General features: G+C 54.5%; 2 protein-coding genes across 15 annotated transcripts; both read left to right on the top strand.

The window, feature by feature from the left end:
- The first annotated feature begins 1,595 nt into the window (after window positions 1-1,595).
- On the top strand, window positions 1,596-6,638 carry SUCNR1 (succinate receptor 1). Its single transcript, XM_068144902.1, has 2 exons — window positions 1,596-1,841; window positions 4,724-6,638. Exons 1-2 carry the CDS (start codon window positions 1,839-1,841, stop codon window positions 5,672-5,674), a joined length of 954 nt encoding a protein of 317 aa, XP_068001003.1. The 5' UTR covers window positions 1,596-1,838; the 3' UTR covers window positions 5,675-6,638.
- A 30,694-nt stretch (window positions 6,639-37,332) lies between these two features.
- Window positions 37,333-136,405, top strand: MBNL1 (muscleblind like splicing regulator 1). Of its 14 annotated transcripts, none has more exons than XM_068144893.1 (11): window positions 37,376-37,438; window positions 71,471-72,443; window positions 106,060-106,230; window positions 107,785-107,982; window positions 115,109-115,366; window positions 117,473-117,526; window positions 118,442-118,595; window positions 125,621-125,656; window positions 126,489-126,583; window positions 130,027-130,101; window positions 132,762-136,405. In XM_068144893.1, the coding sequence occupies exons 2-10, from the start codon at window positions 72,270-72,272 to the stop codon at window positions 130,081-130,083; spliced, it is 1,197 nt and encodes a 398-aa protein (XP_068000994.1). In that variant the 5' UTR covers window positions 37,376-37,438; window positions 71,471-72,269; the 3' UTR covers window positions 130,084-130,101; window positions 132,762-136,405. The 14 variants fall into 14 exon arrangements, with proteins under 14 accessions (XP_068001001.1, XP_068000994.1, XP_068000991.1 ...); XM_068144891.1 differs by lacking the exon at window positions 37,376-37,438 and adding an exon at window positions 49,696-49,781; XM_068144892.1 differs by lacking the exon at window positions 37,376-37,438 and adding an exon at window positions 49,935-50,059.
- The last annotated feature ends 1,605 nt before the right edge of the window (window positions 136,406-138,010 follow it).

Raw genomic sequence — 138,010 nt, 5'->3', positions numbered from 1 at the left:
AGCTGAATTCTTGAGTAAGTCGCTGAGGAGGATGATGCTGAATACCTGCTTGTGCTGGTTATCTCTGGGGAGACCTTCTTGCTCTCTCCAACTCCCTGAAGGGAGGTTGTAGCCAGGTGGGGGTTGGTCTCTTCTCCCAGGCAGCCAGCAGCAGAACAAGAGGACGCAGTCTCAACCTGTGCCAGGGGAGGTTTAGGCTGGAGGTGAGGAGAAAGTTCTTCCCAACAAGAGAGATTGGCCATTGGGATGTGCTGCCCAGGGAGGTGGTGGAGTCACCATCCCTGGAGGTGTTCACAAAAGGATTGGATGTGGCACTTGGAGCCATGGTTTAGTTGCCCTGAGGTGTTGGGTGACAGTTTGGACTTGATGATCTCTGAGGTCTTTTCCAACCTGGTTGATTCTGTGATCCACAGCACTGTGGGGGCTGAAGGCTGATCTTGGCATTTAGCAGTTGAGTTTCCTTAGCTTGTTTTTTTTTCCCTTCCCCCAGCTCATGACAAGTTTCCTGCAGCCATCCACACCTGACCTGCAGCTTCTCCCTCCTTCTCCTCACGCTCTCACAAGGAGGCACATGGAATGTTGGCTTCCAGGGGCTGGCACTGCGCCTCAGCTCTGCTGCCCAAACTTGGGGTTTCCAGGAGCTTTCATTTCTGACCAGGGGCAAACACAGCTCCTTCTAAGTGGTGGTTTTGAGAAGCCCCTGTCCTGCCTGGGCCTGTTCACACCAGCTGGGTTGGTGCCCAATCCCCACAGGATGGGCAGTGCTGGGAATTGTGTCCGCAGGTAAACACTGAGAGTCCCAGAATCACAGAACTGTCAGGGCTGGAAAGGACCTCAAGGCTCAGCCAGTTCCAAGTCCCCTGCCATGGGCAGGGACACCTCACACCACAGCAGGTTGCTCACAGCCACATCCAGCCTGGCTGCAAACACCTCCAGGGCATGAGGCTTCCACCACCTCCCTGGGCAACCTGTGCCAGGCTCTCACCACCCTCATGGGGAACAACTTCTTCCTCACATCCAAGCTGAATCTCCCCACTTCTAGTTTTGCTCTGTTCCTTCCAGTCCTATCACTGCCTGACACTGGCTGTGAGCAACCTGCTCTAGTGTGAGGTGTCCCTGCCCATGGCAGGGGGGCTGGAACTGGGTGATCTTTCCAGCCCAGACAATTCTGTTGGTTTAATTGCTTTGCTCACCACAATGTCCCTGAGCTGTGGCACTTGCTTGGGCTGAAAGTGGCTGCTCTGTGATTGAAGAGATGGTGACCTTCAGGACACAACTCCTCCCCCTCCCCCCAGGCTTTGCCCTCCTGGTGCCTCTCAAAGTGTAGAGTGAAGAGCATCCTCCTCATCCTCCTCCTCCTCCTCCTGACACCTCCAAGAGGTGATGCTGGGCTCTCTTCTTCGATGGCCGTGGCAGCCCAGGACAGACCTGGGCAACTCTGCTGTCGCCGTGCTCCCGGGGAGGCTCCCACCTCACCCAAACCACAGCATTCATCTGAAGTCCCTTATCAGAGCCAGACAGGCTCCGGTCGCGCCGCAGCTTTCCCTCAGCTTCCCTCAGCGCCGGGCAGGGCTGCAACCTGACCCCCTCCTGACGTCCCCGCCGGGGGTTCCCACCCGTGTCCCCGGGCAGGGGAAGTGAGTGTGTGCCGCCCGTTACTCGGCACACGCTGCGGAGAGTCCGCCCAGGGCAGCTGCCTGCGTGCTGCCCAGCCTGGCAGAGCCCTGCCGTGCCCTGCCTCACCCCATGGGGCTGGATGCGAACGCCGCCAGGCTGCAGGACCCCACCGCGCCAGGGCGCTCCAGGAGTGCTGCTGCCGAGGCTGCCCACCTCCGAGGATGGTGAGTGTCCCTGTGCCCCCCGGAGCCGGCTCAGCCCCCTTGGCAGGCTCTGCTGCTTCTCCCTGGGGGTCCTGACCGAGTTGGAGCTGTCCCTGCTCACTGCACGGGGGATGGGGTGGGAGAAGATGACCTTCGAGGGTCGCTTTTGTGATTCCACAAGAGTGCTTCTGAGCCGCCCCCCATGGCTATCCCCTGACTGCTTGGATTGATAACTGACCTTTGGCTAGCACCCCCCTGGCCCAGGGTGTCTGCCCATGCAGTCATTTTTAAGCTGGTATTGGTGTTTTAAGTGCTGATGCCAGGGAAGTGCTTGCTGGGTGAACATCTCCCCCAAAGCACTGAGTTTCTCCTCAGAGCCAGCCCAGAAGGCTCAGCCCAGCTGAGGTGCTGCCCAGCAGCTTGCTCTGACCAGAGGGAGAATCACAGAATTGTCAGGGTTGAGAGGGGACCTCAAGGAGCATCCAGTCCCTGGAAGCATCCAGAGCTGCCTGCTGTAGTGCAGGGTGTTAGGGTGGATGTTTGCTGGATGGGGCTGGGTGAGGTTTTTGCAGGTGCTGTGCTTTATTCTGCCTCCTCCTCTGCCTTTAAATTAAGACACAGAGCTTTGGGATCCTGGTAACCAGTTCCAACCTTGGAAACCCAACAGTCACCCAGTTTGTGGAGGCTCTTGAGCAGAGCCTGGGGGCAGTCACAGAGCTCAGATGTGGCCTGACTCTGGCTTGAATCTATCTCCTGTTTCCCTAACGTTCCATTTTCCCTGCTTTCTACTCATTTAACCCAAAGGCTGCTGCTAAGAGCTGGCTTCATCTGGCAGCTCCCTGCAGGTCTGTGCCTGAGAAGGGAGCTCTGGGGACAGACCCTTGTCTTCCCCTGTAGCATCAAAGAGGTTTTTTAACCAACCTTGAGAAAGAAAGGGAAAACTTGCCCTGGGGCAGACTTTGCTTGGTGCAGCCTCCTGGTAAGGTTTGCTCCTTAAGGAATGCCAACTGTGCCACCTGCTGCTGAGGAGAGAGGAGAAGCTTTTTGGAGCCAAGGGGAAAGTGCAGGAGCAGAGCAGGGCTGGCAGTGGTGCTGGCAGCTCTTCTGGCTGCACACAGCCCACATGTGCTCAGCATGGTCCCAGCAGGGCACCCCTTGACACATGGGAGGTGAGCATGGCAGAGGCTGTGAGCTGGGACTGAGTAAATCCTACACCAGGTTCTCCCTTCACAGGAAGTTAGAGACAGGAGTGACTTCCAAGCCTGTCAGTTTGGCTTTGTGCTTTACCTTGAGCTGTGCTGTCCCCTGAGCACAGTCACTTCCATACCAAGGATTCATCAGCCACAGCTGAGCCTTCCCTTCTTGGGAGGGCTTTTGGGAGGAAACAGAAGAGGCTTTGTCAAGACCCTGGAGAGAATTGGCTCAGGAGTGCTCCTGCATGCCTGCTGTGACACACAGAACACGCACCTCACCCTCACCATGCTTCACCCTCACTCTGCTTCATCCCCACAGCCCTCCCCACCTGGTTCTTGTCAGTAGGTCAAGAGAGGTTCTCCTCCCTTTCTACTCTGCCCTGGTGAGGCCACATCTGGAATACTGTGTCCAGTTCTGAGCCCCTCAGGTCAAGAAGGACCTCTGGGAACTGCTTGAAAGAGTCTAGCACAGAGCCATGACAATTAATAAAGCAGAGGAACATCTTCCTCATGAGGAGAGCCTGAGGGAGCTGAGGGCTCTGTAGCTTGGGGAAGAGGAGCCTGAGGGTGACCACATTCATGTTGATAATGTGCAGGGTGAATGCCCAGAGGCTGGAGCCAGGCTCTGCTGGGGGATGCCCAATGCCAGCACAAGGAGCAGTGGTGGAAGCTGAGGCAGAGGAAGTGCCATGGAAACAGAGGAGAAATTATTTCCCTGTGGGGGTGACAGAGCCCTGGAGCAGGCTGCCATGGGGGGGTGTGGAGTCTTCCTCTCTGGAGATATTCAAGATTCACCTGGATGTGTTCCTGTGTGATCTGCTCTGGGTGATGCTGCTCTGGCAGGGGGCTTGGACTGGATGAGCTTTGGAGGTCACTTCCATTCTGTGATTCTGGTGCCCAGGTACCCACCAGTTCCAACCAAGTGTTTGATGAGTTCAGCAGACAAGTTCCCTGCTGCCTTCTCCAGGAAATCTGAGTGACACCACCCATACGTGGCTGTGCTGCTGCTGCTGAGGTCATCCTTGATCAGTCCTGACCACAGACTTCTGCTTTAGTGATGAGTGATGGAGCATGGGACAGGGGTTGGGTAACGGGGGCAGATGACCTCCAGTACCTGGTGACAGCCAAGTTTCGTTCTCCCAGCCTCTGGCAGTGCTGTGGGTTTGGCAGCTGGAACATTCTGGTAGATGCTTTCAGGGGAGGTGGTAGAAACATTCCAGGTCAGGCTCTTTGGGGCTCTGAGCAACCTGATCTAGCTGAAGGAGTCCTTGCCCAGTACAAAGGGCTGGACAAGATGACCTTTGAAGGTCATTTCCAACCCAAACCATTCTGTGATTCGATGATGCTCACACCTGAGACTGCTCACACCTGAGACTCCTCACACAGGATTTTGCTCACCCAAGTTTTCATCATGCTGGGTAACTGTGGCCAAGTAGCTGAAAGCAGGAATCTGGTGAGTGTAAGGAATGTTCCTCCAGCCCCAGACCACCTAACCAGCACCTTCTGATCCCCTCTCCAGCAGCCACACCAACAGGCAATGAGCTCTCAGCACTGTTTGGTGCTTCTGATCCCCTTCACAGCAGCAACACCAACAGGCAATGAGCTCTCAGCACTGAAAGGGATCAGAAGCACCAAACATAGCAGCAATACCAACAAGCAATGAGCTCTCAGCAGTGGTTGGTGTTTATTTTTGCTCTGTTGCCTTTCCAGGCTGTGAATGAGACAGATGGCTGTGTGCTGGTGAACAGAGCCCTGGAGAAGTATTACCTTTCCCCCATGTACAGCCTCGAGTTCATCATAGGCTTCGTCGGCAACGCCATCGCTGTCTTCGGCTACACCTTCTGCCTGAAGACCTGGAAAAGTGCCAACATCTACTTGTTCAACCTATCCCTGTCTGATTTGCTGTTCCTCTGCACCCTCCCCATCATCATCCACAGCTACTCCAGGGATGAGTGGGGCACGGCGACTGGCCTGTGCCACAGCAACAGGTTCCTGCTGCACGCCAACCTGTACAGCAGCATCCTCTTCCTCACCGTCATCAGCATCGACCGCTACATGCTGGTGAAGTTCCCTTTCAGGGTCCATTTCCTGCAGAAGACAAAAGCAGCCCTCCTCATCTCGGTTGCTGTGTGGATTGGGGTGATCCTGGAGCTGCTGCCCTTGCTGTATTTCCTGGAGCCCCTGAGTTCTGACAACAACTACAGGTGCCTGGACTACGCCAGCTCCGGAGACCCCACGGAAAACCTCATCTACAGCCTGCTCCTGACCCTCTTCGGCTTCCTCATCCCTCTGGTGACCATGTGCTGCTTCTGTGTGAAGATGGTTCTGTTCCTGAAGAGCAGGAATGAGCAGCTCAGCTCCTTCCTGACCCTGGAGAAGCCTCTGACCTTGGTGATCCTCACCATGGTGATCTCCTGGCTGCTCTTCACTCCCTACCACGTCATGCGCAACGTCCGCATCGCCTCCCGGATCCCCTCCCTGGGAGTGTCCCTCTGCACCCAGGCCATCATCAACACTGCTTACATCATCACCAGGCCCCTTGCCTTCATGAACAGTGCCATCAACCCTGTCTTTTACTTCCTGATGGGTGACCACTTCAGGGAGATGCTGTTGGCAAAGCTAAGGCAGCTCCTGAGCAGGCTGGCAGCCACTGGCAAGTGAGCAGAAGACCTCTTGTGGCAGGAGGTGGGGGCAGGAAGGTCTCCTGGACAGTGTTCACCAATGGACAGTGCTCATGGTTTCATGACTTTATTTATACTGTAGAAGATAGCTGAGCTGATCATGGTCCTCTAAATGCACTTCTGGTCTTGCTGTACAGGAGAGCTCCTTCTGCTAAGATGACTCTAGCTAGGCAGGAGGGATGATGGTCTCCCAGCCTGGCAGGGGAGCTGATGGTCTCCCAGCCTGGCAGGGGAGCTGATGGTCTCCCAGCCTGGCAGGGGAGCTGATGGTCTCCCAGCCTGGCAGGGGAGCTGATGGTCTCCCAGCCTGGCAGGGGAGCTGATGGTCTCCCAGCCTGGCAGGGGAGCTGTTCTCTCATGACAGCAGAGCAGGCAGCCTCATCTCATAGCAGGGTCCCCCATGGCCTGTTGGTATTGTAAATTAAAGCTCCTCATGGTAGCTGTTGGAGGCTATGTGCTGCTTTGTGAGCTGTGACTTGATGCTGGCCCTAAGCTGGGACAAAACATGCCAGGGACACTGATTCACAGGGTCAGCAGAGCTCAGGGATCAGAGTTGAGTCTTCTCTATGTAAGTCCCTTGGGAAGTTCCCCTTGCAGAATAACAGACTGGGAGGATTTCCATTTCCAGCTGACTTGGTGGGCACTGGATGTGGCCAGTGGCTGGGTGGATGCTGCTGGTGTGGCAGAAGGGAGGCAGTGTCAGGGCTGCTGTTTGTCACAGGTGTGAGGAGGGCAGAAGGCCACAATGTCTGGCTCCTGGTCTCACAAGCTTTGATGGAAGCACTGAGACAGTGGAGCCCTGCATGTGCAGACAGGCTTCTCTCACTCTTTGGGACTGAAGGTGGATCACAGCTGGGTTCAGCTGGCAGAAGGAGAAGTCAAAATCTGTTGGGTTAGCTCTTGATGCCTCCTACCTGACAATAAACTCTGCATCCTCTTGAGAAGATTCCTCCCTTTGTGTTGAGTGTTTTGGTTCATTTGCTCTCACTTCTTCTCCTCCTTCCAGGAACAGTGTGGCCAGCAGGAGCAGGGCCACCTCGAGTCCTGTGTCCAGTTCTGGGCTCCTCAGTTGAAGAAGGACATTGAGATGCTGGAAGGTGTCCAGAGAAGGGCAACAAAGCTGGGGAGGGGTCTGGAGCACAGCCCTGGGAGGAGAGGCTGAGGGAGCTGGGGTTGCTTAGCCTGGAGAAGAGGAGGCCCAGGGGAGACCTTCTTGCTCTCTGCAACTCCCTGAAGGGAGGTTGTAGCCAGGTGGGGGTTGGTCTCTTCTCCCAGGCAGCCAGCAGCAGAACAAGAGGACATAGTCTCAAGCTGTGCCAGGGGAGGTTTAGGCTGGAGGTGAGGAGAAAGTTCTTCCCAGCAAGAGAGATTGGCCATTGGGATGTGCTGCTGGCAGTGCTGCTTCAAGGGTTGGACTTAGAATCATAAAATTGTCAGGGTTGGAAGGGATCTCAAGGCTCAGCCAGTCCCAACCCCCTGCCATGGGCAGGGACACCTCACACCACAGCAGGTTGCTCACAGCCACATCCAGCCTGACTGCAAACACCTCCAGGCAGGAGGCTTCCACCACCTCCCTGGGCAACCTGTGCCAGGCTCTCACCACCCTCATGGGGAACAACTTCTTCCTAATGATAAACTTCTTCCTAAAGAAGACTTGGTGACCTTCAAGGTCTGTTGCAACCAAAGCAGTTCCATGGTGCTGTGGCAGTGCTGTGTATGGTGCCTGTGCAAGAGCTTTGTAAGCTGAGCATCAGGGTGGCATCACCCTGCAGCAAAGGGGCAGCTGGGGCCAGCCCAGCACCATGTCCTGCTCGGTGCCAGCTTCAGCTCTTTGTGTTTGCCCTCAGCAGGTGCCAGCAGCAGGAGCTGGCAGTTTCTTCTCTCTCTCTGGGAATCACAAAGGCAAGGTTTTGTTGTTAAGTTCTGGCAATTAAGTTTTAAGCACAGCATCTATAGAGGAGGTGCCCAGGGGAGGTGGTGGAGTCATCATCCCTGGAGGTGTTCAAGAAAGGCTTGGATGTGGCACTTGGAACCATGGTTTAGTTGTCAGAAGGTGTTGGGTGATAGGTTGGACTTGATGAGCTCTGAGGTCTTTTCCAACCTGGCTGATTCTATGATTCTGTGATTCTAATGCCATGGCAGAAGTGGAAGGCCAGGCACAATGCTCCTGGAAATGCATTTTGTTTTCTTTTCCCCTGCATGAGAGCTGTGTGACCCTCAGCCCCTGCCTCTGACCCTCTGTCTTTGCTTTGCCTGCTAGCAGCCACCCTGGGCTTGAGAGAGGCTGTGGAAAGAGACCTTCTGCCCTCTCAGCACAAGGCCACCTCCTGCTCAGCCTCATTTCTCCTCTCTGTCTCATCTGCTCCTCCTTTTGCTCCAAAACTCACTGGGAGAGTTGTCCATGGGGTGAAAGTGGTGAGCACTGCGAATGCTGGAACCCCAGACTCAGTCTGAGAGCCAAGCAGAGCTCCAAGCAGCTCCCTGGCCAGAGGCTCCCCACAGTTCCCACCCCAAGCCCATCAGAGGCAGTGCCTGTTGCGGGTGGCTCCACACATGCCCTTCCTTCTTGGGGGCGATGTTTCTCTGCTGGTGGTGGCAACATCACCTCCTCAGGGTATGGAAACCTCTTTCTTCACCTTTTGATGTCACAAGGGGGGGTTTGTGGTAGCAGCCCTCCCTTCTTTCCCCACCTAACAGCCATGTGTGCTACGTGCTGAGATGGCAGCAACCTCCCCACTGCCCCCATTGTGCAAGAGCTGCTTCAGCTCCCACATCCCTGCTGCAAGTGGGGAAGGGAAGAGGCTGGGGGGGCTGCTCCTTCAGGCCCTGGGCTGAAGGCAGGGCAGGAAGGAAGGAGAAGGCAGAAGATAAAGGCAGAAAATACCTTGTGCAACACAGCTCAGCGGTGCTGGTGGCTCAGCACCCCCCAGCAGCTGTGTGCAGAAGGGCAGAGGAGGGCAGGCAGCTTCCCTGGGAGCAGAGGCCTTGGAAATTGGGGCTCTGCCTAGATCAGGAAGGGACTCAGGGATTGGCTTTTGGGCTTAGCAGCACAGGGAACAGTCGTGCAGGTCAGGCTGCTGGGAGGTGTGGGTTAGGGTCTCTTCCCCCTCCTCAAGGCAGGGTTTGCTGAAAGAGGAGGCACTGCTGGCCCAGCAACACCCAGGTGTTGGATCCAGCCTTGGGTCTGCTGGGCTCCGGCTGGGAGCTGTTTCCTCTGTCCTGCCCAGGCTGGGATGAAGCCAGTCGAAGCCCCATGGCAGGGCTGGATGCCACCAGAGATGCATCTGTGACAGGATGAGACCAGATGCCCAGTGGCAGGACAAGGGGCAATGGCAGGGGGGTTGGAACTGGATGATCCTCGAGGTCCCTTCCAGCCCTGACAGTTCTGTGATTCTGTGTAAACTCAGTCACAGGAGCTTCCCTCTCACCATGGGGACAAAAGCTTGGCTGTGAGGGTGACAGAGCCCAGGAGCAGGCTGCCCAGAGGGGGTGTGGAGTCTCCTTCATTGAAGACTTTCAGACCCCTTCTGGGTGCATTCCTGTGTGATCTGCCCTGGGTGACCCTGCTCTGGTCCCTTCCAGCCCCTAGCACTGATGCTGTGATCTGTACAGCACGTGGCACCCAGGCCTGGGTGATCAATGGCCAGGAGGTGATCTGTCTCCATCAAGGCTGTGTAGTGACAGGTCCTTATGGATCAGGATGGCCAAGTGTTTGCCTTGCTGTGTCCTCTGCTCCTAGTTAAGTGCACTGAGTCACCAAGGACACCTCCCTGTGCACACACCACTGCCCCATTTACCCACACAGCTACATCTGCTGGGCTTGGTGCCCAGCAAGCACTCAGCATCTCTGTCTCTGTCCTTGCTGTTAGCATAAACCCTGGATCCAGCATCACCAAGTGGGAAACTGCTGCCTGTGCAGCTGAGAGCTGCTCAGCAGAGCTGCCTGCTGCTCTGTCTCGAGTGGTTTCATCATCCTGGCGCTGCCATTTCCCCAGGGTATGTGCTGAGCATCCCCTGGCACATGAGATTGGAAAAGGCAGAGGCTGGCTAATTAGAAAATCACTTATTAATGCATTCAGCTGAAGGACTGCAAGAGCTCCAACTTCAGCAGCTGCTCAGGAGCTGTCAAGCTCTGGTTTGTTTCTGTGCAATTAAACTGCAAGAAGAAGAAGAAGAAGAACAACAAAAATATATCAAGAATGCAAACTGCTGAAGATTCACCTCAGCAGCCTGCCAGGATGTGGCAGCAGCCAGCTGGGGTGAGTGCTGCTCCTCCAGCTTGTGCCCTGAGGGCTGTGTGGGAGCAGGGTCAGGCTCAGCTGGGCACAGGCTTAGTGCCCTGCATGCCCCCTCTGCAACCCAGGCTCCTGCAGCCCAACCCCAGATCTGCTTTCTGCTCCCATGGACCAGCAGGACTGGGAGCTGCAGAACAAGCAGCTGGAAATACTTGCAGGCTCTGAGTTGGGCAGACCTCACCCTGGGCATTTGCTTCCTCCCCAAAGAGGAGGCCAAGCCCTGGAGCTGGCACCTTCCTGGGCCAGGCTGGGCAGCCTCCCAGTCTGCATCCCCAGCTGGTGTGCCAAGGGCTGCCCAGTTAAGTGTAAGAGGAGCTATTGGTTGATCCTGGACAATATTTGCTCTTTAATAACATCAAAGTATGCAACACAATGGGATTAGAGGCTCACTCAGGTTGGAAGGGACAGCAGGAGGCCATCTAAGCCAACCTCCAGCTCAAAGCAGCTCAGCCCAGCTGCGATGTCAGCCCAGGATGTCCACAGCCACTGCAGGCTCAGCTGTCAAACAGACACAAAGCTACAGAGCCAGCAGATATGTCCCAGGTTCTCTCTAGAATGAAGTTAACAGAGTGGAAGAAGACAACACAGACATCTCAGGCAGGGCAGGCTGGTTCCTGCTAGGGGGAAAACATTTGGCAGAGGACCTTTGTCCTACAGACATCACAGAACCATACAATTGTCAGGGTTGGAAGGGACCTCAAGGATCAGCCAGTTCCAACCCCCTGCCACGGGCAGGGACACCTCACACTACAGCAGGTTGCTCACAGCCACAGCCAGCCTGGCTGCAAACACCTCCAAGGAGGAGGCTTCCACCACCTCCCTGGGCAACCTGTGTCTCACCATCCTCAAGGGGAACAACTTCTTCCTCACATCCAATCTCAATCTCCCCATTGCTGTCCTTGCTCCATTCCCCCCAGTCCTGTCACTCCCTGACCTGTCAGCAGCGCTGGAGACCACGGGAGTGGTGAAGAGATGGCGACAACGGAGGCAAACTGCAGCAAGGAGGCAAAGCCACAGGGTAAGAGCCTTTTGCACCCGCACAAAGCTCAGAGCTTTTCACTGAGCCGGGTTTAAGACGGAGCTCAAACCTGGTCCGGTAAAACCGGCAGCCAAGAGCTGAGCGTCTCCTGCTCTCCTGTGGCTGCCAGGCAGCACTGCAGGAGCCTGCGAGCAGCGAGGAAAGGACTTCTAGCTGGTCCCTTAGTGACCTGAGCCTGCTTTGATCCTGAGTCTGTCATCCTCATTAACTCAGACAATTAATTTTAACCCTTTCAGTAACTCCAACTTGTGACACCTGCAGCTCCAGCATGCAGGAGAGGCTGAGGGAGCTGGGGCTGTTCAGCCTGGAGAAGAGGAGGCCCAGGAGAGACCTTATTGCTCTCTCCAACTCCCTGAAGGGAGGTTGTAGCCAGGTGGGGGTTGGTCTCTTCTCCCAGGCAACCAGCAGCAGAACAAGAGGACACAGTCTCAAGCTGTGCCAGGGGAGGTTTAGGCTGGAGGGGAGGAGAAAGTTCTTCCCAGCAAGAGAGATTGGGCATTGGGATGTGCTGCCCAGGGAGGTGGTGGAGTCCCCATCCCTGGAGGTGTTCAAGAAAGGTTTGGATGTGGCATTTGGAGCCATGGTTTAGTTGCCAGGAGGTGTTAGGGGTTAGGTTATAGCTTGGACTTGATGTTCTCTGAGGTCTTTTCCAACCTGGTTGATTCTGTGAGGTGAAGGTCCCAGCTGCACCCCTTCCACCTTGGAAGACCTCACTGCTCTGATCTCTACCACCTGCCCTTCCCTCCCACTGGACTTCTCCAAAGCCCTTTTGTTCAGCTCAGGCACCATGGGTGAATTTATGACCCCTTTGGGCTCTGGTTCCTTGCACCATCTGAGACAATCCCAGCCTGAGCCTTGGGTTTAACCCCTAAACCCTTCATCTACTCCCATTCAGACCCCCCTCCCAAATGAATGAGAATGCTGCTCAGTGCCATGGTGCTCCTGGCCTTGCAAGCAAGAAGAGCAAAAAAATGCAACACCAAATCTGTTCCTTAAGGAAATGCTCTCAAAAACTGCATGAAGAGTCTCAAGAGCTGCATGAAGAGTCTGCAGCACCTGGCCAGGGGAGCATGAAAGCTGCATTCCAAAATGGTTCATTCATCTGCTACAAGATCATTTTCTTCCCTCCAGAACCACTCTCTGCAGGTCACAGGATGTCAGGGGTTGGAAGGGACCTCCAGAGCTCATCCAGTCCAACCTCCCTGCCAGAGCAGGAGCAGAGAACCCAGCACAGGTCACACAGGAACACATCCAGGTGGGTCTTGGAAGTCTCCAGAGAAGGAGGAGGTCCTGGTTGGCTTCCAAGGAGGTCTCCGGGTTTTTGCATGCAGTTCACAGGCAGAATTCATGAGTCTGTGAAAAGCCAACCCAAAGGCGAGAGCTCTGCTCCCCCAGCACTGGGTGTCCTTGGTGCTTCCAGCTCAGCTCTGCCACCCCTTGCAGGCTCTTGGTTTTGCTTTATACATCCCAGGGGGCTGCTGTGGCCATGGAGAGAGGCCAGTGAGGTTGTGAAGATGCTGAGGGGCCTGGAGCAGCTCTGTGAGGAAGAAAACCTGAGAGCCTGCAGAAGAGCCCCAGAGGGATCTGAGCAATGATCAGCAAGAGTTAAAAGGTAGGGGGCAAGAGGCTAGGGATGGGCTCTTGCCAGTGGTGTCCAGGGACAGGACAAGGGGCACAAACTGGAACCCAGGAGGTTCCATGTGAGCAGGAGGAGAAAGTTGCTTGGTGTAAGGGTGCTGGAGGCCTGGAGCAGGCTGCCCAGAGAGGTTGTGGAGTCTCCTGGTGTGGAGAGCTTCCAATCCACCCCCCATCCCCCTCTGGGCATTGTGCTCCTGGACAAGCTGCAGTGGATGTGGCACTTGGAACCATGGTTTAGTTGTCAGGAGGTGTTGGGTGACAGGTTGGACTTGGTGATCTCTGAGGTCTTTTCCAACCTTATTGATTCTCTGATTCTAAGAGCCCAAGCCCCCCAACCCCCACCTAGTGCCAGCTCAGCCATCTCATGCCTCTTTTGGACACGGGCTCCAGCAGCAGCACGGGTGGAAATGTCTGCACTGGGCTTTGGTTTGGGTCCAGCTGGGGGAGGGTGGTGGTGGTGAGTTCAGTTTGTTTTGTCTCCCCTCGTTTTGGGTGGAGACAGAAAACTCAGCCTGCAAAAGAACAGGAATTCAGCTGTGAGTCAGCCTGAAACCAGCCCAAGTATGTTTTAGTGGTGGAGAGTGAGCTAAAAATAGATGTTCCTTGTGATGAGCAGCACTGGGCACGCAGCTGGTCCCGTCCCATCCCAGCGCCGGGCACCCGACTGGTCCCGTCCCAGCGGCGGGCACCCGACTGGTCCCGTCCCATCCCAGCGCTGGGCACTCAGCTGGTCCCATCCCAGCGCTGGGCACTCAGCTGGTCCCATCCCAGCGCCGGGCACCCGACTGGTCCCGTCCCAGCGCCGGGCACCCGACTGGTCCCGTCCCATCCCAGCGCTGGGCACTCAGCTGGTCCCATCCCAGCGCCGGGCACCCGACTGGTCCCGTCCCATCCCAGCGCTGGGCACTCAGCTGGTCCCATCCCAGCGCCGGGCACCCGACTGGTCCCGTCCCATCCCAGCGCCGGGCACCCGACTGGTCCCATCCCAGCGCCGGGCACCCGACTGGTCCCGTCCCATCCCAGCGCCGGGCACCCTTGGCTGCCCGCGGGCAGAGCCACGCTCCCAACCCTGCCGGCTGCTTCCCCAGCCAAAGGCAGGAGCCAAGGCTCTGGGGCTGCTTTTAAGCCTGGTTTAGGTGTCAGGCTGCAGGAGGAGGAGGCGGCTTTGCAGGACACGCCTGGCTGCAGGGGAAGGAGCTGAGCAGTAGGACCTGCCTGCTGAGGGGGAGCAGGGCTGGCTCCAAAGCCAGGCTGGAAAATGCAGCAGCTCCTTCAAAAGCCAGGCAGGCCCCAGCTCCTCCACAGCTCCCCAGGAGTGAAGTGTCCTGCAAGGATATTTTTTTTGCTGTCGTTTAGAGGGAACCTGCAGGATTTCCCTCTGTGCCCACCCCCTCTCACCCTGCCAGTGCCCAGGCAGAACCTTTCCCTGGGGCATGGGCACAGGAACTCCCTCCATCCCCAGCAGCTCCCCAGCAGTGCTCTGTGCCCAGGCAGCAGCTGCTCAGCGTTGCTGTGCCAGCTGGTCACAAAACCCAGCGGGGCAGGGTTGCCCACGGGTTGATGCTGTGGCACTGCAGTCAGTGCTGTGCCCTATGAAGGAGGCCTGCAAAGCCCCAAAACCTCCTGGAAACTCTACGTGAACCCTTCCCTGGGTGTGCTTTGGCTGTGTGGCAGGGTGTGTGCCAGGCTGCCACTACTGCCCACTAGCACCCATGTGCAAGAGGAGTCACACCAGCGTATGCCAGGCAGTGTCACTGGTGCCACTGGGCAGTTGCTGCTGCTGCCAGTGACAGATATCATCTCAGCTGAATTTTGACTTCTCTTCAGTCTGGTTTCCACTTTCTAGAGCCATCTAGGGCCACACAATCTCCCTGAAGGCCAGGAGGAGCTTCCCTCTTCAGGAGGGTCTGTAGCCAGCCCACCTGGAGGGGGGCTCAGCTGTTGGCACCCCCCTGCAGAGCCCCAGGTCTGGGGGGGCAGCATCAGAAGGGTGCAATGAGACCCAGAGCTGAGTGCTGACAGCTTTACAGCTTAGCCCAAAGCAGCTCCAAGCAGGTGATGAGCAGCACCTGGGTCTGACCAAACTGCATCAACACCCAGGGGAGAGGGCACTGCAGGTGGCTGAGCTCGTGGGCAAGGTGCCTGCCAGACCACTCCTAATTCCTTTTGCTTTTCCCATGTCTTATCTTGATTCTGGTTCCACTTCAGTGAAGGAGAACATTTAAACTGATGCCTTGACTCCAGTTTGAGTCCATTCCTGTGCCCTTACTCCACTTCCTGACATAGTCACACAAGAATCACAGGATGGAAAGTCTCAGGAGTCACTTTCCAGTGGAGGTAATGAAGTCATTTGATAAATAAAAGCATTTCAGCAGCTTGCAGGCTGGCTTTGGAAATTACTTCTGCACTCCCAGCTGCTGGCTTGGGAGTTTTGAGGGTGTCGGGTAGGGATAGGCCTGGGGGGGATGGAGCAAAACTAGAAGTGGGGAGATTGAGCTTGGCTGTGAGGAAGAAGTTCTTCCCCATGAGGGTGGTGAGAGCCTGGCACAGGTTGCCCAGGGAGGTGGTGGAAGCCTCCTGCCTGGAGGTGTTTGCAGCCAGGCTGGATGTGGCTGTGAGCAACCTGCTGTAGTGTGAGGTGTCCCTGGCCATGGCAGGGGGTTGGGACTGGCTGAGCCTTGAGGTCCCTTCCAACCCTGACAATTGTGTGATTGTTGGGAAAAGCCTTGTTAGAGGATCTGCTGGAGAGACAAAGCTCCTGTGAGTGTCTCCTGTGATGCTGGGGGGGTGGTGTGAAGCATCAGATGGAAATGGGAGCTGCTGCAGGGAAATGGAGTGACCCAGAGGAGTTTACCTGGCAAGGGAAATGCTTTCAGGGAGCACACAGCACTGATCTGTGCTGAGATGCTCTTTGATACAAGCACTCAAACATGCAATGGGATCTCCTGCCTCGTGGAGCCATCCCAGTAGAAGGTACTACTGTGGGAAGTGGAACATGGGCAGGAAGGAAACATTTAGTCTGATAGATGTCTTGGCTGACCAAAAAAAACCCTCTCCCTATCTCCTCTCCCATCCAAGAGGATCCAAGGGTCCTGGGCCCAGGGAGCTTTGGGCTGCTTCCTGCAGCTTTGGCTGCAGGAGTGGATGAAATGTGGTGCTGGTGGGAAGTGGAATGTGGGCAAGAAGGAAATACTTAGTCTCATAGATGCCTTGGCTGGCAAAATCCTGTCCCTATATCCTCTCCCATCCAAGAGGACCCAAGGCTCCTGGGCCAAGGGCGCTTTGGGCTGCTTCATGCCGTGTCGGCTGCAGGAGTGGATGAAAGGTGGTGCTGGTGGGAAGGGGAGGCAGGAGCCATGGTGCTCCTCAGTTTCAGTATTAATGCAAGAGAGAAAACCTGTGATGAGCCCACCACAAGCCTGACTTTGCCTGGAATGAGCTAGATCCATGCCTGGAGCAAGTGGCTCCCTTTGGGCTGCTGCTCCAAGCTTCCCTTGCCTGGTTCCCATCCCAGCAGCCAACACACTGACTGCCTGGGTTTCCTCTCAGCTGGAGCTTTTAATGATCACTGTTGGCACACAATGGCACAGGATCCAGCTTGCTGGGCTGCTGCTTAGCCACCTCATGTATGATTCATGGTGCTTTGCTGGGATATTCCAGAGGGATTTAGCAGGAGAAGCTGCACACCGAGGGTGGGGAAGCTGCTGAAGGTCTTTTAGAGAGGCTTGGAATGTTTGGGGCATTATTTTGCTCTCTCTGTGTGTGTCTTGAGTTGGAAAAAAAGCAGCTTTAATAAGTCCTTGGTGTTAAATTGAGTATGAAATCAGCAATAAGAGCACTTTGATGTGGTAGACTCCTTCCTCCTGCTTTTCCAGCACCGTCCCTGGTGTACACCTCCAGCCTTTATTCCCATCAATAACTCCTGGGAGGTCTTCTCATCTCCTCACACAGGCTTCTGCAGCTGGAGCAAGTGGAGCTGATGTGCCAAGATGCTGTTGCAGAGAGCTGCTTCACCAGGCAGAAGTGCTCAGAGAGGTCCTAATGTAAATGAAAGCAGCAGGAGGAGCAAATTCAGCCCAAGTCACCACTCTGCCTCCTCCCAGCAGCTCAGGACAGTCTCAGATGGAATGGTGGAGCTCAGGCTGTGCACATCTGAGCTTTTCTTGCACTTGAGGGGTTCCTGGAGGTGTTCACAAAAGGATGGGAGGTGGCACTTGGAACCATGGTTTAGTTGTCATGAGGTGTTGGGTGATAGATTGGACTTGATGATCTCTGAGGTCTTTTCCAACCTGGTTGTTTCTATGATTCTATGATTCCTCATCCTCCTGAGCAAAGCAAGCTCTCTGGATGCCTGGCAGGTGTTTTGCTGGCAGGTTTGCTGGAGGGAATCCTCCTTCTAGAGGAGCACAATGGCTGCTGATTGCTCCAGGGCCAGCAGCAGCCAGCTCAAACAAACCTTCTTCTGCTGCAGCAGCCTCCTGCACAGGCCTGGGCTGGAAACCTGAGGGGTGAGGTTCCCAGGACACCTAACTGTGGCCTTCCAGCATCTGAAATGGGCTACAAGAAAGCTGGGGAGGGACTTTTGAAGTGTCAGGGAGTGAAAGGACTGGGGGGGATGGAGCAAAACTAGAAGTGGGGAGATTCAGATTGGGTGTTAGGAAGAAGTTGTTCCCCATGAGGGTGGTGAGAGACTGGCACAGGTTGCCCAGGGAGGTGGTGGAAGCCTCATCCCTGGAGGTGTTTGCAGCCAGGCTGGATGTGGCTGTGAGCAACCTGCTGTAGTGTGAGGTGTCCCTGCCCATGGCAGGGGGGTTGGAACTGGCTGAGCCTTGAGGTCCCTTCCAAGCCTGACAGTTCTATGAGTCTATGATCTCTGCTCAGTGCTTCACCTGAAGGAGCAGAACAGTAAATATTGAGCTGGGAAGCCCAGCTGCTGGTTATGGAATGAGCTAATCATTAACCCCAGGCTCTGGAGGCACTGCCCTATGCCCTGCTGTGCCCAGATTGCATCAGTTGGACTTTACTGAGGGATCCCTGCTCTGTTTCCACCTCAGGGGGATAGCTGGGGGCAAGGCTGGGCCCCAAATGGGTGCAGGATACCTGCAGGCTGGATGAGCAGGATGAACATTTGCAGGAGCAGTTGTGTCACAAACAGCTCCTGGGGTTGTGTCTCAGGGAGGGGAAGGGGCTCTGTGCTCTGCTTGCTGGGGGTTGCCCCTGGCACCACATTAAGGCTTATGATGCTGTTTCCCATGGCATCCTCATAGAAAAGCTCAAGAAATGCGGCACAGAGGCTTGGTTCATGAGGTGGATGGCAAAGAATGGAGTTCAAAGGGTTGTCAGAATGGCACAGAGTCAGCTTGGAGGCTTGTGGCCAGTGGTGGTCCCCAGGGATAGGTACTGGGTCCAGCTTTGGTCACTATCTTTATCAATGACCTGGATGAGAGGATTGAGAGGGCCCTCAGCAAGCTCCTGGTGGTACAGAACTGGGGGGGTTGGCTGACACCCCTCAGGCTGTGCTGCCATCCAGTGAGCTCTGGACAGGCTGAGAGCTGGCTGCAGGCAAACCTCAGGACAAGTGCAGGGTCCTGCAGCTGGGGAGGAACAACCCCAGGCACCAGGACAGGTTAGAGCCTGCCCTGTTGGAGAGCAGCTCCACAAAGACCTTGGAGTGCTGGTGGGCAGCAAGTTCTGCATGGGACAGCAATGTGCCCTGGTGCCCAAGAGAGCCAATGGGGTCCTGGGGTGCAGCAGGAAAAGTGTGGCCAGCAGGGCTGGGGAGGTTCTGCTCCCCCTCTGCTCTGCCCTGCTAAGACCACAGCTGCAATCCTGTCTCCAGCTCTGGGCTCCTCAGCTCAAGAGAGACAGAGACCTGCTGGAGAGAGTCCAAGGGAGAGCCAGGAGGATTATTTGGGGGCTTGAGCAGCTCCCCTGTGAAGAGAGACTGAGAGCCCTGGGGCTGTTTGGTCTGGAGAAGAGAAGGCTGAGAGGGATCTGATCAATGTCTATCAATATCTGAGGGGTGGGGGATAAGTGGAGGGGGCCAAGCTCTTCTCAGTGGTGCGCAGTAATGAGACATCTTTGGGGTTGCACTTTGTCATTGGCAGCAGCCCAGGAGGGCTATGCCTGCCTGGGGGACACCCCGAGGGTCCCCAAGCCCTGTGGCTCCTGTCCCCACTCCCTCTCCTGGCAGCACCTCTGGTCTGGGCGGCAGATGTGCAGCAGATGGGCTGAGGGCAGGGTGGTTGGTGGCCCAAGCTGGTCTGTCTGCAGGAAGATTGCTGAAGGCCATCTCCAGCAGCAGCCAGAGCCTCTCTGGGTGCTTTGCTCTGGTGCTGCTCCCGGCCTGGAGCTCCTGCCCGGCTCCTCAGCTGGGCAGGGCTCAGCTCCCACCCTGCAGCAGCCTTAAAAGGAGAGGAATGGCATTTCCCTCTTGGCACACGGGCTGGCATTCCAAAACGGGAGTGAGACAGCCCCTGGCCGCGCTGCCGCTGGCGGGGGGGAGGGGGGTGTGTGTTGAAAATCAATGGTGGTGTGCAAGAAGGTGGAAGGTACCAGAGGAGGAGGAGTCTGGCTGGGGCTGGGGCACTGCTGGCAGCAGAGCTTTGAACCTCCTTGCTTAAAACCGAAAGAAAAATCATTCCCTTGGTTTGGCTGAAAGTGTGAGGCAGAGTCCTGCCTGCTGCCACCCTCTCCAGCACGGCAGGCTTGAAGTGGAGGGGGAGGTCAGCCTGCAACTGCTCTCCGTGCTCACATCGGGATGGAATCTGCCTCTGAAGTGCAGGTTGAATCTTCCTTGTTGGCAGGAAGGGAAGGCTGCCTTTGAAATGCGGTTTGGATCTGCCTTGCTGGCCTGGAGGGAAATGTTGCTCGCTGTATGGACTGCCCATGGCAGGAGATTGTGCCAGCACTGCACAGGGAGTCATAGACTCAGAGAATTGTCAGGGTTGGAAGGGACCTCAAGGATCAGCCAGTCCCAACCCCCTGCCATGGGCAGGGACACCTCACACTACAGCAGGTTGCTCACAGCCACATCCAGCCTGGCCTTAGAAACCTCCAGGCAGGAGGCTTCCACCACCTCCCTGGGCAACCTGTGCCAGGCTCTCACCACCCTCATGGGCAACAACTTCTTCCTCATATCCAATCTGAATCTCCCCATTGCTATTTCTGCTCCATTCCCCCCCCAGTCCTATCCCTCCCTGACACCCTCAAAAGTCCCTCCCCAGCTTTCTTGGAGCCCCCTGCAGAGACTGGAAGGCCACAATTGGATCTCCTGGGAGCCTTCTCTTCTCCAGACTGCGCAACCCCAACTCCCTCAGTCCATCCTCACAGCAGAGCAGCTCCAGCCCTCTGCTCCGTCTCATGGCCCTTCTCTGGACACCTTCCAGCACCTCCAGCCTGGCCTTAAACACCACCAGGGACAAGGCTTCCACCACCTCCCTGGGCAACCTGTGCCAGGCTCTCACCAGCCTGTGGCTGATTTCCCTCTACATGGAGGAGCCTTGTTTTGTCTGCACCCTGCATTTTCCTGCACAGGAGAAGTTGTTTTGCTCTCTGCCCTCTGGGCTGTGCATAATTTTGGAGCCACACTGCTGCTGCTGGGTGTTGACACAAGCCTGCAGCTCAGCATTTCAGTGGTGACTCCAAGCCAGTACCTCCCTGGCAGGCAAGTGGTGATCAGCTGATGTTGCTGCAACAAATGTCAGAGGGAAAGGATAGAGGCCCTTCAGTGAGCCTTTAAAACCATCTCCACTCCCCAGATGGCTGTGTGTGGTGTGAGGAAGGGCTGCTGTGCCCTTCCACTCCTGCAGCCTTGGTGAGTTGTGCAACACAGCACTCTGCAAACACAACCCCTTTGGATTGCAGGGACCTAAAACCCTCTCCTGAAGCAAAGGAAATGCTTTGATAACGTGCCAAGATGCCAGAGCTCTCCCACAGACCAGAGTTTAGTGCTTCTGTTAGCACAGCAGTGTGCAGACCTCTAGTTAAATATTAAGAGCAGCTCCCAAGCAGCTGGCCATGGCCTGTCCATGAAGAAGCTCTTTAGTTCTAAACATGGTAGTGGTAAACGAGTTAGAAACAGAGAATCAGGGAATTGAACCTGTCCAGAGAAGGGCAACAAGGCTGGGGAGGGGTCTGGAGCACAGCCCTGTGAGGAGAGGCTGAGGGAGCTGGGGTTGCTTAGCCTGGAGAAGAGGAGGCCCAGGGGAGACCTTCTTGCTCTCTCCAACTCCCTGAGGGAGGTTGTAGCCAGGTGGGGGTTGGTCTCTTCTTCCAGGCAAGCAGCACCAGAACAAGAGGACACTGTCTCAAGCTGTGCCAGGGGAGGTTTAGGCTCAAAGTGAGGAGAAAATTCTTCCCAGAAAGAAAGATTGGCCACTGGGATGTGCTGCCCAGGGAGGTGGTGGAGTCACCATCCCTGGAGGTGTGCAAGAGGGGATTGGATGTGGCACTTGGATCCATGGTTTAGTAGTTATGAGGTGTTGGGTGACAGGTTGGACTTGATGATCTCTGAGGTCTTTTCCAGCCTTATTGTTTCTATGATCCTGCTGCTTTCACTAAATAGAATCACAGAACTGTCAGGGCTGGAAGGGACCTCAAGGATCAGCCAGTTCCAAGCCCCCTGCCTTGGGCAGGAACACCTCACACTACAGCAGGTTGCTCACAGCCACATCCAGCCTGGCTGCAAACACCTCCAGGGATGAGGCTTCCACCACCTCCCTGGGCAACCTGTGCCAGGCTCTCACCACCCTCATGGGGAACAACTTCGTCCTAATATCCAATCTGAATCTCCCCACTTGTAGTTTTGCTCCATTCCCCCCAGTCCTGACAGCAACCAAGGGCAGGGCTCCTGTCCCTCAGGTGCAATTCTTCTCCTGCTCCCAGCTCACTGCTGCTCTGCTGCAGGTAGGAAGCAGCAAACCCTCCTGGGGTGCTCTGGGAGGGGAGGCAGCTCCCTCCTTGCAGCTGCATCCTTGTACCCCAAAGCATGGAGAGGGTTCTGCTGGTTTTCCAGCTGGCTGCTGGTTGTCCCTCCAGCTGGCCACACAGCCCTGGCAGCCAGGACTCTGCTGAGGACATAAAATAGGCAAGGGAAAGGCAAGCTTGCTGAGGACACCAAGCTGGGTGGAGTGGCTGAAGGTTGTGCTGCCATTCAGCCAGGCTTGGGCAGGCTGAGAGCTGGGCAGGGAGAAACTTGATGAAGTTCAACAAGGGCAGCTGTGGAGTCTTGCACCTGGGAATGAACAACTCCATGCACCAAGATAGATTGGGGATGGACCTGCTGGACAGCAGTGAAGGTGAAAGAGACTTGAGGGTCCTGGTGGGTGGGAGGATGACCATGAGCCAGCAGTGTGCTCTGCTGGCCAGGAAGGCCAATGCCATTCTGGGGTGGATTAGAAGGGCTGTGACCAGCAGGTCAAGACAGGTTCTCCTTCCCCTCTACTCTGCCCTGCTCAGGCTGCATCTGGAATATTGTGTCCAGGTCTGGGCCCCTCAGGTCAAGGAAGACAGAGAGCTGCTTGAGAGAGTCCAGCACAGAGCCATGAGTATGATGAAAGGAATGGAACGTCTTCTTCGTGAGGAGAGCCTGAGGGAGCTGAGGGCTCTGTAGCTTGGAGAGGAGGAGCCTGAGAGGTGACCTCATTGCTGGTGATAAAGATGTGCAGGGTGAGTGCCCAGAGGCTGGAGCCAGGCTCTGCTGGGTGATGCCCAATGCCAGCACAAGGGGCAGTGGTGGAAGCTGAGGCAGAAGAAGTGCCATGGAAACAGGAGGAGAAATTTTGTCACTGTGAGGGTGACAGAGCCCTGGAGCAGGCTGCCCAGGGGGGTTGTGGAGTCTCCCTCTCTGGAGATATTCAAGATTCACCTGGATGTGTTCCTGTGTGACCTGCTCTGGGTGAGGCTGCTCTGGCAGGGGGGGGTTGGACTGGTTGAGCTTTGGAGGTCCCTTCCAGCCCCTGGCATTCTGAGATGCTGTGAAATTCTGTGACAATCACTTCAATCCCTCTTTCCACCCCCCTGAGTTTCTGCATTATTGCCCACAGTGGATTTTGGGGGATTCAGTGGAGACAGACTGAGAGAGTTGGGGTTGCTCAGCCTGGAGAGGAGAGGCCTTGAATCCCTGCCTGACTCAGCCTCCTTCATCCCAAACGAGTTGGAGTCACCTGAAGTGCAACACTTTGGACCAACAGGAAGGTGAAGCTGCTGCATTGGTATTTGCTATAAATAATGGTGAAAATGGGAAAAATGGGGAAGGAAAATGGTCAGGAAAGGGTTTGGGGACATAAAGAGCACTTTCTGATGGGGAAAGGTGGGGAAGGACCTGGTGGAGGAGGTCAGGAAAGGGTTTGGGGACATAAATAGTGCTTTCTGATGGGGGAAAAATGGGGAAGGATCTGGTGGAGGGGGACAGGAAAGGGTTTGGGGCATAAATAGTGCTTTCTGATGGAGAAAAAACAGGGAAGGATCTGGTGGAGGGGGACAGGAAAGGGTTTGGGGCATAAATAGTGCTTTCTGATGGAGAAAAAATGGGGAAGGATCTGGTGGAGAGGGTCAGGAAAGGGTTTTGGGGCATGAATAGCGCTTTCTGATGGAGGAAAAAATGGGGAAGGATCTGGTGGAGAGGGTCAGGAAAGGGTTTTGGGCATAAATAGCACTGCCTGATGGGGAAAACATGGGGAAGGATCTGGTGGAGGGGGTCAGGAAAGGCTTTTTGGGCCAGCACTAGAACAAGAGGACACAGTCTCAGGCTGCGCCAGGGGAAGTTCAGGCTGGAGGTCAGGAGGAAGTTTTACACAGAGAGACTGACTGCCCATTGGAATGGACTGCCCAGGGAGGTGGTGGAGTCGCCGTCACTGGAGGTGTTCAGGAGGAGACTTGATGGGGTGCTTGGTGCCATGGGTTAGTTTATTAGGTGGTGTTGGGTGATAGGTTGGACACGATGATCTTGAAGGTCTCTTCCAACCTGGTTTATTCTATTCTATTCTATTCTATTCTATTCTATTCTATTCTATTCTATTCTATTCTATTCTATTCTATTCTATTCTATTCTATTCTATAAATAGCACTGCCTGATGGGGGAAAAGTGGGGAAGGATCTGGTGGAGCGGGTCAGGAAGGTGCCTGTGGCCAGGGCAGTCAGCAGAGTATCAAAGCAAGCCCCACACAAGCCCTGGGATTTAGCAGGCTCCTGGTGATGGTGTGGAGCAAGGCAAAGCTGCCTCACCCTGGCTGTTCCACAGCTTGCCTGCAGAAGAGATCTGCTGCCAGTGCCAGCTCCCCAGGCCTGTTTTCTGGCTTTAATGGAAGTGGCTGCAGAACACTTTGTGCTGTTACAGTAAATGCTGCTGCAGGCTCCTAGGACATGAGCTGGGCACTTGGGCTCCTTGGAGGGAGAGGAATAAGGTCAAAGGCAACATTTCCAGGATAAAAATATCAGGCTTTTATTGCTGGGTGAAAGGCCACTTTGAGCAAATCCTGTGGGCCCTCAGCTGTGAAATAGGATCTGAGGCTGCTGCTGCTGGAAGGAGACAAGGAAAGGTGTTGGGATGTGGGCTGTGAAGGCCAATCTGGGGCGCTGGAGGGATGAGTCTGGCACCATGAAATGATGCTTGGTCATGGGTCAGGAAAGAGAGATTGGTGACATCCTGGGCTGCAGCAAGAGAAGTGCAGCCAGCAGGTTGAGGGGCTGGTCTCTTCTCCCAGGCAACCAGCACCAGAACAAGAGGACACAGTCTCAAGCTGCACCAGGGGAGGTTCAGGCTGGAGGTGAGGAAGAAATTCGTCATAGAAAGAGAGATTGGCCATTGGGATGTGCTGCCCAGGGAGGTGGTGGAGTCAGCATCACTGGAGGTGTTTAGGAAGAGCCTGGATGAGGCACTTGGTGCCATGGTCTAGCTGATTAGATAGTGTTGGAGGATCCAGGCTCTCTTTAAAGAGGTTGCCTGGGAGAAGAGACCAACCCCCACCTGGCTACAACCTCCCTTCTGGGAGTTGTAGAGAGCAAGGTCTCCCCTGAGCCTCCTCTTCTCCAGGCTAAGCAACCCCAGCTGCCTCAGCCTCTCCTCACAGGGCTGTGCTCCAACCCAGGAAGTTTAATCTGAAGGGGAGGAGAAAATTCTGTGCTGTAAGGGTTCAGAGCCCTGGAGCAGGCTGCCCAGAGAGGTTGTGGAGTCTCTTCCTTTCAGAGGTTCAAACCTCCCCATGGCCATTGTGCTGCTGGGCAAGCTGCTGTGGGTGCCCTGCTTTAGCAGGGGGCTTGGACTGGGTGATCAGGGACTGGAATGTGCTGCCCAGGGAGGTGGTGGAGTCCCCAAGCCTGGCTGTGTTTCAAGGTGCTTTGGATGTGGTGCTTGGGGCTATGGTTTAGGGGTGAGCCTTGTAGAGCAGGGGTCTGGGTTGGACTTGGTGACCCTGAGGATTCTTTTCCAACCTGAATGTTTCTGTGACTCTGTGATCTCCAGAGGTCCCTTCCCACTCCAGCATGCTGGGATTCAGTGGTTGCCTCTGGCTGGACACACCTGCAGCCCAGATGCCAGGAGCTTCATGTAGCTTCATATTAGCATCCAGATGGGGCTTGAAAGTCTCCAGAGAAGGAGACTCCACAACCTCTCTGGGCAGCCTGCTCCAGGGCATTGGCACCCTCACAGAGAAGAAGTTCCTCCTCATGTTGAGGTGGAACCTCCTGTGCTGCAGTTTATATCCATTGCCCCTTGTCCTATCCCAGGGTGCAGCTGAGCAGTCTGTCCCCTGCCTCTTGACCCCCACCCCTCAGATATTGATAGGCATTGATCAGATCCCTCTCAGTCTTCTCTTCTCCAGACTAAACAGCCCCAGGGCTCTCAGTCTCTCTTCACAGAGGAGGTGCTAAAATCCCCTAAGCATCCTCCTGGCTCTCCACTGGACTCTCTGCAGCAGGTCTCTGTCCCTCTTGAACTAGGGACCCCGGAACTGGCTGCAATATTGCAGGTGATCTGAGCCTGCACAAAGCTCCAGGAAGCATCAGAGTGGCAGCAGTGTTTCCCTTCATCAGATGGAGAGAAACATTTCTTTTGTGGCTAAAACTGGCCTGAGATGGCAACAGGGGAGGGTGAGGTTGGAGATGAGGAACAATTTCTTTGCTGCAAGAGTGGTCAGGGATTGGCACAGGCTGCTCAGGGAGGTGGTGGAGTCCCCATCCCTGGAGGTGTTCAAGAAACCTGTGGCCACAGCACTTGGGGCCAGGGTTTGATGGCCATGGTGGGGCTGGGTTGAAGGTTGGACTCAATCTCAGAGGGCTTCTCCAACTCAAACAGTTCTATGATTCTATGATAAACCTGACCCTGCTCTCCTGGGCATCTGCATTCACCTCCTGTGGACAAGGCTCAGCTTGCTGCCTTGTCAAGAAGCCCATCCTCTGAGGGGGGCTGCTGCTGGCAGAACTCCTGCTGTAAGCAACTCCTGTGCCTCAGGAAATAAACACTTGAGTCTGCTCTGCTGCTTGAAGTCCCTGGGATTTAGGGGAAATTAAATTAGTTGTGAATCTCAGAGGGGGGGAAAATGGCATTTGAAGGGCTGCAGCGTGCTCAGACTGAAGATTTTGTTCATCCTACCTTCTTATTCCTCTGGCATGGAAAGAGAGGTCTGGAGCACAGCCCTGGGAGGAGAGGCTGAGGGAGCTGGGGTTGCTTAGCCTGGAGAAGAGGAGGCTCAGGGGAGACCTTCTTGCTCTCTCTAACTCCCTGAAGGGAGGTTGCAGCCAGGTGGGGGTTGGTCTCTTCTCCCAGCAACCAGCATCACAACAAGAGGACACAGTCTCAAGCTGTGCCAGGGGAGGTTTAGGCTGGAGGTGAGGAAGAAGTTCTTCCCAGATAGAGATATTGGCCCTGGGAATGTGCTGTCCAGGGAGGTGGTGGAGTCACCATCCCTGGAGGTGTTTAACAAGAGCCTGGATGAGGCCATTGGTGCCATGGTTTAGTTGATCAGATGGTGCTGGGTAATAGGTTGGACTGGATGATCTCTGAGGTCTTTTTCAACCTGGTTTGTTCTGTATTCTCTATTTCTGGTTCCAGGTTCACAAATCAAGTGAATTAGGAGCTGAACTGGAGACATTCTCCTGTGTTAAGAGTTAAAAGCACAGCAGCACAGCTCCTTGCCTGTCCAAATGCTGTGCTGGTGCTGGCCTGTGCCCAAGGAGCAAAGGAATCTGGAGTATAAACAGCTCCTCAGCATCAGCTGTCAGGAGGATTTGTCAGCCTGCTCCCTTTTCAAACCAGCTCTTGTTGGATGCCTGGAGAGATTTAATTAAAAACAAAAGCAAAAAAACCCAAAGCAAGCCCAGCAGAAAGGCCTTTAACAGCTATCAACATCCTTTGGGACTGAACTTTTGAAAGGCTGGAGGTGAGGAGAAAGTTCTTCCCAGAGAGAGGAACTGGCCACTGAGATGTGCTGCCCAGGGAGGTGGTGGAGTCACCATCCCTGGAGGTGTTCAGGAGGGGATTGGATGTGGCACTTGGTGCCATGGTTTAGTTAGTCAGGAGGTGTTGGGTGACAGGTTGGACTTGATGATCCTTGAGGTCTTTTCCAGCCTTATTGATTCTATGGTTCTGTGAAAAGCCCAGGACCCAGGGAAGGAGCACCTGGCTCAGCTGGTGGGCTCTGCCTTCACACACTGCCCACCTCCTGCAGCCTGGAATTGACTCTTTGCTTCCTTCAGCCAACCTCCTCCTCTGTATGGCTGGACTCCCTGATATTAAAGGTCTCTTCCAGCCTCAGTGGCTGCAGGATTCCATCCCAGCTGGAGCTCAGAGGAGGGGCTTGCCCCCACTCTTGCCCACTGACACCAGAGCTGAAGGAGGCATGGTTTAACCTCAGGCCAGCCCAGCTCTGTGCTGGAGGTACATCGTCATTGCTCAAGGGTAAGTAGAAAAGTTGCCTCAACACAAGAAGGTAGAAGAGAGCCTTTTGTTGTCCCAGTTTAACAGAGTCACACAGTGGTGGAGGCTGGAAGGGATCTCTGGACATCATCCAAGCCCCCTGCTAAAGCAGGGCACCCACAGCAGCTCGCCCAGCAGCACAATGGCCAAGGGGAGGTTGGAAGCTCTGTAAAGGAAGAGACTCCACAACCGTTCTGGGCAGCCTGCTCCAGGGCTCTGAACCCTTACAGCACAGAATTTTCTCCTCCCCTTCAGATTAAACTTCCTGGGTTGGAGCACAGCCCTGGGAGGAGAGGCTGAGGCAGCTGGGGTTGCTTAGCCTGGAGAAGAGAAGGCTCAGGGGAGACCTTCTTGCTCTCTACAACTCCCAGAAGGGAGGTTGTAGCCAGGTGGGGGTTGGTCTCTTCTCCCAGGCAGCCAGCACCAGAACAAGAGGACACAGTCTCAAGCTGTGCCAGGGGAGGTTTAGGCTGCAGGTGAGGAAGAAATTCTTCCCAGCAAGAGAGATTGGCCATTGGGATGTGCTGCCCAGGGAGGTGGTGGAGTCACCATCACTGGAGGTGCTTAAAAAGAGCCTGGATGAGGCTCTTGGTGCCATGGTTTAGTTGATCAGATGGTGTTGGGTGATAGGTTGGACTGGATGATCTCTGGGGTCACAGCAGCTTGCCCAACATCACAATGGCCAGGGGAGGTTTGGAAGCTCCCTGGAGAAGGAGACTCCACAACCTCCTTGGGCAGCCCGCTGCAGGGCTGCAGCAGCCTCACAGCAGAGCAGTTTCTCCTCCTGTTCAGACAAATGATTACCAACTGCAGTTTGTAATCTAAAACTATCCATCAGGATCCTGCTGCTAGTTCCCATCTCCGGGAAGAGCTCCTTGTTTCCCCTCTGGATCTGTATGCCATGACACAGGGCAGGAAGGCAAAGTTCTTATCTCCAAACACTGGGAGCAGAAGGAGGAGAGGGGATGCTTTATCTCCCAGCTAGGAGAGGAGAGATTGTCCATATGTTTCCCCCCCATTTCCTTCCATTCAGATAACCCTTTGCAATTTAACCAAAGCCTCCTCTGCTCTTTGCAAACAAAACAAAGCTCTTGCCCTGTGAAAAGCTTTTTTTAAATCATTGTTTGCCAGAAGGGAGCCAAAGGCCTAACCAAAACCATCAGAACTCGTGCAGAGAGCAGGCAGTTGTCTGCCAGGCCAAGGCCAGCTTTAATAAGCAAACACCAAAGCTAAGGAGGTGTTGGGACCAGCAAACTCTTTCACAGGCAGGGAGAAAGCAGCAGCAGAGGAGCAGTTCTGGTTGGATGGAAGTGCCCTGCCCTTGGCCTTTTTCACTGGGAGGGAATCACAGCATTGTCAGGGTTGGAAGGGAACTCAAGGATCAGCCAGTTCCAACCCCCTGCCATGGGCAGGGACACCTCACACCACAGCAGGTCGCTCACAGCCACATCCAGCCTGGCTGCAAACACCTCCAGACAGGAGGCTTCCACCACCTCCCTGGGCAACCTGTGCCAGGCTCTCACCACCCTCATGGGGAACAGCTTCTTCCTCACATCCAATCTGAATTCTCTCCTCTAGCTTGGATTCATTCCCCCCCAGTCCTATGACTCCCTGACACCCTCAAAAGTCCCTCCCCAGCTTTCTTGGAGCCCCCTTCAGACACTGGAAGGCCATAATTAGGTCTCCTGGGAGCCTTCTCTTCTCCAGACTGCACAACCCCAACTCCTTCAGTCTGTCCTCATAATAGAGCAGCTCCAGCCCTCTGCTCATCCTCGTGGCCCTTCTCTGGACACCTTCCAGCACCTCCAGATCCTTCCTGTACTAGGGGCTCCAGAACTGGACAGAGTGCTCCAGGTGGGGTCTCACCAGAGCACAGTAGAGGGGAGAATCACCTGAACAAAAGAACAACAACAAGAAGAAGGTAGAGTTCAGGAAGTTCTAAATGAGTTTAGTTTCTGGTCTTGGTTCTGTATTTGGGCAGATGCCTCCCATGCCATCACAGGAGCAGCAGCTCAGCCAGTGCTGGGCAGGGGGGTGGCCACTTTTCTAAGGTCCCCTCACAGGAGAGCCCTGAGCTTTCCAGAGGTTTATGCACAGCACTGAGCTCTCTGTGCCCTCCCAGCTCCTCCCAGCAGAGCTTGCCCTGGGGTGTACAAAGCCTTCCCTGTGTCAGTGGAACTTCACCGAGGAGCTCCCTGGGACTTTGGAATTGGCTGCAGCCCTGGGCAGCTTCCCTGGGGAATTGTTTCTACTTCTGCTGATTGTCTCTCCTCTGCCCTGGTGAGGCCACATCTGGCTCCAGTTCTGGGCTCCCCAGTTCAGGAGGGACAGGGATATAGTGGAGAGTGCCGAAGAAAGGCTATGAGGATGATGAAGGGAGTGGAACATTTGTGTGATGAAGAGAGGCTGCAAGCCCTGGGGCTGCTTAGTCTGGAGAAGAGCAGACAGAGGGGATCTGATCAATGTCCATCAATAGCTGAGGGGTGGGTGTGAAGAAGAAGGGGCCAGGCTCTTTTCAAAGAGGCCAAGGGGCAAGGGAGACAAACTGGAACCCAGGAGGTTGCATCTGAACAGGAGGAGAAGCTTCTTTGCTGTGAGGGTGCTGGAGCCTGGAGCAGGGTGCCCAGAGAGGTTGTGGAGTCTCCTTCTCTGGAGATGTTGGAGACCCACCTGGAAGTGTTCCTTTGTGACCTGCCCTGGGTGATCCTGCTTGGCAGTGGGGTTAGACTTGATCTTCAGATGTCCCTTCCAACCCCCACCTCCCCATAATGTGATCCTGATTTGGTTTTAGCTCTTGTTATTCCTTGGAGAACAAATCTGATGCAGAGAGGCTGAAGGAGCTGGGGATGGTTAGTGTGAAACAGAGGAGGCTGAGGGGAGACCTCCTGGCTGTCTACAGCTCCCTGAAAGGACCTTGTGGAGAGGCTGCTGCTGGTCTCTTCTCACAGCTGATTAGTGACAGAACAAGAGGGAATGGCCTGAGGCTGCCACTGGGTAGCTTCAGGCTGGATATTAGGAAGAATTTTTCCCCATCAAGAGTGGTCAGGGACTGGAATGTGCTGCCCAGGGAGGTGATGGAGTCCCCAAGGCTGGAAGTGGTTTGGTTTCAAGGTGGTTTGGCTGTGATGCTTGGGGCTGTGGTTCAGGGGTGAGCCTTGTAGAGCAGGGTCCTAGGTTGGACTTGATGACCCTGAGGGTCTGATCCAAGCTGAATGTTTCTGATCCTGATTCTCTTGCTCCAGGTCCTGCTCCATCATGAGTGCCCTGATGGCAAAACCCCAGCCCTGAGTGATCTGCAGGTGCCAGCTCCATCCCCCAGAGCACCTGGATGCTGTCAAGTGCTTGGATCATTCCTCACACTGCTGCTTGCTGCTCAGGTGAGTTGTTTGGGTTATTTTTTACCCAGAACAGCTATTACAAAGAGGTTTTGGGGTTGTTTGTTCTTACTCCCTTCAAAAGCAGAAACTCTCTGTGAAACCCCAAAGTGATGATAAAACCTTGTAGCCTTTCAGCTTTGTGGAGGAGAGCTGAGTCTGGAAGAATGCTTTGCTTCATGAATTTTTCATCTCTTCTGCAGCCAGAGTAATTAGCATAATTATGAAACCATATTAGTGGCTGAGAAAGCAAAGCAGTGCAGGGCTGCCAGGGGCACTGCACCCCCTGCTCACAGCAGCTGTGCACCTGGACATCTGTGTCAGCTTTTGCCTCACCAGACAGCAGTGGCTGCTTGTGCTGGGGGAGCTGGAGGCAGCTCACAGGTCCCCAGCACCCAGAGCCTCAGCAGAGCCTCTGCCTCCAAAGCCTTCTCTTCCCGTTCTCTTTCTCTTGGAGTCCCTCAGGGATCAGGACTGGGACCAGTCCTGTTTAACATCTTTGTTAGTGTCATGGACAGGGGCATTGAGTGCAGCCTCAACAGGTTTGCCGATGAAATCAAGCTGTGTGGTGCAGCAGACAGCTGGAAGGAAGGATCCATCCAGAAGGCCCCGGACAGGCTGCAGAGCTGAGCCCATGACAACCTCATAAGGTTCAACAAGACCAAGGGCAAGGTCCTGCAGCTGGGTCAAGGCAATCCCAGGCACTGATACAGGCTGGGCAGGGACTGGCTTGAGAGCAGCCCTGAAGAAAAGGACCTGGGGGTGCTGGGGGAGGAGAAGCTCAACAGGAGCCAGCAGTGAGCACTGGCAGCCCAGAGAGCCAAGCAGAGCCTGGGCTGCAGCAAGAGAAGTGTGGCCAGCAGGGCCAGGGAGGGGATTCTGCCCCTCTGCTCTGCTCTGCTGAGACCACAGCTGGAGCTCTGGGTCCAGTTCTGGAGCCTCTGTGCCAGGAAGGATCTGGAGGTGCTGGAAGGTGTCCAGAGAAGGGCCACGAGGATGAGCAGAGGGCTGGAGCTGCTCTGCTGTGAGGACAGACTGAGGGAGTTGGGGTTGTGCAGTCTGGAGAGGAGAAGGCTCTGAGGAGACCTAGCTGTGGCCTTCCAGGATCTGAAGTGGGCTCCAAGAAAGCTGGGGAGGGACTTTTGAGGGTGTCAGGGAGTGATAGGACTGGGGGGGGGAATGAATCCAAGATAGAGGAGGAGATTGAGATTGGCTGTGAGGAAGAAGTTGTTCCCCATGAGGGTGGTGAGAGCCTGGCACAGGTTGTCCAGGGAGGTGGTGGAAGCCTCATGCCTGGAGGTGTTTGCAGCCAGGCTGGATGTGGCTGTGAGCAACCTGCTGCAGTGTGAGGTGTCCCTGCCCATGGCAGGGGGGTTGGAACTGCTTCATTCCTCCCAGTACTAACACTCCCTGACACCCTCAAAAGTCCCTCCCCAGCTTTCTTCAAATCCTGAAAGGCCATAATTAGGTCTCCTGGGAGCCTTCCCCTCTCCAGACTGCACAACCCCAACTCCCTCAGTCTGTCCTCACAGCAGAGCAGCTCCAGCCCTCTGCTCCTCCTCGTGGCCCTTCTCTGGACACCTTCCAGCACCTCCAGATCCTTCCTGAAACAGAGGCTCCAGAACTGGATGCAGTACTGAAGCTGCTCTTGCTCACAGACATGCTCCTGGTCCTCTCTGAGGAGCACTAACCACAGGATTAGAGACTGCTAATGACCTTTTCAGAGGAGGAAAGCCTCTTGCTCTACTCCTCTGCTTCTGCACTGCTTTGCTCCCTGGCACAGTGTTGCTGTGTTTGTGGTGCAGCATCTCCACAGCAACAAGTCACACGTGGGGCTATGACTTCAGCCCCGGAACACGCAGGAAGCATCCAGGAGCTGCCAGGCAGCTGAGATATTGTTCCAGCAGGGATGCAGCAGCAGACAGTTCCCTCCCTGCCTCTCCTCCTCCTGCCCAGCTCCTGCTGGAGGGAATTGGGAGGCTGAGGGAGCTGGGGTTGCTTAGCCTGGAGAAGAGGAGGCTCAGGGGAGACCTTCTTGCTCTGTACAAGAGAGGCTGTAGCCAGGTGGGGGTTGGTCTCTTCTCCCAGGCACCCAGCACCAGAACAAGAGAACACAGTCTCAAGCTGTGGCAAGGGAAGTTTAGGCTGGAGGTGAAGAAGAAATTTTTCCCAGCAAGAGAGATTGGCCACTGGAATGTGCTGCCCAAGAAATTCTTCCCAGCAAGAGAGATTGGCCACTGGAATGTGCTGCCCAGGGAGGTGGTGGAGTCACCATCCCTGGAGGTGCTCAAAAAAGGCTTGGATGAGGCCCTTGGTGCCACGGTTTGGTTGATCAGATGGTGCTGGGTGGTAGGTTGGACTTGATGACCTCAGAGGTCTTTTCCAACCTGGTTAATTCCGTGATTCTGTAGTTGAGGCTCAGGAGGGAAGAAGCCCTTCCAAAGGGACTCATTATCTTAATATCTACAGGATAAGACCTAAGAAAGACCTCAGGCTTTGGACAACTCTTCAGGAGTAAGTAATAATGAAATGGAAGAGTGGGGGAGAAAAATAAGCTAGAGAGAGAGCGCATTGTCATCTGACCTACAGCACAAAGCACCCAGGCTGCTGTGGAGGACACTTCAGCTCCACCAGCAGACACAAAAGCAGGGGAAGTGCCAACAAGTTCATCTTTAATCAGTAATTAAGGAGCAGCTTGACTAATTCATCCCAGCATGAAGGCTCCTCCAGCTGCAGATCTGACACCAGAGGGGAAGTGGCCTGGCCCTGCTCTAAGCACTTCATGGCCATCAATATGAATGTCCCATCAAAGTGACTGACCTGAGGAGCCTGGAAGGGGAGATGTTTGCCAGCACCTCCTGCCCAAGGTTGCAGGAGATGTGTGACAAGGGACAACCATCTCCCTGTCATTTTGGCCATGGCTTCCAGACCAGGACTCCTGTGTGCTCACAGGCAGACCTTGAGGGGTACATTGGACTCCTCCACAGGAAACTGAGTGCCACCCATAGAGCATTTTACCTGCTCCAGCTCTGTGGTTGGAATTTCTGGGTACCCTTCACTCATCTTTTACTCTTGACCTCTGACTCAGGCTTAGAGGCTCAGGAGAGACCTTATTACTACCTACAGCTACCTGAAGGGAGGTTGTAGCGTTGGTCTCTTCTCCCAGGTACCCAGCACCAGAACAAGAGGACACAGTCTCAAGCCGTGGCAAGGGAAGTTTAGGCTGGATGTTAGGAAGAAATTCTTCCCAGCAAGAGAGATTGGCCCTGGGAATGTGCTGCCCAGGGAGGTGGTGGAGTCACCATCCCTGGAGGTGTTTAGGAAGAGACTGGATGGGGTGCTTGGTGCCATGGTCTAGTTGATCAGATGGTGTTGGGTGATAGGTTGGACTGGATGGTCTCTGAGGTCTTTTCCAACATGGTTAATTCTAGTGTAGTCTTGTCTAGTCTAGTCTACTCTATTCTGTAAAAGCCCCTGAGAGGTGACCAGCACACCTGTAACCCTTGGAAAGCTGTTAGCTGATGCAACATCCTGTAGAGGGAAAGCCAACAGCATCCTGGTCTGGATCAGCAGCAGTGTGGCCAGCAGGAGCAGGGCAGGGATTGTGTCCCTGGACTCAGCACTGCTGAGGCCACAGCTTGAATGCTGGAATCAGTTTTGGGCCACACACTCCAAGAAGGATGGTGAGGGGCTGGAGCAGGTCCAGAGAAAGGCAACAAAGCTGGGGAAAGGTCTGGAGAAGAGGGCTGGGGATGAGCAGCTCAGGGAGCTGGGGATGTTTAGTCTGGAGAAGTAGAGGCTGAGGGGAGACCTTCTGGCTTGCTACAGCTCCCTGAAAGGAGGCTGGAGACAGGTGGGGGTTGGTCTCCTGGCCCAGGGAACCAAGTGAAAGGAAAAGGAAAGTGAGAGAAAATGGCCTCAGGTTGCATCAGAGGAGGCTTAGGCTGGACACGAAGAACAATTCCTTCCCCCAAAGGGTTGTGCAGCCCTGGTGAGCAGTGGTGGAGTCCCCACCCCTGGAGGGGTTTGAAAGCCCTGGAGAGGTGGTGCTGAGGGCCATGGTTTGGTGGTGAGCTGGCAGTTCTGGGGTAAGGGTTGGGCTCTGATCTGGAAGATCTCTCTCCAGTGCCTCTGATCTGTGGTTGGTGCCTTGCAAGCCCCCAGCCCTGCTGCACCCTGTGAACGTCTCAGAGCAGCAGAGGAAGCCGGATGCGTTTCCGCTGCGGAGGTGCCCACGCTGCTGCTACCCAGCTGCACCCTGCCTCCTCCTGCCCTGGGCAGTACCCACTCTGGGCAGCCAGCTCCTGCTGGGCACAGCCTGGGCTCAGGGGTGCTCTGTGGCTTTGCAGAGGCTGGCAGGGACCAGTGAGAGAAGTGGAGGGGGGTGATGTGTCCTGCCCCAGGTTGAGCAAAGATGCTTTGAGCAAGGGCCGTGGTGTGTGGCAAGCTCTGCTCTGCAGGGCTCAGGGAGGAAGGGCTGCTGCTGAGGCAGGAAGCTCAGAGGTGGTGGCTGCAGAAGAGCTCTCAAAAATGAGTCTGAATCATGGTTTTGGTTGGAGGAAACCTTTAACATCATTGAATCCAAGCCTTAGCCCATCACTGCCAGCTCACCACCAAACCATGGCCCTCAGCACCACATCTCCACAGCTTTGAGACCCCTCCAGGGGTGGGGACTCCACCACTGCCCTGGGCAGCCTGAGCCAGGGCTGGGCAACACTTTTGGGGCAGAAACAGTTCCTCATGTCCAATCTGAACTTCCTCTGTAGGGGATGGAATCCATGCTCCATACACACAGATTCCTGTGGCCACTCTCAATTTGCCTTTCCCACTTCTGAATCATTGATGTTTGCTCCTGAGGAGTCCTGATCCTTATTTGCAGCAGGAAACTCCACCACTGCCCCAGGCAGGCTGGCACAGCGCTGCACAATGCTTTGGGGGCAGAAATTGTTCTTCATGGCCAACCTAAGCTTCTCCTGGTGCAACCTGAGGTAGTTTTCTCTGGTCTTATTGCTTCTTCTCTGGGAGAAGGACCACCCCCTACCTGGCTCCAGCCTCCTTTCAGGGAGCTGTAGAGAGCCAGGTCACCCCTCAGCCTTCTTTTCTCCTGGCTGAACAACCCCCAGTTCCCTCAGCCTGCCTCAGGCTCCTTGCTAGTGAGGCTAGTGGTGCCCAGGGTGGTGCCAGCAGCAAGCTGGGCAGGCAGCAGTTATCTGGGGGCTTGAAGCAGGAAGGGAGCCCTGACTTGTGAGGCTGATGGCGCCTTGGGTGCTGCCAGCAGTGGTTATCTGGGGCTTGAAGCAGGAAGGGAACTATGACTGGTGAGGCTGGTGGTGCCCTGGATGGTGCCAGCAGCAGACTGAGCAGGCAGCAGTTATCTGGGGGCTTGAAGCACAAAAGGAGCCCTGACTGGTGAGGCTGGTGGTGCCCTGGGTGGTACCAGCAACATGCTGGGCAGGCAGCACTTATCTGGGGGCTTGAAGCACAAAAGGAGCCCTGACTGGTGAGGCTGGTGGTGCCAATAGTTCTCTGGGGGCTTGCAGCGGGAAGGGAGCCCTGACCGGTGAGGCTGGTGGTGCCCTGGGTGCTGCCAGTAGTTCTCTGGGGGCTTGCAGCAGGAAGGGAGCCCTGACCGGTGAGGCTGGTGGTGCCCTGGGTGCTGCCAGTAGTTTTCTGGGGGCTTGCATCAGGAAGGGAGCCCTGACCGGTGAGGCTGGTGGTGCCCTGGATGGTGCCAGCAGCATGCTGGGCAGGCAGCAGTTATCTGGGGCTTGCAGCAGGAAGGCAGCCCCGTGGCCACCATCCAAACACCCCCCTGCTTCCAGAGGGCTTGTCGGGCCACCCGGGCTTGTGGCACTGGCAGATGTGCGTGCCCGCGGGCAGATTAAAGGGGCTGCATGCCGCAGGGCCATCTGCCCCGGGGGCTGCAGCGCAAACGGTGGGTGCCCCGGGGGCTGCAGCGCAAACCGTGGGTGCCCCGGGGGCTGCAGCGCAAACGGTGGGTGCCCCGGGGGCTGCAGCGCAAACCGTGGGTGCCCCGGGGGCTGCCTGCGCTTGGCGGCTGCAGCCCGAGCCGCGGCTGCGGCGCGGAGCACAGCACTTCCCCCCCTTGCGCCTCTCTGCTTTTTGATTTGCTGAAAGTGATTAAAAAAAAAGATGAAATAAAATTGGGGTGGTTTGGGTTTGGGGTTTTTTTTGCCTCTTTTGAAACAACAAAAAAAGATGCAGCTGCCAACCGCAGCCCAGCGCCATGGCAACAGCCCTTAGGCTCCCACCCCTGCCTTGCTTCACGTCCTTAGACCTCTAGGCTGGGGGAAGCTCTGCTGGCTTGTCCCTGCCTCTTCCCCCCACCCCCACCTCCTGCACTTGCAGCACAGCCCAAAGCCAGGCTGTAATTTGCCCAGGCGTGCCTGAGGGGCAGGAGGTGGCTTGGGCTGCCCAGGGTGCTGCAGCAAGCCCTGGCACCCCCCGTGCCCGGCGACACCAGGTAAGAATCGGGCTTTGGCTCGGCTCTTTCACCCCGTTTTGGCCCTCCAGGGTGGTGTGAAGTTGTTGGGTGGCTTACGGTAAGTTCTTCAGGAACCCAAGCAGTTCCCTGGGGTCTGTTTGATTGGGCTGGCTGATCCTGAGATCAATTAGAGAAGCTGTAGTTAATTGATTCAACACAACAGGCACGGAGCACAAAGAGTTTGTTCTGCCAACTTTAGCCAGGTTCTGCAGCTCTCCAGAGTGTTTCCAGCAGCAGCTGGGGTTTGGAGCAGAACCTTTGTGAGGTTTGCCAGGGGCATGGTGGGGCTCTGGGAATGGTGGAGCTCCTTGGGGGCTCTGGGAATGTGGAGCTCTGTGGCGCCCAGGGATGTTGGAGCTCCTTGGGGGCTTTTGGATGTTGGAGCTCCTTGAGGCTCTGGGAATGTTGGAGTTCCTTGGGGGCTTTTAGATGTTGGGAGCTCTGTGGGGCTCTGGGATGTTGGAGCTCCTTGGGGTTCAGGGATGTTGGGGGGCTCTGTGTGACCCTGGGAATGTTGGAGCTCTTTGGGGCTCTGTTGGGAGCTCCACGGAGCCCTGAGCAAGCCCTGACCTGCTGCTGGGAGCATGTGGGACAAGCCAAGCACAGGAGTTGGTCACCACATTGCCAGGGGTGCAGCTTTCACTTTTCTCTTGGTTTTACCCTCATTTTGTCAATCTCTTGTGGTGCTGGGGAAGTTGAGGGAGGATTTTCCGTGCTTGCAAGCACCCCCTGAGCTGGCTCAGCAGCTGCTTCTCTCCTGGAGGGGTGGAGCAGGGCACGGTGCTGGGTCCTCGCTGCCATCGCTCTGCTGCAGTTTGGTGTTTGAATGGGGGCTGAGTGTGGCTTCCCTCCACGTGCAGCTTCCCTCCACGTGCAGCTCCCCTCCAGCCCCTCCCTGAGTGAGGCAGGGGGGTGCCCATCCCTGGAGGGTCACTCTTGTCCCTACTCCAGCTGGTCAAGAGCTGCTGGTAGAGCCCAGGAGAACATTGAGTGAATCCCTGGGAAGCAGCCCTTGGCTTCCTGCTGCCAAATGTGCTGCTGCCAGGGGGTGTCCCACCAGCTGTCTGTGGTTAAAGATGGTGACAGATCACAGGCAGGGTCCACCCAGACTTGAGCCTCCATGCTGCTCCCCACAGAAGTAAGAGTGGACCCTGGAGCTGCTGGCTGGGCTTCAACTGAAAAGCAGAGGAGAACTCAGAGCTCCACAGTGGTGCAGGATGGATTGGCAGTATCCACTGTGAAATGAGGCTGGGGTTTGCTCCTTTGTGTGTTTGAAGGCTGGGAGACTCCCAGAATCCCAGCAGGGTGGAAGTTGGAAGGGACCTCTGGAGCTCCCCCAGCCCAATCCCCTGCTCCAGCAGGGCACCCACAGCAGCTTGCCCAGCAGCACAGTGCCCAGGGGAGGTTGGAAGCTCTCCACACCAGTAGACTCCAAAACCTCTCTGGGCAGCCTGCTCCAGGCCTCCAGCAGCATCACAGCAATCAAGTTTCTCCCCCTGGTCAGATGGAACCTCCTGGGTTCCAGTTTGTGTCCCTTGACCCGTCCCTGGGCACCACTGGCAAGAGCCTGGCCCCAGCCTCTTGCCCCCCATCCTTTAGCTCTTGCTGAGCATTGCTCAGCTCCCCTCTGGGGCTGCTCTTCTGCAGGCTCTCAGCCCCAGGGCTCTCAGCCTTTGCTGCTCACAGAGCTGCTCCAGGCCTCTCAGCAGTTTTGCAGCCTCCCTTGGACTCTCTCCTGTATCTCTTGAGCTGGGAAGGCCAGAACTGGGTCCAGTCCTCCACATGTGGTCTCACCAGGGCAGAGTAGAGGGGAAGGAGAACCTCCCTCCACCTGCTGCTCACTTTATGCCCCCATTTCTTTTACTAAAAACACAGAATGGGAGGGGGCTGGAAGGGACCTCTGGAGATCCTCAAGCCCCAGCCCTCTTGCCAAAGCAGCATCAGCCAGGGCAGGTCACACAGCAACACAACTAGATGGGTCCTGAAAGTCTCCAGAGGAGACTCCACAACCTCCCTGGACTTGCTCGGTGTGAGAGGCTTTGAAAGGCTGCTGCAGTGGGAGGGCAGCTCCGAGCCTGCCCCTTATCTTCACCAGCATGCACACCCAGATAGCACAGCCCAAACAAGCAGGGGCTATCTGCCCTGCAGCAGGGAGAGGCAGGAGTGGGAGCTTGGTTACTGCTGGAGTCACCCTGGACCAGATAAACCCCATGGAACTCTTTTTCAGCAGGGTTGCAACTCAGTGCCAGGCTCCTCCGGGCAGCTTGAGCCTCGTGGGTGCTGAGGGAGAGCACAAGGAAGGGAGCAGCTTCTCCAGGGGCAGAGTGCTTCCCTCTGTCTGCCTTTGGTAAAGGACAGGGGAGAGAGGAAAAGGAAATTAGAGCACGAGGTGACATTTGGTGGCTGTTCTACCGCAGCTGTTTGGGCTGGTGGAGCCCCAGGGAGCTGGTGGAGTCCCCACCCCTGGAGGTCTTCAAGAAACCTGTGGCCATGGCATTCGGGGACATGGGTTGATGGTTGTGGTGGTGGTGATGGGCTGAAGGCTGGAGCTGATTACCTTGGAGGTCTTCTCCAACCCAATCAGTTCTAAGGTTCTCTGTTTAAAGCTAGGTGGCTTTGCATTGTGGTGTTTTGCTGGCTGAGCAGGCAGGGCTACAGCAGCACCCTGCACCCTACAGCAGCACCCTGAACCCTACAGCAGCACCCTGCACCCCACAGACAATCACGGAATCAATAAGGTTGGAAAAGACCTCAGAGATCATCAAGTCCAACCTGTCACCCAACGCCTCATGACTACTAAACCATGGCACCAAGTGCCACATCCAATGCCCTCTTGAACACCTTCAGGGATGGGGACTCCACCACCACCCTGGGCAGCACATTCCAGTGGCCAACAACTCTCTCTGTGAAGAACTTTGTCCTCACCTCCAGCCTAAACTTCCCCTGGCACAGCTTGAGACTGTGTCCTCTTGTTCTGGTGCTGGTTGCCTAGGAGGGGGTTGGTCTCTTCTCCTGGCCACAAGCTCACTTCAGGTAGTTGTAGACAGCAACTACATGGTGCTGAGCAGCCTGCCCCTGGCCAGCAGCACCAAGCTGCTCTTCACTGTGGCCCTCCTCGTGGAGTTCTCCTTTCAGTGCTGTGTATCTGTGGGCACCAAAGAGAGAAGCTCTGCTTTTGGTTGCACAGCTCCATGGGCAACTGCAAGCACAGCTTTTGGGGGCTCTAGGAAGGGCTTGAGGGAACCAGGCTGCTCCCACCCAACACCAGCAACTCAGCTGGCTGGAGTGCAGCAACATTTTCAGCTAGTTCTGAAGTAAATTAGATTCTTAACTTACTTCTGTTGTTCTTCTTCATGAATGAATTGAATTTACACTCTCATGCAAGCAAGAGGTGGGGTTTGGACAATAAAGTGCTGGTGCAAGCTGAGATGGAGGCTTTGGAATGTGCTGCCCAGGGAGGTGGTGGAGTCACCATCCCTGGAGGTGTTTAGGAAGAGCCTGGATGAGGCCCTTGGTGCCATGGTTGAGTTGATCAGATGGTGCTGGGTGGTAGGCTGGACTGGATGATCTCAAAGGTCCTTTCCAACCTGGTTTAGTCTGTTCTATTCTATCCTATTCTTTGGTCTGTGGTCCTTGCTGGAGGCTGTGTGGACATCACTTGGCACACCCCCAGCCACCTACCCTGCCCTTCTATAGGGCACTCCAGGGCCCTGAGGCTGTGAGCAGGCAGCAGGCTGCCCAGGGGTTGCTTTTCTGGAGGCAAGACTGCAAATGGCTGCTGAGTTGGTGCTCAAAGCAGCCCTGGGTTGTGCATCGAGTGTGGCCTCCTTCTGCCCATAGCAAACGTCTTAAGGATCACAGAATTGTCAGGGCTGGAAGGAACCTCAAGGATCAGCCAGTCCCAACCCCCCTGCCATGGGCAGGGACGCCTCACACCACAGCAGGTTGCTCACAGCCACATCCAGCCTGGCCTTAAAAACCTCCAGGCATGAGGCTTCCACCACCTCCCTGGGCAACCTGTGCCAGGCTCTCACCACCCTCATGGGGAACAACTTCTTCCTCACATCCAATCTCAATCTACCCATTCCTAGTTGGTTTTTTTCCATTCCTCCCAGTCCTATCCCTCCCTGACACCCAGAAAAGTCCCTCCCCAGCTTTCTTGTAGGCAAAGAAACACATCTCTGAGGTGTCCACAGAGCAGGTCTCTCACTTCTGCAGAATGAAATCATCTTGCAGAGTATTTCCTACTTTGGTAGTGATAAGGGAGAGCAACTAAATCTGTTTTGAGCTTGTGTCCCTACTGCCACGTGCTACAGCATGACCTGTCACACAGACCTCTCCCTTGGGATGCCTCTGAACCAGGAACTGAAGTGGGAAGCACTTTTCTTCTGCTCAGGGCACAGTTGTGAAGGGGGATGCCAAGGGGGTGCCATCCTCGTGTAGGGCAGCCAGGGCAGGTCAGTATCCCAGTGCTGTGCTTGAAAAGCCCCTGCCAGCCTGGGCTGGGTCACTGCTGGCCCTGCAGCCCTTCCTTGCTGCTTTTTGGTAGTGAAGGGCAGGCAACCATTACACAACTGTTGGAGGTCAGAGTCTTGCTTCACTTGCACCAGGGCTGTGTTAGCTCAGCCCAGGGTTCCTCTTTTTCACTTGTTGTAAGAGCATGGAGTCACTCTGAACCATCAAGGGCCTCTCAAGCCTCTTTTTCTGCATACAACATGTTTCTCTTTTCCCTTCTCTCCTAATTTCTGGCTTCCTCTTGGAAAGACACACAAAGCTGGGGACAATAATGCTGCTTTATCCTGCTCTGCTGGAAGCCTGTTGCCTCCTTTGGTATCCCAGATGGTAATTATCATCATTACCAGATGATCATCTGCAGCCCCCTGGATCTGAGGTGTCTTTACAATTTCCTCTTTACCAGGACAGGCTGAGAGAGTTGGGGCTGTTCAGTCTGGAGAAGAATAGGCTCCCAGGAGACCTTCTTGTGGCCTTCCAGTATCTGAAGGGGGCTACCCAATAATATCCTGGGCTGCAGCAAGAGAAGCACAGCCAGCAGGGCCAGGGAGGGGATTCTGCCTCTCTGCTCCACTCTGCTCAGACCACAGCTGGAGCTCTGTGTCCAGTTCTGGAGCCTCTGTGCCAGGAAGGATCTGGAGGTGCTGGAAGGTGTCCAGAGCAGGGCCACGAGGAGGAGCAGAGGGCTGGAGCTGCTCTGCTGTGAGGACAGACTCAGAAGAGTTGGGGCTGTTCAGTCTGGAGAGGAGAAGGCTCTGAGGAGACGTCATTGTGGCCTTCCAGTGTCTGAAGGGGGCTCCAAGAAAGCTGGGGAGGGACTTTTGAGGGTGTCAGGGAGGGATAGGACTGGGGGGATGGAACAAAACTAGAAGTGGGGAGATTGAGATTGGCTGTGAGGAAGAAGTTGTTCCCCATGAGGGTGGTGAGAGCCTGGCACAGGTTGCCCAGGGAGGTGGTGGAAGCCTCCTCCTTGGAGATTTTAAAGGCCAGGCTGGATGTGGCTGTGAGCAACCTGCTGTGGTGTGAGGTGTCCCTGCCCATGGCAGGGTGGTGGAACTGGCTAATCCTTGAGGTCTCTTCCAGCCCTGGCAATTCTGTGATTCTATGTCCTGCCTGGGCTCTGTGGTTACTGCTGAGCTTGTGCTTTAGGGTTTGATCCCCTGTGCCCCAGATCAGCCATGATAGGGTTCACTGAGAAATGATACCAGGGTGTAAACACAATGATAAAGGGAAGTGGAGCTGCTCCTTGCCAAGAAGGGATGTGCTGGAGTAGGGCTCCCAGTGGGAACCACCACCAGAAGAAAGGGCAGCAGCCACTTGCTGGGCTTAGGCTGGCAGGGCTGTGACTAGTGCAGGAGCAAGCACCAAACCCAGGGTTGCTGCGAGCTGCGGTGGAGGAAATGGACTGGATGAGAAAATGAAACTAAATGAACCAAATCTAGCAGCACAGCCAAATAAGGGCTGTGGAGAGAGGCCCTGAAACTGGGGGTGGAGGTGGGGCTGGGTGGGGAGCTGCCATTCCAGCTTTGGGCATCTCAGGGGGTGGACATGAGGGGGAAATTCTTCAGTGAAAGGACTGTCAAGCCTTGCAACAGTCTGCAAAGAGCAGTGGTTGGATCGTCACCCCTGGAGGGGTTTGAAAGCCCTGTGGATGTGGTGCTGAGGGCCATGGCTTAGCGGTGACCTGGCAGAGCTGGGTTAGTGGTTGGACTCCATGGGCTGAGAGGTTTTTTCCAGCCTAAATAACTCTGTGATTCTCTCCCCACACTGCTGCTGGGGTAGGACAAGGAGGCTCAGTTTAGACAGCAGCTATGGGTTTGTTTTAAAGCCAGCTCTGTGTACAGCAAAGGTCACTTGTGGCAGACACTGAAGTTGAGGAGGAATCTGGGGGTGAGGAGTTGGTACTGAAGCCCGGGAGTGGTACTGGGGCTGTGGCAGTGCCCAGCCAACTGCTGCAAGCAGGAAACAGCCTCATGCATTTCCCTGGGGTAGAACAGGAACAGGAAGAGCAAGAACTGAGCCATGACAACACTCATCTCTCAGGCCTGTGCCACCAGGGCTACAGTTATCTGAGCAGAGCATCTGTGCTGCTGCTGCTGCTTTTTATAACGACAGGAGCAGCCACCAGACCCAGGCAGATGCAGACACGTGGCAGGATGCCAACTGCCACCAATTTTGTACTGAGCTGGGTTACACTTCTTTGAAACACAAGTGTAAATTCATGGCCTGTTTCCCTGAGAGAAAAAGGAATGTTTCTTCATGTCCTTTCATCCTCCAGCTTCTGTTAAAGAGCCGAAGCAAAGAACCAGGACATCTCAGGACGCTCTCACAAATGGACTCTTGTGCTCCCCTGGAGGCTCTTTGGCCTGGGCAGCTCCTGAGGAGGGACATTCCAGGCACCCCCTTTCTCCCCCTGCTTTCAGATGCTGTCTGTTGCAGGGTCACACAGGCTCACAGGATGTTAGGGGTTGGAAGGGACCTCCAGAGATCACCCAGTCCAAGCCCCCTGCCAGAGCAGGGCCATAGAATCCAGCACAGGTCACACAGGAACACATCCAGACAGGGCTGGAAAGTCTCCAGAGAATGAGACTCCACAACCTCACTGGGCAGCCTGCTCCAGTGCTCTGTGAGCTTCCCAGTGAAGAAGATTCTCCTCATGTTGAGGTGGAACCTCCTGTGCTGCAGTTTCCATCCATTGCTCCTTGTCCTATCCCAGGGTGCCGCTGAGCAGAGCCTGTCCCCTGCCTCCTGACCTCCAGCCCTCAGATATTGACAGACATTGATTAGATCCTCTCTCAGTCTTCTCCTCTCCAGACTAACCAGCCCCAGGGCTCTCAGCCTCTCTTCTCCAGGCAGTGCTGCAGCCCCCTCAGCATCCTTGCAGCCCTCCCTTGGACTCTCTCCAGCAGATCCCTGTCCCTCTTGAACTGGGAGCCCAGTACTGGATGCAGTATTCCCGGTGTGGCCTCAGCAGGGCAGAGCAGAGCAGGAGGAGAATCTGCTGGGGACACTCCAGATCAGAGCAGCCAGAGAGAAGTTAGTTGTACTCATGCCAGGCTGTATGATAGAACCAAAAGCCTCGAGAAGGAAAGAGCTGGAGTTTGGATCTCTTGAGCAGGTAATCATATTGCCTCCTACTGTGAAGCAAGGAATTATTCATTAAAGCTGAAAAGCACCTTAGCACTTCATTTCACAAGACACAGCTCTGCTAGTTCAGCCCTGAGTATGGATCAGGGTGGGGAAATCACATTTAAAGGCAAATTTCTTCTAGTCTCCAAGCCTGATGTATTCCAAAGCAAACAGCAAAGCAGTTTGGGTTATTCCATTAGGGGCTGAGGGATGTGGGAGATGTTTCCCTGAGCTATCAGTGGATATTTCAGAAGTCAGCAGAGGCTCAGTATCTGCCAATGGATAAAGGCAGGATGCAGTGGCAGGGGTGATGCTCCTTCAGTGCTGATGGCTTTCATTTGCAAGGTGAAAACAAATTTTCTGGAACCAGTGGGTCAGGGTCTCAAGTGATGCTCAGAATTCTAAACACACATTACAAGACTTAGGGGAAAGAGAATCATAGAGCCAACTATGTTGGGAAAGACCTCAGAGATCATCAAGTCCAACCTATTCCCTAATCCCTAACACCTCCTGATCAACTAAACCATGGCACCAAGAGCCTCATCCAGGCTCTTTTTAAGCACCTCCAGCGATGGTGACTCCACCTCCTCCCTAGGCAGCACATCCCAATGGCCAATCTCTCTTGCTGGGAAGAACTTTCTCCTCACCTCCAGCCTAAACCTCCCCTGGCACAGCTTGAGACTGTGTCCTCTTGTTCTGGTGCTGCTTGCCTGGGAGAAGAGACCAACCCCCACCTGGCTACAACCTCCCTTCAGGTAGTTGGAGAGAGCAAGAAGGTCTCCCCTGAGCCTCCTCTTCTCCAGGCTAAACAACCCCAGCTCCCTCAGCCTCTCCTCACAGGGCTGTGCTCCAGACCCCTCCCCAGCCTCGTTGCTCTTCTCTGGACACCTTCAAGTGTCTCAATGTCCATCTTAAATTGACGAGCCCAGAACTGGACACAGGACTAAAGATGTGGCCTAACCAGTGCTGAGCACAGGGCAGAATGACTTCCCTGCTCCTGCTGGGAAGCATCAGAGGGAGGAGATGGAAAGACCAAGTTCTCACAGACCTGTAACTCCCAAGGCATTTGCTAGAAAAAGAAGCTGGAACAAGGTGTCTGTGTTAGTGAAGATGTTTAACTCAAGCAAGTTACATTCCTGATCCTGGAGGGAAATCCTTTGTTTTTTAGCTTGTGCTCTGATGTTGCTGTCCCTTGTGGTTTGCTCTTTGTATTGATTAGGGATGAACAGCAGCCCCACAGGTTAAAATGCATGGCATGGGTGTCCCAGTCTGTGGCAAGAGAGAGGCTAAAGGTAAACCCTGTTGAAAATGGGATTTCCCCCCAGTCCTATCCCTCCCTCACACCCTCAAAAGTCCCTCCCCAGCTTTCGTGGAGCCCCCTTCAGACACTGGAAGGCCACAATTAGGTCTCCTGGGAGCCTTTTCTTCTCCAGGCTGCACAACCCCAACTCCCTCAGTCTGTCCTCACAGCAGAGCAGCTCCAGCCCTCTGCTCCTCCTCGTGGCCCTGCTCTGGACACCTTCCAGCACCTCCAGATCTTTCCTGGCAGAGAGGCTCTAGAACTTGACCCAGAGCTCCAGCTATGGTCTCAGCAGAGTGGAGCAGAGGGGCAGAATCCCCTCCCTGGCCCTGCTGGCTGTGCTTCTCTTGCTGCAGCCCAGGTTCTGCTTGGCTCTCTGGGCTGCAAGTGCTCACTGCTGGCTCCTGTTGAACTTCTCCTCCCCCAGCACCCCCATAATGGTCTTTAAGGCCTCTTCCAACCCAAACTATTCTATAATTCTATGATCTCCTTGTTTTAGCCATCTGAGCTATGATTATGTCTGGAAAAGAGGACCAGGGAGGACCAGAAACTGCTGGAGCAGTCCCCAAGGGGTGACACTTCTCTGAGGTGTCCCCTGTGGAAGAAATCAGAAATAGAAATGAAAAGTTTAAAGGAAAGGAGAGGAATGGAGGGTGGTCTGTTGGGTTGTTTTGTGGAGACATAGGTGTCCACACAGTGAGAAGCACTCAGCCTTATCAGTTGCTTCATGTCATAGAATACTTTGGGGGGGGTGGGGGAGGGAACCAACTGCAGCACAGGAGGTTCCACCTCAACACATGGGAGAACTTCTTTACTGTAAGGGTCACAAAGCACTGGAACAGGCTCCCCAGAGTGGTTGTGGAGTCTCCTTCTCTGGAGACTTTCAAGGCCTGTCTGGATGTGTTCCTCTGTGACCTGAGCTGGAATGCAATGGAATGGAATGGAATGGAATGGAATGGAATGGAATGGAATGGAATGGAATGGAATGGAATGGAATTAACCAGGTTGGAAGAGACCTTTGAGATCATCCAGTCCAACCTCTCATCCAACACCATCTAATCAACTAAACCATGGCACCAAGCACCCCATCCAGTCTCTTCCTAAACACCTCCCCTGGTGGTGACTCCACCACCTCCCTAGGCAGCACATTCCAATGGCAAATAACTCTATGAAGAACTTCTTCCTAACATCCAGCCTAAGACTGTATGGTCCTGCTCCGGCAGGGGGGGTTGGAGTGGATGATCTCTTTGGGTCCTTTCCAGCCCCTGACATCCTGTGAACTACTAAACAAAATGCTCCCAGGATCGGTGCAAACATCTGTAGGCTTTGGGTGTCAGCTCAGCTAGGAGACGACTGCTGCCTTGATATGGAAAGACAGAGATTCCTGCCATCGATTTCATTCAAGTGGTCAAAAGGCAGAGAAGTGAAACCCATCCTTTTCAAAGGCTCAGGAATCTTTCATGGCAAATGGCAAAAAAAAAGATAAAGGGGAAAGCGTTAAGGATGTACCAGGGACACTGAGCCTCGGGAGGAACTGGCTGCACACTCTGAAAGAAGAATAGATCAAAGAGAGTGAACCTCGGCGGGGTCAGAAGAAGAAAGAGCTGGGAGAGGGACACCACAAAAGGTCGCTTAATCTGTGCCCTTGCCCCAGGCAGGATGGATTGTACCTAAATCACTTCTCCAAACGAGTGTCTAACTTTGATTTAGTATCCTTGCCAGTCCCTTTTCTTCCTCTTTCCTCCCCTCTAAGTCCAGCTGGAATCTCTCTCCCCGCAGTTTAAGTCCATCTTCCTGTCCTCAGCACCATAAATACAGGGACAAGATGGTTCTCTGCTCTTCATACTGTCCTTAAATCTCAGAAGGTCACTGATGTGCTTCCTCCAGGCAGGCTTTTTCCAGATCTTTCCATCATTTTGTCCTCACCACCGTCCCTGGAGCTCCCATCCTGCTTCCTGCATCCTGGTGGGACTGGACCCTGCACCCTCCCACATCCCTCTGTGTCTTGAGGTGTTTGTCCTCTTTTCTGTCGCTTAGATTAGTGTCAAGTTGTTGAGACTCCTTCACACACGGCCTTAGGTGTGAGCACCCTGCATGGAACATATTGGGCTTTTTAACCCATTTTTGCTAAGATTTGTTATTTAGTTTGGCACTCAGGGTGGTGAGACCCTGGTCCATGCTGCCCAGTGAGATAGGAGATGTCCCATGCCTGGAACCATTCCAGGTCAGGTTGGTCTGGGCTCTGAACAACCTGCTCTATTTGCAGATGTACCCAGGGCTGGACTAGGTTACCTTTGAAGGTCCCTTCCCACCCAACCCACCCTATGGGTCTATGACTTATACCATCCTGGCCCCATTTCCTGCACTGCTCCTGTTGGCATCGCTGGAGTGGTGGAGCTGCCCATGGGACACTTGGCACAGCAGAATTAGCACCTCGGTGATGGGCAGGCTGCTCCCAAAGAGACAGGGTCTCCCGGGAGCTGGGGGAGGGCACAGAGCAGGCCCTGGCCACGGCGATGGGTGCCAGCCCGTGGGGATCCCCGGGCACCAGCGGGCCCCTGCGGGTACAACTGGCACGGCGCTTGGCACGGTGCTGCTTGCCGAGAGAAGGGCAAGCGGGGTGCGGGATGAGAGCCGGGCCCGGCAGCCTGCTCCGCGGGGCAGGAGAAGAGGCGGCGGGGGGGGGGCTCCGGCCGCAGCATGCCGGTGTGTGTGTGGGCAGCCCTCTCCGCGGGGCAGAAAAAGCGGCTGGGGGGCTCCGGCTGCAGCCTGCCGGCAAGTGCGGGGGCAGCCGGCGTGGCGGGGCAGGAGAAGAGGAGCGGGGGGGGCTGCAGCCGCAGCATGCTGGTGCGTGCGGGGGCAGCCTGCTTCGCCGGGCAGGAGAAGAGGCAGGGGGGCTCCAGCCGCAGCATGCTGGTGCGTGCGGGGGCAGCCTGCTTCGCCGGGCAGGAGAAGAGGAGGCAGGGAGCCTCCGGCCGCAGCATGGGTGTGTGTGGGGTAGCTTGCTGCGCGGGGCAGGAGAAAGGGCAGCGGGGGTGCTCCGGCAGCAGCATGCCGGCGTGTGCGGGGGCAGCCGGCGCGGCGGGGCGGGCAGAGTCGGAGCCATTCTCCTCCCTTCCTCCCTCCCCCTGCGGCGCTTTTTTTTTTTTCTTTTCTTTTTTTTCCCCCCCCCTCTTTTCCCTCCCTTCCTCCGGGAGCGGAGGCGGCGGCGGGGCCGGGCACGTGTGCTGGGGCCCGGGCACCGTGACTCATGAGGCGCCGGGGCTGAGGAGGGCGAGTCCCCGGGGGAGGGCCGCCCGCCCGTCCGCCACGCCGCCAGCTCCGCGCCCCTGCCTCGGCTGCGCTTTACTCCCAGCTCCCGGAGCTCTGCGCCTGGCTAAGGTGAGCGCCGTCCGGGTTCTGCACGGTAGCCCGGGACTCCCCGGGGCTCCCCGCGGGGCCGCAGCTTCCGGACGGGGCGGGGGCGGCGGCGGAAGCCGGGGCCGGCTCGGGGAGCCCCGGGCCGCTGCTGCCGCCTCCCGCCCTGCCCTCCCCTCCGCTGCTGCCCGCCGCGCCGCGCCGGCGGCGCTCGCTCGCTGTCACCATGCGCCTTTGAGCGGGCCGGGCCTCCGCGGCCGACACCGCCGTGCCCGGGCAGGGCCGCCGACAGCATGCCCGAGGTGAGTGCCGGCGGCAGGTGCCCGGGGGTGCCCCAAGCCCCCGGCCCGCCCCGGCCCAGGCCTCCCCCGCCGCGGCCGCCGCGGCCTGCCCGGGGCGGCGGTGGAGCGGGGGGGAGGAAGGGGGGGAGGCCCCGCTTGGCGCGGCGGGGCCCTGGGGCGGGGGCAGGCGCCGGGGCCGGTTCTCCGCCCGGGGAGGGCGAGCGGGAGCGCGGGCCCGGGGCGCGGCCCTGCTGGGGAAGGTCGGCAGGCGGGAGCCGAAAGGAAGCTGCCGGCGGCAGCGCGCGGCAGGGCCGGAGCCAGCGGCGTGGCGCCGGCTCTCGGTGGAGGGGGAGACCCCCGGCGGGGCGGGGCGGGGCGGGGGGGTTCCGGAAGCACCGGGGTTGGGGTGAGGTTTGGGGAGGTGACGGTGACTTGATCTCCCGAGGTCCCTTCCGAGCTGTAACGTGCTGCGCCTCCGCGAGTCGCCCAGCGCTGCCGGCGGGCTGGGGACACGCCGATGGCGGTGCGCAGCGGAGCCCCAGCCTGGTGCGCACTTAGCAGCCCTTCGGGACCGTCTGGCTGAACGGTGGGGGAGAAAACAGAGCGGGTTTTTATTTTGGTTTGTTTTTTAGAGAAAGTTCTTCAATTGAAAGAGCTTGCTTTTTTTTTTTTTAAATTTATTTTTTAATTATTTTTTTTTTACAGAGCAAGTTCTGGAATTCAGAACTTTGTTTTCCATCTGCTTAGTGCAAACAAATCTGTTGGCACGCCAGTATGAGGGAAGAGAAAAAGGCAGGGCTGTCGTCTGTGTGAAATAGTCGGTTTAAGTCGATGTATGAGTAGTTCTTTTAGGTATAAGTTGTTTCTTCGGGTAATTTTCGGGGTGTGGGGGGGGATTGTGGTGTGTAATAATGCCTGCTGCAGAACATGGCAGTAGCAGAAGGACTCATTAATGGCCGGACTTGATGGTCTCAGAAGGCTTTTCCAACCCAAACGGTTCTATGAGCCAGGTGGAGCAGGGATGTAATGGGCAGGACAGAGGCATTCAAACAGTGAATAGCAGCCCTCAAGAAACATCTGCGCTATCTCCTGTTTTGCATCACAGAAGCAAGGTTCTGATGAAATAACAACACGGTTCCAAAGTGACAACAGGGAAATGATTTGCATAATGAATAATTAACCGATGGCACTTAGCGCTGCGGGGGAAGGCTGAGGGTGAGAGCCTGAGGCTGGGCATTTGGAAGTGGTGATGGATCTCTCCCAACAGGGCTGTGCTGCTGTTTGGTCCTGACCCTTGCCAGACCTGCTGCCTTAAAACAGTGTTATGACCATCTGAAGTTGATTACAGAGAGAGCACGGAAAGGCTTTGGCATTCCCAGCCTGACTGAAAGAGGGGAATGAAGCTGCTGTGTGGGCAGGTTGGGATGTACCAGTGCAGAACACGAGGTGCTGGGGTCCCTCCACATGCAGAGCTGTGTGGGCTGAGCTGGTAGTGCTGCCTTGGGGGTTTCCTGGGGAGCAGGGCACCATGAAGGTCAATCAGGATGGGGTGGTCACAAGCTCACAGGATGTTAGGGGTTGGAAGGGTCCTCCAAAGATCATCCAGTCCAACCACCCTGCCAGAGCAGGAGCAGAGAATCCTGCACAGGTCACACAGGAACACATCCAGATGAGGCTGGAAAGGCTCCAGAGAAGGAGACTCCACAGTCTCTCTGGGCAGCCTGCTCCAGTGCTCTGTGAGCCTCCCAGTGAAGAAGTTCCTCCTCATGTTGAGGTGGAACCTCCTGTGCTGGAGTTTATATCCATTGCCCCTTGTGCTATCACAGGGTGCAGCAGGGGCTGTGCTGGGGTGCAGCATGGTGCTGGGTCTGTGCTGAGCTCAGCTCTGTGGTTGCAGCACCTGCTTTTGCAGCTCAGATCTTGTGCAGCCTGTGTCAGGGTTGGAACTGGGTGGTCCTTAAGGTCCACTTCCATCAAAACCATTGTGTGTGACTCTGCATTCCTTGGCTCTTGTCACATCAGGTGAAGGCTGCAGCATTGTCTAATGGAGTTGAACTTCCCTGGGTTTAAAGTTCTGAGCTGCAACACTGCTTTGGGGTTGTTAGAAAGAGAATGGGAGAGTGCTGGCAGTGACTGAACATGCTCAGTTTTCTAACCAGTGAGACTCCAGACTCGAGAAGATGTTGGGGATGTATGGCCCTGTGTTGTGGAGCTGCCTGCTTTGTGTGGCACCTAGCAGTACAGGGCTGTGCAGTCACTCAGTGGGGCTGCTGAGGCAAGATGTGCTCCTCGCTACGTGAGAGAGGAAGTGACAGGGCACGTTCATTGTCCTATTTCCTCACATCCACCCCCGGCTTAGACTGTGTTTGAATGGCAGGCAAGGGTGTGAGTGCAGGGGTGCTTTGTGGTGCTGTGAGGCAAAACTGGGGCACTCCGTGGCCAACTTGCAGCTCACCAGGGTCGGAAAGCAGTGCCAACAGAGCTGCTGCCTGGTGAAGCTCCCCTGGGCTGCAGCAGAGGCTGTGATCTCCATCCATCCGCTGCACCCTGCCAACACTCCCCATGCTGGGAACAGCTTTGTCATTTGTGTTCACCTCCCCACAAAATCCTCCTTGCTGTTCGCTGCCCTGGAGGCACAGCTGTGCCACGTGCTGGCTGGGCAGGGTTTGGGGCTGAAAGCTGGAAAGGAGCGCAGAAAATCACCAGCTTGGATGTGTCCCATGGCTGCTGACAGCTGGGACTCCCCCCAAGCAGGTGTCTGACCCTGTTCTTCCCTCCACGGCTGAAGATGGTAGAGTTAAGCTGGTAGATTAACAAGGCAGTGCATAGTAGCTGTCTTCAGGATTATCAGCCAGAGAGTTTAATTAGTGGAAGCAGAGAGTATTCATTTGAAATGTCTCTGGTATGTTGCCCTCTAATTGCGGAAGCAATTGCAGTCATCATCCAGGGCAGGGCTTCGCTCAGGGCTGCTGCTGCAGGCACTCAGGGCCCAGAAGTTCCTCCTTTGCCGTGGCTGGTGTGCAGTGGTGCGAGTGGTGTCAGCCCCATTCGTTTCAGGAGGTCCCCAAAGCACCCTCCTAAGCTCAGGATAGTGGAATGGGGGTTGAGGGCTCTGTGCAGGTTCCTGGGGTACCTCTTCAGGAGGCTCCATGCTGGGTTCAGTGAGGGGCACCCAGCTTCTGCTGCTGCCCTGGGGACAGGTCACAATTTCAGGGAGTGTTGCTGATTTCTTTTTTTCTTCAGACTGGAGATCATAGAATCATAGAATTGTCAGGGTTGGAAGGGATCTCAAGGATCAGCTAGTCCCAACCCCCCTGCCATGGGCAGGGACATCTCACACCACAGCAGGTTGCTCACAGCCACATCCAGCCTGGCTGCAAACACCTCCAGGGATGAGGCTTCCACCACCTCCCTGGGCAGCCTGTGCCAGGCTCTCACCACCCTCATGGGGAACAACTTCTTCCTCACATCCAATCTGAATCTCCCCATTTCTAGTTTTGCTCCATTCCCCCCAGTCCTGTCATTACCTGGCACTGGTTCATTCTGCTTTGGGAAGCTCAACAGTATCATCAGAAATCAGTAAGCATGAACCAGGCTGCTTCAAGCCTCCGTTGTTCATTTGCAGCTTTGGAGAAAGGTTAATTTGCCTTTTTTACCCCCTTGCTTCACCCCTTGATTTCTCCTACTTTGTTGCTTCACTAAGTCTTGAATGCTGCTTATCATTTTCTGGTAGGGACTAGGTAATAAATCCTGCCTTAATCTGTATTCTGCTTCCCATGGTGAGGCCAAGGAGGGCACAAACCAACTCTTGGAGCCAGCTGTGTGCCAAGTGCCACAGGCTGGCAAGCCTTCGAAAGTAGCAGGTGCTGCTGTGGTTGCTTTCCTTGAACACCTGCTTTGCATGGAGGTTTCTGGAGCCTGTCCAGTGTCAGGAGCACTGAAAATGCTGCTTTCCAAACTTTGATAAGCAGGGAAGATGCTCCTGGAAAGGATGTGTGATGTGAGTCCCTGCTGCCTGTCCCCAGAGTGGCTTTTAGAGGACATGTGGCCTTTGCCCCATGCCCCAGCTGCATTCCTTTGGATCCCTGCCTTTGGACTTCCCAAATTCAGAGCCCTTGCATGTTGGAGGCCTGGAGAATACATGTGAAGTGCAGGAGGTGATGATGCAGGAGGATCTGGAGGTGCTGGAAAGTGTCCAGAGAAGGGCCAGGAGGATGAGCAGAGGGCTGGAGCTGCTCTGCTATGAAGACAGACTGAGGGAGTTGGGGTTGTGCAGTCTGGAGAAGAGAAGGCTCCCAGGAGACCTAATCATGGCCTTCCAGTATCTGCAGGGGGCTCCAAGAAAGCTGGGGAGGGACTTTTGAGTGTGTCAGGGCGGGATAGGACTGGGGGGCATGGAGGAAAACTAGAAATGGGGAGATTGAGATTGGATGTGAGGAAGAAGTTGTTCCCCATGAGGGTGGTGAGAGCCTGGCACAGGTTGCCCAGGGAGGTGGTGGAAGCCTCATGCCTGGAGGTGTTTGCAGCCAGGCTGGCTGTGGCTGTGAGCAACCTGCTGCAGTGTGAGGTGTCCCTGCCCATGGCAGGGGGTTGGAACTGGCTGAGCCTTGAGGTCCCTTCCAACCCTAACAATTCTCTGTCTCACCAAACAGCTGCAGCCCTCAGGGGTGTTGCTCCACTTTGGTTGCTCATGAAAGCTGCATGGTTTCACCATTACTACCCAGGATGGGTTCTGTGGCCACAGTAAAGGTTCTTGGACCCTGTGGAGTTTAAAACAGGCACTTTCTCCACTGCTTTTGTTCCCTTTGAGCACTTGTTTTACTCTGCTGCTTCGGATTGCATGCAGAAGTGGCAACAACACAGGAATGCCTGTAATGAGGAGGCTGAGCCTTAGCACCTCTTGCTGTCCAGTCAGAGGATGATTGCTGCTTAGGAGCTGCCTATCCCAGCTGCAGACAGCGTTTCTCTCACTCCTAACACCGAGGAAGTCTCAGGCTTGGATTAAAGAGCTGCCTTGCAGGAGCTACTCGTTACTGTCAAAGGCTTAGTAGGTGTTTGCCTTGAACAGGCTGTGAAGAGGTGATGCTGCTGTTAGCAAAGCCCAGCTCACAAAGATAAAACTGCAGATGAATTTCTGGTCCTTTCTGCTGTTGTAGTTGGATTTGTGTGCATGCTGAGAGGGACTTCTTGTACCTGGATATTTCACCACACGTTCCTGCAGCTGCTCCTGTCCAGAAGGAGTTTTTCTGTGGTTGTGTTTTGTGTGGTTTTGTGATGGTTTTCCAGGGAGAGCTGGGAAGGGCACTAATGGCAGCTATCAGGTGTTGCCTGAAGTCACCTGGTTAACCCCCCCATGGCAGGGGGGTTGGGACTAGATGATCCTTGAGGTCTCTTCCAACCCTAATGATTCTATGATTCTATGTTTGTTTGCAACAGGTTTCAGGATGATCCTGCAGAGAAGTGTGCAGGTGCTGGCCAGAGGGCTTGCAGACCTGCTGAGCTGTGAGCAGATCCAGGCTCCTGTTCATGTGCTCTGTACCCCTGACAGCTGCAAGGTGTGGGATTGGAAGCAGCCTTCCAGGATTTGGAGGGGGCTGAGGGGCTTCTGACCAAAGCATGAAGTGACAGGATGAGGGATGATGGCTTCACACTAGAAGCAGCTGAATTTAGATGAGATGTTAGGAAGAAATTTTTCCCCGTGAGGGGTTGCACTTGATGATCTTTGAGGTCTCCTCCAATCTTGGTGATTCTGTGGTGAGGCACTGGAAGAGGTTGCCCAGAGAAGCTGTGGAGGCTTCAGGGCTGGAAGTGATGAAAGCCAGGGTGGATGGGGCCTTGAGCAAGCTGCTCTGGCAGGAGGCATCCCTGCCCATGCCCACTCTGTGATTCACTCTGTGAATCCAATGGGTTTGGTGACTTCCCCAGGGACTCTGTGCAGAGAACCACGGAAACAGAGCTGCTCTGCCCAGCCCAGCCCAGGGCAGAGGCTCCAGGGCTTTCCTTTGCCTGCATGTCTGGTGGTCTCCACTGTTTGTGTTCCTAAGGGATTGCAGCAGTTGCCTCTGATTATTGTTTTCATTTTAATTTCATTAACAATTACATAGTGTAAACTTAGTTTCCCAAGTAACGCAGCAAAGTAAACAACATTTCCTTCCTGCTGCCCCCCTCCCTCCCCCCCTTTCCCCCAGTGATTTACTGAGAGGATCAAGATGGGAGTGGTTTTTGCTGCTGGCCTCGGTGAGGTTTGGGGGCTGGGCTGCCCTGAGTGGGCCATGGATGGCCATCAGTGTCAGTGGGAGCTTGCAGCAGCTAGCAAGGGGAGAGAAGGGACCATTAAGGCTGTGTCGCAGTTGTGATGAGCACGTCCCCACTCAGGTCGGTGCTTCATAGCATCACAGAATCAGCCAGGGTGGAAAAGACCTCAGAGATCATCCAGTCCAACCTATTACCTATCACCTCCTAACAACTAAACCTTGGCTCTAAGTGCCACATCCAAGCCTTTCTTGTGCACCTCCAGGGACAGGGACTCCACCACCTCCCTGGGCAGCACATCCTAATGGCCGATCTCTCTGGGAAGAACTTTCTCCTCCCCTCCAGCCTAAACCTCCCCTGGCACAGCTTGAGACTGTGTCCTCTTGTTGTGGTGCTGATTGCCTGGGAGAAGAGATCAACCCCCACCTGGCTACAACCACCCTTGAGGTAGTTGTAGAGAGCAAGGAGGTATCCCCTGAGCCTCCTCTTCTGCAGGCTAAGCAACCCCAGCTCCCTCAGCCTCTCCTCACAGGGCTGTGCTCCAGACCCCTCCCCAGCTTTGTTGCCTTTCTCTGGACACCTTCAAGTATTTCAATGTCCTTCTTAAATTGAGGAGCCCAGAACTGGACACAGGACTCAAGGTGTGGGCTAATCATTAAGGCTAGAAGAAACCTCCAAGATCATTGAGCTCAACCTTCTGCCCAACACCTCCATGACCACTAGACCATGTCCTTAAGTGCCATGTCCACTCTTTTCTTGAACACCTCCAGGGATGGTGAATCCCCCACCTCCCTGGGCAGCCTGTTCCAATGCCTGACCACTCCTGCAAGAAAGAAATCATTCCTAATATCCAACCTAAACCTCCCCTGGTGCAGCCTGGGGCCATTTCCTCTTGTCCTGTTGTTAGTTACTTGGGAGAAGAGTCACCATCCCTGGAAGTGTTCAAGAAAAGTGTAGACAGGGCACCTGGGGACATGGCCATGGTGGTGGTGGGTTGAAGGTTGGACTCAGTGATCTTGGAGGTCTCTTCCAACCAAAACAACTCCTTGATTCCATTTGAGGTAGCTAGGAGAACTCTTTTGTAATGCATTATAACAGAAAGTCGAAGTTTGCAGTAGATGTGACCTAGATGAGCCTAGCACAAGTTTTCCCTAAGTGCAGCATCAATTTCCAGTGGGATAGTGGCAGTTTGGTAGGAATTAGGAAGACCAGCAGTGATTTATAAGGTAAAAGCACCTCCTGTCACTGGGATGCTCAAAGTGAGCTCAGAGTTTGTTTCCAATTGAACCTACAGAGTACACAGCAGAACTGAGAGAGCCAGGGCAGGGTAAACCACAGCTGGCTGTGAGCTTTGTGTGGCCAGGCTCTCATTTCCTTAAGCCAAGGGTGCAGTGGGCACTAACCTGTCCCTGCTGTCACACAGCCTGGTGCCAGCTCAGCTCCCACCTCCCTGTGTCCTTCTGCAGCCCCACCACCTCCTGGAGCAGCTGGCTGCTGGTGGTGACAAGTCTTGGAGGGAAGCATCCCTCCAGCCTTTGTTTCATGGAATCACAAATCATTAGAGGGTGGAAGGGACCTCCAGAGATCACAGAACACTGTCAAAGCCTGCAACTGCCTGTGCTGCTCTGAGGCTTTTGGCAAATAGGCCAAATATTTGTTTTCACAGGGAAAAAAACATCATTTTGGGGCATAAATATGCCAGCTGTTCAGCTGAACCAGAATGGGTTTCAGCACAAGACAAATGAGGGCCAGGCAGGTTTGAAACACGTCTGGCCATCTGAGCTTTAGAAAACTGTGCTCCCAGCCCTCCAACACTAGCCCAACTCTCCTGGACTCGTTGTCTTGTTCTTCCTGCATCCAGGTCTGGTGTCCCCAGTGTAAGAAGGCCAGGGAAGTGTTGGAGCGAGTCCAGAGGAGGCCACAAAGATGATCCAAGGGCTGGAACACCTCTGCTATGAGGATAGGCTGAGGGAGCTGGGGTTATTCAGCTTGGAGAAGATGCCAGGGGAACCTTAGAGCTGCCTTCCAGTACCTGAAGAGATCCTCCAGGAATGCTGCAGAGGAACTTTTCAGGAGGGTGTCCAGAGACAGGACATGATCAGAGGGCTGGAGCACCTCTGCTATGAGGACAGATTGAGGGAGTTGGGGCTGGAGAAGAGAAGGCTGAGGAGACCTCCTTGTGGCCTTCCAGGATCTGAAGGGGGCTCCAAGAAAGCTGGGGAGGGACTTTTGAGGGTGTCAGGGAGGGATAGGACTGGGGGGCATGGAGCAAAACTAGAAGTGGGGAGATTGAGATTGGATGTGAGGAAGAAGTTGTTCCCCATGAGGGTGGTGAGAGCCTGGCACAGGTTGCCCAGGGAGGTGGTGGAAGCCTCATCCTTGGAGGTGTTTAAGACCAGGCTGGATGTGGCTGTCAGCAACCTGCTGTAGTGTGAGGTGTCCCTGCCCATGGCAGGGGGTTGGAGTAGATGATCTCTAAGGTCTCTTCCAGCTTAAGCCATTCTTTGATTTCTTTGACTGGTGGCAGTTCAAACTCCAGCTTTCAGCCCAGATTTCCTTGTTGGGAGCATCCCTTCCTGCCTGCCCTGGAGGAATCCTGCTGCTGTGGAAGGGCTTTTTGTCCCTTGGGCACTTGTCAGTAGGGTTGCAGTTGGAGTTGGTTCCTCCAGAAGCTCCTCAGCCTTGCGTGCAGTGGAAGAGCAAAAAAACCGAGCAGAGCAGGCACTGAATTCCTTCTTATCTCCCCAGACCACATTTCATGTATCTTGTAGTGAGCTGTTTTGTTTCTCCAGTTTCAGACTCGGTGTTTCAGAAGATTAATAGGGCTCAGCAGCCCTGTTTGCTCAGCTCGGGGGTGATAACAATGCCGTAAGTCATGAGCCGGTCGCAGATCATCTGGCAAGGCAAAATGTGCCTTGGGCTTGAACTTGGAGCAGGTAGTATTTAGAGAGAGAAAAGTGAAATGTCAAAGGCATTCTCAGTAACGTGTGCCCTGCCTCGGGTGGCTCTGGGTGCAAAGTCTGCTTGGAGAGCCAGCACGGGAAGCTGGGCTGACGGTGCCCGCCTTCACCCGTGCCCACGGAGAGCTGGTGCTGGGGAAGCACAGGGGTGGTGCGGCAGGCAGGGGCACAGAGGTGTTGGGCTGCTGGAGGAGCAGCGCGGGGCTGGACCCCAGGCTCCCGCAGCCCGTGCTGCCCGAGCGGCTCTGCGCGTTCCTGCCGTGCCGCTGCCTCCCGCGCGAGCCAGGCTGCCCGCGAGCCGTGAGTAAGGCCTTGGGAACCCAGGGCATGTGTGGGCTCGGGGCCCAATCCTGCTTCCAGAGGCCTTACTGGGAATTGTGCCTTCTGAAACGGGGAGGGCGGGCAGAGCTGCTCAGCACAGCCTCAGCTCTCCTCTCTTGGGCATGCCTCAGCCCCCAGCTCTGCCCTTTGCCGGGGGGGGGGGGGTGGGGGGTTGGGCCGTGAGTGCACGGCCAAAGCCCACCCTGGGCCAGCCCACAGCAGGCGTGGGACAAAGCCACGCTCCCAAGAGCCTTTTGGTTCTGACGGTGACAGCATCTGCTGCAGTGACACCTGCACAGTGCTCCAGGAGATCGCAGAATGGTTGGAAGGGACCTTAAAGATCATCTGGTTCCAACCCCCCTGCCGTGGGCAGGGACACTTCCCACCAGCCCAGGTTGCTCAAAGTCTCATCCAGCCTGGCCTTGAGCACCTCCAGGGAGGAGGAAGCCACAACTTTCCTGGGCAACCTGTTCCAGTGTCTCCCTAGCCTCACTGTCAAGAATTTCTTCCTAATCTTCAGTCCCCTCCTGAAGTTTCAATCCATTCCCTCTCTGAAGCTTGGAAGAAAAACCTCCAAAGCTGTTTCTCGCAGTGCTGGGAAGGCTCCCATGTGCCTGGGCAGTGTTCTGAACTTTCTGTGATTGCTTTTGGTTTGCAGTGAAACCCTTGCCGTGGGCAATTTCATATGGAAACCCTTAGTCATAGAATGGTAGAGCTTGGAAGAGACCTCTGGAGATCATCCAGTCCAAGCCCCCCTGCCAAGGCAGGGTTGCCCAGGGCAGGGCACACAGGAAGGCATCCAGATGGGTCTTGAAAGTCTGCAGAGCAGGAGACTCCACAACCTCTCTTCAGTGCTTGATGTGTGGGCAACACTGAAGCTGTCTTGGAGCCTTCTTTCCCAAGCAGTGAAGAACCAAAGGGGTGAGGCTGTGGTAGTCAGAGTGTAGTTCTGTGCTTTGCAGCTTGCTGATGTGCAGCAGTTCAGAATGCTCTCGGGGGAGTGCAGGCTTCTCGCTGCTGTGCCTGAGCCTTGCAGGCTGCTTGGAAGAAAGTCCCTGGGAAAACACCTTGCTGCTTATCAGTCTTGTGTTGAGCTCCTGTGTTTGTGTGCAAATGTCTTCCAGAAATCAATCTTTGAGGGGATTTTTGTTACTTTCTTTTTGGCGGGGGGGAGGAAGGGTGCAAAGCAGCCAGAGCTCTGTTCAGTTCTAATTAAATGCAGTTCATGGTGGCAGCTGAAATACAACCACTTGAACATCTTTCACTCCTCCTTCCTGCATGACTGACAACAGTTACTGGGGTTTCTTTGCTTTGCTTTCTTACAACCATGAAGCCTTCTGGCTTTAATCACCACTTTTATGCAAATTGCTTTTTTTCCTTAATGCTTTTCAGAAGCTATTAAGCAAATGTTCCATGTTTTGGGGTGGCTTTGGGTTTTGGTTTGGTGTAAGGGTGGAATTTGAAACTTCATTATGCAGTCCTAAGGCCTAAAATGGATTCTAGAGGTAGGAGTGAGACTAGAAAGAAAGCAAGGCTATTTGAGCTTTCCCCCCCAATCCCTTCCCTGTGCTGTTCAGTTGGGGGGGGGGGGGAGGGGCTGGCACAGGTAGGTTAATGAAAAAGGGGACAGATGGAGGAGGGCTCAAGCAGGGGGTAGATGGAAGAAGGCTCCAGCAGAGGACAGAGAGGAATCTTCCAAGGCAGGATAAAACCAGAGGGAAGCAGTGAAGATGGATGTTTTGGGTATCCTCTCTGCTTGCTGTGCAGTGCTGCTAGCAAGAACTGTTTGGAGTGACCTTAATGGCAAGGGTGGAACATGAGTGCTTGAGCTACTTCCAAAATGGTCTTTCAGCTTTGGTCCTGTGGGCCTTTGACACATTAGCATTGGCATTTTGCTCCTGACATAGCAGGCATTTTGAGGGGGAAATGATCCATTTTTACACTGCATGGCTGCAGAAAGGCCATTTCTTGGCAAGGAGAGTGAAAGGGAGCAGAACAGGCTGGGAGGGAAGCGTTTGCAGGCACGAGCTGTGGGAATGAGAGTGCTGTGGCAGCTTGCAGTTGGGAGACCAGGAGGAACACAAGGGTCCAAGAGGGTAATGAAGGCTCCACATTCCTCCTGCCTTTGAGATGTTCCTTGATTACTCTGTGATCAGCTCAGACAGCTCAGCCGTGCCGCAGCCACCAGTCAAACCCCCGTGAGGCAGGGGGGTTACGACCTGATCCATCACCCAGAAACAGCAATGATTACAAACCTGACTGGCCAAGCTGGAAACCCCCCGTAGGTGCCGTGTGTGGGGATGCAGGAGGTGCTGCCACAGTTACTGCTCCTTCCCTGCAAGGCTGCTGCTTGCTCTTTTTTTGCTTTTTTTGGTAGCAGACAAGTTCATTAAGCTGTGGCTGATCTCCTGTGCCTTTGTGTGTGACACCGGGATCGTCCTTGAAGCTGCGTTTGCTTGGTGGCCCCAGGGCTCTGTGGTGATGCTGGCTGGGATCTCTGCTGCAGGGCTGTAGGTGTGATGGTGTTTCAGCTCCCTCCTGTACGATCAAAGACCTTCTGCTGCAGCCTTCTGGGCACTGAACTAACCAGAAATCTTATCTTCATCCTCCTCTAAGTTCATCTTTCCTGCCCACAGCCAAAAGCTGGAAACAGGAGAAAAGTTGCCTGCGAGCAGCGTGACGCCAGCTGAGTCGTTCAGGCATCAGGGAATCCATGAACAGAGTTAGTGTTGCAAGAATGCATCACCAAGCCCTGCTCCTGAGGGAGGAGGGGAGGAAAGCTCCCTGTGTGCAAAAAAAATTCATCACCAAGCCCTGCTCCTGAGGGAGGAGGGAAGGAAGGCTCCCTGTGTGCAAAAAAAATTCATCACCAAGCCCTGCTCCTGAGGGAGGAGGGGAAGAGGGCTTCGTGTGCACAATGTCTGTCCCTGCTGCCTGCACCTCTGCCAGCTGTGTGCTGGGGACAGCCCCGCTCAGGAGTCCTGAGTAATTCCCCTCAGTCCCTGGTGGTGTTCCTGCTGCTGAGGCTGTGTGCAGCAGGAGCTGTTCTGAGCAGGGGCCATCAGCAGTGGGGCTGTTCCTCATGTTTAGCGTTAGCTACGTCAATGCAGGGACTGGAGATGAGGCAGCAGAAACAGTAAATCATAGCAAACACTGATTAAAAATGGTCTCAGAGACGTTGTTCACTTCTCCTCTGAAATCAAGCAGAGTCATTCAGATTTTGTTATTGCTTTTTTAATGCTGGTGACTAATCTGGAGCTTCTCCGTGCTCCCTCTGAAGGCACGTGTATGTAGCTTGGGTGAGATCATTCAGGATGCAGAATTGATCAGATCACTGAGTGTTTCTGTGCTGCTCAGTGCTCCATGTGTAGCCAGCTCTGGGAAGCTGTGGTGGTTTCAGTCTGTGCCTTTAAAATGTAGTTAATATTGGTGGGGGGGAAACTTCAAACCACCACAGAAGCTAAGGAAAGCATCTCCTAGGCTTGAATTGGAACAGGCTGCCCGGGAGGGTGGTGGAGTCACTGTCCCATGAGGTGTTCAAGAAATGTGTGGATGTGGCACTGTGCACATGGTTTGGTGGCCATGGTGGTGTTGGGTTGAAGGTTGGACTTGGATCTTGGAGGTCTTTTCAAACCAAAACTATTCTATGATTGGTTTTGCTGCATGGTGAGGAATCAGTTTGCTCTTAGTGCATAACAGCTTGTGCCAGGATGAGAGGGCATGGCCTGAAGCTGTGCCAGGGGAGGGATGTTAGGAAGCAATTCCTCATGGAAAGGAGAATTAGACACTGGAGTGGACTGCCCAGGGAGGTGGTGGAGTCACTATCCCTGAAGGTGTTTAAGGGAAGATTGGATGTGGCACTCAGTGTCATGGTCTGGTTGGTGTGCTGGTGTTAGGTCATAGGCTGGACTTGAAGATCTCAGAGGTCTGTTCTAGCCTCAATAATTCTGTGATTCTCTCTTGTACCTCAGGTGGTGGCAGAGCACAGAGGATTAGAAAGCCTCATTCTGTAGGACTTTAGAGTCTGAGGTAATGAAAAGAAATTACTTTGGATCCACTGTGTTTTCTGCTAGGTTATCTTAAGGTTTTACTGTGCTGGAAGGATAGGACTGGTAAATGTAAATGAAATGTAAGGTCAGACTGTGTTAAACCTTGGAAAATACTCCCTTTTGGCTTTGAGATCCTTTGAGCAACAGACAGCTTTGAACTGGAGCACAGTTGGCTTTACCCCCTGTCTTCCAGCAGTTGCTGGAGTAGTTCCCCAGCGCTGTCATCATTTGTGACCCACTTTAACAGGAGCTGGGCAGTCTCATCCTTGCCCTGTCCTGCTCATCCTCACCTCCTCTCACTGCTGTGGGTGTCCCTGCTGTGGCAGTGCTCTGAATGTTGGAGTCTGGGATGATTTTGGAGGTGTGGGTCCCCCTTAGCCTTTCTCAGGGTGCAGGGGTGATGGCTTGGTTCTGCCTGCACCTGCCCTTCAGTGCATACCACAGCACTCACCCCGTTTCCCCCATTCCCATGTGATTGTCTCACCCTTGGAGAGAAGCTGTGGTTGTCACAGCGCTGCCACAGCTCAGCATTCCTGAGCTGAGGTGACCAGGCCATCAACCCCCAGTTCCAGCTTGCTGTGGAAAGCGGAACTGGGTGTAACGTGTTCCTCATTCTCTCTGCCCATGTCCCTTTTTGGTTGCCCTCAAGTGAGATGCAAGATGAAGCAATGCATGTAGCCATAACTTCATCTTGCCTCACTGGGAGCAGGCCTGGGGTGCAGCAGGCACTCAGCCCTCAGCTGCCCCACTGTGCATGCTTCTGAAGGTGCCTGCTCCTCGCTGGTGGCCCCACAGTCCGTAGGGGTTTGGAGGGGTGAGACAACAGTGCCAGCATGGAGCAGCTGACATGAATGGCCTGGTCTGCTGCTGGTAATTAAATTCAGTTTTAATCTCTCTGATTAATTTGATGTGTGTATGGATGTGGTGGCTGCAAGCAGGCTCCTAGCTCATTGTTACTCACACAGCAAGGGAGCTGCTGTGCAAAGGGGCAAGGACTCCGGAGCTTGGAGCTTGGTAAGGAGGCAGGCAGGGGAAGGAGGAGCTGACTGGCTGGAGCAAATGCCATTAGTAATAAATTAATAATGTTAGTACTGACTGTGCCTGTGCTGTAGTGCTCACCACAGTGGCCCCTCCAGACCCATTGTACCCACTGCTCAGGTCCACTTCTGGGGAAGGAGAGGGGCCAGCTGCTCTGGGAGGGGAAGTGAGAAACGATAGGGCCAGTTGTAGAAAAGCAGGAACCTTCTGGAGGTAACACAGATGTCATTTAGAACCTTAGCAGTAGCAAGGTGCCAGGACTTTTTTCTCTTGCTAAGCAGTAGATGTTCAGCTATCTGACCTGCAGGCAGCTGGGCTGGGTGGCTGCTGCATCCCTGGTGACCTGAGGAGCTCTCAGTCCTCCTCCCTGAAACCATCGGCATCAGCGGAATCTGCTGCTGGAGGGAAGCAGCCGTGTCCCGTGCTGAGTCATGGACCTGGTGCTTGTTTCTGTGGCTGTTACTGTGGATGAGGCTAATAATCCTGCTTGATATGTGCAACCTTTTCTATCTGCACAGGCAAGGGCAGCTAGAAATCCCCTGCCCCAACGGGACTGCTCTCAGTGGTGTGTAGCTCCCCTGCTACTGTCACAAAAACCTTCCAGTTTTGAATCTCAGTTGTGGGACTCAAGCTGAGCTTTGCCATGTGGCTGTGCTCTTGAGGCAAACACCCAAAACAAGTGAAATGTGCCCTTCTGGGGGCAGAGGATGGTGTGGGGCAGGCAATTCATCTGGGTCAGCCCTGCCATGATGCCCCAAAGGAATGCTTTGCTTGTAGGAGAGTGGTCCTGGTGGGAGGCTATAACCTGAGGTTTCTTGCTGCTCTCCTGTGCCCCTAGGCTTAGGTATGTCTGTAGTTAATCAAAGTGTCTTTAGTGGGCAGGAGCCTGATTGGTGAACAGCTCTGTGCTTTTGGGAAGGATGCAGAGCTGTTTTGTTACAACCCCTCTCATATCTGTGTTCAATACTTCTCAGAGCAAACACCTAAGGCTGGTTTTAGTAAAAGGCCTTTTGGTTGTTTCAGTTCAGTTTGGTGGTTGGTTGGTTTGGGTTTTTTTAATTGCTCCTGAGAGCTTGAAGTTAAATCACTTGATTTAACTTAATGTTAAAGATAACCAACTTCTTGTTAGGCTTGTGTAGGAAATGTCCCTTCTTTTAGGGCTGAAATTCCCCTCTGTCACACAGGACTTCCTAGTTCTGTAGTGGATGATGTAAATGCTATGGTAAAGGAACTGCAGTATGGATGTGTTTTTTACTTAGCAGAAAGAGACTGTGCAGCTTCAGTGGTGTGGATGGCTGGGGGAGTGCTTTGTGGGACATAAATCAGCAGCAGATGGATTAAAATGTGTCCTCCCCACTGTTCTGTGGCCGTGGCGTGCAGCCTAGAGGAGCAGAGCGATGGCAGCATACACAGCCTGGTCTGGGGACAGTCACTGACCTTCCTCTGCTGTGCTTTGCAAATCCACATCCAGCTCATGCTGCCAGATAACAGGAATTCTGCATTTCTGAATCCCAAGCTCTGCAAAGGAGACTGACAATAGCCTAGGTCGTAGCAGGAACACTTCAGCAGCCTCATTTCTGGACTCAAAAGTTGGTTTCAGTGACAGTAAGGGTGGCTAGTTCATAAACATCTCCTCTTTAGAGGGCCTGTGGAGGTTGCAGTGGAACTTTTTGACATGAAACCAGCATTTCTCTAATTAAAGGAAGGAAGGACTGGGCTATGGGATCTGTAGGTCAGTGCCACTCCCTGTTGTCAGGAGCTGGTTCCCAGTTTCAGTAGGGGTGTGACTCTACGAGGGCTGAGTTCAAGGAATCCCTTTACTCCTGCACAGTGCAGGAGCCACGTGCAGCTGGGGACACTTAGCTGTGACATGTTGCCTCTTCTTCCATGATTTACCCAGCACTTCAGGACATGGTTTAATGGTCATGGTGGGCTGAGGTTGACAGTTAGACTCTATGATCTTAGAGGTCTTTTCCAACACAAACAATTCCAGGATTCTATGGTTTTTCAGGAAGTGAGCACACTTGGGTGTGCTACATTCAGATGCAATGTCTCAGGTAGGTGTTGCTGCTAAAAGGGTTTCAGAAGCTGTGAAGCAGACTGGGGATCAAACCACGTCTGAGAGGCTCTGCCTGCGAAGCCCACTGAAGTCAGTGGGAGGCTGTGCAGCCTTCCCAAGCACTGCTGTCAGAAATAACCTTTAAGCACTACTACTGCTACAACTCTGTGTATTATGCAGAGTATCTGGGTCACAGAGGTAGTGCTGGCAGGACTTTTTTACCAATCTGATGTGGGACTTCCTCAGCACTTCAATGCTAGTTCGTGCTTGTGGCTTTACCGAGCTCTAAGTCCAAAGTCAATGGGCGCAGGGGGGGCTGTGAAAGAACATCTCAAATGGTTCAGTGTCTGAGCTTTCCTACCTCAGAGCTGGCTGCTCTGTGCTCTGCTTTTGCACTCTGCATTTCCCCCCCCACACTATATGTGAAAGTAGAAGACAGAGGGGTCTTGCTGCTTTGGCTTGCTGCTGTGCAAGCCTGGTGGCAGCAGTTCCCTCAGAGCCACACCGCAAGTCCAGCGTGGTTCGCTCAGCAGCAGCTTACTGAAGAACATTTTCCTCTAACCAATCCTTCACTGTTATGTGGCCAGGATGTTAATTAGCTCATTGTTCTGCTTAATTTCGTGACACTGTAATTATACCCCTTGACTGTGCCACGAAGTAATTGCTGTATCCCTTCCAAATGTTATGTTGAGCTGTGTTATTGGTAAACTTTGAGTTTGGCAGAGAGGTGTGGGGAAAATTCTCTGAGGCAGTCAGTAATTTTGGTATTTCTCTCTTTAAAAGACAGCCATTTGGCAATTCTGAGCCCTGAGACTCGTCAGTGTAAACAGAATATTGATTTTATTCCACTTCCTATCTTGTTAGAGCCATTGTCATGAGGGCGGATTCACATCGTGTAATTATCTGCTCCCGCTGACAGCTCTCGTGTCACTGAGGCTGGGGCTTTCAGCTTCCACTTTTCTCTGAGCATAAAACCATCCTTCTCCACTGCAATATTCTTCCTCAGGGTTGTAACTTTTGCCTCTCCAGCTTTCCAGATGCTGAGAGATGTGTGTGAGTGAACAGGGAAGAACTTCTCTATTGTAAGGGTCACAGAGCTGCCCAGAGAGGTTGTGGAGACTCCTCCTCTGGAGCCTTTCCAGCCCCATCTGGATGTGTTCCTGTGTGACCTGTGCTGGATTCTCTGCTCCTGCTCTGGCAGGGGGGTTGGACTGGATGATCTTTGGAGGTCCCTTCCAACCTCTAACATCCTGTGATCCTGTGACTGCAGTGGAGGCTCCTGGGCTGGTCCTTCAGTTTTGCGTCCAAGGCTGTAAGGAGAGGAGGGAGAGACCTGGCCCTGCTGCGTTTTTATAGCAAAAACAGGAAGTACTAAAATTGGAACATCCTTAATCAGAACATAGAAGCCATCATCACATGGGCCTCTCTGTGCTAGTTTCACTTTCTTGGGCATTTCCTGATAACCTTTCCATTGATTGGTCGAGCTGCTTGATAATGCTTGTCATTGACCCAGCTCAGGAGACAGCCAGCTCATCTCTTGCCCTCTTCCCAGACATGTTTTGCAGTGTGATTTCTCTCTCATGTCTTTTCTGAGAATCACTTTGGCATTTGCATTCAATGTTTTCAAGCTTCTTTTTTCTCCCCTGTATTCCCAATAATCAGGGAAAGCAAGGTGATGCTTTGGCCAGACAATTGTTGGAGCGCTCCCAAGACAAGTAGCAAACACTTCCACACTTCAGAATGTGAGCTTGCAAAACCTAGCTGGGGATTAAGAGCAGCCTTTAGTGCTGAGTGGAGAGCTGGGTGGAGTCTATCAATTGGCAGCCTCCAAATAAATATTAATTACAAAGAAAAATCAGCTCAGTCTCCCCCTGTCCTGTCCTTGCACTGTGGTTCTTCCCTCTGGGTTTGCTGCAGCCTTTGCTGGCTTATCAGAGACAGCCTGAAGTGACATCACACCTATCTGCTGGGCTTTGGCAGGCACTGGTGTCCTTTAGTATCTGAGGCTGACTGGGGGACTCCTTACTGACTTGGACTATCACAAGAGCATTTCAGAGTGAAGGGAAGATAGTTTGTGCAGGTTAAAACATAATGGATCTGCTAATATCTTCCTTTCTGTAGTGGTGCTCCCAAAGATAGACCTCTGGTCTGAACTCAGCCTAGTTTTGCTGGGAGGCTATTTTTAAAGCTGACATTTCTGGCTCTGTTTTCAGGTAGATAAATTCCAACAACACAATTTTTCTTCAAGTGACTGTGCAGACAGAATAATTCATCTAGCATTGCTTCACGCTCAGGAGATGCACCTCTGAGGTGTCACAGCTCCTCAGGTAATGCTTTTCTTGCTGCAGCTGGCAGCCTGGAGAAGGAAGGGTGAAATTCAGCCTGGGTTTAGTGCAGTTGCAGATGTGTCAGTGACCTCCACAGCAGCAGGATGTCACTGCAAGTGCCTGGTCCCTCTCCAAAGAGAAATTGCATTATAAAGCATGGTTCTGTGAGTTTTACCAGGAAGGTTGCTCCTGCCTCTACCTGTGAGCACAAAAGACAGCTCTGCCTGGCTTCATTTTGTGTGTTGTCTTGGTGCTCTCTCTTCCTTTCCTACTTAGGGATGACTACTCAAGTTGTGAGAGTGAAATGGCATGTCTTGCTTTGGAAGCATGTCCTTTGACTTGCCTTGCCTGTGGCATGTAGAGTATACCAACTGCTGCTCCGGCCCTTCTTGGCGTTTGGAAAAATCAGTGCTTGGGATGGGTTGTGTTTGTTAGCAAATGATGACCAGATGGTTTGTGTACCAAATGATGAGCAGGAGAAAAATCCCTGCTTAGAGCTTTTCCATGGCTTCCAGGCAGAGCTATGCCTACATCAGCATCGGTCTCACAGGGAACAGAAACCCAGAAAACCTCTTCTAAAGTGACTGTTTTGTGGTGTTCAAGAGTGATGGTGGGAGAAAGCAGGTGCATCTGTTACCTGTGTCTGTGCAGGACACGGAGGAGTTTCTGTACACCTCAGCTGGGGACTGGGTGATGTGTTTGAGGTTGACAGCTCTCTGATGTGGAAGGCAGTCCAGCATAAGGGAACTGGGGATGCCTGGAGCCTGTCCTGCCAGGCCACCCACCTGGGCTTGCTGGCATGTGGCATTCTGAGCTCCCAGCTCGTGGTTTTGCACTTCTGGGTCTTGGTACTAACCCAGCACAGCTGGGTAGCATGGCACAGGGGAAGAACCAAACTTGTTTGCTTGATCACTCATGGAATGAGTTTTTGAGACTCAAGTCTTTGCTGTAGGCCCAGCTGCTGTCTGGGATGACTCCAGCTTCTGAGTTTCAGGCAGCTGAAGCAGATGCATATCTGTGTTTACTAAGAAGACACTTTGCTATTTACTTGTGCTTGAAAGCAATTACACAAAGTTCTCTGCTGCTAGCAGGGATTAAAATGTGGGTATGATTAGAGGGCACGGAAACCACTATTGTAATCTCGCTGCCTGTAGTAGTTGTGCTTTGCCTCTGTAGTTTGTTGTCCTAATTACTTTATCCATGGAAAAAACAGAAAAATACTCCTTGTAGATTTTTCCCTGTCTCTTGGTTTGCATCCATCCTGACTAGCACCACTTCCCAAAGCGTGTTGCTGGTGGCAGTGTTGGTGATGCTGCTTTGGGTGCAGTGGGAAACAGGCCTGTTCTGGAGCAGTGCCTGTGTAACGACAGGGATGGGGACAGCCCTCCCTCTCACCGCGGGTGAGATGCTGCTGGCAGAAGTGCCGCCGGTGCTGTTGGCTGTGGGCTCTGGTGGGCATTGCCATGGGTGCCTCTCTGCTTTGGGCTGCTCTTTGGAGATCTCCAGGTGGGATGAGAGTTGTATTTATCACCGTTACTCTATTGGCACGGTGCAGCAGCGTTCTGTGGCAAAGCCAGGCACCTGAAACTCCTCTCAGAAAAACACCCGTCCCACCAGGGAAGGTTTCCTGGGTGTGGGGCGCCTGGGCACCGCTTTGGGATCAGTGCTGGGCTCAGAAGCGCGCAGCTCAGCCGCGGCTTGGGCTGGGAGGGAGCAGTGCTGGGCGCCCATCCCCATGCTGCGCAGGGGCAGCCCCGCACCAGCCGGCACCGTGCCCGAGCTCCTGGGTGAATCCAGGGCCTGGCGCTTCGGCAGTACGTAGCGGGTGGCTTCGCTTAGCTACCGGTGCATCCCGCAAGCAGCCCTCCGCGGCACCGGGCCGGCCCTGTCCTGGGAATAACCGGCGTTCCCGAGTCCGTCATTAGGAGCGCAGGGGCAGAGTCGGTTACCCAGCCGCTAACCACCGCCAGGGCTGGAGGAGCGGGCAGCTCGCTTCCCTGCGGGGCTGCGGGCCGGCGGCGGCGGCGGGAGGGGGCCGTGCGGGGCGGAGCGGCGGCGGCGCGCAGGCGGAGGGCGGGGGCCGCGGACGGAACCACTGTCGGCGGCGATGGTGCGGCCCCCTCGCTGCATGCCGGGTAGCGCCCGGGCCCACACGCGTCCTGCGGCGCCCGGCGAGCCCCGGCGGGCGGGCGGGCGCTCGGGGCAGCCTCTGACAGGCGCGACCTTTCATAAGACGGCCCCCGCCATTGGCTCCCCGCCCGGAATATCGCTGCAAGGCTCCCCGCGATTGGCTGGCTGCGCAGCATGCCCGGCGCGGCGCGGGGCAGCGGCCCCTCTCCCGGCTGGCGTGAGTGCGGCCGGGCGGCGGCTGGCGGGAGCCGGGGAGCCGCGGAGCCGCCACTGTAACCTGTCTCTTCTCTCTGCAGGTTGGTACTAAGAAGTGCCTTTCCTGACGTCTCCGCTGCTAGAGCAGCCGCTGCTTTTGCCTTGCTTGCTGCCAGCTAGACCGCGAGGACAGCGCATCGCCGCCACCGGGCCGGGCCCCGCCGAGGGAAGGGCGCTGGCCTTGCCGCAGGCTGCTTTACTGTACAATAAAAGTTTGCCGCCAAGGTCAGATCTCTGCTGCCCGAAAGCCAAGGAGAGGAGAGAAAACAAACCAACCAACCAACCAAATCAAACCGCCCCCACCCCCCGACAGCCCCCATCTCGGTCGCTGCTCTAAACTGCTGCATCTGTCTATGCCAAACTAATCGATCCCGGTTGCACCACAGATTTTCTCCCCCCGCCCGCTGCCTGGAGACCCCCTGCCAGCCCCCTCCCTGCCAGCAGCTCGGACAACCCCCCTCGCTCCCGGGTCCATGCTTGCCTTGTGGGCTCCGCTGGGCTCCCAGGATGGGCTGCTGAGCCCCGGCCACACCTTTTAACCTTCACCTCTGCTGGCAGCGCCCGGCCTTGCTGCGAGCGCGGAGGCTGCGCCGGGTAGCGGTGGCACCGCTGTGAGCTCCCGCTGGCACCGCTGCCCCGTGGGAGCCCCGGCCACCCCTTGTGCACGTACTGTGAAATATAGGGAGCGGGGCAGGGGGGGGTGGGGGGGGGAAAGAAAGAGAGAAAGAGGAAAAGAAGCGTTCTGGAGGTGGCACTTTCATCATTTCCAGTTCGATCGGTTCAGCGGCTCGTTGGTCCGTTTCCGTTGGAGATTGTAACTACCTGTAAAAGGCTAAAAAGATGGCTGTTAGTGTCACGCCGATTCGGGACACAAAATGGCTAACGCTGGAGGTGTGTAGGGAGTTCCAAAGGGGGACTTGCTCACGACCAGACACGGAATGTAAATTTGCACACCCATCGAAAAGCTGCCAAGTCGAAAACGGACGTGTAATCGCCTGCTTTGATTCATTGAAAGTGAGTAAATGTTCCCTTCTTTCCGAGGCTATACGGTTAATGAGAGGCAGTTGTGGCAGGAGGAACCCTGCAGCCCGAGAGGGAGCGATTTGCTGGCTGCCAGCGCTGGGCTGTTGTCGCTGCCGTGATGTTGTCGATGCTTGTTGATTTGTTGGTGTGTCGTTTGGTTGGGTTTGGTGGTTTCTGGTTTGGGTTGTTGTTTTTTTTTGCTGCTTTCCTCAGGGGAAAGGGAAGGCTCGGAGGATGGGGAGGGGGAACGAAGGGAAAATAACGCCTGGCAGGGCTGAAACGCTCCGGTGTGGCTTACAGCAGCTCCAAATGACTCTCTGCCTGTAGCTGGAATAAAGGGCACTTCATGTAGAAACAGCAAAGTCACTGTGAGGACTCTTTGTTTTTAATAGCACAAACCACGTAAGCAAGATGAGGATTTGTTTTCCATCTCGTAACTCCCAGCGGGTTGGTGTTGGTGTCTCTGGACAGCTGATGGTGAATCTTAGAAGAGTGTTTTCCTCCCTGGGTTATTTGGGTGTCTGTGAGCACCCTGCTTGTATTTCTGTGGCTGGGAGTGCTGTGTTGATCCTGGTCTCTTTTGACAAGTGCTCTCCCTTCAGGGAAGGACGCTGCTTAGCAGAGGGCAGGGTGCCTCTGGGCGTGCGAGCAGAGAGCCTGCAGCCTCAGGGGATTTTTAGGCGGCCTGTCTGAGTTTGGGCTGTGCATGTACAGCTGCTGTTTTACCTTGGCTGTTGTTTCAGCAGTAGGTGCTAAATGTCTGGATCCCAGCCCCTTTCCCTTCTTTTCTTTTTGTTTTTTTCTCTCCCAAATGAAGTGATCTTAGCATTTCAAATACTCACAAACAGTACAAAATGAATTCAGTGGTGTCCTAAAATATCAAAAGCTGGGAAAGCAAAACATGCCTGTCAGGTTTGATAAAGTGTTGTTTTCTTCTTCTTGGAACCAAATCCCAGGAAGCAGAGCAGAGGCTGAGTGTGTGGAGTTGGCTCCTGGCAGGGCCATGCCTCCCTCTGGGGAGGGAGTTGTATCTGTCACCAGTGGCTGCAGGTTGCTGATGCAGCCAGGCCCCATGCAGCGGCAGCTGGGCAGGCAGTGGGGTGACAAGGGTTTGATATCAGTCCTGCAAGCTTCCTGACTTCAGAAGTGTGTCTTGTGGCAGGTCAGGGTGGAGGGGGAACCTCTAAAAGGCTCTTGGGGTTGAAAATGCCCAGCCCCACCACCCCATGTCATGCTTTCACTTACAGAGACTGAAAGGGTTTTGTTTGTGTTCAAATTGATTTCAAGATTGCACTAATTCTGATTCATGGGGGGAAGCAAAACTCATTTTAAAGCAAGGAATTAAAATGTTTCCATGCATGAAGGAAGTGTTGGCACTAGGAACAGTGCCAGGGCTGTCAGTGCTGATGGGAATCCTGGCCCCGAGACATTGCCCTTGGTGGAGGAGTGGTCACCACGGCCACCACCCCGGGTGGCAATGGCTCCGGCCTTAGGGACCTAAACCAGCCTCTGGTGAGGGGGTGTGGGAGCGAAGATGGATTTACTGGGACGGTAATACCTGCAGCATTCCCTGGGCTAATTCCCACTGCACTGCTGTTGGGTTGCAGCAGCCTTACCCCGCTGGCCTTGCACTTTTCCGAGCCAGCATCCAGAGGAAAAGGTTGAAACAAGACTCCAAGAGTTACTTGGAGGTGAATCTCCTTTGCTGTGGGAGGTGGCATCACCTGAGTTTGCTGTGTGCCAGGGTCCTACTCTCAGGTCCCTGATGACTGCGATCGCTGCCAGCGCCTCCACATCTCGGTGCTGGAAGCGGAGGCTGGCGGTGACGGAGCTGCAGCAGCAGCCTGGGCTTGTGTCTGGCTGAGGGACGCACACCAGGGCCCGGCCAGTCTTGCCTGTCCCCGTGGCGTGGCTGGCTCTTCTGTGGCTGTCAGCAGGGCTCTTCTTTTCCTTTTTTAATGAGGGAGATAATTGCTACCGTTGTGAAGGGCTGCCAGGTCCGTGGGTAACAACTGAAGGTGACATTAGAGCCTTACTGCACTGCTTCAGAGCGTGGAGAGGAGGCTTCTGCTGCCCACACAAAGGCAGCACAGGGGCTAGGCTGTAAACTGGGAAGGAATCTGCTATTTTTTGTAGTGAAGTAGCTTGGATAATGTGGGAGAAAGCTAATAAACAACCTGGAATAGATCCCTTCAGTGAAGCCCTGTCCAACCCAGACAGCAGAGAAGCAGCTGCCCAGGTTTGGGTTTGTTTCAGATCTTCCTCAGCTTGCGTGTGTAAGCTGAACAGGCAGTTTGGAACCTTTGCTGCAGTACCACAAACCTGAGCTGTTTTGCAGAAGCAGTTTTGGGGAATGGATCAGATTGGTCTGGAACCTGTCAGCTCAGTTATTAGGACATTCAGTAGTAATTTTTGCTGTTTCAGCAGTTCGGTGTTGGATGTGATGTCCTTGCTCTACTAAAATAGCAGTGCCACAAAAAATGGACCTCAATATTGAAGCTTCCTACCTGTGGGTAATGTTAATATTCTCTGAGGAGCTGTTCTTGTGTTGTCTCTTGGACACCACAGAGGTGGTTTGTTTTTTTCTTTACAAGCTATGACTGCATCTTCCACCCCTGGTGCTCCCCAAAATCAGTTTGTCTTGCAGAAGATGCCTGCTGTGTGCCGAGGGCAGGCAGGTGTGTGAGTGCTGCAGAGAGCTGCAGCCCAGCAGGAGCTGGCCGGGCAGCTTTGCTATCTTTAGAACACAAACAAGCAGAGCAGACACTTTGAGGAGCCCCTGTGAAATGGCAGCACCCTCCTGCTCTGCCTGCCCAGGCCTTGGCCTTGGTCCCAGGTGTCCTCCAGGAGCAGCCAGCCCAGAGCAAACACGGCTCACCTGCTCTGCCCCCAGGAGGCAAAAATAGACCTCAGGAGGGGGACTTTCAGCCTCTTTTATGTCCTCCCTGTGAAATGAAAGCAAAGCTTGTCTGTGTAGGTCTGGAGCAAAAAGAGAGGGGTGTCTGCTCTCCAGATCTCCATGTTGAGGTACCATCTTCTGTACCTTCATGAGGGCCACATTGATGATCAGAAGGCTAAAGCACCTCTCCTACCAGGACATGCTGAGAGAGTTGGGGCTGCTCAGCCTGGAGAAGAGAAGGCTGCAGGGAGACCTAAGAGCTACATTTCAATATTTGAAGGGGACCTACAGGAAGGCTGAGGAAGGGCTGTTCAGAAGGGCCTGTGGGGATAAGATGAGGGGCAGTGGTCTGAAACTGGAGCAGGGCAGAGTTGGGCTGGACACGGGGAGGAAGTCCTGCACAGTGAGGGTGGTGAAACGCCAGAACAGGTTGCCCAGGGATGTGGTGGAGGCCCCATCCCTGGACACATGCATTGTCAGGCTTGGTGTGACCCTGAACAACCTGATCTAGTTGGGGGTGTCCCTTCTGACTGCGGGGGGCTTGCACAAGATGACCTTTGAGGGTCCCTGCCGACCCGATGCGCTCTGTGGATCCGTGCCAGCAGGGGCGGCTTGCGGAGCTGCGGCGCTACAGCCGGGACCTCTGGGCACGTGTCGCTTGTTGGGACACACGTCCTTGTGTGTGCCCCTTATGGTCCCCTCTCAGTGCTGAGAGGTGGTTGTTCCATCTTAATTAGGAGAAAAAGGGAGGCAGGAGCAGGGCTGTGACCTCAGCAAGTAGAGCAAGGAGGAGGTCAGGGCCCCGTCAATCAGGGCGAGATTTTTATCATGCCGCTGTTGAATACCCTGCTCCCTAATTAGCCCTAATGAAATCTGCCAGGCTGTCCTTAGGGTGGTGCATTAATCAAGATGAAGGCATGTGGGGCTCAGCCAGCCCTCAGAGAGCAGAGGAGGATTTGAGCCCAGCCTGGATTCAAATTGTGCGCCCAGCCGCTGAGTCAGCTCCAGCCTGGCCTCTGCCTCCTTCCAACGCCACAGGAATTTTGTCCTAAATTTGGATGCCTGCTCCACTGGCTGCAGCAAAAAAAAAAAAAGCAAGCACTCAGCTTCCTAAATCAGGAAACCCTTCTGCCACAGAAATCTGATTATTTTTTAAGGAGAATTTTAGAACATTTTCGTTTGGTTTGGGTTTTTTTTTCCCCTTTTCTTTCGCTTTCTTTCTCTGTCTTGGGAAAATGTTGCCCGAGGAGAATTCGTTTCTTGAGATGACGTTAGCCCCAGCAGATGCTCCAGAGATGACTCATCTGATGGCTCCTGCAGGATCAAAATGTCTTCGTGCAGGGGAGAGGGATGTCAAATGCAGCCCCTGCAGGAGCTGCAGCTGCCCTGGGGATGCCCCACCGGCCTGCCGCGGCTCCTCCGCTCCGCCGCCTCCCCTGGCTGCCACGCCGCCTTCCCCAGCCGTGGAAAGGATGAAAACAGCCAAGAGGAAAGAGAGGAGAGGGTGAGGAGGACTCAGCATGGTTGTGGTGCTGTTCCAGCAGTGGGCTTTCTGGGCACTCTGACTCAAAATGTGGCAGCTGCCACTGATGCAGGCTTCACGTGGTGTCTGTCAGTGGACGCGGTCAGCACCGCAGGGTTTGATCACAACTTACCCCCTTGGAGCTTGAGCCACTGCCACTTCCAAGGAGATTTTTGCTCTTCTGAGTTACACTGCTGCCTTTGGGCTTGTTATCCCCCTTTGTGTGACACTTCCCTAAGGGTGCAGAGTGAGGACTTTATTTCCTTTAACCCCAAGGAAAGCCAATCATGGCGAGCAAATTCCTCCCCAGCGTGGCAGATCATTGGCTCTGTCTCCCCTTTAATTAAGGCAGAGTGAAAACTCCAGGCACACAATGGCAGGTGCCACTTGAGCAGGTGACCCTGTAGTGCTGTTAACTTTGAGGCATCACTCAGGTGCGAGCTACAGCCTTTGGGGTGCAGAGACTCAGCTCAGGGTGGGGGGCAGATGGACACAGGGCTCATCCCAAGGGAACTTGTGAAGCAGGAATCCCTGGGAAAACAAAACCATGTCAGCAATGTTGAGACTCCTGAGCTGTGTTTTGCTGTTTTAATCCACTCCTTCTGCTTCCCATCCTGGAGCTCAGCCTTCCTGGCAGAGGCAGGGGCTGGAAAGTGGCAGATCTGTTGGGAAAAGGATGCAGTTGTTAGGCTGCCTGGCAAATAATCCATTATAAACCCCAAACCATCAAAGCCACGCATGCTCCTCAGTGGGAACAGAAAGAGCATCCTGAAACCTTACCAGATTCTCAGACAAAGGAGTCAGGGCTCACTGCAGTGTTCAGAATTCATGGTACAGTCTCAGCTCTACATCTGCAGGAAGAAATTAAACCAGAAGCAAACCATTGCCTTGCAGCTTTTGCACTGTGGTGGTTCAGAGGCTGTGCAAACCCAGTCTCTGCTGCCTGTGGTCAGAAGCTCTGCTGGGTAACTCCAGACCAGAAACATTTTGGGAGTGCTGGTGGGCAGTGAGCAGCCCATGAGCCAGCAATGTGCCCCTGTGGCCAAGAGGACCAATGGCATCCTGGGGTGCATCAAGAAGAGTGTGGCCAGCAGGTCAAGGGAGGCTCTCCTGTCCCTCTCCTCTGCCCTGGTGAAGCCACAGCTGCAGTATTGTGTCCACTTCTGGGCTCCCCAGTTCAGGAAGGACGGGGACTGGCTGGGGAGGGTACAGCAAAGGGCTACAAAGATGCTGAGGGACTGGAACATCTCTCTCGTGAGGAAAGGCTGAGAGAATTAGGACTGTTCAGTCTGGAAAAGAGCAGCCTGAGGGGAGGTCTCATCAGTGCTGATAATACTTCAAGGGTGAGTGGCAGGAGGTTGGGACCAGGCTTTTTTCCCCTGGGCACAGTGACAGGACAAGGGCACAGGGTAACATGCACAAACTGGAATGGAAGAAGTTCCATCTAATCATGAGGAGGAGCTTCTTTAGTTTAAGGGTGCTGGAGCCCTGGTGCAGGCTGCCCAGAGAGGTGGTGGTGGTAGAGTCTCCATCTCTGGAGGCATTCCAAACCCACCTGGATGTGTTCCTGTGTGAGCTTCTCCAGGTGACCCTGCTTTGGCAGGGGGGGGTGGACTCGATGACCTCCAGAGGTCCCTTCCAAGCCCTACCGTTCTGTGAATCTGAATTAACTTTAAAAGTAGGGAAAATTTTAAAGAAGCATAAAACAGGCAAACCTCTTGTTGAGAACATTGAGCCATTTGTCCTGGCTCTTGGGGGCAGTGGTGAGGAGCAGCCCACGGGGGCTCTCCCCTGCCTGGGGTGACCCTGTGTCACTGTTGCTCTGCATTCTGAGTACAGAGGCTTCATTGCCAAGGCTCACTCCAAAAGCTGCTGGAAGCAACAAATGACATCCAGGGTGGAATGATCACATCTGGTTTTTGCCTTTGCAGAGGCATTAGTGCCAGATGCAGCAAAACCTGCCAAGAGGAAAACCAGCCCTGGCTGGGAGTGGGTAGGAGTGGGCAGGTGTCTGAGCCTCGCTCTGTTTTCTTGTGCTTCCTTCCTTGCTGTGTTGTTCTTCCCCATGGATTGGTGATGGATGTGGGAGACTGGGCAGGTGGAGAGCCATGTGCCTGCTCTGCCTGTTCCCAGCAGCAGTGCTCACCCTGGGAACCAGCCCTCAGCACTGTCCCAGGGCTGGCTGGGGTCTGGACTTTGGGGTAGGAGGGTGGTACAGCAGTGCCCTGCGTTTGAGCACAGACTTGGAGTAAAGAAAGCTTTGGTGAGGAGCAATTGAAATGATTCCTGGTGTGTGCCCTGTCCTTGCCCTGCTCTGTGGTGCTTTCAGAGGGAGCAAGCAGAGTCTGGCTGGACATGTCACAGGAGGAGCACTGCTGCCTGCAGCACCAGGCTAGCTCTGCTGTTTGCAGCCCAGAGTCCCAGCCCGCACTGTGCCAGTGACACTAACTCCCTGGGTTTGTCCATTGCCTCCCTTGCTGTGTCCACCCAGCTGGTGTTACTCTGCCTGGGGGGCAATAAGGGCTGAGCTTCCTGGTCTTTAAAGGGTGTGAAGCCACCTCAGGGTGTTTCTGGGTGGCTGTGCTTATGGCTCTGTATGCTGGCAGCCTTGATGGGCACAGACTGGACCTGTGCAGGCGAAGCTGCCCTGGGGCAGCCGGTCCTGCTCCCCTGGCTGTGCCAGCCCCATGCCCTGGCTGGGGGACCCAGGCTTGGAGGCTCTTCCTGCAGAAATGAGTTAATGAGCTTAAATGAGTCCTTGTATAAAGTAACAAGAGATGCTTTTATCCTTGCCCCAGAGTTCTGCCTTTCTCCTTCAGGAGGAGGATTACTGCTATTGAAATAAGATTTAGCAGCGAGCTGTCAGGTGCTGAAGCACAGGATTATGCAAATGGAAAACCTATTTGGGGCTTGTGTTTGAGTTTATTGAAATACCCAGGACTTAGCCCCTTCATTAGGGAACATCTAATTACTGAAGTGATGCAGAACACCCCTTGAGGTGGTTGGAAGCAGAGGCCAGTATTAACACCTGATGAAGCAGATCTTTCAGGAGCAGAAGGAATGCAGCTGCGGGGCGTAGCAAAGCCGCGAGTGCTGCACCCCGGCAGGGGCAAGGTGGGAGCTGCAGCAGCTTCAGGAGCTCCTGCTCAGGGGCTGGCAGTGACAGAGGAGAACTTGAAGGACCTTTGGTGACTCAGCAGAAGCTGTGCTGGAAGCTGGTTGCTCCCTGGAGTGGTGGTGTCCCAGCTTCAGCCTGAGCAGAGGCATTTCTGGCTGCAGCAGGTCTATGGGTGTGAGAACCAGGATCTGTTTCCTCAGGGTGCATTCTTTCAATGCAGAGATGTAGTTGGGGCCTCATCCCTGGAGGCATTGATATGGCTCTGGGCAGCCTGATCTAGCTGGAGGTGTCTCTGCTGACTGCAGGGATGTTGAGCAAGATGACCTTTGAGGGTTCCTTCCAGCCTGATGCAGTCTGTGAGTCTGTACCGCCCCAGTCACTGCATGAACCTCTGAGAGCCAAACTCAGCAGCCTTGTGTATCCCAGTGCACTTCAGCTGCCAGCTCTCAGCCCTGGAGGTCCTGACAAGTTCTCTTGCCTTTCCAAGGTGCACCAGTGCTGCTCTGATGGGAAGTGCTGCTCCCTGAGAAGTTTGCTGAGGAGGAGCAGTGGGGCTTCAGCAGGAGCATGGAAGGGGCCAGCTGGGGTAGCAGGCTTGGAGCGAGCTGCCGTCTCCAGAGCACTTAAAGTCCTGTCAGGTTCCTGGAACGACTCTTTTCAGCTCCAGCTTCCTCTGGACCATTCCTAATTTGGCAAAACAGTGCAGAGAGCCAGCAGCAGAGGAGAGGAGGCTTTGAGGAGAGGAACATTTCCTCAGGAAGCAGGGTGGTTTGCTTTCTGTCGGCGTGGTTTCAGTGAGCCGGAGTGGGAGCATTTCCAGGCCTAACCATGAGCATAAGGGACTGAGAGAGTGGGACTGGGAGCTGGGAAAGAGGGGATTGCAAAGTATGGAAGTTGTCCTTCCTGCTGTGCCATCTCTAGGGGATGGCACGTGTCCTGTGTGCCCAAGAATCAGCTGGCGTAAAGAGGGGTCCAGAGGGACGTGGGTGGCTCTGGGGCCACCTTCACTGGGGCATGTGCCTGTGGGACCAGTGGGAGCAAACACCCTGTTGAAGCTGTGATGGAACCTGGCAGCTCCTGGCTGGGGCAAGCCATGGGCCAGGGTTGGCTCAGTTACAAGGGGGTCTGCAGTGTCTCTGGGGAGCAGGATCGTTGTTAGTGGACACACAGAAATAAACCAGTCCAGGAGCCGTGCAAAGCCAGGGCAGCTGTAGGTGCAGCTGGTAACCACCAGTGCTAAGGAAGGTAAAGGCCGTTGCTTTCTGTTTCTCTGAAGTGTTTCCTATCTCCTGGCCTTGGATTGAGTTGCTGTCCAAGGGAGCTGCCCACCTGCTGAGCCTCAGGAACAGCAGAAGCCAGGTGGCATTTTAGCCTCTCGGAGCATTAATGCTTCTGTTTCCAGCTCAGGACTCGCTGTTGAAACCCCACAGGCAAAGCAGATTCTTGGAGAGGAAGACACCAAATATGGCAGAGTTGGTGGTGCTCTTGGAGCAGAAGTCAGCATCAGCCTGCAGCATTGGATAGCTGGAGACAGGGTGGGCTGGAGCTGGGCAGGCTGCTGGCTCCCCTCTCACTTCCCATTTCCTGCAGTGCATTGGGCTGGAGAGCCAGCTTTTGGTGCTACATTGTGCCTGTAATTGAGCATTCTGGTGCTGGGCATGTTCTGAAGAGCATTCACATCACCATACCCTTGCCTGTCCAGCAGCCTGGTGAAGCCTTCCTGCAGTCAGCTGAGTTCAGAGGCAGCTGAGGTTTGTGCAGTGTTTGGAGCTGAAGGAAAACACAGGGGAGTAAGGAAAGCCTTGCTTGGGCAGACTGCATGAGCCAGGAGCTCATCCCCCAGCCCAGTGCCCCTCGGGGCAAACAGCAGAGTCCTTTCTTTGTTTTGATTCTGTTGTTACTGATTCCTGTCGGTACTGAGCGCCGCACCGGGCCTGGCGTCCTGTGGAGCAGAGCACAAGGCTGGAAAGCAAACACAAGCTGCTCATAACCATCACCAGATTAAGACTGTAGGAGGTCCCCCAGTGATTCCTGCTAGCTTGCCCTCTCCAGCTCCTTTCCAGGGGAGCAGGACCTTGCAGCCCTCTGCTCCAGGATGGGTGGAGGGTTCAGGCTTGGGGGATGCTCTAAGCTACTGTGGCTGGAGAGAGATCCTGTCAGAGCTGGCAGCTGCCTTTGTCTCCAGCTGGCACCACCGCAGGGCATTCATGAAAGTGGCTGTAAAGGGTTAAGGCTTTTGTGTGCCTGCTCCCTTTGAGTAGAGATGGGCACTCCAGAGTGCATGATAGTCTTGATGATCTCCAGAGGTCCCTCCCAACCCCTACCTTCCTGTGATTCTGTGTTCAAGGACAGGGACTTGCTGGAGAGGAGCAGCAAAGGGGGACAAAGATGCTGGGGGGACTTGGAACAGCTCTGTGATGAGGAAAGGCTGAGAGAATTGAGGCTGGTTAGTCTGGAAGAGAGCAGCCTGAGGGGGGATCTCATCAATACTGATCAATACTTAAAGGGTGGATGTCAGGAGAATGGGAGGCTGTGTTCAGAGGAGCCCAGTGACAGGACAAGGGGCAGTGGACACAGACTGGAACATCAGAAGCTCTGTCTAAACATGAGGAAGAACTTCTTCAAGGGTGACAGAGCCTGGAGCAGGCTGCCTAGAGAGGTGGTGGTGGAGTCTCCATCTCTGGAGACGTTCCAAACCCTCCTGGATGTGTTCTTGTATGACCTTCTCTAAGTGCTTTGGTCGGGGGCTTTGGAATCAGTGATCTCCAGAGGTCCCTTCCACCCCCTGCCTCTCTGTGACTGTATGCAGGGTTGCTCCTTTGACTGTCAGAGCTAAGTTTTGGCTCATGCAGTTAAGGAATTCAAATGCAGCATGCACAGAAATGGAGCTGCTCAGGGGGAAGTGAAAAAGGCAAGCAGTCAAAGGGGAGGAGGAGGTGATGGCCAGGGCTGTTCTCCAGCTTACAGAAATGAAATGTGTAGGGAAGTGATTAAATCACAGAATGATAGAATTGTCAGGGCTGGAAGGGACCTCAAGGCTCAGCCAGTTCCAACCCCCCTGCCATGGGCAGGGACACCTCACACCACAGCAGGTTGCTCACAGCCACATCCAGCCTGGCTGTAAACACCTCCAGGGATGAGGCTTCCACCACCTCCCTGGGCAACCTGTGCCAGGCTCTCACCACCCTCATGGGGAACAACTTCTTCCTCACATCCAATCTGAATCTACCTATTTCTAGTTCTGCTCCATCCCCCTCAGTCCTATCCCTCCCTGACACCCTCAAAAGTCCCTCCCCAGCTTCAAATCCTGGAAGGCCACACTGAGGTCTCCTGGGAGCCTTCTCTTCTCCAGACTGCACAACCCCAACTCCCTCAGTTTGTCCTCATAGCAGAGCAGCTCCAGCCCTCTGCTCCTCCTCGTGGCCCTTCTCTGGACACCTTCCAGCACCTCCAGATCCTTCCTGGCACAGAGGCTCCAGAACTGGCCCCAGAGCTCCAGCTGTGGTCTCAGCAGAGTGGAGCAGAGGGGCAGAATCCCCTCCCTGGCCCTGCTGGGGTATGCTTCTCTTGCTGCAGCCCAGGCTCTGCTTGGCTCTCTGGGCTGCAAGTGTTCACTGCTGGCTCCTGTTGAGCTTCTCCTCCCCCAGCACCCCCAGGTCCTTTTCTTCAGGGCTGCTCTCCAGCCAGTCCCTGCCCAGCCTATATCAGTGCTTGGGATTGCCTTGACCCAGCTGCAGGACCTTGCCCTTGGTCTTGTTGAACCTCATGAGGTTGTCATGGGCTCAGAAGCAGAAGGAAGAAATAAATGAAGAGAGAGGACAGAAGAAAGATGGGGACTTGAAGGAAGTCAGATGCTGCTACACCACCTGAAACACAGCCAAGGAGGAAGGACTTGGTTTGGAAGGTGTGAGCAGACAGAAGGGGAGGAGAAGGAAAGTGTAAGGCAGGAGAGATGCTGAGGAGTGAGTGAGCTGTTGAGGGCAGTGCAGGGGTTGGATGCAGCCGGTAGAAGGGCTCTGAAATGCCTTGAGAAAATGCAGAGTGCATTTGCTGTGGCTCTGGCAGCTCTGTGCCTTCTTCCAGGTGTGGCTTCTGGTGGGGTTTGGGAGCTGCCTGGTGACAATGCTGATGCTTGGTGCTGGAGCTGTTGGGATCCAGAGGGAAGCGACCCTGACTTTGCCTTGCTGGGGGCTTGTAAGGTATGGCTGAAGGAAGGAGTGAGGCCCTGGGGCTGCCCCCGGGGCTCTCAGGCTGTTAGCTGCTGCTGTTGGGGTTGCCTGCAAGCCTGGGAAGGATTCTTACCCAGTGTTTGCCCACAGGTGTTGCTGGGCACTTCAGATGTGTGAGTGCCCAGGTGGTTAGGCACTGGCAGTGTGGAACGTGGAAGCTGCTGGCTGTGAAGCTTTCAGCTGAGTGCTTTGCTCCCTGCTGTGCCTTGTGTGCACATACACACGGGGTGGCCTCTGTCCACACTCTGGGCTTAAACAAACACCTCAGGTTAATGACAGAGGATGGCACAAAGCAAGGGTCACTGCAGTCAGGTGAGGAGCAGGAGGGGGAAGAGTTCAGACCTGTCTTGCTTCGGGGTTGACCATGAGCTGTGGGCAGGCTCTGTGCCAGTGGGAGCAGCTTCCTGTAGAGGCTCAGTTCTCCTCTGGCCAGGGCAGCTGTGTGTGCCCTGGGGCTTCCAGTGCTAGCTGTGCCACGGGGCTGAGCTTCCTGCCTTGCAGCTCTGGTAATATGTGTGCAGACCCCACCTGCAGGCAGGCTGCTTCATCTGAGGGGCCTGGAAGGGTCGTGGGGTTCAAGTAGCTCTGTTGTCAGAGTTGCTGTGAGGTTCCAGCAGTGGCTTTGGACTCTGACAGCGTCTGGCAGCAGGCTCTCAGGAGCTGGCTGCCAGCAGACAGGCTGGCAGTGCTTGGGCATGTGTGTGGGCACCTCATCAGGGGTGATCTGCTGGGCCTGTGCTGTGCATCTGCATGACACAGAGGGCCAGAGGAGCTCCAGCTGTTACCTGAGCCGCTGAGCCCTGCACAGGGCTTTCTCTGCCTTCCTGGGATCACAGAGAGCCATTTGGGTGGAAAGGGACCCTTCAAGGCCACCCAGTGCAGCTCCCTTGCAGCTGGAGCAGGCTGCCCAGAGCCCCTCTGTCTGTCTGTGTCATGTACAGGTGTTCTGGTGGGGCTGGGTTTGAAACCTCTTTGGTGCTTGCTTGCTTTTTGCTGTCATTTGAGCAGTGTGCAGGGAACCAGCAGAGACCTCCCCTGAGGCTGTGGGGGTGAAGGCAGGGGAAATGCTCTGGTGGTGTTCAGCAGGAGCAGGGCTGTGGGCAAGGACAGCTTTGTTCCCTTCAAAGACAGGAGAGAAGCACCAAGTGGCCTGAGCAGGACTAGATAACTGCTGGCTTGGGTTTTATTTCCACTTGAAGACTTGGTAAAGTGCAGGGGATGAGACTGCTGAGCTCTTCATTTAGGTCTTTAACCTCAACTCTTTTAACTTGAACTCTAGATCAGCAAAATCTGTGAAGGAAACTGACAGTGAAGTGTTTGAAGCATAAAAAAAAGGCATTTGGGGAGAAAGAAAATAGAATAGAATTAACCAGGTTGGAAAAGACCTTTGAGATCACCAAGTCCAAGCTATCACCTAGCACCATCTGATCAACCAAACCATGGCACCAAGGGCCTCATCCAGGCTCTTCCTGAACACCTCCAGCGATGGTGACTCCACCACCTCCCTGGGCAGCACATCCCAATGCCCAATCTCTCTTGCTGGGAAGTACTTTCTCCTCACCTGCAGCCTGAACCTCCCCTGGCACAGCTTCAGACTGTGTCCTCTTGTTCTGGTGCTGCTTGCCTGGGAGAAGAGACCAACCCCCACCTGGCTACAACCTCCCTTTTTGGAGTTGGAGACAGCAAGAAGGTCTCCCCTGAGCCTCCTCTTCTCCAGGCTAAGCAACCCCAGCTCCCTCAGCCTCTCCTCCCAGCGCTGTGCTCCAGACCCTCCCCAGCTTTGCTGCCCTTGAACCTTCACCCAAGCTAAGGCTCAGTCAGGGCTGTCCTTCCACACCCCAGTGCAAGGCTCCCCCTCCTGCCTTGAGCTGGGGCAGAGGCAGTGTCTGCATCAGGCTGGGGCTGGGCTTGCTGAGCTTGGCTGGTTTGGCAGCTCCATGGGCACTGCAGGCCCTGGCAGCCAGCACCTTTGGCCAGCTCAGCAGGTGCCAGCAGGGTCTCATTCCTGTCTCTGCTGCCTTTGCTGATGGGAAGCTCTGATGCAGTGAGCCTGCAGCGCTGCAGGTACGTGAGGCTGTGCTCACACCAGCTCCTTGGGCCCTGCTGCTGGGCCAGGCTCTCCTTGCCCTCTGTCTCTGGTGTCTGCTGTTCTTCCAAGGGGAAACCCACCCTGAGAGGCTGCCTTTGATTCCTGTCTGTGCTCTGCTCCCTTGTTGGCTGTGCTGGCTTGAAAACAGCTGAGTTGGGCTTTAGTCTGTTTGATTTTGATAGATGTGATGCAGAGCAACTGAAGGAGCTGGGGATGGTGAGTGTGAAACAGAGGAGGCTGAGGGGAGACCTCCTTGCTCTCTACAACTACCTGAAAGGTCCTTGTGGAGAGGCTGCTGCTGGTCTCTTCTCACAGCTGATTAGTGACAGAACAAGAGGGAATGGCCTCAAGCTGCCACTGGGTAGCTTCAGGCTGGACAGCAGGAAGAATTTTTTCCCATCAAGAGTGGTGAGGGACTGGAATGTGCTGCCCAGGGAGGTGGTGGAGTCCCCAAGGCTGGATGGAGTTGAGTCCCCAAGGCTGGATGGAGTTGAGTCCCCAAGGCTGGATGGAGTCCCCAAGGTGGTTTGGATGAGGTGCTTGGGGCTATGGTTTAGGGATGAGCCTTGTAGAGCAGGGTCCTGGGTTGGGACTTGGTGCTCCTGAGGGTCTGCTCCAAGCTGAATGTTTCTGTGGGTCTGTGATTCCCTGTGGCAGTTTTTAGCAGCTGAGCTTTCCCATGCAGGTGCCACAGTCAGAGTGGCTGCCTCCCTTCCACGCTTGCCCGGCTGCTGCTTCCAGAAGGGCTCTGGAGCTGCAGGCTCCCTCTCGGAGTCTCTTCTGTGCCTGTGTGTGCTGGTAGAGCTGGGGGTGGCTGTGGTGGCTTTCCTTGGTCAGCAGAGGTGGGCAGGTCTGACAACTGCATCTCTCTTTGCCATGCCCTGTCCTTCACCACTGTGCTTGGAGGTGCCACGGCTGTCCCTCCTCTGGCTTTGCTGTGCTTGGACTCCACCTGGTCTCAGAAACAAACGTGGGGGACTGCAAGGGGGCTTTATTCTCCTCCTCCTGCTGAGAGCTGAGCTGTTGGAGATGGCCTAGAGCAGAGCTCAGGCTCTGAGAGCAGCCACCTGTGTGCCACGGCTGCCCCAGCCCAGCCCCGAGGCGGCTGCCCTCATCCCCGGGACTGTGCCTCTGCCTCACACAGGCTGAGCAGAGCAGGGGGGGCGGGAAAAGTGCTTCTCAGATGAGCTCATGATACTCTGCTCTTCCTTCTGACTGTTGCTTTGTGTTTCATCAGCTCTGCTGGCTCCCACACATGGAACATGTTGCCTTTCCCACAGCTCCCCGTGGCTGGAAGGCTTTGAGCGCTGGAGCCCGCGGGGCCTGAGCTCCTGGGCACCGCAACATAGCTGCACAGCTGCTGTTGGCTTTGTCCCCCTGTGAATGGGAGAGGTGGTGGAGCTCTTCAAGTGTCTTACAATGGGCTGGAAGTGCCATGAGTACAGTGCTGCTCCCTACAGAGAGATTGCTGCTGGGAAACAAACTTCTCACCGCTGCCTTTTCACCACTGCCTTTGGGGGGTTTGGACCTCCCTCCTGGGGAGAAACCCTTGAGCAGCCCTTGGCACTACCAGAAAGACCCAGAGGGGTCTTGGGATGAATAGAAACTTGAACATAGAAGGTTTCACCTCAACATGAGGAGAAACTTCTTTCACAGCGAGGGTGATGCAGTTCAGGGAGCAAGCTGCCCGGAGAGGTTGTGGAGTCTCTGCTCTGGAGCCTTCCCAGACCTGCCTGGATGCATTCACAGAATTTCAGGGGCTGGAAGGGACCTTGAAAGCTCGTCCAGTCCAACCCCCCTGCCAGAGCAGCATCACCTACACCACCTCACACAGGAACACATCCAGGTGAGTTTTGAATACCTCCAGAGAGGGAGACTCAACACAGCCTCCCTGGGCAGCCTGCTCCTGTGTGCACTGCCCTAGGTGAGCCTGCTTTTGGCAGGGGAGTTGGACTCCATGGTCTCTGTGGAGGTCCATACCAACCTCTGATGTTCTGTAGTTCTGTGACCCCACCCTCCATCCAGAGGAAAGCTGCTGCCTCTCCCTGTACAGCTTGGTTTTGTGGCAGGAGGTCTCAGTTGTCAGCTCCTGTCTCACCACAAGCTGTGGAGGGGAATTCTGACCCCAGAGCATGTCATGGGATTGCCTTCAGGACAATGGATCCTGCCAGCTCTGCTTCCCACCGCTCTGTGTCCACTGCCCTCCTCTGTTCAACAACTTAGAACAGAATCACAGAACCAGCCAGGTTGGAAAAGATCAATTCCCTAATCCCTAACACCTCCTGACAGCTAAACCATGGCTCCAAGTGCCACATCCAGGCCTTTTGTGAACACCTCCAGTGATGGTGACTCCAGCACCTCCCTGGGCAGCACATCCCAATGGCCAATCTCCCTTGCTGGGAAGAACTTTCTGCTCAGCTCCAGCCTAAACCTCCCCTGGCACAGCTTGAGACTGTGTCCTCTTGCTCTGGTGCTGCTTGCCTGGGAGAAGAGACCAACCCCCACCTGGCTACAACCTCCCTTCAGGTAGTTGTAGAGAGCAAGAAGTTCTGTAGAATCAATGTCAGTTGGAAAAGACCTCAGAGATCATCAAGTCCAACCTGTTATCTAATCCCTAACACCTCCTGACAACTAAACCATGGCTCCAAGTGCCACATCCAGTCCCCTCTTGAACGCCTCCAGGGACTGTGCCAGGGCAGGTTGAGCTTCACCTCTGGGTTCATCCAGAGCCCTGAGAGCTGGAGAGCTGGGTGATAGATTGGACTTGATGATCTTGAAGGTCTTTTCCAACCTGGTCTGGTCTGGACTGGTCCTCTCCTATCCTATCCTATCCTATCTCCTATCCTATCCTATCTCCTATCCTATCCTATCTCCTATCCTATCTCCTATCCTATCTCCTATCCTATCTCCTATCCTATCTCCTATCCTATCTCCTATCCTATCTCCTATCCTATCTCCTATCCTATCTCCTATCCTATCTCCTATCCTATCTCCTATCCTATCTCCTATCCTATCTCCTATCCTATCTCCTATCCTATCTCCTATCCTATCTCCTGTCCTATCCTATCTCCTGTCCTATCTCCTATCCTATCTCCTATCCTATCCTCTGTGAAAGAGAGGCTGAGCAGCAGTTTCTGCTGTTTCTTGGTACTTTCTGCTCCTCTCACACCCTTGGCACACATCTCAGAAGCTTTTCTGAGCTACCAGTGCAGGCTTTTCTGTCCCCAGGACATGCCTCTGCCAGGGTTCAGCGTGTCAGGGCTTTGGTCTGGCAGGCTGGTCCTGCAGCCACGTTTCTGAGCCACACGAGCTCCCGCCTGGGCCCTCTCCAACACGTGTGTCTGCAAAGCGTGACAGGGCTCAGGCCAAGGCCAGCCAGCAGCTCCCTGGGAAGGGGCCAGGGACGCAGGGCTGTGCCCACAGCCCGTGGGGACAGAGGGGCACTGCCCTGCCTGTGCTCAGAGCCCCCAGCCTGCTCACAGGATGTCAGGGGTTGGAAAGGACCTTCGAAGATCATGCAGTCCAACACCCCTGCCAGAGCAGGAGCAGAGCATCCAGCACAGGTCACACAGGAACACATCCAGGTGGGGCTTGGGAGCCTCCAGAGAAGGAGACTCCACAACCCCTCTGCTGCAGTGTGTGGTCCCTGGGACCAGCTTTGTGTGGGGCCTTGCAGAGTCCCAGCTGCTTGGGGGAGGGCAGATCAGAGAACCATGGAATGGTAGGGATTGGAGGGGACCTGTGGAGGTAAGAGTCCAACCCCCTTGCCAAAGCAGGGACACCCAGGAACACATCCAGGTGGGTTTGGAAGCTCTCCAGAGAAGGAGACTCCACCAGCTCTCTGGGCAGCCTGCTCCAGGGCACCCTGACAGCAAAGAGGTTTTTCAACCTCTTGTTGAGGTGGAAATTCCTGGGGTGCAGGTTGTGTCCATTGCCCCTGGTACTGTCCCAGGACACCACTGAGCAGAGCCTGGTCCCTTCTCCTTGGTCTGTGCAAGGCAGGGAGCTTCAGCTGGGGAGCTGGAGAGCTCCCGAGGGCAAGGGATGATTCCTCATGGCCTTACTGCTGTTTGCCCTGCTGTGTGCAGGGGAGGCAGGGCCTCCCTTTATCTGCACCCTGCCTCACAGAGGATCTTTTGTTCTCCCCTGTGATTGCTCTTTTGTTTCACCTGGGGAGCCAGCAGGGCCAGACCTGTGGTGTGAGGCCTGAAAGGACCCAGTGTGGCCCCAGCAGTGCTGCTGGCAGATGTGTGCTGATCAGTGCCTGCAGCCCACATCCTCCCTTGTGTCTGGGCTGTATTGATCCCACATATCAGTGGGAGGAGGCCCACAGGGCACTGAGTGCAGGAAGTGATCCCAGACTGCAGGGAGCTGAGGCTGTTTAGCCTGGAGAAGAGGAGGCTCAGGGGAGACCTCATTGCTCTCTACAGCTCCCTGAAGGGAGGTTGTAGCCAGGTGGGGGTTGGTCTCTTCTCCCAGGCACCCAGCACCAGAACAAGAGGACACAGTCCCAAGCTGTGCCAGGGGAAGTTTAGGCTGGAGGTGAGGAGAAAATTCTTCCCAGCAAGAGAGATTGGCCATTGGGATGTGCTGCCCAGGGAGGTGGTGGAGTCACCATCCCTGGAGGTGCTCAAGGTGGGGATTGGATGTGGCACTTGGAGCCATGGTTTAGTTAGTCAGGAGGTGTTGGGTGACAGCTTGGACTTGATGGTCTCTGAGGTCTTTTCCAACCTTATTGATTCTCTGATTCTATGAAAAAGCAGTCTGTGAGCAATCCAGGGCTGCTGAGGCCAGCACTGCGGCCCTGGCAGCAGCATCCTGCCCTGCCCTTTGCTGCAGGTGGTGCAAACAGAGCTCAGAGCAAGAAACTCTGCATCCATACAGGCTGAAAGTCTCCCCTGTGATGGCATTTGCATGTCCTGGGGGTGCTGGTTCTTGGATCATCCCATGGCAGTGGTGGAGCCAGGCGCTGACCTGAGGGCACAGTGCTGGACACTGGGCTGAGCCTCTGCCTCAGGAGCTGTTTTGGGCAGGTGTGAGCCACCACAAACTGGAAATTCAACAAACCTTGACTTGTGGCCACCTCCTCCAGAGCCAGGGAGAAACAGAACCCAGTGCCACCTGGCCCATTGCTCAGCCAACCCCTTCATGGTGCTGAGCTGGTGTCCCCCTGGCACAGGTGCTGTGCCCTCCAGCCCCCCCACACCGTGCCACACCTGTGCTGTGCACATTCCTGAGGAGGCCATGCAGCTGAGCTGGGCATCCTCCCTCTGTGTGTAGCTCTTACACCACTCCAGGGTTGTGTTTGGCTCTGGTTCTAAGCAAACAGGCTGAGTGCAGCCCAGAACGTGAGGCAGAGAGCTCTCACATGCTGCCCTGCTGCTCACAGCCACTGGCCCAGGCCCCCAGCCCAGCCCCAGTCGGCTTTGCCAGGGCTCTGGGTAGCCTGTGGGGGCTGGGAGGTTGTTTATTTGGTCAGGAAGCTTTTATTGTGCCTCAGCACACACTCAGGGGGGAGGACAAACCAGGTGTGCCAGCCTTTGTTTGCCCACAACACTTCTCCTTTCCTACCTTTGCCTACTGAAACTTGTTCTTTGTTGCAGGCTTTTGACTGTCTCTCCCTTTTCCTCCTGCTGCATCAGCTGGAGGAGCCTTCATTGGGGAGGGGTCTGGAGCACAGTCCTGTGAGGAGAGGCTGGGGGAGCTGGGGTTGCTTAGCCTGGAAAAGAGGAGGCTTAGGGGAGACCTCATTACTCTCTATGACTACCTGAAGGGAGGTTGCAGCCAGGTGGGGGCTGGTCCAGAGCAGAGCATGGGCAAGGTCTGCAAACTGAGCTCTGCTCTGCAGGCCAGGCCAGGCCAGGCCTGCCCAGCTCAGCTCCCCTCCCCTCCCAGCCCTCTCCCAGCTTAGCTGTTTTTGTCCAGAAGTGACTAAGCTTCCTGTTATTCCACTCTGTCAGTTTTTCCCCGTTGCTGCTGTCCTGTTGAGCAATATTTACTTGCCAGCAGCTTCCTCTGCTGCTCTCCTGCTCCCTTCGCTTCCCACCTACGTCTCCCCAGCCCTGCTTTGTTGTTAGCAGCCCCTACTGATGTTCAGTCACTCAGTGCCACACAAGTGTCCACCAGAACCAGCACTGACCACAGAGTCATGGAATTGTCAGGGCAGGAAGGGACCTCAAGGATCAGCCAGTTCCAACCCCCCTGCCATGGCCAGGGACACCTCACACCACAGCAGGTTGCTCACAGCCACATCCAGCCTGGCTGCAAACACCTCCAGGCAGGAGGCTTCCACCACCTCCCTGGGCAACCTGTGCCAGGCTCTCACCACCCTCATGGGAAGCAACTTCTTCCTCACATCCAATCTGATCCAGTCTAGAATCCAGTCTATGGGAACTGCAGCCATGCTTCCTGAGGAGCCAGCAATGAGTTCAGCCACTCTGAATGACCAAGGCACCATCATGGAACCATCAGGCACAGATTAGTGGCCCTTGCACAGCCCCCTAAGAAACAGCAGCACTCCCATTTCTCTGTGCAGCACAGCACCTGGTGCTCTGCAGGTCCCACACCAAGCCTTTGATCCCACACAGCAGCAATTCCTGCTCTCTGAAAATGATTCCCCTCCAGAAAATACCCTGGCTGCACTTTCAGTTTTGCTCCATCCCCCCCAGTCCTATCCCTCCCTCACACCCTCAAAAGTCCTTCACCACCTTTCTTGGAGCCCCCTGGAAGGCCACAACAAGGTCTCCTGGGAGCCTTCTCTCCAGACTGCACAACCCCACCTCCCTCAGTCTGTCCTCACAGCAGAGCAGCTCCAGCCCTCTGCTCCTCCTCGTGGCCCTTCTCTGGACACCTTCCAGCACCTCCAGAGCCTTCCTGGCACAGAGGCTCCAGAACTGGACCCAGAGCTCCAGCTGTGGTCTGAGCAGAGTGGAGCAGAGGGGCAGAATCCCCTCCCTGGTCCTGCTGGCCACACTTCTCTTGCTGCAGCCCAAGAGAAGTGAAGCCCAGAAGAGCTTTAACTGCTCCAGGAGTGCACTGTGAGGCAGCATTTAGCCTGCAGAAGGGACAGCTGCACTTGGGTCCTTCCTCTGAGCAGCACTGTGGCTACAGCCAGGGTGGGCACCATGAGGTTGTCCTCATGGTGAATTGTGCTGGTGTGCATGAAAGACTTGTTCCTGCCTGGCTGGAAACCCTGGGCACCTTGTGGTTTAGAGGGGTGGTTGGAAACCAGGCATTTGAGCAGGGCAAGGAAGCTGGGAAGGGCCTGGAGAATAAACCTGATGAAGAGAGACTGAAGGAGCTGGGGATGGTTAGTGTGAAACAGAGGAGGCTGAGGGGAGACCTTCTTGCTGTCTACAGCTCCCTGAAAGGACCTTGTGGAGAGGCTGCTGCTGGTCTCTTCTCACAGCTAATTAGTGACAGAACAAGAGGGAATGGCCTCAAGCTGCCACGGGGTAGGCTTAGATGGACATTAGGAAGAAATTTTCCCCATCAAGAGTGGTCAGGGACTGGAATGTGCTGCCCAGGGAGGTGGTGGAGTCCCCAAGCCTGGCTGTGTTTGAAGGTGGTTTGGCTGTGGTGCTTGGGGCTCTGGTTTGGGGGTGAGCCTTGTAGAGTAGAGTTCTGTGTTGGGCTTGGTGCTCCTGAGGATCTGCTCCAAGCTGAATGTTTCTGTGGTTCTGTGATCTCTTCTCCAGCAGCAGCAGCTCAGGTAAAGCCTTCCTTCAAGGCAGCCTGGGGGTGGAGGCTGGGGACCCCCAGAGGTGTGGTGGCTGCAGCTGTTTCTCTCCCTGGCACAAGGAGCTCTCCCAACCCTCTGCAGCACCTGGGACAGCTGGGCTGGAAAGGGACAGTCCTGATCCAGCACCTTGTGCAACTCAACCCCCCCCAGAGCTGCTGGGGTAAAAATAACACCTCAGGAGGAACAAACAAGTTATTTTGGTGTGCTAGGGGTGGCCACCAGCCACTCAGGCAGGCCAGGGCCTTGCCTTGCTGAGCCACCAAGGGCTTACTGAGGCATCCTGAGCACGTAGGCACAGCCTGAGGCCTTTCCCCTGGTGCTCAGATGGTGGGAGGGGGGCCAGTGGCCTTGGGGGGTGGCACAGCAGGCTTCAGGGGTTGTTGCTGGGCTCTTGCTGCCCCTAGGCTCAGGGCTGTGTGTTGTCTGTGCTCCTGGGTGCAGGGTGCTGGGTTCATTAGTCCCTGCTGAGCTACTGAGTAAGGCTGGCAGGATGCCCTTGCCATTTAGAACTCGTTAGGAGTGGCAGTGCCAGGCTCCAGGGCAGCATGGAGCTGACACTTTGGTGAGATGTGCTGACAGCAGCTCCCCACAGCTCCAGCCCTGCAGTAACTAGTGGTGAGATATGGACCCCTCTGGGCTTGGCTGGGTGTGCAGAGCAGCTCTTGGCTCAGGATCCTTGCTGTGCCCATCCCAGGGCACAGTTCAATCCCAGGCCTCTCTTGTCACGCTCTTTGTAACTGCCACCGGTGCCGTGCTGCTGTGGGCTCTGGCAGGCTGGGCCCACTCTGCTGGGGGGCACAAAACAAGGCTCTCACAAGTGGCTGGGGCCCAGGGCAGTGCTGCCTGCTGTCCTCTGGAGACAGGGCAGGAGGGCCCTGTGCCATGGGGGCTGTGGCGGCCGGAGCACGTGCCGGTCCCTGAGTGTGGCTGGCACCTGTGGGTCACCCTGGCTGGGGACTTCTTTGCCCTCAGCCCAGGAGGTCCAAGCTGACTGCAGAGGGGCTAGTGGCAGTTTCTTGAAGGTGTGTTTTGTGCTCACCAGCTGTAAGAATGCTGTTAGCAGCTGTACCACCCTGGAGAGCCTCTCCTGTGGTCTCCCTGCCACCCTCTCCCCTGCTCCTCCATGGCTTGCTCTGGCAGTGGGAAGTTTGGATGCTCCTGAAGCAATGTGCTTCATTTAAGGAAGGGTAGTGCACTGTGCAATGCCTCACAGGTAAGGGTTAGGGACAGGGGAGCTGTCTGCATTCCTGAGTATCAGCTCACTCCTCCATGCCTCCTGCCAGCCACTGTGCCCTGCAGTCAGGGGGCTCCCTGCAAGTGAGGGCTGCTGGCATGGTGTTCTCTGGTTTGACTGAATCTGCCTGGCAAATTGATTCCCAGCTGTACTTAGCATTTGCTGAGAACAAGGGAAAACCCTCCAAAAGGGATATAGCAAGGTCTCCAGATTGCTTTCTTGCCTTGCAAACAACGAGAGGTGTAAGTGTTGTGTAAGCCACATCAGTAACCTCCCCAGCATGTCCCTCTGCTGGCATCTCCAGGTGCCATTCCAGCCTGGGTGCTGAGGGGGGCTGCAGTTCTCACCAGGGCTTGTAAATCAGCCTCTCAGCCAGCAAATAATGACAGCACTTGACCTTCAGAGAACTGGCTGGAGGAGGAGGAAGTGTGCCTGGTGGGCAGTGCAGAGCAATTTATTGACAGGGCTTTAATTTTGGTGTTCTTCAGCAGTGACCTTAATGATGCTGAACTGGAGCAGGTTGCTCAGGGAGGTGGTGGAAGCCTTACCCCTGGAGGTTTTGAATCTTGAGTCCTTTGTCCAGTCCTGGGCCCCTCAGGTTAAGAAAGATGTTGAGATGCTGGAACATGTCCAGAGAAGGGACAGGAGCTGGAGCACCTCTGCTATGAGGACAGACTGAGGGAGTTGGAGCTGTTCAGTCTAGTGGGGAGAAGGCTCCCAGGAGACCTCCTTGTGGCCTTCCAGGATCTGAAGGGGGCTACAGAAAAGCTGGGGAGGGACTTTTGAGGGTGTCAGGGAGGGAGAGGACTGGGGGGGATGGAGCAAAACTAGAAGTGGGGAGATTGAGATTGGATGTGAGGAAGAAGTTGTTCCCCATGAGGGTGGTGAGAGCCTGGCACAGGTTGCCCAGGGAGGTGGTGGAAGCCTCCTGCCTGGAGGTGTTTGCAGCCAGGCTGGATGTAGCTGTGAGCAATCTGCTGTGGTGTGAGGTGTCCCTGGCCATGGCAGGGGGGTTGGAACTGGCTGATCCTTGAGGTCCCTTCCAACCCTGACAATTCTATGAATGTTTTAAGCAGTGGTTCTCACTGCTGGCTGCATCTTCACCTAGGATTTCTTAGTTCTAAAGATGAAGCTGCTGTCAGTGCTGCTGTGCTGCTGGCCTCCAAAGCAGGGGAGAGAAGCAAAGTTGTGGCCTGTGCACAGGGCTGGAACACCATGAGCAGGGCTGGAGGGAGAAGAGTCCTGGGCAGGTGGCACACCATGAGCAGAGCTGGTGGGAAGGGGAGTTCTGGGCCCTGGAGCTGGTGAGGCTTTGTCCAGCTCTGCCCTGCTCTCTGCCCTGTGCCCTTGGTGCTGTGTGAGGCTGTGCCAGTGCAGAGGTTTAGTCTTGTCTGGGTTTTTCTTCACCTTGACATAAAGTTGGTCCTTTTGCTCTTCAAGTGTTGGGTTTTACATGCTTGAGTAAGGATCAGAGGGATTACCAGAGATTGCTCTAAAGGGATTTTACGGCTTTAGGAGTCTCTGAAGCCCTGCTGGAAATGCGGCACAGCCTTACTGCTGTTGTGAGCCACCTGCAGCTCTGGGGAGGGCTTTGGGTTACCCCAGGGGGAAGCCTGGGGAACACAGCTCCCTCCTGCCCTGCAGTGCAGCACTGCTTGGGGCTTCTTTGGGCAGGTATCAGGTGTGGCTCTAGCTCAGTCCAGAGTTGGAGTGTCCTGGGGGGTGGGGTGGTGTAAACAGCAATATTGCTGGGTTGGTGCATGTGTCCGTGTGTGGATCCAGACCCGGGGGCTGTGATGTATTATAAGAAGGATTATATAAGGATTATAGAAGTTGCTCCCCATGAGGGTGGTGAGAGCCTGGCACAGGTTGCCCAGGGAGGTGGTGGAAGCCTCATCCCTGGAGGTGTTTGCAGCCAGGCTGGATGTGGCTGTGAGCAGCCTGCTGTAGTGTGAGGTGTCCCTGCCCATGGCAGGGGGCTGGAACTGGCAGAGCCTTCAGCTCCCTTCCAAGCCTGCCAGTTCTGTGAGCGCTGAGCTCTCTGCCCTGCAGTCCGGCTCTGATGCCCTGCTCTGGGGCAGGGATTTTGTTTGGTTTTGGCTCCCGGCCCCGCTGCTCGCCGTCCCCGGTCCCTGCCGGGCTCCCGGCCCCGCTGCTCGCCGTCCCCGGTCCCTGCCGGGCTCCCGGCCCCGCTGCTCGCCGTCCCCGGTCCCTGCTGGGTTCCCGGCCCCACTGCTCGCCGTCCCCGGTCCCTGCTGGGTTCCCGGCCCCGCTGCTCGCCGTCCCCGGTCCCTGCCGGGTTCCCGGCCCCGCTGCTCGCCGTCCCCGGTCCCTGCCGGGCTCCCGGCCCCGCTGCTCAAGGGTTAGAAACGTTTGTGTTGCCATCAGCTGTTGAAGCCTTTGCCTGGGGCTGTTAGGAGAAATCCCATGCAGTGGGTGCCAGCCCCAGCTGGACTGATGGGCCTGCAAGTTTGTGCCTCAGCCCAGTGCAGTCAGTCCTGTAGCTCTTTTCATGTTTCAGGTGCACCAGAATGCTTTGCTGGGTGGCCAGCTGCTGCAGCAGGGTGTGTGTGCAAACAGTTGGTGTTTGCAGAGCAGCCCCCAGCTTACGTGCAGGGAGTGTTCTCCTGTCGAGCACACGGCAGGGGCAGCAATGGTTTGCCCATTTAGAGGCAGCCTCGGGTTTTCCACAGCAGACATCTTCCTGCCTGGGCTGGAACGTGCTGAGTCCTCTGCTCTGGGGAGGAATTTCTGCTCCCTGGCAGAGGGAGGAGTTTGGTGTTTGGTTTGGATCAGAACCACTGCGTTGTGTGACAGCCATCCAGCTCTGGCCAGCATGGGTGTGAGAGGGGGATGGATGCTTCCTCACTGGGAACAGGCAGAGCCCCAGGTGAGGGGAGGCAGCAGCAGAGCATCCTCAGCTCTGGCCACAGCCATCTGGTGTTAGAGAGTCATAGCATCAACCAGGTTGGAAAAGACCTCAGACATTGTCAAGTCCAACCTGTTCCCTAATCCCTAACACCTCCTGACAGCTAAACCATGGCTCTAAGTGCCATGTCCAAGCCTTTCTTGAGCACCTCCAGGGATGGTGACTCCACCACCTCCCTGGGCAGCACATTTCAGTGGCCAATTACTCTTTCTGGGTAGAACTTTCTCCTCACCTCAAGCCTAAACCTCCCCTGGCACAGCTTCAGACTGTGTCCTCTTGTTCTGGGAGAAGAGATCAACCCCCACCTGGCTACAACCTCCCTTCAGGGAGTTGGAGAGAGCAAGAAGGTCTCCCCAGAGCCTCCTCTTCTCCAGGCTAAGCAACCCCAGCTCCCTCAGCCTCTCCTCACAGGGCTGTGCTCCAGACCCCTCCCCAGCTTTGTTGCCCTTCTCTGGACACCCTCCAGCATCTCAATGTCCTTCTTCAACTGAGGAGCCCAGAGCTGGATTTATGGCCCAGCTGGAAGTGCCAGAAGTGGCTGGATTAATTAATGGCAGTCGTTAATCCTGGTGACAGAGCAGTGGAGGGGTGGTAAATCCTTGCACAGTGCAGGTGAGATGTGCAGCTCCTGCAGGAGCAGCTGCTGCTGACCTGTTAAAGAGTGGTGCTGGGTGACATGCCTGAGGGCTGGGACCCATCCAGAGGGACCTGGACAAGCTCAAGAGCCGGGCCCCTGTGAGGGACCTGGACAAGCTCAAGAGCTGGGCCCCTGTGAACCTCATGAGGCCCAACAAGGCCAGGTACAAGGCCCTGCATATGGGTTGGGCCAAACCTTGGTGTCAACACAGGCAGACCAGAGCCAACCCTGTCCTGGGTTGATCCATAGGGATGCTGGGGTTACTGGGATACTGGGGGGAGAACCAGGGTTTGTTCCAGGGATGCTGGGGGAAGAGCTGGCATCATTTGTTCCAGAGATATTGGGGGCAGAAGGAGTGGTTAATTTCTGGGATGCTGGGATAAGAACCAGGGTTTGTTCCAGGGATGCTGGGGGGGAAGAGCCAGAGTTTGTTTCAAGGACCTCAAGGTAAGAGCTGTGGTCTACTCCAGTAACACCTCCACACGTGGTGAGCTAGCATGCTGGTGCTCTGGGTTCTCCTCTGGTTGTGTCTCCTGGCAGGAGTCTCCTGGCTGGTGGAGTGATGAAAGCAAGCAGCTCGTCCCTGGCTTGGGGAGCAGTAGCCCTTGTGTAAACAGAGGCAGAGCGGAGCAGCAAGTGCTGGGCAGCTCCCGCAGTGCTGTGTGAGAGCAGCGCAAACAAACGGCCCCGGCAAGGCTCCCGGCAGGGCTGCAGCCCGGCTGAACTTCCCCAGGCCACCACCTGCCTTTGGGCCACTTGTCCCTGCCGGTGTGCTCGAAGTTACCTGACTCCAGCAGCACAGAGGGAAGCTGCAGAGTGGGGCAGCCTGTCGTGGCTGGAGCAGCGGCTGTCCCCGCTGGGTGGCACCCCCTGTCCCGCCGGCTGTGTTTGTTTGTGCGGTGTCGCTGCTGCTGCTGCAGAGGGTTGACCTCGGCCGGCAGCGGCAGGCTGCTGGCGCTCAGCGTGCGCTCCCAGGCCGGCAGCGAGGCTGAGCTTTGCTTGGAGTCTGGCCACGCAGGAGGCCTCTTCGTGGCTGCTGGCGTGTGCCCCATCTGGTGGCTGCCGGTCAGCTCTTCAGCGCGGGAGGTTCTCTCTCAGCCGTCGCAGGCTGTTGGTCTGCCCCCTCGAGGGCCAAGCGGCGCTGCAAAGGGGGATGCAGGCAGATGGCAGTCGCAGGTTTGGGTGCTGGCACGGTCCAGAACCTGTCCAGCTGACACCAGTTGCACATCACAGAATAGAATGAATCAGAGAATGGTCCAGGCTGGAAGGGAGCTCTAAAGCTCAGCCAGTCCAACCCCCTGCAGCCAGCAGGGACATCCCCAGCTAGATCAGGTTGCCCAGGGCCTTGTTGAGCCTCACCTTGAGTATCTCCAGGGAAGGAGCCTCAATCACCTCCCTGGGCATCCTGTTCTATCAAGGTGCTGCAGGCAGTTCTGGGCTCCTCAATTTAAATAGGACATTGAGATACTTGAATGTGTCCAGAGAAGGGCAATGAGGCTGGGGAGGGGTCTGGAGCACAGCCCTGTGAGGAGAGGCTGAGGGAGCTGGGGTTGCTTAGCCTGGAGAAGAGGAGGCTCAGGGGAGACCTTCTTGCTCACTATAGCTCCCTGAAGGGAGGTTGTAGCCAGGTGGGGGTTGGTCTCTTCTCCCAGGCAAGCAGCACCAGAACAAGAGGACACAGTCTGAAGCTGTGCCAGGGGAGGTTTAGGCTTGAGGTGAGCAGAAAGTTCTTCCCAGCAAGAGAGTCACCATCCCTGGAGGTGTTCAAGAGGGGATTGGATGTGGTACTTGGAGCCATGGTTTGGTTGATTAGATGATGTTGGGTGATAGGTTGGACTTGATGATCTCTGAGGTCTTTTCCAACTTTACTGATTCTGTGATTATGTGATTCAGAAGCACTGTGGGAAGCCCTGCTTTGGGAACCCCAGCCTGAGGTTCAGGGGGCACTGGAGGTGGTAGGAGCCCTGGGGATGCTCCTGGGAGAGGAGGGTTCACGGTGGGCATTGCACTGGGTGGTGATGGCACCGTGGGGCAGGGCCATGGAGGGGGTGCCCTGCATCCTCTGCTTCTCTGCCCTGCATGAGGACTCAGTGTGGAAAACCTTCCTCCTGCTCACAGAGCTTCTGAGGGAACAGCTTGGCTTTGGTGATGGATGCCCCTGCAGGAGGCTGCTCTGGGATGCTGCAGGCCCCTCAGGCAGGCAGGTTCTGCTGGGCTGTGCCTGAAGAGCAATGATCTGCTGAGAGCAGTTTGCTGGTTAGACCTCATCCATTGCATCAGCAGGCTCTGCTTTCCAAGTAAAGGGGTAGGCTGGAGCCCAGGCCACCAGGGTGAGGAGTTTGGTTCCTCCTCTGTGTGACAGATCAGGCAGTGTGTCTGAGGAGATGCTGGAAAGGAGGACTTGGACTTTGAATTGGCTCAGAGTTTCTGGGGGGGGGTGGTGCTGGAAGCTGTTTGTGAGCTCTGAAGCCAGCTTTGAAGGCCTGGCTGCAACTACTCAGAGCTAGGGGCAGATCCTGCACAGTATGTGTGCACTTTGGCCTGAGCATGCAGGAGTTGGGGGTTCACACTCGCCTTACCAGAGTGGAGCTGGAAACCAGCAGGCTGACAACTGGAGCTGCTGGAGCCACTGCCACACTGAGAGCTTTGCAGATGCTGTGGCTGGCTGAGGGCAGCTTGGGTGCCACTAATTGTAACCCCTGGTGTCAGCAGAGAGGGTCTCTGTGTCTCCAGCTAGTGAGGGGAGGCTCAGCCTGCCCTTTGAGGAGCCTTTGGAGAGCACAAAGGGTTTGGCCAAAGCTGTGCCAAGGCCATGGGTGAGCGTGGGGGCTACCAGGGCAGCAGAGCACAGCACCATGCCTGGGGGCTGCCAGCAGGTCACAATTCTCTGCCAGGCAGCAGGGCAGTTGCAGAGGGCTCTGCAGCACATGAGCTCCAATTATCTTCATGTTAATTAGGTATTGACTTCTGCTGCTGTTTCCATTAACTATCCCTCAAGGGAAAGGTGCCAGTTGTTGATGCCCATGTCCCCAGAGCTGTAACTGCAGCAGCTGCCACTCTCAGGAGTGGATCCCAAGGATATTTCTTCCTTACTGCAGGTGCAGCCAGGGTATTTTCTGGGGGGGAATCATTTTCAGAGAGCAGGAATTGCTGCTGTGTGGGATCAAAGGCTTGGTGTGGGACCTGCAGAGCACCAGGTGCTGTGCTGCACAGAGAAATGGGAGTGCTGCTGTTTCTTGGGGGGCTGTGCAAGGGCCACCAATCTGTGCCTGATGGTTCCATGATGGTGCCTTGGTCATTCAGAGTGGCTGAACTCATTGCTGGCTCCTCAGGAAGCATGGCTGCAGTTCCCATAGACTGGATTCTAGACTGGATCAGATTGGATGTGAGGAAGAAGTCGTTCCCCATGAGGGTGGTAAAGAGCCTGGCACAGGTTGCCCAGGGAGGTGGTGGAAGCCTCCTGCCTGGAGGTGTTTGCAGCCAGGCTGGATGTGGCTGTGAGCAACCTGCTGTGGTGTGAGGTGTCCCTGCCCATGGCAGGGGGGTTGGAACTGGCTGAGCCTTGAGCTCCCTTCCAACCCTGACAATTCTGTGATGGGGAAGGCCAAAGGTTGAATGCAGTGCCAGGCTCCAAAGAGAGGGGCAAACAGCATGTGGCTAATGGCAGCTCAACACCAGCTCAGGGACTTTGGGACCCTGGCACGTCCTTGGAGTTTTTAGCTCAGACAAAATGGAGCTGGCCTGGTTGTTCTTAGAGGGCTTTTCCAGGCTGAACAATTCTGTGATTCCATGCTTTGGAGCTGTGTTATTTGGGTGAGGTTCTTGCAGGTGACCTCAGTGGTCCTTCCTGTGCCTCAGCCATACCCAGGACAGCCCCTGGCACCGTTCAGTCCAAGGAGCCGGCTCCCATCTGTGCCAAGGGAAGGCAAAGGCTCCCCAAAAGCCCCCCAGGGGCTTGGGGTCCCTTCCAGCTGTAGCCACCAGTGAGGAGACCAGGGTCTGATGAGTTTCACTGCAGGGAGCATGCTCAGGGGATGAATGGGTGCTCAGGAGGGGGGACACCCTTGGCTGTGTGTCCCAGTATGGTCTGCATGGACCTGGGGCTTCCTATGGGCTTGGTGTGCAGCCAGGAGATCCACAGAGCCTCCCAGGTTGTTGTGAGGCTCAGGGCTGTCCTCTGGGCACAGATCACCCAGCTGGCACTTGACTGGCTGTGGACAGGAGGTTTCAAGAGCTTTGCCTGGCAGCTGGGGCGGGGGACAGCACCAGAGCCTTTCTCCCAGCCCTGAGGACAGACCAAGCTCATGGCCCAGCTGGATTGCTGGCAGATCCTATCAGGAACGGGGGTTCAGCTCTGGGAGCAAGATTGCAGTATGAGGTCAGACTCTATTGGATTAATTTCCTTCCTGATCAAACTGGATGTGGACCTGATGGAGAGGGTCCAGAGGAGGCCATGGAAATGCTCAGGGGGTTGGAGCAGCTCTGTTAAGAGGACAGGCTGAGGGAGCTGGGGGTGTTCAGCCTGGAGAAGAGAAGGCTCCAGGGAGACCTAATAGCAGCCTGCCAGTACCTGAAGGGGCTGCAAGAGGGATGGAGAGAGACTGCTTGCAAAGGCCAGCAGGGACAGGACCAGGGGCAATGGCTTCAGGCTAGAGCAGAGCAGATTTAGACTGGATGTTAGCACTGTGAGGGTGGTGGAACGCTGGAACAGGCTGCCCAGGGAGGCGGCTGAGGCCTCTTCCCTGGAGGTATTCAAGGTGAGGCTCAACGAGGCCCTGGGCAACCTGATCTAGTTGGGGATGTCCCTGCTGGCTGCAGGGGGTTGGACTGGCTGAGCTTTGGAGCTCCCTTCCAGCCTGGACCATTCTGTGGTGCTATGATTTCTTTCTTAACCTGAGCCTGCCCTTTGCCTTGCTCCTGCTGGCATTTATTTCAAAGCTGAATGAGGAAAGGGGGCCAAAACAAGTTGATGTGATGAGTCTGGCTTCATCCAGCAAAGGATTCAGTTCTGCCTGGCAGTTGGGGTTTTTGTTACCATCCTTTCAGTGCAAGCATGGACCCCAGTGGCAGCCTGTGAAGGAGCAATTAGTGTGTGAAGCTTCCACATTAATGAAAGGGCAGTTCCTCAGGTCTCATGGAGGGGAGATCCCAGCTTACCTGCCATGAGGAGAGGGGAGGACTCTCTGCCCCGGGGGAGGAGAGGGGAGGACTCTCTGCCCCAGGGGAGGGGAGGGGAGGACTTTCTGCCCCAGGGGAGGGGAGGACTTTCTGCCCCAGGGGAGGAGAGGGGAGGACTCTCTGCCCTGGGAGAGAGGGGAGGACTCTCTGCCCTAGGGGAGGAGAGGGGAGGACTCTCTGCCCCAGGGGAGGAGAGGGGAGGACTCTCTGCCCTAGGGGAGGAGAGGGGAGGACTCTCTGCCCCAGGGGAGGACTCTCTGCCCCAGGGGAGGGGAGGACTCTGCTCCAGGGGAGGAGAGGGGAGGACTCTCTGCCCCAGGGGAGGGAAGGGGAGGACTTTCTGCCCTGGGGGAGGAGAGGGGAGGACTCTTTTCCCCACGGGAGGACTCTCTGCCCTGGGAGAAAGGGGAGGACTCTGCCCCAGGGGAGGACTCTCTGCCCTAGGGGAGGAGAGGGGAGGACTCTCTGCCCCGGGGGAAGACTCTCTGCCCTAGGGGAGGAGAGGGGAGGACTCTCTGCCCTAGGGGAGGACTCTCTGCCCTAGGGGAGGAGAGGGGAGGACTCTCTGCCCCAGGGGAGGACTCTCTGCCCTGGGAGAGAGGGGAGGACTCTCTGCCCTAGGGGAGGACTCTCTGCCCCGGGGGAGGAGGAGTGTGTTCCCCATCAGGGGAGGGTTCTGTTCCCCAGTAAAGGGGATTCTGTTCCCCAGGGAAGGAGGATTCTCTTCCCCAGGAGAAGGGGATTGTCTTTGCCCTCTCTCTGACTGCCCAGAGAGTTCTCTGAGCAGGGTTGTCCTCTGTGTGTGGCTGCTTCCCTTGCTATCAAGGAGAGCTGCTGTACACAGAAGTCTCTCTCCTTCTTCCTTGGTTGTCAAACTGATGAATGTTCTTTCATCCCAATAAAATTAGTGCCTGGAATGGGTTGTTTACCCTGTCTGCATTTAATGAAAACCTCAGGAACAAATCAATTCTGAGTTGGCTTGTTTGGTTTACACAGTTGCAACAGAAATGGATCACACCTCAGAGATTTCCCTCAGAGGTGCTGTGCTGCAGCTCTGCTCTGCTCTGCTGGTTGCTGAGCTGCCTGCTCAGTGCTGCCCATGCCCCAGCACGGCAGAAACAAAAGCATTTGGGGAGCAGGCAGTGGGGCTTTGCAGGCTCAGGGCTGCAGCCACACCACCTGCCCTTGCCTGGCTTTCTGGCTCCACAGCTGCTGGCTTCCTGGAGGCAGGTGTGTGGGCAGGAGGAGCCCCACGGGCACAGCTTGCCTGTGGGCATGCTGGACGAACAGACCACCTCCAGTTCCTTTTGAAAGCAGTAGTGGTTTATGTAGGTAGAAAGGCAAAGCCAGCAGCTGCTACCAGGATGGCCCAGGGGCTGTGGGCAGGAGGTGACAGCCTAGAGAAGCAGCTGGAGGTTTGCCTCCAAGGTCTGTGTCATGTTCTGAGTCCTGTGTCCAGTTCTGGGCCCCTCAGTTCAAGAAAGATGTTGAGATGCTGGAAGGTATCCAGAGAAGGGCAACAAAGCTGGGGAGGGGTCTGGAGCACAGCCCTGGGAGGAGAGGCTGAGGGAGCTGGGGTTGCTTAGCCTGGAGAAGAGGAGGCTCTGGGGAGACCTTCTTGCTCTCTCCAACTCCCTGAAGGGAGGTTGTAGCCAGATGGGGGTTGGTCTCTTCTCCCAGGCAGCCAGCACCAGAACAAGAGGACACAGTCTCAAGCTGTGCCAGGGAAGTTTAGGCTGGAAGTGAGGAGGAAGTTCTTCATAGAAGGAGAGATTGGCCATTGGGATGTGCTGCCCAGGGAGGTGGTGGAGTCACCATCCCTGGAGGTGTTTAGTCAGAGCCTGGCTGAGGCCCTTGGTGCCATGGGTTAGTCGATCAGATGGTGCTGGGTGAGAGGTTGGCCTCGGTGATCTCTCAGCTCTTTTCCAGCCTGGTTTGTTCTGTGTCCTGTATTCTGTGTCTAGCCCTTGCCACAGGGAACAAAGGTGCTGCTCCACCTTCTAAGCCAACCATGTCCCTTCTCTTCCTCAGGGTCGATGCTCAAGGGAAAACTGCAAATACCTTCACCCTCCCCCACACTTAAAAACCCAGCTGGAGATCAATGGCCGCAATAACCTGATCCAGCAGAAGAACATGGCCATGCTGGCCCAGCAGATGCAGCTTGCCAATGCCATGATGCCTGGTGCCCCCCTGCAGCCTGTGGTAGGTGCTCTTTCTGCCTTCCTTCGGTGGGTACAGAGGGTGGTGGTTGGAGGAAGGGCTAGCCCCAGACTTGCTGGGAAAGGTTGGGCTCGATGGGCTTAAAGGGCCTTCTCCAACCCAAGCTATTGCATGAGGCCACAGGTTGGACTTTGGGCTTTACAGCACTGCCAGGCAGAGCAGAAGGCTTTGCCTGAGGGATGTGGGGTGCCTGCCAGGCTGAGCTGTGCCATCCCCAGCTTGGGCTTGGCTGGGAGAGGAGCAGCAAATAACCAGGTGTGCCACAAGCAGCCAAGGGGTGGGGAAGGAGAGTCAGTCAGACAGCTCTCATCTGGTGACAGTCAAAGCTCTCATCTGGTGACACTCAGCACTGCTTAGGCCACACCTTGAGTCCTGTGTCCAGTTCTGTGCCCCTCAGTTTAGGAAAGATGTTGAGATGCTGGAAGGTGTCCAGACAAGAGCAACAAAGCTGGGGAGGGGTCTGGAGCACAGCCCTGTGAGGAGAGGCTGAGGGAGCTGGGGTTGCTTAGCCTGGAGAAGAGGAGGCTCAGGGGAGACCTTCTTGCTCTCTCTAACTCCCTGAAGGGAGGTTGTAGCCAGGTGGGGGTTGGTCTCTTCTCCCAGGCAAGCAGCACCAGAACAGGAGGACGCAGTCTCGAGCTGTGCCAGGGGAGGTTTAGGCTGGAGGTGAGGAAGGCCTCACAAGCAAGGCCTCTCCTGCTTGTGCCAAATGGTTGGCTGGCTCCCTGCTTGGTGGGGCTGCAGAACACCAGGGGATGTTCTGTAGCTTATTTCCCTGTGCTTCTTTGCCACTGCTGCTGTCCTGCAGAGCTTTCTGCCTGGCTGCTGCCAGGAGCAGCAGGAAGTGCTGTGCTGGGATCCTCACAGGAAAAGTGCAGAGTGTGAGAAGATAGCACCTTGTGCTTCCTGGCTCTGGGTTGCCCTTCTGGAACTCAAACTGTGTCACCCAGGCGAGGTGGAGCTGAGGCAGCAGCAGCAGCACACAGCAGTGGGCACCGGGAGCTTGGGGGTGCCCTGCCCCTGGCCCCCAGCCTGCAGAACTGGGGCTGTCTGTGGGCTGCTGCTGCTGCCACTGCAGGCTGTCAGATCAGAATTCAGAGCAAAGTGCAGGGTCTGTGCAGCCAGACAGCTGAGAGCAGGCTGTGCTCTACGTGCTGCAACTGCAGAGCAAGCTCAGAGGGACCTTTCAGTCTCAGCAGCTCAGGACAGCCCTGTGCACAGGCCACAGCTTTGCTTCTCTCCCCTGCTTTGGAGGCCAGCAGTACAGCAGCACTGACAGCAGCTTCATGTTTAGGACTAAGAAATCCTAGGTGAAGATGCAGCCAGCAGTGAGAACCACTGCTTAAAACATCCATAGAATTGTCAGGGTTGGAAGGGACCTCAAGGCTCAGCCAGTTCCAACTGGGTGCCAGGTTGGACTGGGTGATCCCTGAGATCTCTCCCAAGCTGTCTGACCCTGTGATCCTAGCAGGCTGTGATGCTTTGCTCCAGCAGCTGCCAGCTGCCTCAAGCCTCTCGCTCCTCCTTGTCTTGCAGCCGATGTTCTCGGTCGCTCCCAGCCTCGCCGCCACCAACGCCTCAGCCGCCTTCAACCCCTACCTGGGGCCGGTGTCCCCGGGCCTGGTGCCGGCGGAGATCCTGCCCACGGCGCCCATGCTGGTGACAGGGAACCCTGGCGTCCCCGTGCCCGCCGCCGCCGCCGCCCAGAAGCTGATGAGGACAGACCGGCTGGAGGTAGGAGCTGCTCTCCCTCCCTTGCTCCTGCTCTGGCCTCCTTCACTGGGCCTCCTGGGTACACAGTGTGGCAGCAAATGGAGCAGGTTTCACTCCAGCTGTTGATAGTGTCATGTTCAGGGGAGGCCTTCTGTCTCTCTACAGCTCCCTCAAAGGGATTTGGAGCCAGGAGGAGGGCTGGGCTCAAGTGGCAGAGGGCCAGCTGGAGCACCCCTCCTGTGAGGACAGGCTGAGGGAGTTGGGTTGTTCAGTCTGGAGAAGAGAGGGCTCAGAAGAGACCTAATTGTGGCCTTCCAGGATCTGAAGGGGGGTACAAGAAAGCTGGGGAGGGACTTTTGAGGGTGTCAGGGAGGGAGAGGACTGGGGGGGATGGAGCAAAACTAGAAATGGGTAGATTCAGATTGGATGTGAGGAAGAAGTTGTTCCCCATGAGGGTGGTGAGAGCCTGGCAGAGGTTGCCCAGGGAGGTGGTGGAAGCCTCATGCCTGGAGGTGTTTGCAGCCAGGCTGGATGTGGCTGTGAGCAACCTGCTGTGGTGTGAGGTGTCCCTGCCCATGGCAGGGGGGTTGGGACTGGCTGATCCTTGAGGTCCCTTCCAACCCTGACAATTCTATGATGCTATGACAGGACAAGAGGAAACAGCCCCAGGCTGTCCCAGGGGAGGTTTAGGTTGGACACATCATTCCCAGAAGAGCTGTCCAGACCTGGCTCAGGTGGAGTCCTCATGCCTGGGGGGGGTTTCAAAGCTGTGTAGATGTGGTGTTGAGGGTCATGCTTTAGTGGTGACCTGGTTGTGCTGGGTTAAGGGCTGGACTCAAATGATCTTGAAGGTCTCTTCCAGTCAAAAGATTTCTGTGATTCTGTCTAGGTGCCAGGTAGGGACAGGGCATGACTGACCCCTGACCACTCAGTGCTTGTGGTTCTGCTGCTTCCCCTGTGCTGCAGAGTGGAATGGAAATATGGAGCCCTTCAGGAGTGACCATGGCAGCAGAAGAGCCCCTTGACAATGTTGGTGTGTGCCCAGGAGGTGCTGATACGGGGGTGCAGGCAGAGCATCTGTAAGGGCAGAGCTTCAGCTGCCCAGGTAGAACAGGTCCTTCAGCCTCTCTTAGTTCTGCTCTGGACTGGTAGTGCCAGCACTCCCTCACTGCCTCCTGCCTTATCATCCCTGCTACAGCCTGACAAGTGTTGGTGCTCTGCAGCTGCTGCTCCCCCATGCCCTGACTCTTCCTTATCTGAAAGGCCTGACAGGGTTCTCAGCACCTTATCAGCAGTGCAGGCAGGGAGCCAGCGCCGTGCCACGGCTGTGAGCGGGGCCCAGCGCTCAGCCCCAGCCAGCTCTGCTGCTCACCAGCTGCTGGTGGGAGAGGCTGGGTGACCCTCTGTCACCCTTTGTGCAGTGGACATGGTGTGTTGGGGCACACACCTGCCAGAGGTCAGCCCTCCCCTCTCCAGTGCCGTGCTGCAGCCAGCAGCAGCCTTGGTGGGTGGTGGTGAGAGCTGAGCTCTGGCTCTTCCCTCAGGCCCTAGCCTGGAGCCAGTGCTCCAGCAGCACTGGTGCAGAGACAGGGCTTGGAAGTCCCACCTGGGCAACACCTCTGCATGGGGAGGGTGTGAAGGCCTAGGGGTGTGGGAGGTGGATATTCTGCTCTTGGGTATGGTGCCTGCAATCAGGGAGCACAGTGGAGGAGCCAGAAGGAGCTTTGTGTTCAGATGCAGCCAGACATTGTACTGCTGCTGCCTCTGCTGGGACAGGGGTTCAGACAGGGGTTTGCTCTCCTTGCAAGGGAAACCCTGGGGGTTGGTCTCTTCTGGCAAGAAACAAGTGACAGGACAAGAGGAAACAGCCCCAAGTTGTCCCAGGGGAGGTTTAGGTTGGCCATGAGGAACAATTTCTGCCCCAAAAGGGTTGTCCAGCCCTGGCCCAGGCCAGTGGTGGAGTCCCCATCTCTGGAGGGGCTTCAAAGCTGTGGCGATGTGGTGCTGAGGGCCCTGGTTTGGTGGTGAGCTGGCAGTGCTGGGTTAAGGGCTGGGCTGGACGACCTCAGAGGTCTCTTCCAAGCAAGACAAGTCCATGTTTTGAATTCATTCCTTTTCCTCAGCTGCACCTGTGCCTGGCAAGCTGCTGCTCAGAAGGCTGGGAGCAGGGAGGAGCAGGGGGGAGCAGGGAGGGCCCCCCGGCAGCGAGTGCTTCCCGTTGCTGCTGTCATTAATCTCAGAGCTGACATCACCACAGGTTCCCCTCCCGTGGCACCTCAGCATTGCCCTTTTTAGAGCTGTTTGCTCTGATCCCCAAAGCAGGCTCAGGTTACAGGAGAGCAGCTGCACCACGCCAGGAGCCGGCTCCCCGGGGGGCTCTTTGGAATCACCGAGGGAAGCTTTCCCTTGGAGCACTCTTGCATGATGGACACCTGCCAGAGGTGGAGGAGAAGCAGAGTGTGATCAGATAAATTCCTAAATAAATCAGGCTGGAGTCAGAAATGAGCACAGAGAGGGAGGTGCTGGTGGCAGGGAGCCCTGCAGGTCACAGCACTGGCTTGGCTGCTGTGTTTGATGGAGCTTCCACCCGTCCAGAGGCCACAGCACTGGAGAGTGGTGCTGGGGACAGGTGAGCTCAGAAGCTTTCTGCTCATAAACAGGAGCAAAAGCTGCCCAAAGCCCCCAGGCAGCAGCTCTGGCCATGGCCAGGGAAGCAGGTACATCCCAGGAAGCTCAGGAGAAGCTGCATGGGGACACTTCTTCACATGGTGCTTCTAGGCAGAGCTTGTGCTGGCCAGCAGGCTGTGACCAGAGTGCATGGGGCCCTAAGGGAATTTGGGCCTCAGCCTGCAGGGTTTGGTCCTGCAGATGCTTCCATTCTCTTTGTCATAGAATTACAGAATGGGTTTGGCTGGAAGAGACCTTAAAATCAGTGAGTCCAGCCATGGACCCAGCACTGCCTGGGCACCACATGTCCCTCAGCACCACATCTCCACAGCTTCCAGCTACTTTGCATAGCTCTTCAGAGAAAAGATGCACTGCTGAGCCAACTCCTCTGCTCCAGAGGCAGCTGGCAGAGCATTCCTGGTCTGGTGAAAGGTGTCTCTGCCCATGGCAGGGGTGTTGGATCTAGGTGGATCTTCAAGGTCCTTCAAGGTGCCTTCCAACCCCAACCATTCTGTGACTCCCTGAAAGGTTTTGCCTGCTCTGGTTCCTGCCTCTCCCAGAAGCCAGCGTGTGTCTACCTGCTCTCTGAGTGAGCTTCTGGCTGTGGGTATTGTCATTTACTGGAACATGATCTGAGAGCTTTGTAAGGCTTAGGTCTCTCTGCCTTGGAATGAACCATCCTGGAGAAGAATAACCTCTGTGATGTTCACATCTAACCCTGGGGTGTGATGCGTCCTGCCCTGAGTTCCCAGCGCCGCTTCCCACGAGCCATGCACCCTGCTGGATGATCATTCACTTGGCACACGGGTCCTAGGGTGCTGAATCAGGCTGTTCCACCACCAGAAGCCCACAGCACAAAGCTGCCAGGCAGGAGCCTGGGCTCCTGCACTGATAAGGTGGGGATGACTGTTAGGAGCAGCAGGACTGATTTCATACCTCTTTGGACCATATTCCTGGTGCAGATGGATGAGTGTCCACTGCCTTCAGCCAATCCCATAAGGAATCTGGATCTCAGGGTGGAAATCCCATGAGTTGAGGCTTTTCCAGTAGCTTTCCTCATGCTGCCAGAAAGATCTTGGGCAAAAGTGTGGTCCTCCCGGTGAGCTAGAAGAGAAGCAAGGAGAGAGAAGTGAGAGAGAAAGGAGTTGCCTGAGTGCTGTGTCTCCAGCACCTGGGATTCCATCAGTTCTGTGGGAAGTGTCCAGCAGACAAGAGTCATGGAATCACAGAATTGTCGGGGTTGGAAGGGACCTCAAGGATCAGACAGTTCCAACCTCCCTGCCATGGGCAGGGACACCTCACATTACAGCAGGTTGCTCATAATCACCTCCAGCCTGGCTGCAAACATCTCCAGATATGAGGCTTCCACCACCTCCCTGGGCAACCTGTGCCAGTCTCTCACCACCCTCATGGGGAACAACTTCTTCCTCACAGCCAATCTGAATCTCCCCACTTCTAGTTTTGCTCCATTCCCCCCAGTCCTATCACTCCCTGACACCCTAAAATTTCCCTCCCCAGCTTTCTTGTAGCCCCCTTCAGATACTGGAAGGCCACAATAAATTCTTCTCAGAGCCTTCTCTTCCCCAGACTGACCACAGTCAGAGTGACCAAAGCCAGCCTGCTGCTTCCTGCTTCATCCAGCTGTGCTTTTTCAGCCAGGAAGAGGCAGCTTAGAAGATCTTGGAGGCTTTCAGGTGTTGGGTAATCAGGAGCTCTGGTGGTTGTATTGGTTTCAACGCTCAGAATGTGGCCTTCAGTATCTGCAGGGGGCTACAAGAAAGCTGGGGAGGGACTTTTGAGGGTGTCAGGGAGGGATAGGACCGGGGGGGGATGGAGCAAAACTAGAAATGGGGAGATTGAGATTGGATGTGAGGAAGAAGTTGTTCCCCATGAAGGTGGTGAGAGCCTGGCACAGGTTGCCCAGGGAGGTGGTGGAAGCCTCCTGCCTGGAGGTGTTTGCAGCCAGGCTGGATGTGGCTGTGAGCAACCTGCTGTAGTGTGAGGTGTCCCTGCCCATGGCAGGGGGGTTGGGACTGGCTGAGCCTTGAGGTCCCTTCCAGCCCTGACAATTCTGTGATTCTAATGTGCTGGGTAACAATCTGCCCTCTTTGGTCAACTCTCTTCAGTGCAGAGCAGGAAACAGGAGGGGGGACTCACTCAGGGCAGGGATCTCAGCTCTGCTGTCCATGGCCCTCCAGCCAAAGCTCTGCCCAGCCTTTGGGTGAGCATTGTGGAACCTCTGCCTCAGCTGCAGTGAGTTGGTGTTTGTCTCCCCACTATGGTGGGCAGCCAAAAATAAACTCAGCCCAAAGTCAGAAGCGGCTGAGTGAATCCCAGCAGCTCAGCATTTCTGCAGAGGCTGGAGACATGCAGGTGCCTCTTTTGGTTCTGTTTCTTAACATCCTGAGTTGAAAGGGGCTGATGCTAATTACAGGGTTATTAATAAGGAGCTGAATCAAAGCTCTGCAGCTCTGCAAGGCCAGACACCACACCACGCTTCTGTGCCTCTCTGCTCTGAATCACACGCTGCTGTGTGCCCCTGCCACAAAGCTGGCACCCTTCCCAGGGCTCCCTTGGAAATCACCAGCAACTGGAGATGGTGTGGGCTTTGCTTTGTGACCATCACAGCCACTGCTGGGCACACTGGTGGAAAGGACTGGCAGTCTTCTGGTTTGTGTCTGCCCTGCTGCAAAGCATCCTTCAGAGGTCTGTTCAGGAGAGCTGAGAGGGAGCCATTCATTGTCTTATCTCAGCTGGGGCTGACAGCCTGAGAAGAATTACTCTGGCTGTGCCAGGGGTTCTCTGTGTCTGCTCAGCTCATTCAGCTGCCTGGTCATTCTTCTTTGGGCTTTGGCTATGATAAAATCAGTTTATCTCTGTGCTCCTCAATTTAAGAAGGACATTGAGACACTTGAAGGTGTCCAGAGAAGGGCAACAAGGCTGGGGAGGGGTCTGGAGCACAGCCCTGTGAGGAGAGGCTGAGGGAGCTGGGGTTGCTTAGCCTGGAGAAGAGGAGGCTCAGGGGAGACCTTCTTGCTCTCTCCAACTCCCTGAAGGGAGGTTGTAGCCAGGTGGGGGTTGGTCTCTTCTCCCAGGCAGCCAGCACCAGAACAAGAGGACACAGTCTCAAGCTGTGCCAAGGGAGGTTTAGGCTGGAGGTGAGGAGGAAGTTCTTCATAGAAGGAGAGATTGGCCATTGGGATGTGCTGCCCAGGGAGGTGGTGTAGTCCCCATCCCTGGAGGTGTTCACAAAAGTCTTGGATGTGGCACTTGGAGCCATGATTTAGTTGTCAGGAGGTGTTAGGGATTAGGGAATAGGTTGGACTTGATGATTTCTGAGGTCTTTTCCAACCTGGTTGATTGTATGATTCTACATTTTCTTTCTAGACACTTATAGATATATATCCTCTTACATGTGATCATGTAGGGATCAGCTCTGTGCCTTTCATAGGCTCCCAGGATGTTAGGGGTTGGAAGAGACCTCTGAAGATCATTGAATCCAACCCCCCTGCAGAGCAGGACCATAGAATCCAGCACAGGTTGCACAGGAACACATATTGAAAGTCTCCAGAGAAGGAGGCTCCACAACCTCTCTGGGCAGCCTGCTCCAGGGCCTCCCAGTAAAGAAGTTCCTCCTCATGGTGAGGTGGAACCTCCTGTGCTGCAGTTTATATCCATTGCCCCTTGTACTGTCACAGGGTGCAGCTGAGCAGAGCCTGTCCCTTCCCTCTTGACCCCCAGCCCTGAGATATTGAACTTGGTGATCCTGAGGGTCTTTTCATAGAATCATAGAGTCAATTAGGTTGGAAAAGCCCTCAGAGATCATCCAGTCCAACCTATCACCCAACTCCTCATGACTAACTAAACCATGGCTTCAGGTGCCACATCCATTCCCTTCTTGAACACCTCCAGGGATGGTGACTCCACCACCTCCCTGGGCAGCACATTCCAATGGCAAATTCCTCTTTCTGGGAAGAACTTTCTCCTCACCTTCAGCCTAAACCTCCCTGGCACAGCTTGAGACTGTGTCCTCTTGTTCTGGTGCTGGCTGCCTGGGAGAAGAGACCAACCCCCACCTGGCTACAACCTCCCTTCAGGGAGTTGTAGACATCAAGAAGGTCTCCCCTGAGCCTCCTCTTCTCCAGGCTAAGCAACCCCAGCTCCCTCAGCCTCTCCTCACAGGGCTGTGCTCCAGACACCTCCCCAGCCTCGTTGCCCTTCTCTGGACACCTTCAAGTGTCTCAATGTCCTACTTAAATTGAGGTGCCCAGAACTGGACACAGGACTCCAGGTGCGGCCTGACCTGAATGTTTCTGTGATCTACAGAAGCTGTGTCCCCGCTCCCAGGGAGCTGATCCCGCCCTGTCCCACCACCTCTGCGCTCCTCCTGGGGCCTCATAGCACTCAGAAATGCCCCCCTTTCCCCCTCAGCCCATATCCTACACTAAGTGCCTTTCTCCTGCCCCCCACCCCGTGGCAGGTGTGTCGAGAGTACCAGCGTGGCAACTGCAACCGGGGGGAGAACGACTGCCGCTTCGCCCACCCCGCCGACAGCGCTATGATCGACACCAACGACAACACCGTCACCGTCTGCATGGATTACATCAAGGGGAGGTGCTCCCGGGAAAAGTGCAAATACTTCCACCCTCCTGCCCACCTGCAAGCCAAGATCAAGGCTGCCCAGTACCAGGTTAACCAGGCTGCAGCTGCCCAGGCAGCAGCGACTGCAGCTGCCATGGTGAGTGTGCAGCTTTCCCCCTGCTGCGGGCAGCGGTGCTGGCAGTGAGGGGTTAAAAGCTGGGCTGGCTGTGGGGGGGAAGGGTTGCTCGTGGTGGGGGGACAACGGTGCAAGGAGCTTTCTCAGCATGTGGTGCCAGGTGTGCTCTGGGGTGGGGGGCAGTTTGAGAGCCTTGGGGTGTCTCCCTACTTTGCCTGCTGGCGTGCAGAGTATCTGTATGTACATCTGTGTGTGCATACGTCCGTGCCTGCCTGCGCCTGCAGATCTGTTCCTACAGCTGAGCCTGTCTCTGTGTGCGGCCAGCTGTGCCTCTCTCGAGCTGCACAGACAGGCAAGCCCCACTTTCAGCCACTGTCTTTGTAGGGACTCACTTGGAAGTCCACCTTGCTGTCTAGATGCCACCCCTAGCCTTCTTTCATCCCACCCTGAGGGCTGGCAGCAGCTCTCCAAGGGCACAGTCCTCCCGCAGCTGTAGTAGTTGTAGCAGCCAGATCCGGAACCCCTTAGGGCCTGGTTTGCCAGCAGGGAGAGGCCAGCACCCCGAGGAGGGCTCTGCTGCCATCTTGTCCTGCCCATGTTGAGTCTGGCAAGGCGTGGGAGAGGTGCAGGCACTGGGATGCGGTGGCCAGGAGCAGCGGGAGCGGCACTGCGGGGCGGCAGCCCCCAGCTTCTGGGAAGGCTATGGCGCGGGCGGCGAGCTGCTGGCTGGGTGTGGGGAGCCCTCGTTAACACTGCTGCAGGGCCATGGGGAGCCCCAGTTCCACTCACTCAGGGCCATGGGGAGCCCCAGTTCCACTCACTCAGGGCCATGGGGAGCCTCAGTTCCACTCACTCAGGGCCATGAGGAGCCCCAGTTCCACTCCCACAGGGCTATGAGGAGCTCTAATTCTACTTCCTCAGGGCCATGGCCACGGGGAACCCTAATTCCACTGCTGCAGGGTCATGAGGAGCCCTAATTGCACTCCTGCAGGGCAAGGCTGGAGGGAACCCCAATTTCACTCCCTTAGGCCATAAGGAGCCCCAATTCCCTTCCTGTAGGGCTGTGGGGGAGCCCAAATTGCACTCCTGCAGGGCAGGCAGGGCTAAGGGAAACCCCAATTCCACGCCCTCATGGCTGTGGGGGAGCCCCAGTTCCCCTCCTGCAGGGCAGGGCTAAGGGGAACCCCAATTCCACTCCCTCATGGCCATGAGGAGCCCCAGTTGCACTTCCTTAGGGCCATGAGGAGCCCCAATTGCACTCCTGCAGGGCCATGAGGAGCCTAAATTCCACTTCCTTAGGGCCATGGGGAGCCCCAGTTCCCCTCCTGTAGGGCAGGGCTATGGGGAGCCCCAGTTGCACTTCCTTAGGGCCATGGAGAGCCCCAGTTGCACTCCCTTAGGGCCATGAAGAGCGCCAATTGCACTCCCTTAGGGCCACGAGGAGCCCCAGTTGCACTCCTGCAGGGCCATGAGGAGCCCAAATTCCACTCCCTTAGGGCCATGGGGAGCCCCAATTGCACTTCCTTAGGGTCGCAAGGAGCCCAAATTCCACTCCCTTAGGGCCATGGGGAGCCCCAGTTCCCCTCCTGTAGGGCAGGGCCATGGGGAGCCCCAATTGCACTCCCTTAGGGCCACGAGGAGCCCCAGTTGCACTCCTGCAGGGCCATGAGGAGCCCAAATTCCACTCCCTTAGGGCCATGGGGAGCCCCAATTGCACTTCCTTAGGGTCGCAAGGAGCCCAAATTCCACTCCCTTAGGGCCACGAGGAGCCCCAGTTCCGCCCCCGTAGTGCCGTGAGGAGCAGCCTGCGCTGGGCTCGGGAGGGCGCCGGGCTGCGTGCCGCGGCCGCAGCGCTGCCCTGCCCCCGCCCGGCCCCGCGGCGTGGGGGTGGCCCCGGCCCGGCCCCCTGCCCTTCTTGCCCCCGCCCCCGGCCGTTCCCCGGTGCATGCAGAGTCTTGTTCCCGTGGTACTCGGCATCCGGTGATTTGTTTTTTTTTATTTGTTGTTTTTTTTTCTCACCCCCCCAATGCACTGCTGCCCCCATGACGCACCTCTGCTTGCTGTTTATGTTAATGCGCTTGACCCCACTGGCCATTGCCATCATGTGCTCGCTGCCTGCTAATTAAGACTCAGTCGGCTGTCAAATCACTGAAGCGACCCCTCGAGGCAACCTTTGACCTGGTACTATGACCTTTCACCTTTTAGCTTGGCATGTAGCTGTACTGTAGAGTGTTGGGGGTTTCATGTGTAGCCAACGGAATATCCTGGTCCGTCCCCCTTCCTCCCCCCCACTTCCCATCCCCATCCCTGTCCCGCCGGTGCTGGGCACGGGGGCAGTGCTCCGCAGCAGGAGCCCGCTGCCCCTGCGCCCTGCCGGCCCCTTCCCTTCCCTTCCCTTCCTTTCCCTTCCCTCCCCACCTCCTTCCCGTCCCCCTGCCCCAGGGTGCCGTGGCCGGGCGCAGGGTGCGTTGGCATGGCTTTGGCGGCGCGGAGGCGGCCGGGGGTGCCGGCATGCGGTGTGGCTCTGCATGCCCAGGCAAGGCGCTGGGGCCCGGGGAGTGGGTTGGCACCAGCGGCCCTGCCGTCCGCCCCTGGACAGTGACTATTAACATGGCTTCTACGTGTGGATGATCCTGGAGCTGGCAGTGCTGCTTCCCCTGCCCCTGAGAGCCTCGCTGCCAGCAGTGCCCGAAGCTCGGCCCCCGGCGGTGGGGTCTGGGCAGGGCCACGTAACCCACAGCTGCCCCTTAGCTGTGCTCTGTGACGGTAGCTGCAGTGGTGCTCCCTGAGAGCTTCTCCCTGCCTTTGATTTGGTAGTTCAGCCTGCTCTGCTGCTTGCTTGCTCATGGATAAACAAGGTGCTGCCTGGTGGGTTTTGCCTTCTACTGATTTTTCTTTTTCCCTCTCTCTCTCTCTCTCTCTCTTCCTTTTCTTCCCTCTCCCTCCCTTTCCTCCCTTCCCTCCATCCCTCCCTCCTCTCCCATCCCTCCCATCCTCCTCCACCCCTCTCCCCATCCTCCCTGTATGTTTTTTGTTTTGGTTTGGTTTTATTTTCTTTACTGGGCTTTATTTTTGTCCCCATCCCCCTCCCTTCAGGGAATTCCTCAAGCTGTACTCCCCCCATTACCAAAGAGGCCTGCGCTTGAAAAAACCAATGGTGCCACCGCAGTCTTTAACACTGGTATTTTCCAGTACCAGCAAGCTCTTGCCAACATGCAGTTACAGCAGCATACAGCCTTCCTCCCACCAGGTAAGTGCTGCTCCTTGCCCTTTTTCCTGGGGGGGGTGGGGGAAGGAGGGAGGATGCCGAAACAAAACCACCCCGGTGGCAAAGGCAGAGGTATTTGTGTGGTGCCCACTGCAGGCCCGGTGCAGGCAGCCCCTCCGGCCCGTGGTGCCCAGTGGGCGGAGGAGGTGCTGGCTGCAGGTAGGTTGGCTTCTGGCTGCTTGGCTTGGAAGCTGGGTGGGTGTTTTCCAGTCTAACACAAAACTCAGTGTCGTGCTCTGTCTGTCACCCCCCAGTCAGAACTTGCCACCTTCTCTCTCATCCTTCTGCTCCTTGATTGACTTCCTCTTCCTTGATTGACTTCCTCTTCCTTACCCATCTCAAGCTGCTGGATTTGTTTCTCTTTGCTCTTAGACCCCTTTGGTAACTCCTCTTCCTTACCCATCTCAAGCTGTTGGATTTCTTTTTGCTCTTAGACCCCTTTGGTAACTCCTCTTCCTTGCCCATCTCTCCAGCTGTTGAGTTTGTTTCTCTTTGCTGTAAGACCCCTTTGCCTTCGTGTGCTTAGCACCAGTTGCTGAGTCACACCCTGGAAGGTTGAGCTTTCATTGCAGTGCAGTTATCATGGCAGGTGCAGGCAGGCTTGGAGGTAACTAAACCTACCTGAGGAATCATAGCTCATGCCTCCAAAGCCTCAGAGCTGATCTGGGACTCGGCAGAGGCAAGGTGCCCTTGTCCAAGAGTGATCCAATCCATACCTGTCCTGGTGTAGTCTCTGAGGGATCGATGGTTGTGCTGTTTGCTTCAGCAGAAATCCCTTCAGAGGACACCTAGAGTTGGAACATCTGTTTGGGTTCTGCAGGCAACACCTCAGGAGCAGGGGTGCACAATCCCACAGCAATTACTCAGGTGGCTCTGTGCCTGTGTTGGAGCCAAGCTGAGTTAGCTTTGACCCCCACCAGAGCAGGGATCTCATTCTAAGGAGGTGTGCAGAGCACAGCTGTGCTCAGAGCCTGGAAGGCATCTGCAAGGACAGCCCTGTGTGATGCAGGCCAGTTGGGAAGAGAAAGGAAAACACATCCATGCAGTCCCAAAAACCTGAGGTGTTGATTCTTAACCAGTTTGGGGTTCCCAGGAATGGATTATGATGTCCTTTCCCATTCTGCCTTGGCCTGGTGCACAACTGACCTGTGGAGTTCAAATGGCACAAAAAATCAGTTGTCCAATACCGTAACTTACTTAGGTTCCAAAAATGTACTGCAGGCACTGAGACCTCTCAGTAAAAGCTCCTTGGAGGCCACAGAAAGACTGAGCAAGCCTTAGGGTCAGACCTGCAGCGCAGACCTGCTGCAATTCAGATACAAAGAGTGGTGCAGTCCCAGTCCTGCTGCAGGTATCACAGCTGCCCAGCTCCCTGCAGGCAAAGCCTGGCTGGTGGAGTCAGCAAACCAGGAGCTTCTCCAGCTTCCACGAATTTAGCAAGGGGCTGGGTGATGCCTGGAAGGACTTGGAGCTGCTTTGACTCACACTCTGAAGCTGAGGTGATGGCTCGTGTCCCTCAGGCCTCTTTTGCACTGCATCACTGACCCAAGATCTCTCACAGCAGCTCTTGCACAACTCAGCTCAGCTCTTCCTCTGGCAAACCTCCACTGATGCCTCCAGGAGTTTGTGCTGTGGTTCCTGGTGCTTCATTTCACCTCTCCTGGCCAATTAGTGGATGTGAAACAGGAGAAGGAAAGGAATTTGTAGCATGAGCTGCTGTAATTTCTCTGCTGGTTTAGATAGCAGCAGTTGGAGCTTTCAGGAAAAGCTTGGAAATGTTATTTGCCTCCTGTCCCTTTAGAGTTAGCTCACCTCAAGTGAGGCAGTGTCAGCCCTGCTAGTGCTCGGGCACCTGGAGATGGAGATTCTCCTGCATTCCCTCAGAACCAACAGGAGAGCAGGGAGCCTGGGGGCCCTCAGCTCCACTGCCATGGAGCACAGGCAGGTTAATGCAGTGGGCACTGAACTATACAGGGATGGTTTTCAGCTTGAGACACCCAAAGTGTGGTCACTGAGATGTGTCCTTAGCTGCTTCAGCCACAGTAGCTGAAAATGCAGCAGGTCTGGAGGGCAGGACACTCACAGAGCCATCAGTTTGTACCCCATTGGAGCGCCTTGGCAGGACCCTCCACTCTGCAGGGCACTTGAGAGTTTTCCACTCATGTTCCAGACAGACCCAGAGACCTCTTCTAGATGGTAAGGCATAGCCTGGCTGCCTGCCTGCAGGGGCAGGGGAGAGCAAATGAAGGGCTTGGCCGTGCCAGAGGATGGGCACTGGTGCTCCAGCACACTTTGCATGACCAAACACTGTCACATCCTCATCTCACCACTCCCAGACAATGCTTCCTCTTTGCATGGCTCCCCTCTGAGGGCTCCCAGAAACCTTGGCTGCTGGAAGACTGAGAGGGGACTCTGAAAGGCACCACTGGGAAGAGCTGGGCACAGTTGTGGCATTGGCTGGATGGAAGAGGTGGGCTTGGTCTGCTGAGCAAGGAGGCTCTGTGTGACTCAGGAGATGCCCACAGCTGGCTGTGGTACTTTGTTGCTGACTGCCAGCTCTGGGCACCCTGGCAGGCAGGGGCAAACATTTTGCTGTGGGGCTGTGAACATAGCAGTGTATCAGTGACTTGGCATCAGCACTTCCTGTGCCCAGGCACCAGGAGCCGGCTGGGGGTGAGTTTGTAGGTGCAGACAGAGCTCCTGTGCCTAATGGTGCTCATCACCATCCTGTGCCACTGCCTGCCCAGCTGTGCCATTCTGGGCTGGGCATGTGGGCAGGGCGAGCAGGCGGTCGCTGAGGAGCAAACTCCTCCAGCAGGAAGGGCTGAGGTTTGCAGGGTCCCCCAGGAGCTGCTGGCCTGCTGCAGCCGGCAGGGACAGCAAAGGCTTCAGCCACCTCTGCTGTCCAGCCAACGAATTGCAGTTGGAGTCAGCTCCTGCAGCTTCAGCCGCAAGGAAGGAACCTGCTCAGCACACAGCTGCCTTCCTCCAGAGGTGTCTGTGTGAGCACCTCCTCGGTGGGGCTCCTGGCCCTGCCTAAAACACTGCTCTCACAGATTGCTGTGGTTTTGCTCTCCTCCTCCCAAATGTAAGGGAGGGAAGAGCAGGCAGCACTGCTCACCTCCACATGAGGAGGGGGGGATTTTTAATCAGGATTTAGTAGATTGGGCAGAATAAATAACCTGGGGGTAATAATCAGAGAGAAGGGGTGGGGGGGAAAAGACCTGCTTAGAACCCCACTAAACCTGGAATATTTATAGAAGCAGCTTCATTGCAGTGCAGAAGGAATCTTGAGTGTGAATTTAGGATCAGTTAGCTGAGCACACAGCCTTGAATTAGAACTGTGCCTCGTGCTGCAGAGCCAGGGAACATTTCAGCCTGCACATTTATTATTCATGCCTGCTCATTAGTCAGTGAAAGCTTCTGAAGTTCAAGATGATGAGTAAGGTCAGAGGAGAAATGATTTTCATTGCTGGTAAGAGGGTCATACAGCATTATGATGTCTTCCATCTCTTGCCACTTCCTGCACCCCAGCTGGTACCTTCCTTTCTGCCTTTACTTCCATTTGCTTCAGATCCCCTTCCTGAACTGTGTGTGCTGGTTGGAACGTTCACAGTGGCAGCTCAGCTTTTAAACCTTGGCGCTGAAAAGCTTGCCAGTGGTATTTCAGAGCCATTAAGAGCATCTCCCTCCTCTGTAGTGTGGAGGTGTATTCATGGAGTGATGTCACATCCCAGATGCAGTGATGTAAGCCTGGCAGACAGGGCACTTCTGCAGGGGCAGAGCTCAAGGACCCTCATTAACACTGCAGAGACAGAAACACAGAATTCACCAGGTTGGAAAAGACCTTTGAGACCATCCAGTCCAGCCTCTCACCCAACACCATCTGATCAACTAAACCATGGCACCAAGTGCCTCATCCAGGCTCTTCTTAAATACCTCCAGGGACAGTGACTCCACCACCTCCCTGGGCAGCACATCCCAATGACCAGTCTCTGGGAAGAATTTCTTCCTCACCTCCAGCCTAAACCTCCCCTGGCACAGCTTGAGACTGTGTCCTCTTGTTCTGGTGCTGGGTGCCTGGGAGAAGAGACCAACCCCCACCTGGCTGCAACCTCCCTTCAGGGAGTTGGAGAGAGCAAGAAGGTCTCCCCTGAGCCTCCTCTTCTCCAGGCTAAGCAACCCCAGCTCCCTCAGCCTCTCCTCACAGGGCTGTGCTCCAGACCCCTCCCTCCAGACCTGGGAGGGACTTAGAAAGCAGCTTTGTACCTCCAAGCCAAATTTTGCTCCCTTTTTTCAACCCTGCAAGTGGTCCCAGCGACCTCAGCCTTGATTTGTGTGCTTGGGGGAGTCAGCAAAGGCAGGAGCTCCCCTTCTTCTAACCTTCCTTGGCAAATGTCTTCAGCCTCTTCCACGAGGCAGAAACAGCAGGGCAATTAGGAAAGGTGGTTGTGTCCTTTGCTTTGTAGCCTCACAGAGGCAGTGATGACAGAGAAATGTCCTTGGCTCCAGCAGTAATTGCTCTGAGTGACTCTTCCCCTGCTTCCTTAAATGCTCTGGAGCTTGAGAGACCACTACAGGGCTTGGCACCAGCTGAGACAATTTCCCGTCCCCGTGCTGGTCAAGGAATGTCAAAGGAAGCAGCATTGCAGGGCTCCCACTGGCACTCCTCTGGAAGGTGTGTCCCCTTCCACTGCAGTCCCTGCTCCCAGATTTCAGGTGGTTTCAGTTTCTGCTGCCTCCAGTGCAATGTTATTTGTTAAGCAGAAAGGTTACCAGGTCATTACAAATGGGTGTCCTGAAACACCAGGATTGGAAGCAGAAACAGCAGATGCAGAATTCAGTCAGGTGGAAGGCACTTGGCTGTGACAAGTGAGCAGAATGACCAACTCTGGGATGCTTATGAATGATCCCATCCTGCTCCTAACCCCACCAGGCTGCTGCAGGCTCTCTAGTTGCAGGGCAGAACTCAGCAGTCACTGTCACTTCAGTTTACCTTTGTGGAGCCTGAAGAGAGTTGTGAGCCCAGACACCAGCAGCTTAAAATAGGCCCCATGATGGAGGGGAAAAAAGTGCTGACCCAGTGTTCTGAGGTGCTGCCTTGAGCTGCTGAGGAGGCTTCAGCTCTTCAGTCGCTCCTGGCCTGTGTGAGCAAAGGACCAGGGGTGTGCTACGATGGCTCCCACTTCACCAGCACCTCCTGGGACTCATACATCACAAAACTACTGCATGCCCAACTCACAGAATCACCACATCCCAGCAGGGTGAGGTTGGAAGGAAACTCTGGAGGTCATCCAGTCCAAGCCCCCTGCTAAAGCAGGGCACCCACAGCAGCTTGTCCAGCAGCACAGTGTCCAGGTAGGTTTGGAATCTCCAGAGAAGGAGACTCCACAACCTCTCCAGGCAGCCTGCTCCAGGGCCTCCAGCACCCTCAGGGTAAAGTTTTCTCCTCCTGTTGCAAGTATTTCTCTTCCTCTGAGGAAACCAGGGTAAAGACCATGACAAAGCTTTGTGTCAAAAGGCAGAAAGAGTTCACAGGCTCACAGGAGGTTAGCGGTTGGAAGGGACCTCCAGAGATCATCCAGTCCAGCCCCCCTGCCAGAGCAGGACTATAGAATCCAGCACAGGTCACACAGGAACACATCCAGACAGGGCTGGAAAGTCTCCAGAGAAGGAGACTCCACAACCCCCCTGGGCAGCCTGCTCCAAGGCTCTGTGAGCTTCACAGTGAAGAAGTTCCTCTTCATGTTGAGGTGGAGCATCCTGTGCTTTAGTTTCCATCCTTTGCCCTTTGTCCTACCCCAGGGTGCAGCTGAGCAGAGACTGTCCCCTCCCTCCTGGCCCTCAGCCCTGAGATATTGATAGACATTGATTAAATCCCCTCTCACTCTTCTCTCCAGACTGAAAAGCCCCAGGTCTCAGCCTCTCCTCACCAGGCAGTGCTGCAGTCCTTCAGCATCCTTGCAGCCCTCCCGTGGACCCTCTCCAGCAGATCACTGTCCCTCTTGGACTGGGGAGCCCAGCACTGGCTCCAGCTGTGGCCTCACCAGAGCAGAGTCAAAGAATAGAATTAGAATAGAATAGAATTAACCAGGTTGGAAGAGACCTCAGAGATCATCCAGTCCAACCTATCACCCAGCACCCTCTGATCAACTAAACCATGGCACCAAGTAACTCATCCAGGCTCTTCCTAAACACCTCCAGTGATGGTGACTCCACCACCTCCCTGGGCAGCACATCCCAGTGGCCAATCACACTTTCTGGGAAGAATTTCTTCCTCACCTCCAGCCTAAACCTCCCCTGGCACAGCTTGAGACTGTGTCCTCTTGTTCTGGTGCTGGCTGCCTGGGAGAAGAGACCAACCCCCACCTGGCTACAACCTCCCTTCAGGGAGTTGGAGAGAGCAAGAAGGTCTCCCCTGAGCCTCCTCTTCTCCAGGCTAAGCAACCCCAGCTCCCTCAGCCTCTCCTCCCAGGGCTGTGCTCCAGACCCCTCCCCAGCTTTGTTGCCCTTCTCTGGACACCTTCCAGCATCTCAATGTCCTTCCTAAATTGAGGAGCCCAGAACTGGACACAGGACTCCAGGTGTGGCCTAACCAGTACTGAGCACAGGGCACAATGACCTCCCTGCTCCTGCTGGCCACACTGTTCCTGATGCAGGCCAGGATGCCCTTGGCCTTCTTGGCCACCTGGGCCAACCAAAGCAGCTTTTCCTGGCCAGGCTGCTCCAAAGGCAGACAGGAGACAGCAGCAGCAGCAGCAAGCAGCACACAGTTCCACCAGCTCTGTCCCCTGCCCTCTCCCCGCTGCCTCCCACCCAGGCCTGGTTCTGAGGGCTCGCTGTGCTATTGTGTGGTTTGATTGTGCTGACCGTTCCGTGCCACTGTTCCCATAATAACAATTGTTCTTCTTTGTTCCAATGACAATTGCTAATGACACGTGTGATGGGTTGTTTTGATTCTTTTCCCTCTCCAAATCCACCTTCCTGTTGCAATGCATGATGGGCAGGCTCAATATTGTGCATGACACCCGCTACAAGTGTTGGTAGGTGCCAGCTTTGTTTCTTGATTCTCTTACAACAAAAAACAAACCAAACCTGTGGTGTGCAGCTCAGGACCCCCTCAAAATCCACTGCTAAGATTTGGAGCTCTGGTGGGGCCCTCCCCCTCCCTCCAGCTCTCCCCCCTTGGCCCCTCCTGCACTAACGAGCCGTCAATGAAATGCAGTTGGTTGGTTTAATTGCCAGGGGCAGGCCGCTGGGGGTGGTTTTGGGGCCGCAGGTTTTGGACTTGCACACTCCTCCCTCCCTCCCTCCCTCGGTGGATTTTGACTGGGCTATGAGTTCCAGGGCTTTGGAAAAAATGGGTTTAAGATTTAAAGAGCTTTTGTACTTTGCCATAGACCCTTTGCCTTCAAGGAGGTTAAAAGCTTTGTGTTTGCAGTAACTGGTTTTGTTGTTTGCTTTGGGGTTAAGAACGATTTGATTTGATGAATTTCTTTGTATTGGTAAAAGATAATCTAAAGAGCTGCTGCTGTGGAGGTTTTTGGGATTGAAATGGTTAAGCTTGTTTGTGTCCATGTTCTTGATGTGATGGTAACAAGCCTTTTCCCCCCCCCCCTCCCTTTTTTGTTGTCGTTGTTTCTCTCTTTCACCTCCCCTCCCTCTCCCCCTTCCCCCCCACCCGACCGGGAATGTCATCCCGCTTTGCACTGTGGTTGCATGTCACTCGCTGGCACTGATGCCCTGGGCTTCCTGCTGTGCCAACCCCCACCGCCCTCCCACGCTCCACTGCCCCTCCACACGTGGCTCTGGTTCCCATCCTTGCTCCACTCCTCCTGGACCTTTCTGCTTCTCTTGATTTTTCCTTCGGAAAAGTTCCCATGGTGCACGGTGCTACGCCCGCCACTGTGTCTGCAGCAACAACATCTGCCACAAGTGTTCCCTTCGCTGCAACAGCCACAGCCAACCAGGTTTGCTAATTTACAGCTTTGTTCCTTACAGACAACTCGAGAGGGGTGCTTTTAATCAGCATGGGGGAGTGGATGTACTTTTTTGTCACCTCTTGTTGGCCTACACATTCTCTCTGAGCTCTGCGGCGCGGCGCGATCGGCCCCGCGCCTCGCTCGAGAGGTGCCGCAGCCCCGCTTCTGGGGGCTAAAAATAGAGCACAATACAGTTTCTGACTCAGTCTTAACATTCTGGGGGCCAGGCAGGCTTATTTCTGCTCCCAGAGGTGTGCAGAGAGAGGGATAACACAGGGAGGCCGTGATTTATGTCTCCCTCTGCAAAGCAGACAGCTCCTCTTAGCGCTTCCTTTTAGCTTCTTCAGAGCTCCATCAAAAGGCAGGAAAACCTTTGTGCAGAGGGCTTGCAGGGTCCCAATTATTACAGCAGCCTGAAGTTAGCAGTCTGAGCATGTTCTGACTCTCCTCTTCCAAGAGCAAAACAAAACCACTTGAGCACAGGCCCTGGAGAAACTCCTCTGACAGTTTTTGCTCAGCCTGTGGTGCTGCGTGGGACTGGCTCAGCGCTGGTCACAGTGGGCAGCCTGCAGCTCAGACAATTCCCATCAGGGCCTGGTTTGATTTCCAAATTGAGGGTGGTAGGGTCCAGTTGTGGCTACATTGGGATGTATTTCAGGAATAGAAAAATGATGCTTGCCTTACTGAGCGATTCTGAGCCCTCCCAGCGAGGCCAGCAGAGGAGCACCAGGGGCTGGAGGAGCTGCAGTCCTCACAGGCACCAGCTGGAGCTGCACTGAGAGCAGATCAAGAGCTGGGCTGCGGTTCCTGCCTAGCTGGGTTGTCAAAGTGCAGGTTTCTGTAGCACAGCTGCCTTGAAAGTGACAGTGGAAACGACTTAAAAACCTTCTTGTTCCTCTTCTGGAAACAAATTCTTGAGATGTAGGAGGAAGTTAGAGTTGCCTGAATGCCTCAGTTTTGGTCTGATGTGCAGGTCCTGCTCTGGGCTTGGAGGGGCTCACACTTGTGCCTTTAGGAGATGCAACTAGCCATGGGCTCCAGCAGTGTGCAGGCTCTGTCCATCCCCATCCAGCCTGGCCTTGAACACCTCCAGGGTGTTATACTAGAAGAATGCCTTTGCAGTTTGAAAAGGTAGTTTGAAGGCAGGACCATGTCCACAGTTGTGGAGAGAAAGGGCAGGTGTCCAGGCAGCTCACCTGGCACAATCAGCTCCCTAAGGCACCAGAGCCAGCTCCCCAAACAGTGTCCAGATCCCATGGTGAAGCTGTCAGGATGGCAGCTGAACATCAGGCAGTAATGCTTGTGCCCATGTCCCTGTGTGCTCAGGGTGGGTGCAGAGCCCAGATACCATGGAGAGGATCAGACTCTCATGGGAATAATGCTGGAGTCTGTGAGCCTTCCCACCTCTGCCTCCTGAGCATTTTGTACCCCAGCAGCTGTACATTCTTTGTTTGCCTCTCTGATACTGGCCCCTCAGAAGTACCATTCCAAAACTTACCCTACAGCTGGGAGGGCACATCCTGAATCTCAACCAGGGGGGACCTGGGTATTTTCATCCTTAAACCATCATTAATTCAGTCCCACAAAACAGTCAGCTCACTCTGCTTAGCAGCTCACAATGTCTGCTCTGGAGCAGTCTTGGCTGAGTCACCACCTTACATGTGGATTCATTCCCAGACTCCTGGAATGGGTTGGGTTGGAAGGGACCCTCAAGATCATCTACTTCCAACCCCCAGCCACAGGCAGGGAGACCTTCCCCTAGACCAGGTTGCCCAAGGTCCCATCCAGCCTGGCCTCAAGGGTTTTAGACTAGAAGAAGAATGCCTTTGCAGTTTGAAAAGGTAGTTTGTAGGTAGTCCACATCCATGCCACCTAGGCAAGCAACCCACAGCATGCCCCAAATGTCTGTTTATTGTCCCTTGAAGAGAGCTTCTGCATCCTCCACCAGCCCAGGGAAGTGGTGAGAGCAAGCCAAGCCTCAGGGAAACATCCAATTCTCAGCTTATCTCAACCTTTCCCCAGCAGACTTGGAGGGCAGCTTGCAGAGTCTGATCATTTCATGCATAGCCTCCCTGGAGCCTCCCAGCAGCACCCAGTGCAGCTCTGCAGCCAAACCTCCCTCCATACATATATGGCACACGTGGCACATATATGTATAAGCTGTGTGAGCAGCTGGAGTGCCTGAATGCAATCTGCATGCATGCCAAAAGGCTTCAGAGCTGGCCCTCCATCCTCACTGAGCCCTGTTGAAGGTCCTTGGTATGTTCCAACAGCACTATCCCTGATGCTTCTACACAGTTGGGTGCAACAGCCTGGCCTGCAGCAGTAGGCAAACCATGGTATGAGAAGCTTCCTTCTGCTTGAAGCCCATTTCTGTGCCAGTTGGCAGTGTTGTGTGAAGCTGCCAGGGGAGGAGAGGGCACAGGGGGTTGGAGAAGCCAGCAGCAAGACCTGTAAAGCATTTAGTTAAGGAGAAAGCTCCCCAGGCCCTGTCTTGTGCAGAAGAACAGCTCCAGCCGTTGAGGAGAAGGAGTCTCTGCAAGTGCAGCAGCCAGTTGTGGCCATACAAATCACTGCTGTGTTGTGTGCCCCAGCATGTCTCCCTGCTCCTGAGCATCACCTGGCTCCTGCCAGCCAGACTTTGGGCCCTGGCTGTGACACAGGATTGCCCCCAGCTCCTCCTCAGCCACATTGCTCCAGTGCTGGCCCTTCCTCAGGGTCCACCCCTGGGTCTGGGCTCGCTCCTGCAGGCCCCTGTGCACCCAGCAGTGTGAGGTTTTGCTGCTGCTTCTCTGTTCTGCTTCACTACTGGTTTGGAAAGGGGAACCTGAGCTGCTGGGGCACTTCAGGAGAGCCAGGTGATGAGTTCTGTTCTCACAGACAAGCATTTTGAGAGCTGTTTCACTGCTTTTGAGGGGGTGGGGGGAATCTGAGCTCTATAGCTCACCAGGGATGAAAACTGAGCTCAGGGCATCTTAGGTTTGGTGCTCAAAGGCCACCAGAGTGGAAGCAGTGAACAGCTCCCAGAATGAGGCCAAAAAGAGGCAGAAACAAGGCCACCATGGAACTGATTGTTCAGGATTTTGTGTAGGCCAACAAAAAGGGCTCTTTTCAATTACTGCACTGCATGACTTGGTAGATTTGTACTCCTCCTCCCTCCCTGCCTCCCAACCAGCCAACAGTCCTGATTTGATGTTTGTCAAAGCAAACTGAACCTTGTCCAGCTGGAAAGCTGCTCCTGTAGCCCCTGACTTTTAACTTGGTGATTGCAATGTAAACTCCACCAGCTCACAGCTGCCACCCCCCCACCCTCCACCCCCCTCCCCCAACTTCTCCAGCCTCCTGTTCTGTAGCAGAACACTGTCTGAGGGGCAGCTCCTTGCAGCCCTTGCTCACTGCTTCTGTTTTGTTGTGTTTTTTCCCACCTGCAGATACCCATAATATCTGCCGAACATCTGACTAGCCACAAGTATGTTACACAGATGTAGACATTCTGACATCAAACAGTAAGTTCCCAGCCTGTTGCTTGCCTTTCTCTGTGTGCAGAATTGGTCTTTGTCCAGGGGCAGAGTGGTTTTAGTGTTCCTAAGGAAGCTGAAAAGATTGGAAGGGGAAGAGGCTTTGGGCTCCACCAGGGTGGGGATCTCAGCAGTGACCACCTTAGCGTTGGGGCAGGTGGCAGAATTGTTTGTGCACAGCCCCACAGCATAGAGTGGAGTGGAAGGGCGTGGAGTGGAAGGGAGTGGAATAGGAATAGAGTTAGGAATAGAATTAGAATTAACCAGGTTGGAAAAGACCTTTGAGGTCATCCAGTCCAACCTATCACCCAACACCATCTGATCAACTAAACCATGGCACCAAGTGCAGTGCCCACTGTGAACCCTCCTCTCCCAGGAGCATCCCCAGGGCTCCTACCACCTCCAGTGCCCCCTGAACCTCAGGCTGGGGTTCCCAAAGCAGGGCTTCCCACAGTGCTTCTGAATCACATAATCATAGAATCAATAAGGTTGGAAAAGACCTCAGAGATCATCAAGTCCAACCTACCACCCAACACCATCTGATCAAATAAACCATGGCACCAAGTGCCTCATCCAATCTGCTCTTGAACACCTCCAGGGATGGCGAGTCTACCACCTCCCTGGGCAGCACATTCCAATGGCCAATCTCTCTTGCTGGGAAGAATTTCTTTGTGACATCCAGCCTAAACCTCCCCTGGCACAGCTTGAGAAGAATCAGTCTGAAGGGCTCTAGGGGTTTATGGTTTGGTTTAGAGTGCCTGGTGGCTGCAGCAGCACTGATTGATAGGTTGCCTTTGATGGTCCCTTCCCACCTGCTGCAATCTCATCCAACCCCCCTGCAGGCAGCAGGGACATCTCCAGCTGGAGCAGGCTGCCCAAGGCCACAGCAAGTCTGATCTTGAATGTCTCCAGGGATGGGGCCTCAACCACCTCCCTGGGCAGCCTGTCCCAGTGTCTCCCCACCCTCACTGTGTAGAGCTTCCTCCTGAAGCCCAACCTAACTCTGCCCTGCTCCAGTTTCAAACCTTTGCCCCTTATGCTGTCCCCACAGGCCCTTCTGAACAGTCCCTTCCCAGCCTTCCTGTAGGTCCTGTTCAGATACTCAAATGCAGCTTTAAGCTGGAGAAGAGCAGATTGAGATTTGATGTTAGCAACGAGTTCTTTACTGTGAGAGTAGTGGAATACTGGAAGAGGTTGCCCAGGGAGGTGGTTGAGGTCCCAGCCTTGGAGATATTCAAGGTGAGGCTAGACAGGGCCCTGGGCAACCTGATCTAGTTGGGGATGTCCCTGCTGGCTGCAAGGGGTTGGACTGGATGAGCTTTGGAGGTCCCTTCCAACCCAGACCATTCTGTGCGACCCTGTGGTGAGCTGAGAACCTTTATTGCTGCAGAACTGGGTTGTGAGGTGCAGCCCCACCACAGAGCATGGCTGGCCTTGGTTTGGGTGCAAGAGAAGAGGAGACTCAGAGGGGACCTTATCACATTCTACAACTACCTGAAGGGAAGCTGTAGTGAGGTGGGGGTCAGGCTCTGCTCCCAGGCAAATTGTGCCAGGATGGGAGGGCATGGCCTGAAGCTTTGCCAAGGGAGGTTTAGGTTGGATGTCAGGAAGCACTTCCCCATGGAAAGGGGAATTAGAGCCTGGAATGCACTGCCCTGGGAGGTGGTGAAGTCACCACCCTTGGGGGTGTTTAAGGGAAGATTGGATGTGGCACTCAGTGCCATGGTCTGGTTGGTGTGCTGGTGTTAGGTCATAGGCTGGACTTGAAGATCTCAGAGGTCTGTTCTAGCCTCAATAATTCTGTGATTCTCTCTTGTACCTCAGGTGGTGGCAGAGCACAGAGGATTAGAAAGCTTCATTCTGTAGGACTTTAGAGTCTTGAGATAATGAAAAGAAATGACTTTGGATTCACTGCGTTTTCTGCTAGGTTATCTTAAGGTTTTACTGTGCTGGAAGGATAGGACTGGTAAATGTAAATGAAGTGTAAGGCCAGACTGTGTTAAACCTTGGAAAATACTCCCTTTTGGCTTTGAGATCCTTTGAGCAACAGACAGTTTTAAACTGGAGCACAGTTGGCTTTATCCCCTGTCTTCCAGAGAAGGGCAACGAGGCTGGGGAGGGGTCTGGAGCACAGCCCTGTGAGGAGAGGCTGAGGGAGCTGGGGTTGCTTAGCCTGGAGAAGAGGAGGCTCAGGGGAGACCTTCTTGCTCTCTCCAACTCCCTGAAGGGAGGTTGTAGCCAGGAGGAGCTTGGTCTCTTCTCCCAGGCACCCAGCACCAGAACAAGAGGACACAGTCTCAAGCTGTGCCAGGGGAGGTTTAGGCTGGAGGTGAGGAGAAAGTTCTTCCCAGCAAGAGACATTTGCCATTGGGATGTGCTGCCCAGGGAGGTGGTGGAGTCACCACTGCTGGAGGTGATCAAAAAGGGATTGGATGTGGCACTTGGTGCCATGGTTTATTTAGTCATGAGGGTGTTGGGTGATAGGTTGGACTTGATCCTTGAGGTCTTTTCCAGCCTTACTGATTCTGTGGTTGTATGATTCCAGGATTCCCCAGCTGCAGTCCCCCCGCCGGGGGCTGCCGTGCTAGCCGAAAGCAACGAGCGTGCCTCAACTCCCCTCTTCTTCTTTATGTTCTTTCCCACTGCAGATCATGAATGAAGAGCAAAGGAACAGTGTGTTTGGGGTGGGGAAGAGGAGGAGCTCATCAGCCATAGTGTATATATACAGCCAGCCACCCCCAGCCTCCCTCAGCAGTAAGCCCTCCACACCTTGCATGTTAAAGCGGGGCCGAGCCCGGAGCGTGGCGGATCCACCACACACTGTTGCCTATCTTAACTTTGTACATTGAATTGATATCTTTGTGCTGAGGTGATTTTGATTTCTTAATTCTTAGTCTGAGGAGTACAGCCTTGTCTCTCTTTTCTAGCAGCAGGGAAGGGGTGGGGGAGGGGGTTTGGTGAGGGGAGGGGGGCAGCCCTGTCTTTTCCCTCCACAATCACATCAAGTCGCCGGGGAAAAGGCAGACGACGCTGTACCCCCGCCCTGCCCCCCCGACTCTTCCTGATGGTGTTGGTACGTCTGTAGACCAAGAGATAATCTTTGGTTTTGTTTGGTTTAGAGTCAAAGAAAAAAAAAAAGAAAAGTTTTAGTTCTTCTTCTTTTTTCTTATTTTTTTGGGGTTGGTTTTTCTTTTTTTTTGGTCTCCAAGGTTTACAAATAACAAGAAAAACAAAACCAAAAGGTGCACCTTGTATTTAAAGATGTTGCCATGAGAGGCGAGAGCCCTGCATGCACAGGAAGGCCTTGGCCTGCTTTCTCTTTTGTTGTTGTTGTTGTTGGTTGTTGTTTCCTTCTTGTTCTTAGGTCTTTTTTTTTTTTTTCTGTGTTAAAGAGGACTATTTTTTAATGTTAATGAGATTTAAGGGAAGAGGGGAAGGAGAGAGAGGGTATCCTGACAGATGAATGTGCCAAGTGGGGAAAAAAAAACACCACAAACTCAAACACAAACAAAACACCACAACTGTGTCTGTTTTAAAGCACACCCATGGCTTTAAGTACCACGTTGGGGAAGGGTTTCTCATCAAGTGCCATAGACTGTACACATCTCACCCAGAGTATTATTTTCTGCAGTGTTATTTTGTTCAGAACCACCTCTTTTTTGTTTGTTTGTTTTTTTTTTTTGGGGGGTGGGGATGTGTTTTGTTTTCACTTGCTTTCTTCCAGAACCAAGCAGTCAAAGGGCACCCTTCTGTTTCAAACCAAAGCTGTCTCAGAAATGGCCAAGGAATCACAGAATCAGAGGGGCTGGAAGGGGCCTCCACAGCTCATCCAGTCCAAACCCCTCTGCCAGAGCAGCGTCACCTAGAGCAGATCACACAGGAACGCATCCAGGCAGGTCATGAGTATATCTCCAGAGAAGGGAGACTCCACAACCTCCCTGGGCAGCCTGTTCCAGGGCTCTGCCACCCTCACAAACTGCTCACAGCAGGCAAGCAAGGAGTGGGGGAAAGAGATTCCCCAGCCACAGAGGAGCCCACCCTGGCCATAGGGTCTAGCTCTCGGGGGGCCGCGAAAGGAGAGAAAAAGCCATTTCTGAGACACGGTGACAAAACCTTTCAAGGAACTTTTTTTTGGGGGGGGGAGATGGGATTCTGTTGTTTTTTTTATTTGGTTTTGGGGTTTTGTTTTCTCTATTTATAGCCTCTGTGGCCAGTCAGAAGGACTCTAAAAAGAGGTGGGTTTCACTTTCCCCTTCGCCGCAGTCGCGCCGTGAGGCGGCGACTCTAAACAAACACAAAGAGAGGAGAAGCACTGAACAGCAGCTGCATGGCAAAACCAAAAGATGACTAATGGGAGATGTTTAATTAGCCTAGGAAAAAGGGGGTGGGGTCAGTACTGGGTGTGTGGGGGGGTAAGTTTTCTATGTGATTTCTTTTTGTTCTCTGGTTTGTTTTTGGGGGGTGGGGGGGGTGGTTGTTCAGATTAACTGCTTATAGCCTTAGAAAGCCTTTACAAACTGTAAAGAAAAAAAGCATAAAACAAAAAAACTTAAAAAAAAAGAAAAGCAGACAAAAAAAAATATATATCTCTCAATAGATGTGCATTCAAGTTTTCAGGAGTGGATTCATCCAAAGGAATTGGATGTGGCAGTCAGGAGAGGGTCGTCCTTGCCCGGCGCTGAGGCAGGGGCCGGCCGGGTGGCTGGCAGGGGTAGGAAGAAGCAAGGGTTCGGTTCTAGAACCCTCCATACTTCCCAGTTCCCTGCTCTGGGGGTTTGTTTTCTTTTTGCAATGCTGGAGGGGAGCTGCTTTGCAGAGGAGCCAGGTGTCGATTTCTGATTGTACTGTACATCTATTAAAGCCTTAGATGATGACATTACGGGTTCCAACCCATACCAATGTAACTTCAGTCGTGTTAAGGAAGCGTAGTGACTTCACATCTTAAGCGTAGTTATTCCAGTAGAGGACATTAAGTTGGATTCTTTTTCTCCTTGTTTTTAACCTGCTTTTCCTTCCTTACATTTATTAGTTGTTTTTCTTCCCTTTTCTAGTACCAGTTGGATAGCAGTTCAGTTTCTAAGCCTTTGATGACTTTTCACACACCTAACAAAACCAAACCAATCCTCTCCCAACCCAAAGTCATTTTCTTCTCCTTCATCACCTCCTCAGCTGGGTCATAGGAGTTGTTGTTCTTCTTGTTTTTAAACCTGAATGATCTCTGTATTGCTGATCTCAACATGACAATGGAAGAATGTCAGTCATTTGTTAGTTCTTGTCTCTAGTTCTCATCAAAAAGAAAGAACAAAGACCTTTTTTCTATGGATATCTTAATATAATTCCTATAATCATTGCGGAGTAAAGGCCATTTTTAAGTTGGTTGCTATGGCAACAATCCTGGCAGACAACTGAGTTCAGATTTTAGGGATTTATAGATTTTATTCTATTCTATTTTTTTTTTGGGGGGGGGTGTCTTTGCAATTAGTTGTTAAGGAGATTAAAAAAAAAAAAAAGTAATAATTGGGAAAAAAGATCTTAAAAAACCCAGATGTGAAAAACCTCAGATGTTAAAAAAGCAGATGTGAAAAACCCAGATGTTAAAAAAAAAGATGTTAAAAAACCCAGATGTTAAAAAACCAGATGTTAAAACAGATGTTTAGGAAAAAGATGATAGAAAAAAGATGTTGAAAATGATGTTCAAAAAAAGATGTTAGAAAGAAGAGGTTCAAAAAATGATGTTCAAAAAAAGATGTTAGAAAGAAGAGGTTCAAAAAATTATGTTCAAAAAAAGATGTTAGAAAGAAGAGGTTCAAAAAATTATGTTCAAAAAAAGATGTTAGAAAGAAGAGGTTCAAAAAATGAGGTTCAAAAAAAGATGTTAGAAAGAAGAGGTTCAAACAATGAGGCTCAAAAAATGAGGCTCAAAAAAGATGTTAGAAAGAAGAGGTTCAAAAAATGAGGCTCAAAAAATGAGGTTCAAAAAAGATGTTAGAAAGAAGAGGTTGAAAAAAAAATGAGGTTCAAAAAAATGAGGTTAGAAATGGTGTTAAAAAAAATGATGTTAGGAAAAAAGATGCCAAAAAAACAAAGTTTCAAAAGAAGGATGCTAAAAAAGATATTTTAAAAGGTATTTAAAAATACATCAAAAGTATTAAAACAAAGCAAAATTAGCAAAAAAGGTATTAAAAATATATTTTTAAATAGGTATTAAAAAGTATATGTATCCAAATAAAAGGTATTAAAAAAGATATATCTTAAGGAAAAGGTATTTTAAAAAGAGATTTCCCTCCCCCCCCCCAAAAAAAAAGTTAAATAAAGAGATAAAAAAGAGATATTAAAAAATATATTAAAAAATGTTAAAAAAAGAGGTTAAAAAAAAAAGATATTAAAAAAAAATCCCATAAAAAAGATGTTGGAAAAAGAGATCAATAAAGATATCCCCCTCCAAAAAAAAAGAGATAAAAAAATATATTTTAAAAACATATTAAAAAAAAAGATGTTAAAAAGAGATTAAAAAAAAATATTTTAAAAGGTATTAAAAAAAAAAAGATGTTAAAAAAAGAGATCAATAAAAGATATCCCCCAAAATAAAAGAGGTCCAAAAAAAAAAAAGATACTAAAACAGAAGATAGGGGAAAAAAAAAACCAATCCATTTATTTTCTACTGTATCCATTTCAGATGTTTAAACATTTGGGGGTTTTTGGTTGGGTTTTTTTTTTTTGGGGGTGGAAATCCCTGAATATCAAGGCCTTGCTATCTAAATAAGCTGCATTAATCAAGTAGATCAAGGGACTTCTATTTTTCTTGTTGTTTTGGGGTTGGTGGGTTGTTTTTTTTGGGGGGGGGGGGGGCAGGGGGGGTAGGAGTTGTTTGTGTTTTTTGTGTTGTTGATAATCCAAATACTCCAAAAAGTTTACGTACCAAGAATTCTCTAGAGCGTGTGTGCAAACTCCTGAGGGGTTGATTGATTTATGCTGCAGTTTAGGCATGTTGAAAAGGGGGAGGGGGGTGGGGGGGGGGGGGGGAGGGAAAAGGTCTAGAAGAGAAGGTTGACTTTTTTGCACTTCTGTATATAGTCCAAAAAATAAAAAAAGGAAAATAAAATAAAAAAAAAAAGAATAAAAAATAAATAAAACCACAACAAAAAAATGAAACCTGTATCATAGCAAGATCTTATTTTGAATATTAAAAAAAAAAAAAAATGTCTATAATTACAAAGGAGTTTTGTTAAGGCTTAATTAATAAATAAAAAGAGATGATACTACTTAAAAAAAAAGAAAAAAATGCTTAAAAAAATTAAAATAGTTTAAAAAAATTAAAAAAAAAATAGGGAAAAAGTTTTAAAAATCCTTTAAAAAAAAAAAAGTTTAAAAATGGCTTGGAAAAAAACCCCTAAAATTTAAAAATAGTTAAATTTTAAGAGGTTCCCCCCCCCAAAAAAAAAAAATATTTATAATAGTCCCCCCCAAAACAAAAAAAAAATTAAAAATGCTTTAAATTTTTTTTCAATTGTTTTAAAAACTGAAAAGCAGTTTACAAAAAATGGAATAGAGTTAAAAAAAAAAAAAAAACAAATTTAGAAGAAATTGAAAATCGCAAAAGAAAAAATTTTTCAGTGGTTTAAAAAAAATTTCAAAATGGTTTTTAAAAATTTCAGAAGAGTTTTTTTAAAAAAATTTCAAAATCGTTTCAATAAATTTCAAAGTCGTTTTTTTAAAACAAAAAAAAATATTTCCAAATAGTTTGATTACATTTCAAAATAGCTTTTAAAACATTTCCAAAGAGTTTCAAGAAATTTCCAAATGGTTTCGATACATTTCCAAATAGTTTAAATTTCCAAAAGGGTTTCAATAGATTTCCAAATAGCTTAAATTTCAAACTGGTTTCGATTCATTTCCA

Source organism: Melanerpes formicivorus, unplaced genomic scaffold (genome assembly GCF_026170545.1).
Source record: "Melanerpes formicivorus ecotype bairdi unplaced genomic scaffold, bMelFor1.0.p_v2 SCAF_12, whole genome shotgun sequence".
In the NCBI taxonomy this organism is placed as follows: Eukaryota; Metazoa; Chordata; class Aves; order Piciformes; family Picidae; genus Melanerpes; species Melanerpes formicivorus.
Note: the sequence above shows the minus strand (reverse complement) of the source record. Positions and strands in the feature narration are given on the sequence as shown.

Excerpts from the sequence above, each read along its gene's own strand:
- MBNL1 (XM_068144893.1), top strand. The coding sequence starts at position 72,270 with ATGGCTGTTAGTGTCACGCCGATTCGGGACACAAAATGGCTAACGCTG. Across the intron at positions 115,367-117,472 it reads CAGCGACTGCAGCTGCCATG|ACTCAGTCGGCTGTCAAATC; the intron begins GTGAGTGTGCAG and ends CTGCTAATTAAG. Across the intron at positions 125,657-126,488 it reads GACACCCGCTACAAGTGTTG|TTCCCATGGTGCACGGTGCT; the intron begins GTAGGTGCCAGC and ends CCTTCGGAAAAG.